A 144,179-nucleotide genomic window follows, 5' to 3' on the forward strand; every position below is an offset into this window, starting at 1 on the left:
TAAGTTTTCTAGTTCCATACTCAGAACAGTTGAATTTCAAGTTCGATGTCAATACAAGTTTGTTGTTTAAATTAGTTGTAAGTTTACTAATTTTTCAAGTGATGGCGCACATTATTCTCAGAGCTCCCAATGTTGAAACTTAGGCTCTGATACCAGATGTAATGCCCCGCTAAGGGACCCAAAATAATTAACCAAAATTTCTACTAAATTTTCCAAACAATTTTGTTTTTTTGTTTAAACATGAATGATAAGATCATACACCTCAACACATAGTAGCAGAAGCAATAATATACATTCAATTAAAGCATACATAACAAGTTACATTCCTTAAGGATCCCTAAACATTGAGTCACATTTAATCTAATTAACACTACGTCTAACAACTACCACATCCTCATGAAAGAATAGTTAAAAAGTCTAATGTCGATAATATACATTTGTTCTAAATGCATCTTGGCAAATCAATTCTGAATGCTCACTCATCTGTTGAACATGTCACATGGTATGAACAACTCAAAAGGATATAAAAATGCAAAGATAATGATTCATCAACCTTATTAAATCCATGATACAAGTACATTCAAGTAATGAAACTAATAACATACATGATACATCCATTCATCACTAAGGATATAACCAGCATCATAAAAGATAACCATCCATCATGAAACACAATTAATCTAAGTGCGCGGTTCCTCCCAACCGTCAATAGCATCATTAGACCATCATGGGCCCTAGCCATCCCTTCGCGCATAACATTCCAAATCACCAAAGAGATCATCAGTATTAACATAGTAGGAATATCACTCCTAAAACATACTACATCATATGTAGAAAGAAATCTTACATGCTACAACATATGCATAAGAAATCTATTGATACAAAATAAAGTATAAGATGATTCTATAAGTAAATAGCATTGCCTATCACTTGCTAATCATCAATATAAAGAATCATGTTAGCAAATAACATCTAACATAAGATATAAAATCCATCATAATGATCCAAGACTAGAAGGAAGGTAAATGCCAATGAAGAATGTGTTGAAGGAGATAAACTCAATTCGAAATCCAAATGTCAAGAGTACATCATCCAAAAATTGCCAATCATCATTGATGAAAATCAATAATTATAATAAGCACATTCAACAATAAGTACACCATTAGAGGTACACAAAAACTCTTCGAAGGAGACTTAGGCTACATTCTAGGGAGTGTCATCACATGGCTGCTTAAGTTACCCTGGACTGGTCCCTCAATAGACCCCGGACCCTCAAGCGTTGAGTTACCCTGGACTGGTTACTCTGAACCTCAGACCCTCAACATGGCACATGTGGAACTAGAAAGCCCTCTCATGAAGACGAGGCAATCATCCCATTCCCATCCTTAGTCTATACAAGAACTCAAGGCATGGGCGGGTCGAATATCTCTAACTTATCTTTTTAATGTGTTTCCCCAAAATTATTAATTACTAGATTATCACTTATTACATAACTTGCAATAGGTTACTCTGGTACTGACCACTTTGGGCCCCGAACCCCTACTACAAGCCACTCCCAAAGAAATGTACCTAGACAACCTCCCTTAAGAACATAAATCACAGTTGTGTCCCATACCACAACATCCATCATAATCAAACTCAGTTCCTTAACAAGAAACCTAAAAAGCAATTTGATACTTCCATACAAGTACACATCAATGCTCCAGAAGGTATATCTCATAAATATAAATTTTAATTTAAATCACAACACATATTATGACATCCATCCACATGAATAGTATGAAAGAAATCTTAGAAAACCTCTAGTATATGCTTATGAAATCACAAATCAAGAGTCATATAAATCACTTCATTCGTAAATGAACAACTGGAGAGTATCAAAAGATAATCCACACTATCTACTATAGTTCTATATGAGCAACTGAAAGCATCAAAAAAAGGTAATCACAATAATAACATCAAACCACCATGAATAACATCAATTGATAATCATGTTCTTAGCAATTCTTCATAGGAAACTGAAGGTATCCCTGATTAATCATAATATCCATCAGTCCTCCATGAGTAACCGTAAAGTATCTCAAATAAATCACAATATGCATTGGTTCTCAATGAGCAACCAAAATGCATCCCAAAGTAAGTCACAATATCCTTTGGTTCTTAACCAGAAACCAAAACCATCTCCATTGAACAAATCATTATTATAAATACTCATCAACTTTCGATTACTTAATTTATAATTTCCATAAGCACACCAAGGATGATTGTTTGTCTAAAACAATCTTTATTAATTTTAAACAAGGTAACCGTCAACCTTTTTAAAAGTCAAACTCAATAATACTTCTATAACTATATAATTCCATTAGACATTTATATTAAGAACTCTTCTCTTTTAACTTTGCTCTCATTTAGAATCTACTTTTTAGTTAATAATTAATTATACATCTTCTTTTATTAACTAATCTTAATTTAACCTTCCCTTGCAATTAAACTCATGTCATGATCCAACCATTTATTATTTTGACATAATAATAGTTGATAACAATCGAGTTTGAAATGATAAATATAATTTATTATTAATCCATTTATATTACCAATTCAATAATTATGAAGAATCGACTACTATCAAATAATTAAATTAATCAACAATTACAGTTATATGATTGCCAGTTGATTAACAATTAATGGTAATTTCATAAATTAGAGAATCAACTATATCTCACCAATAATACCCAATTTAATAATTTAGTAATAGTCTGGGATGGAGTAAGATTATTTGTGAGTTTGATTCCCAGGTGGTGGTGAACATGCTTTCTTCGCAAGAGCTTGAGGATGTTAGTTGGCAGCTGGCCACTGTTGTTAAGCAGATTCTTTTCTTCTCTTCCTCTTTTCAGTTCATTAGGTTCAGGTATATTCCGCGAGAATGGAATAGACCTGCTGATTGTTTAGCCAAATGGGCTTCGAGTCATGATCCGAGTTGGAATGTTAGGGATAGGGGGCAACTGTCCTTTGAGATGGTGCAAGAATTTGATGATCTTGTTGCTCAGGATCGAGCTCCTTGTTGAGCTCTCCTTGTTGTATTCCTTTCTGTCTTAATAAATTTTTACCCCTCTTTTTGCAATAGTCTGTTAATGACTATTAGCAAGTCATCTGCAATATCAGATTTTCTATTTTAAGAAAAGAATGTAGTATCTCTCTTCAATTTAATTTTAATTAGAAAATTATTATTAAATTGATAATTCAAAATTAGTATTACTAACACAACAATTCTTAACATTTAAGTATAACATCAAATAGTATCATTGATTAATGAATGTACATATATATAACAATACGTAATACTGATAAATCTTTACACATATGATTTAAACAGAATCAATTAATAAACTTAGAATTACTAAATCGTTATAGAACTCTAAAACTTACAACGTGTATCAATAAAATATGGCAACGATTTATTTAAAACCACTACGGTCTGGTTTAATGGTGCCTTGCGGCTGTCAAGTCCGCTGGCTCATTTATGTGAAGGCCATGTGGCCCCTTAAGCACTTCCCACATTGCAGGGCATGTATGCATCTCTTAGGGCTCTGGTATGCCAGTTCTTGGCAGCATTTTCTGGTCAATTGAGATGTTACAGATAGTTTGCACGTCTGCAACATGGTGACTAAAGAGTGGTTGCATGGGCCAAGATGAAGGTTAAGAGAAACGGATTTGTATGTGGGGGTGATCGGAAAACGTCTCTGTTTGGATTGTATGCTGCAATTTCCATGCTGATAGCTTTGCTGATCAAGTTTCAATTGTCATCATTGACGAGCAAAGATGGATAAATTCTTGGAGAACAGAGGATTGCCAAAGGTATCAAATCAAATTTTGTTCTAAGTTATTGCCTTCTCCAATCCACATCGAACATCTATTGTAGCTTCCTTCATAGTAAGGAGCTAGCGGCGGGGGGGGGGGGGGGGGGGTGGGGGGGTGGCAAAGCATGGATGCCGACAATTGGAAATGTTGCTACAGGATAATCTTTCTTATATCTCATACTAAATTTACATATAATAATATCTCCTCTATTGATCCGTCTACATGCTTATTTAGCAAAAGACGTGACATAGGTTTTAATAAAAAGATATTTTACTTTTGAGGGTTCGGATATAAAGTATTTGCTCTTCATGTTTTCAGTAGTACATTTTGGTGGATGAGTGAATTCTGATTTGCTATACTGATTGGACTTCTACCTTGCTATTAAGGTAGTTTCCTGGGTGCAAAATCCACCAACCACTATCTGGAAGCTCTCAACTTAAGTATGCCACCTAGTTGTTTATCTCAAACTACAGACAAATGGCTAAAATGCTGTTGCAGAGAACAAGAACTCTGGGACCCATTCACACAATCAGAACAGCAACTAATCTTAGCTTTGGTTTATTGATAGCCCAATTTTGCTTCGCATTAAATGTACACTACTAAGAACAGAATGAAGTGTTAACATAAAATCCCAAACTAAAAGAAATTAATACTGTGTACAGACTTGGGTTATTACTGTATGATACGGTCTATGAATTTCAAGATTACTCAACTAAAAGTAACCACATACAATAAATTAATAAGACCTCAAGTTTTCAATGTTGTATGAGTTCAAGAGCTAGAGAATGAGCTTCAAAAGAGAATCCTTATTTCCCCAAAATGTAAAGAATTATAGAAATTAAATATAATCCTATTTACAACATGCAGATATGACTACCTTGTGAGAAAGTTTGGGTGCAAATCATGGGTGAATTTTCGACCGAAATATGTATCGGCAAGTAAATAAATTAACCTACTAATAGTGATAACATATTTTAACTTGATAACCATCCAAATTTCTTTTTCTTTTTTTTTCTTAAAAATCTCCATAAAAAGAATTATCCAAAACAAATATGATAACAATCAATCCCATTGACAGTAATGCCACTGTTACAATGTAAATTGCATTGGAACATATATTTGCTGACCTCAAACCAATTCTCACACAAAGAAAAGTTATACATATATATATATTTCAGTATAATACATGCTATTTAATCTTATACAAAAAACATTGATTCAAAGTTGCTGCTCTCAAACTATAAATCAATGAAAGTTTCTCGAGTACTTACCCAGAAACTGACACTATTTTGCTATGCTTTAGAAATCTGTAGAAAATCCCTTCCTTCTCCAACTTTCCAAGTCCTTCTAAAAACCGAACCCCCCAAGCTACTAGGAGTACTTGTAGAAACATATGAGGATGTCCATATACAGTAAGAGAGCCTCTATATAAAGGCCTCTAAGATGCATCTAGAATGTGTCTAGAAAGAACCAAGAGATAAGTATTGACAACTCAGCACAAGCCTTATCCCACCTTCTAGGTAACAGAATAAGAATAACGAGGTTGTAGACACCATGTGCTTAATCAGTGCACTAACTCTCATGTCATAGACAACTCGTGCATTAAAAAGGGTACGCATACTTCTAGGTGAATAATTATTAACATAATTCACATTACTTCATTTAATATTTACTTGAACCTTTTAAAAAAAATTAATTTTTTAAAATCTTATGCACTTATCATGCAATCATGACATTTTTAATAAATTAATTTATTTTCCACTTTAAAATTTATTTTTGGAAACTTAATTTACTAAAATATTCATTAACTTAAATAATAATAATATTTAACATTTATTTAAAAATGGACACTAAACATATTATTATTAAGTTAAATAATTATTATTGCATTCCAATTTTGAACTTATAATTTTCATCTCCAAATTTAATTCTTTTATTTAATTAATTTTCCAATTAATTAAATAAAATTAAATAATAAAATATCATATTAATTTTCCATTTGATTAAGTCATTAATTAAATATTTTAATTACACCTAATTAATAGAAAATACACCAAGGATTAACAAAGTAAAATATGAACATCCGTCATAGTGAAATGCAAACTAGGGTAGGCACTACATCAACCTTGGTTAAAGTATCAATTTATTCTTCTTATTATCCTTATTTCTCTAATTTCTTTTTGAATAAGAGGTTGAATAGTAGACTATCTAATGGCAGTAAACATATTTTATATTCCTCAAACCTTTCTTCTTCCAAATCTTGCAACAAGAACATTTTATTTTCCCTTTATTAGATAAGTCTTCTTACCCTTTTTTGCAAGAAATATATTTTCTTCATCTTATCCTTCTTTGTTTTGTCTCATTGATGAGAAGCTTCATAGATTTACACTCAAACAAACAAGTCTCAAAGTATTTCCCAATTACGTGGTCAATCTCTACCAACAATGAACTTGAAAAACACTTATCAATACTTGAAATATTTGTCCAATTCTATATGTATGAATCCATCTTAAATGATGATCTCCCCAACAAAAAGTAACTCATATCTGACTTTTGTTAGTCTAAACAAATAAGAGTTCACACTCTCATCGTTGAACATCTTGGTAATATGGAATTTTAATTGAGCATCATCTTATGAATCTGATAGTTTCTATAAAAAAATCTATTGAGTGTATCCCATATATCCTTGGCAGTATCTATTAATGGTGGGATAGTGTCTCTCATATAAATTTTCAATATAGCTTAATAGATTTCTATGTCTTCTATAAGTATAATGGTTATATCAAGTATTTAGAGATCAATCTTAGGTTAATCTTTTTGGTGCAACATAAATCCTATCTTCTAATTGTGTCTTTCCCTAATAGATGAGGGATTGAATAATATCTTGCTCCACCAAGAGTGATTCCTTCAAATCTTTCCCCCTTAACTTCACGTGAATCCAAAGCAATAAGATCATTTAAAGGTGGTGTTACTACTATCCAAAAAATATCCACGGCATATTCTACTTAATAATAGATGTACTTTGAACTTTGCACTATAATAAATTTGATGTATCCTCAAGCCTTTGGACTCATATCAAAAATTGGTTACCAAAGCCACAAAAGAACCTCAAGACAAAAGACTAACTTCATTTCCTTTTGAAATATGTACCACAAATATGGCATTTGTATTGAGATTGGTTTGGTGAAAATATAGAAGTAGTTAAATGAGATTTATAAATATTGTTAGAAATAGGGAATACTGAGAGGGCTTCGTGAATCAGTGTTCCACAAACTTTTTTCCAACATTGGATAACATTATAAATCTTTTAACTTGCATAATGATTAAAATGAAAACTAAACATTAAAAAAGAAATTTAAATTCAAAACACCATTATTTTCTAACTATAAAGACCTTGGCCAAGTGAAAATCCTATTAGGGATGGTGCCCACAAAATGATCTAGGAATCAAAAGTACCATGTAAAAGATATTGAGTTTGATAGGATTATATTAGATATTAATAGTGTTTATGTCCTTGTTAGATGACTTGGCTATGTTTGAAACCTCGACCCTATTAGGAGTTGTTGTTACAATATAAAGTGCAAGATGATCTGATTGCTCAAACATACATATATAACGATACAAAGTTAATGTGAGATGTATATACAAACCTTTCACTAGTACTAATATCTTTTAACTTCTCTTCTCCTTTCTAACATCAAATCCTCATATTTAGAAATCATATAGAGTGCCAAAATAAACATTATATCATTATCGTACAATGTCATACTTTCTTAAGCCAAATTTGTTGCATTTATACCAAAACTCTTCATTAATTGGCTTTGAGCTTCCTTGCATATTACAAAATCTTCAAACAAGTTTTTTCCACATGTCATTTAATATCTAGGATGTAATCCCAACCTTGTTAAGTAATTATTTTGGCAAAGAAAAATAATTTCTTAGCCAAAAAATCATTATAATATTGTTTACTTTATGATGCCCTATGAACCCATTATTGATAAATTTGTGACAACTCATATAAAAAATATATTATCTTTAATTCTCTTTCACTCATTTCATACACTATCCATACTACCTTCCCTTAAGTGTGTAAGTCTTCATGTGCCTATAGTGAAGTGCATCAAACAAAGTTTCTTCCTATTCAAAATTTCCTTTATACCTAGACAATTTTGTAATTTAAACTTCAAAATTAGCCTCTTCCATAAAAATTCATAGTAGCTTCTTCCATCTCAAAGTAGGCTGTATATTTCAATAATAATAACATTAATAATTAGTGAAATTTCAAAAAATCTCCCCCTTTGTCATTGATGGAAATATATGGGAAATATTGTCTAAGAAAATTACAAATATTGCAATCACAAGTTCAAGACAAGGATAGCAGGTCTTTAGTTCTAAAGCATTCTTAAAGAATTCAAGGAATTCAAGCTATCTCTCCATTGAAGATCAAGAACTCATGCATTCAAGATATTGATGGAATTTATGTAAGATCTATCATTCCAACATTCAACATCTCAAGAAATTATCATATGCTGGGATGAGTAGAGCAAGGGCTTCCATGAATTCAAGAAAATATTTTCTAATGAAGCTTAGTAATGGAGGTTTAATAGAAGGGATCATGAGTAGTGACACTCCAAAAGGGAAGAGCAGCAATTTTTTAGCATGAAAGGTCAATACATTTGATGGGTGTTCTGCTTGGGCTTTGCCAAAAGGCTGGGCATCTTTTAGAATATCCATTTGTGTAGGTCAAAGTGGGGACAAGACTAAGGTGAGTGTAGAAGGGGATAAGGTTTCTGATAATTGAGACACATAGGTAAGTGGTTGTTCATCTAAAGTTTCTAAAGGTCCTCTAGATCCTCTAATAGTAGTATGTGGATCTAGACTAGAAAAATGGTTTTCCCTTTTACGTATTAAACCTATTGGTAAATTTTATTTTCCATGAGTGGACAAAATTTTAGATATCCTCAAAGGTGATTATGCTATATCTAACTTCCTAATATAGATGTCATTAGATCTCTTGTTAATAAAAAATGGAATGATGAAGGTCAAGTTGATATTGTTGCAATGCTAAGGGGTTATTCTCTTTTATTTTCTTGAATGCTGATGACCTCTGTGAAATTATTCATGGGGGCAAATGGATGATGAGAAAGCTTCCTTAGTGTTGCAGAAATGGAATTCTTAGCTTAATCTTAATGAATCATTCTTTAAATTAGATCCACTCTGGATGAAACTTTTAGGATTACCTTACAAATATTGGAATGAAGATATTTTCAAAGGACTAGCTAATTCTTTTACGAAATTTATTTCTATTGAACCAATAATGGGTTCAAGATCCAAATTTATCTATGCTAAAATGTGTGTGAACATAAATCAAAATACTATAATTCCTCGTGATATCATTATTGACTCAGAGCTGGGAAAATGGAGACAACCTTTGGAATATGAGTCATTTGCCTTTTGTTTTTATAAATGCAAAGAAAATAGACAATGGGCTAAGAAATGTCCTTATAGGATTCAAAACGAGAAACAAAAATAGTTAGTATAAAAGAAGATTTTTTAGAACAAAAGAAGGAAACAAAGGAAATATTGAAAACCTCGAAGGAGATTGTATCCAAAAAGGGTATTCAAGTGGGTTCAACTTTACATCTTACTATTGACTTTGTTTTTGTTGTGTGCCTTCAAGTACAGGTTCCTCATGATATATGTTTGAAGACAACAAATAAAGATCTAAATCCTCAGGGTGATACTTCCATTTTAAATCCATAAAATTTCACTTAGCCTAAAAATAGTAAATCTAAAGAAGAGGAAATAATCTAGAAGAAAATTTTTGATGGTGGGGTTTTTGAAGATGAGTAGATCTATCTCAGCCAAAAATTATAAAGAAAGAGATCCCATTAATAGAAACTATTTTATATTTAGTTTTGAAGTCTTTATTCTTTTTGTGAGTCTTCAAGTACAAGTTCGTCATGATATCTGTTTGAAGATAACGAATCTAAATCTAAATTCTTAAGGTGATACTGTTGTCACTTAGGTTTGCACCCTTGTCCAAGGCCTATGTGTGAGGACAACCTAGTGAAACATGGAAACAACCTCCAAGCTGTGGGACTTGAACTCTGAGGTTGAGTCTCCAGAGAAGGCCGGCTTCCTCTTACTGTCAGGGTGCACCTATCTATTCTCAGAAGAAGAAGGGAGAAAGAGAGCACTAAAGCAAATCTACCTAGTCTAATCTAAGTCGGTGATGCACCAAAACAGAGTGTTCAGACTCATTCCTGCCCATATATGCACTACAAAACTAGGGTAACATCCAAAAGTCATACACGTCTAGACTTATATCGATCAATAATCACATACCGATCAAGAAACCAACTGAATGACACCAGGAAAAGAAGATTTCACTTGTATATTATTCAATAGGCCAAAGATAGATACAGTATGTGGACCACTAATCTCAATAATGCATCAATGAGAGGCAAAATGAAGCACATACACATTGACCACTGAAAAGAATGACACAGGATGCTATGTAGCTCAAAGACACAGGGATTCTACACTGCAAATCTGCAAGCAGTAGCAGAGAAAATCAGGAAGAGTCCCCCTTAAAAAAGATCACAAAATTGCCTTTATAATTCGGGCATGACTGAGGATTTTTTGCATTACATTCACTTCTCACCTACTGGCATTAATTCCTCATCTGCAAAATCTAATCAAGGATATGATCTAGGCATGGCTCTGGGTACAGAAAATCTAATATCTCATTGAAAAAAGGGGCATTGAAGGGGCAGGAATGGCGCCACAACATTCCCTGACATGGTAGATGGATCGACTGGATAGATGGAGTGTCCCTCTGCACCTGATATTCACTCTGAGTTGGTGGCAATTGATTATGAAATCAGATCCACGGAAAAAAAATAAATAAATTATTTCTATCCTTTCTGGTTCACGAAACAGCATGGTCAAAAAGGTCAACCAGGTCCACATGCTGACTGGGCCACGTGGGGCAATCACTTTCCTCCTCTTTGCCACCCTGGCAGTCCTCTTCACGCGCTGACCACACCTTTATGTTTGACTGGGCACTATGTCGCTATGGGTGCCATGCCCTGAAGTTCCTAATAGCAACATAGCGCCCAACAGTTATCTCTATGCATGGTGGTACCAAACTATGACTGCGATGCCCCAACCAGACTGTATCATTGACTTGGCAACTTAACTATCAATCATAACTATGATGTTAACTGTGCATCCCCCCTGGGCCCCAAGGACACGTGGCAGAAAGGCTCCAACTCGCTATGGTAAACCTCGCGCAACTTCCCCATAGCGCGATGGCGCCTGCCCTTGATCTCTACAGATCTGACAGCTCAAAACTCAACCTTTGACTGCGTTAGCCGCGTTGAAGATCTAGTGCCACCTCATGTCTACATTCTGATCTAGCACACGTGGCTATTCCTGATTCACCGTAAAACTAACCGCCATCGGTACACCTTTTCAATGACGCAGTCTGCCCGTCGTGAGACTTCCAACCTGCCGCAAACTTTTCAATCTGCGACCGGGCCCATTCCACTTGGCACCACCTCAGCGATGCATCCTAGTGAGACTTGACCCTACCGACACGTGGCGAAAGGGTGCCAAGTCGCTATGCCAAAAACCCTGCAGCTTCACCATGGCGAGATGGTGCCTGCCGCCGATCCATTTCCAATCTGACGGTCACAAAAACTTGACCTTCCGCAACCCACCTTCTTTATTAAATTGTCAAGCCCGCTGGCACATGGCATCTCCTTGTTAGTCTGTTGGCTACTTGAATCTAACTATGTCGGCAGCATGAAATGTGGCCCCGCTAGGACACATGGCGCACGGGTGCTATGTCGCCGACGTTAACTCCCGAGCAAGTCTCGATAGCGAGACAACGCCAATCGTAGATCCCCACAGATCCAACGATCATGAAGACTCACCATTCGTGATGAGAGTACTGGGCCCGCTGTACGTTGTGCGTCGAGTCATACACACATGGCACTTCCCTATTTGGTTCGACAAAACATCAGCTGGCAGCCCAAGGCCTAATCTGCAGAGCGACCACGTGTCAGCTAGGCACCATGTCACCATGAAGAAATCGAGACCAAATTCCCATAGCGCCATAGCGCCCACTGACAGCGTGCCTTGAGATTTACACATGTCCCCATTTGATTCGCTATCTTGACGCCGGGCTGACAAATTGCATTGCAGAGTACCGACGGGACCCATCTGCCTGATCCTTCCTAGCGACGGTGAACTTTCCGTTTGGGCACTATGTCGCCATCGAAAAACGCATGGGTTTTTCATTGGCGCCATGGTGCCTCGCTGTGTTTTTTGAAACCTCTGGGCCATGAACCTGTCTGCCCGCCACCACGAAACCTCTGACCTGCCGTACTCTGTGACCTGCGACCAGACCCTGAATGACACCTGGCAATCCTTGCTGAGACCTGGCCCATGTTGATCCACGTGGTGGATGGTCGCCATGTCGCTATGATAAAATCCGCACATCTTCGCCATAGCGAGATGGCGGCACCCATTGATGCAACCAAATTCAACAATCGTGAGGACTCATTGTACGTCATACTTCTGCCCTCCATGTCGATACACCTAGCATCACTTTGAGACATGGCCCCATCTGACATGCGTCACCAGGGCGCGATGTCGCTGTCATAACCCTCGTGCAACTCCTCCATAGTGCGATGGTACTTACCGTTGATCCGAGCTGATCCGACGGTGGTGAACGTAAGCCCCGACTGTGTCAGTCGTGCCGATAGGAACTCTGACCTGGCACACGTGGTTTCTCCTGATTCATCGCCGAAACACCTGATCACGTCGGTCATTGAAACTTGTTGCCATGACTATTTCCGCCAGGCGCTATGTCGCTATGGAGATTTTTTGGCTGATATGCGATAGCGACATAGCGGACAAGGCACCGTGGGACTTTTTTGACCTGCTGGACGCTGGACCCACCTCTGTAACATGTCCTCAGGGCGTCATCGCGCTATCATAAATATCATGCATTTTCTTTATAGCGCGATGGTGCCAACCGTTGGTCTGCTTAGATCTGACGGCCAGAACTTGCGGGTTGTAACATTAAAACACTTACTCTGAGACTAACCGTTGCACGAGCCACATATTCAAATTTTAAATCCTTGGCGGTAAAACCAGAGGTAATAGATACTTCCATTTTAAATCCACCAAATCTCACTAAGCTTGAAAATAACAAATCCAAAGACAAGGAAATAATCTACAAGAAAATTTTGGATAGGGGGGTTTTAGAAGATGAATAGATCTATCTCAACCAAAAATCATAGAGAAAGATATCCCATTAATAGTAACTATTTCATATTCAGTCTTGAAGTCGAGAAGCCTTCAAGAGACTTTGTTTAAAAAAGGAAATGATGAGGTCTACATTATTTCTAAATAATTTTCTAGGTCTGAATGGAATACAATTAGTAGAAGTAGGAGTGGAAAAGAAAATAAATGTAACAAAAAGGGAGACTTAGAAGTATCTTCATCATAGGAAAGTGTTCAACCAAGATAAGAAGTAGTTGACTTATCATGGGAGACTTAGCACTCCTTTAAATGAAGTAGAATTTTTTTATGTTTAGCTACTCAAACAAATAATAGAATTGATTTAATGGATTTTAGTAATAGACAAGCTCTAATGTACTTAGAATTGGAAGAACTTATATGTGGTCAAATAGGAGAAATGGAACTAATCTCATTCAAGTCAAACTAGACAAAGCCCTAATCTCTCAGGATTGGTTACAAAATTATTCTTGCAAATCTTTCCTCTTTCTCTAGGATAGGATCTGATCATTTTCCTATTTCATTTATTTCTTAAATCCTTTCTAGAGCTAAAACTAGAACCCCTTTTAGATTTGGAACAATGTGGTCTAATCACCCTAACTTTGAAAAGTGTGTCTATAAGTGGTGGGATATCAAAATTGAAGGGTGAACCTTTTTGAGAGTGGCTAAGAAGTTAAGAAATGTTAAAGAAAAAATAAATTATTGGAACAAGAATGTGTTTGGTAATATATTTGAGAATAAAGATATTACCGAAAAATATCTTAAGGTGGTTCAAGATCAAATTTAGTTGACTGGGTACTATGATCATCTTTTTTAGGATAAGAAAATTATTAGCCAAATACCATGATGTGATATCAAAGGAGGAATATTTTTGCTGTCAACGATCAAGTGTTATATGTCTTGTGCTAAGAGATAGAAATACTAATTTTTTCATATGACTACCCTTAAGCATAGAGTAGCTAACAAAATCAATCATATCCAAATGGTAAATGGAATGGTGGATAAAGAAGAAGATATTAAAAATGAGATGGTGGGTCACTTCTCTAATCTCCTTCCTACAAATCCTAATATGAAGTTGTAGGAACCGGATGAGTTGTTGTCTTCTATCCCTTTATTAATGTCAAGTGTGCAAAATAAAAAAATTGTGCAATTCCTCATAGTGATGAAATTATAAAATCTATTTTCTCCTTTGAAGGAGAGAAATCTCTATGTCCTAATGGGTTTCCCATTTATTTTACATAAATACTAAGATTCTAGAACTCTCAAGATGTCTCAGATGTCATTAAAGAATTCTTTGGATCTCAATCTCTTCTATAAGAAATTAATGCTATCCTTATGGCTTTGATCCATACAACCCTTGGAGCTAATTCTTTAGATTGTTTCAAACATATGAGGTTATGTAATTCTTTATTTAAGATAATTTATAAGGTTTTAACTTGAAAAAATATATTTATCCTTCCTAAGATCATTTCCTAGTAGTAGAATAGATTTGTGCCTGGTAGACAAATCCTTGACTCTATTTCAGTGGTTCATGAAAATTTTCACTCCCTCTAGTCATCAAGTAAGAAAGAGTCTCTTATAAAATTGGATCTCTCTAAAGATTATGAAAGAGTTGATAGGTCCTTTCTTTCAAGAATTATTTTAGCCTTTGGGTTTAATCATAGAGTCATTAAGTTAGTTTTTCAACTCATTTCCAATTCCTCTATTGTTATGATGGTTAATGAATCATCTTCAAAAAAAATTAAATTGTCAAGAGGATTTAGACATGGAGACCCCATCTCGCCTGTGTTGTTTAAATCTATTATGTCTAAATCTTTAGAAAGATTTAGTAACACATTTTTTCAAGAACCAAAAATAAAAGGGCTTATCCCTTCTTATGCTAATCTTATGTTCTCTCATGAATACTTTGTTGATGATATCATAATTCTTGGAGATGTTATAGTGAAGGAAGCTGAAAATCTTAAAATCCACCTTAGTACTTATAGTAAAGCTACTAGTAAACTCATTAATTGGTAAAAAGGTAGTTTATTCTTTATCAATAGTCTAAAGGAAAGATAGAGAAAATTTCCAAATATCTTGGGTTACAAAATTAGGTCTTTATGTTCTATTATCTTGGTCTTCTGCTTCGAGAGAAGCCCTTTGATTAATTTTGGAACTCGATAATTGATAGAATTGATAAAAAAATTGTGGGTTGGAAAGGATCTTTGCTAAGTCAAGTTGGTAAATTTTAACTTCTAAAGGCCACCTTCCACAACATGCCTGTTTACACTCCCTATTTATTTTCTATCATGACTAAATTTGGTAACATTATTGATAGTATTTAGAAGACGTTTCGTTGGTCTAGAGTGAAAAAAAGGATTCCTCATGTCTACTAGGAAAAATTATGCCAACATAAGAATGAAGGTTTATGTGTTTAAGAAATATTAGGTTGATTAGAAAGTCCCTATTAGCTAAATAGTGCTAATAAATCTTTGAGATTGAAAAAGAGTGGAATCAAAGTTTAAAAGAGAAATACCTCTTTGAAACTCCTAAACTTGAGTATTTTCTCAACTCTAAATTCACCATTAATGAATCTAGCATTTGGAATAGCTTTCTCAAAGGGAAATCTTTAGCTAATCAAGGTAAGAGGTGGATTTTAGGTGATGAAAAAATCATTAGGATCTAGGAAGATTGCTAGATTAGATTTACTCATCTAGATGAATACCCAATTTTTGGTTAGCTGGTAGAGATATGTATAAATTTCTTTGGCAATTTTATCTAGGACTATCGGAGAATGAAAAAGTGGGTCTATCTAAAAGACTTCAGTCTGATTCTTTCTCCCATTGATCTAATCCTACAAACTTAGTTTATTAGATTAAATGTTAAAGATAAAATTGTGTGGGATTTAACCACGAATGGTATATTTTCTACTTCCTCCATTTTTCACATGGTTTTCTAATACTTTCAGTCCCCCTTTAGGTCTAAGGCATGGAGAAAAATTTTAACTCCTAAGATTAAATTTTTCTTATGGATCTTTTGAAAAAATGAAGTTGTCACTCTAGACAATCATGGTATTAGAGGTTTTTTTATTCCTAATCATTGTTGTTTATGCTATCAAGAAGTTGAATCTATTGAACATTTGTTGCTTAAATATTTCTATTAGATGTTTGGAATTGAATCTTTCAATTTCTTAACCTCTCCTAGGTATTTCAAAACAATATAAAGGATTTCTTTGATCAATGGTCCTCTCCCTTCAAGAATCTAGAAGCTAGAAGTCTTTGGAATATTATAACACCACATGTTATTCGGAACATTTTGAAAGAACAAACTAATTATATTTCTAGAGATAAAAAAACTCAACTCATATTGTTGGAGAAAAAATAGAAGAAATGCAAATGAAAACTTATACATAATAGTCTGGAAAGATAAACAATGACCATAAGAAGACTATCATTAGCTAGAATATGGTTGGATTGAAGAATAAGAAAGATCAAAAGATAGAGAATATGTTTTGAACTACTTTGTGTAAGGGGTGGCTTAAGGTTAATTCTATACAGTGTGGCTAAAGTTAATCCTGGAAAAGTTGGATGTAGTGGAGTCATCATAAATAATTTTGGAATTTTTCTAGGCATTTTTACCTACTCATTAGCTATGCAAACTAGTCACATATCAAAACCAATGACAACTCTTTATGCTATCACTCTTTCTAAAGAGAAGGGTTTTCAAAATATTTGGTTAGTGGGTAACTTCAATAATATTGTTAACTTTACTATAGGGATAACCAAAGCCACAAATTCTATTAGTCATCTATTTGATAAAATTATAAGTATATCAAAACATTTCAAAACTTTGGAAATATCATATGAGTATACAGAATTAATAACATTTGGTACCAAAAACGGTAATGTAATTTTTTGGGAAGGTGCAAGAGATATGGGAGATTAATTAATTGATTTAATTAATTATGATTGTGTCACCCTAAGAGCAGGGTTATTCTAAAATATGATTGAAAAATAATTTTAGTACAAAAGGCAATTATTATAATGTCATTTTGAGCTCCCTTGTATAGTACTCATTCTTTTCATGTTTATCTTAGCACCTTTTATGGTTATTCTTCCTAGCGTTATTTCTATTAAGCACTAGCAAAGATAAAATTTTGAGTGAAGGAGGTACCATGGGTGGAGATCTAAACAAAGAGAAACCTAGGATTTGCATATGGAAGAACAATAAAGAAGTTTAGCATAAATTGAAGAAGCGAGGTGTGTCCAACTATTTGGAAATATTACATGGTGTTGACAATGGGATTCCTAAGAAGTTTTTTGAAAATTGGAGAGATAGATCTATGATAATTTGTGGCAAAAGGGTGGAGATTACTATTGACCTCATTTCCAAAGTTATGGGTCTTCCAAATACGAGTATGAGATATTACAAGAAAGACCTCAAAACCTCCAAAAATGTAGTTGAAATTTCTCCAAAGAAACTATTTGAGAGAGCTAAGTTAATGAAAGACAAAGTCAAAGGGAAGGGAAAATTGAGGTTTTATGATATGGAGAAAATTAAAACATTTTTGGATCAAAATATTAAAGGTAATTATTGAGGGGTAAAAGAACAAACCTATGTCACCCTTTTGTAAAGGAAAATGATAACAAAAGTATAACTATTCACCTTCAATGACATAAAACTGGTAAAGTAGAAGAAAAAGTATACATCCTAGAGTAGGACTCTCTCCTCTAGAAAGTCATATAATTTTTAACTTTTTTTTTTATATCCTTTAATATTTTTCTCCTTCTCAAAATCATCATCTTTTCAAGTGTCAAAAAATGTGCTTGGAGAATGTTTTAGTTACAAAATACTATTAACTCTATATGAGAATATTCTTGACTTTGAGATCTATAAAATGGTGTTTATATGATGTTAAAAAAGTATCATAAAAAATAGAAACAGTTATGGAAACAATAGTTATTTGAAATAATTTTATTTCTTTAGTAATTGGATACAAACTAGTATAAAACATGCATTTAGTGAACATTTTCAATTAGGTAAGTGTGAGAGCATATATAACTTAGCTAGAATGAATTTTTCTAGATCATATGTTTGAATATGACCTCAAAGGTGACACAACTTTGCACTTTTACCTAGAGTATTTTACCCTAGATGACAGATATATGAGAGGGAAAAATTTCCATTTTGTCTTTTAAAATCATTTCGTGCATAAGGTGAAGATATATTTCCCTTATTAATTAATTTTTTTCTATACAAACTAGTATTATTGATCAAAGAAAGGATTCTTGTAAGTCTAAGTTGCATGAGGACCTTATTCTCCTAATTTCTAAACATTGTCAAGATAATTAAATTAGGGTTTTCATTGAACAAAAGAAGAAGAATGAGAAGAGAAAGAATGGGGAACCTCAAGGGAGAAGTTCAAAAAAGAAAAAGAATTCTACTAAAAAGTGGAGATGTGAGCATCTGAGATTGAAGAAGAGGAGAGTTTTGGAGAGGATAATAATGTTGAGAAAGATAGTGAGGCTTCCAAGGAATAGAGTTATGATGAGGACTCAAAGTATGAAGAGTTTAATGATATTGAGGATTTTCAAAGTAAAACTAATTATGTAGATGCCAAAGGACAAGGAAGTGGGTACCATTTTTGAAAATATAAGTAAAGATAATAAGGAAAATGAGTAAAGAAAGGATAGTAATATGGAGAGGAAACAAAATGATTCTGAGTATCAGAATAATGACTACCAACCTATGGGTGATGAGGATTAGAATGAAGATGCTCAGTACCAATATAGAGTAGATGATTAGACTTAGGGTCAAAACAAGAAAAGTGGGATTAATCAACATGGTTCAAGTCAATGACCTATTGATAACCTAGAATTGTAGTTGGAGGAAGATGATCAAAATGATGAACATGATCCCACCATGGGTATTTTGGAGATTACTAGAGCTAGATATACTTAGTCCTATATGATGGATAGATCAATGGTCAAGATAATTAAATATCAGCATAGTAAAAGTAAGATCATGGAAGGTACAATTAACAACCTGAATAGTGCTATTGAGGAAGGAATTGAGAAAACTAATGATATGGGTTTTATTAAAAATATGGTTAATAGTGTAGTTGATACTAAACTATAGGTTGTTATTGAGAGACTTGAAAGAAATGAAAAAATGGTGAGATCTATTCTCCTACATAATCACAAAGGTCTTAAGTCTTCTTTTTCTAACCTCAAAAATATATATGCCTTGTTGGAAAGAAAAGATAAAAGTTTCGTTAATGGTGAGAAAGATTTTGATGATGGTACTAATACTAGTGCTGGCCCTAGTAAGAGAACTAGAGAGAGTCTAAAGAAGAAGGCTTCTTCTTAGCCTAAGGATGTAGAGAAAAAAATGATAAAGAACAACCACCTCTAATTTGATAGGATGGATGATATTGAAAAGGAAACTATAACTCTTCTCTAAAAAATGATGTAGTTTTTTGTTTTGTTCTATTTTTTGTATAGTCGTTGGATTTTGTTGGTCAGCACTATCTATCCTTTTTGTTCACCTTAAAGGGTTTTTTTCTATGTTTCTCTCTCACTAGGTTTTGGGCCTACATGCATATCTTTCTATAATGTTGTTCTTATGGGTTTAGGGGTCCCTTCAAAACCCATTTTCTCTTTAATAAGAAAAAAATACAAAATTTTCAAAATTTGTGATGTCTTCACATGGCCAAAAAAAATATCAAAATGTGGATCATCTTTTATTAATATACCATCTTCTATACAAATGACGTACTCCCCCTTTATCTTGGTTCTTAACTTATAGCTCCCTTTCCAATCTTTAAAATATGCATAGTACTTATAGTTTTACTTACAATTTTTAATACCAATACTCTCCCTTTGACATTAATGATAAATGTGAGTCAAAATTTAGATACAAGACAAAATTGTAGGTTTACCTCTAATTTTTTTATGTTGGATGAGTGCCCAATAATGTCATGCAATCAAAAATTTATTCCATATGTTATCAAACTCTTTGTCCCAAGACTCCCTAACTATATCTGTGATACGAGTTCATAAGTACACAAAATCCATAGATTGTAACCTATGTTGCATTCAAATCTGGAATATAGGAAAAATCAGTATAAGATTCTTTTGTGTCTAAGAATTTGTCAAATAAATAAATATTTAAACTTAAGTGTTCTCTTTTCAATGAGAATCTCTTCAAATTTCTTTCTTTGTTAAGCTCAATTTGGCTTAGTTCATCATGCACATTACTAATTTTATGCACCATCTTTGTGATTTTAGTACTTAGGTTCTTCAACTTAGCTATCATATTCTCTACACCAAATTTATTTTTACTAATTAATTTGGTGATGGCTTTGGTGAATTAATTTTCTAATACATATTTTCCATACAAATATTTACCCTCATCAACACATCTTCTTTATTACTTAATAAAAATTTGTAGAAGAATCAAGTCATTTCTAATATTTCCATAGACCAGATGCTAAATAGTTTAGCATCATGTTTTGCATGCACTCTTAGATTTATTATCTTTATAAGTTTAGAAAAATGATTATTGAAGGCTTCGATTACTTTTAAAGTTATCCTCTCCACTTCTTACTCAGTTAATTGCAATGGAATAGTACTCTGAAGTTTGTCTATCACTTTTTCTAATGGGCTTTATGCTCTCTTGCTTAATTTTTTCTTCTCTATAATTCTTTTAATGGAGTAGGCTACAAATTCAAATAGATTTTACAAATCCATATCATTTTTCTTAAACATGGGTGCATTTCTATCCATGGTTTCCAATCATTTTTAAAATGGTGATTGAGAGGTGCTAGGAGTGTTCTCACCAACTTGCATTATAGGAGTCTTCACTAATTGAATGCATGTGTATTGACCTAGCCTTCTTTCTCTAGAATCATTTACATCCTTTTCCTTTTCCTTTTTCTCTAATTTATGCTCCCTTATCTTGTGTTTAACTTGTTCCTGATGTTGCACTAATGATTCAATAACTCATGTAAATTGGTGTGCATCATTTTGACATCATCATTGCAAACTAGATTCTATGTTCTGACAATTAAATACAAATGCTTTAATACTTAGGTGTGACCAAGTCAATAGTATGGGATTTTGTGTCCCTCTTTTTAGAAATGACTTTGATTAGGACTTGAAATTATTTGATGTTTAGATTCATCACTAGAACAATCCTCATCATTGTCACTTACTAAATTACCAATATTGATGTCCAATTATTTCCCAAATGGATCTTTAGTATCATCAACTATTATTTTCATTCCTTAAATTTTTATGCTATCATCTTGTTGTTCAATTGAATTCAATATAGTTTTTTCCAACTGATCTTTAAGGATAGTTTTATTCTTTGCATTCGTCACAATGTCATTTTGTGGTCATTCTTCTACTGCTAATATAAGTTGTAAGCTACTAGGCTCACTCAAAACTTGATAGACTACTTTTTTGAGTCTCCTCCTTGACTTCTTCATAAATTCATCTCATTAACCTTATTTCTCTATGTTATCTCTGAGAAGTGGAATCAATTTCTTCTTAATTCTCTCCAACTAGTCATCACTTTTAATCACACAACATTTATGAATAAAAATCTCTCTAAGCTTCTTTTCTTCTTCAACTCTTCTAAGCCTTGAATTATCCAATATTTCATGCATTTCATAAAGTAATGTATTGTGAAGACTAATAAAGATGTTCTAAAATTTATCATGTACTTAATAACATGTATGTCCATATTTTTCTTTTGATTAGGATCATAACCATTATATAATTTAGTCAACTCTTTTAAGTTTCCATCATTCATAATCATCTCACTCATCTTTCAAATTTTAGGTTTCTATTTACTCTTCTTGTTTCAACTTCTTTTCTCTATGTGGTATTTCTTTAGTTGATCTTAAGGGAATGATATTAACACTTTCATCTTCTAAATATCTATTATTTTCTTGAATTCTTTCTTGACCATTGTAAGGAATTATCATCTTTGGTTTCTCCTTTGGTTCTAGCCCAACTATCATTTCCTTTACTCTTTACACATTTTGGGTTGCTCTTCCGCCATTTCCCATTTGATCTCTATTTGCAAGAATACTTCATGTTCAGTCTTTGTCATTGTTGTCTCAACAACTAATAGTGAGGTATTTGTAAACATCCGTTTAGAGGCTATAGGTGTAGATTAGATCCCATTGATATTTTCATCATCCTTTGGTGGTGTTTGAAGCATTGTTTCTAAATTGTGTAGTAGGTGATAGTGCAACTTGTGATATTCTTGTAGCTTTAGGGGTTCTTGTTAAAGCATCTATATCTAATTATTTAACCAAGATAATGTTTTATTATCCACTCACCTTCATCTCCAAGGTTTTCCACTTAATATATTCACATTCTTGCTTTCTCACTTTAGAGTCCTTCAAAATATTACTTCTCTACTAGTCAATTGTTTCTCAACTTTACTTATTATTTTCTTTGTTGGTGCCCTATCTAGCACAATTTTCATCTCTCTATAATTCAAGAATTTGTTTGGCATATCCATCTATCATTTCTTCAGTCACTTCATTTCCAATTTGTTCAATATACATAACTATTGGCTCTATAGCCACTACATATGTCTTGTTAGTTTCAACCATAAAAAAAATCTCATCCTTATATTTTTCTACTACATATTTTGGAATCCTTTTTCCCTTCTTTATCTCTATTTTGAATGATTTTATCATTAAAGTAATGCTATCAATTATCTCTATCCTTGGATACTTCCCAAACCAATGTGTTATCAATTCTATCATACACTTTCCTAAATTTCATTCACAAGAAAGCATATCTAGAAATCTCTTTACCATATGAAAGAAAAGATATATAATCAAAGATTAAAATCTAAATATTTTATACATATCCCTTTAAATCCTTCTAGTGTTTTCAACTAGTTTGTTTTTTAGAATTTCACATAGGTTAACTTTTACCTTTTTAACACACATTTCACATGCAACATGGATGAATCTATCTGATACCTCATCTTCCCTTCAACTTTATTTCATCTTGTATCCCATGATTTTTGTTGATAAATCTTACATTAGTTTTCCCAACCTTACTTAAACATCATAACTCTACCACCTATTTACCTCATGAATTATTTCAATTGTATATATCCTACCTAAAACATCTTTGCACGATTTTTTTAAGCAAGATTATCCTTGACCACTTGCAATTAGAAAGTTCCTCATAAAAGGTGTACTATGTATGTGTAGGATCATGGTGGGAAAAACTATGTCCTTAAGTGGCAATGAAAAATTAAGATATGAGTGTTATTCAACTTGATATGAAATCTTGAACTACTTATGAACCTTACATAAAAAATTTGTAAGAATAGAATTTATATTAAAATGAACCTAGTTTCAATAATACTATCCCTTTTCTGATACAAAAATATATTTTAATTGGTCAAAATTTAGAATTTCTATGCAAAAGTAAGAAAAATTTAAGAAAAATAAGAAGTAGGTGTATGTATAACCACCTTAGTGAAAATCAAATGATAAAATTTATTTTTTATTTTAGATATAGGATAGTAGACTCATACCTAGATGTGATGCATTTTTTTTGTAATTTTACTCCAAGTAAATAATGATTATTGAATTTTTTGCTACTATTTTTTTTTAGTATTTAAAAACCCTCATCTTCAACCACCTTAACTCATTCAAAACTACACAAAATTAAAATTTCTTTTATTTTTTCCTCATAGTAGGGAAAGCATAAAAATGTGACGCGTCTTTTGAATTTTTAAAATGTTATACAATTTTAAAGTTATAACATTTTTCAATTACTATGTAAATCAACATTTTATAGCTAACTCCATTGAAAATGAGTAGTAATTACTTATTGAACTAATAATTTGGCAATAATTATATTGATGAAAATATGATAATATCCTTAGGAAACCCTTTTTATTTCCTCAAATGGAGATGAAAAGTGAATTTTTTCATATTCCCACTTTTTGGCTTCTCATGATCCTGCACATACCCCATTGCAAAATGTTTTTATGCCCTAGTTCCTAAAAACCTTCTTTATAATACTTTCCATTTTTGAATACATTAGGAAACCCCTTGAGTACATCTATATCCCATATAGTATCAAATTTATAGTGTAGGCATGCCCTTACATCCTCCATGTATAAAACTCTATTAGGTATTTATGAGAATGCCTTGATGGAATCATCTTCTAATGGTAGAGCTGGGTTTTTCTTAAAAAATATCATAAGTTTCTCAAAAATGTCATAAAAAAACTAGAGAATATATTTCCATAATTTAACTTCAAATTCATTTCAAGAGATAATCATGTGAATTGGATAAATACCCTTAAATTCACTAATTAGGGCTTTGAAAAAAAATCATGAAATCACCTCAGAAATCTCCCAAATCACCTTTGAATCATATTATTATATTTTTTCACTCTTTAATTGATCAAATTCTAACAAATTATCTATAATTGAACCCTTGAATCCATGCCAAATTGGAGCTGCATTAATTGTACAATTGTGTACATCAAAAAAGTTATTCCTTAATCTAGTAGGCTTAATTTCTTTTGTAACCTTGCATATAACCATAACTTTTCCTACACTCTTAAACATAGCATTAAATCACCCATTTCAAGCTAAAAGTAATTGTGTGGAGCTTAATTTTTCCAATAAGGAGTCTAATAAATATTTGGTGTAATATGCCCTATTTTAAACTTGCAAAATGATTGTTCAAGTTGATGCAAGGGGTTAAGTACTTGGTACTATTCCCCTCTTATCTTAAGATGTGTCTTCTGTCTTTTCAATGCATACTTTAGGATTCATAGGTGTTTCTTCTATGTCAAATATCTTATCAAGTTTTTGTACTTAATTTCCTTTCAAAATTTAATTCCCATTAGCATTATTATTCATATTTCTTTAAGGATTATGTGTCCTCATATTCTATGATCTCATGTTAGGTGTTCTCATATTGTCAAAATTATTCAATCTACATAATCTTTCAGTATGTCTCAAATTGTTACAAAACTTGACATATCGTAACTCTATTTCTATATGGGTATATGTAGGATCATGGTGTGCAAGAAAGCAATGATCTAACAAATATGTACTTCTAAAATGCCTTAAAGAATTTCAAAATCTATTCCAACTTTTTTCCCTTGCATCCTAATACCAAACCAAAAAACCAATACCTTTATAAGGCATAATATATCTTTGGATACCAACCCTACATGGACAACATTGAAAACATCCCAAAAATGTGTTCTTGGCTTGTTCTTGTGTGGTTTTTAATTCAAACATGCACTTGATGACTTTTTTCACCCAAATTTGATCAAATAAAAAGGGTTTCTTAACAATGTTCTTAGCTTTACCTAATTGTAATTTGTGTCAAATTGTGAATTCAGTAAGTAATTATTAATTATTTACTAATGGTGTTATGTTTAAAGTACTGATTGAAACACTGATTGAAAAACAACTATAACTTTCAGATGGTAAAACATTATTGAAATCCAAAAGATGCATCACATTCTATGCTTCTTCTACTATAAGGGAAATAATAAAAAAATTAAATTGTGTAGAGTTTTGAATTATTTAAGGTGGTCAAACATGAGAGTTTTTATTCCAAAAATAGTATAGTAGAAAATTCATAATGAATTATTTATTTAGAATACATATACCCAAAAATATGTGTCACATCCTAGAACGAGTCTACTTATTATATCTAGAATCTTATTAAAAATTATTATGATTTGATTTTTATTAAGGTGGTTAGACATAAGTTTACTTCATATTTTTGTCCTAAAAATTATTTACTATTGCAATAAAATTCAATTTTTTGACCAATCAATTTTTAGTTATTTTTCAGATAAGGCCTAGTAGTTTAGAAACTAATTTCAATTTCCTAGAGATTATCTTCTCAAAACATTTTGATAGAAATTTCATAACAAGTTAAAACCTGCACATGAAGCTAACATAACCCTAATTTCCTATTTTTTCATTGCCACTTAAGGGTATAGTTTGGCTAACCATGATCCTGCATGTACCCATACCTAGGTCCAAACTAATTAGTTTGTAATCTATACTATCTAGGTATATGTCTAAAATTATTGCACATAAAACACATAGCTCTATTTTTTTATACAATTTGTTTCTCCTAGTGGTTTAGTAGCTTCAAAGTAAGTTCTTTCAAGCATGTCATGATACAATCTAGGCTTCCTACATTCATTAGGTCTATTAGCATAGATAAAGCAATTGTAACAAATAACTAGAAACAGGTTTATAATGCTCACCTATACATCTGTTCTTCATATGTCCAATTTGATGTTGGAATTACAATAGGAAAGGAAAACTTCTGAGGGGGGGAGTGGGTGAATTAGTAGTTTAAATTTGGACCCATAAAACTTTCACCACACATCTATTTCATGCATTCAGTGAGTAACCTGAAATAACATGTAAATATATACAAATTCACACACATATTACTCTAGATATGATTACCCAGAAACCCTCCAATGAGAAGGTAAAATTGGGGTGGGGTGTTACCCACAAATATTTACTACTACAACAATAAAGTTTATCCAATGAAGGTTACAATGTTTTGATCATGAAACATGATCTACCTTGTGAAAGGTCTGCCTTGTTAAAGGCTTACAAAGAGTGTTAGATCTCACCTTGTTAGAGGATTTCGACACCCTATTAGAAGTGTGTCTAGTTAAAGGACTTTAACTCACAGCTAAGTAAGCACCCTGTTAAAGGATTTCATGCAACTTATAAGGACAACTATATTGAGAGATTTTGACTGAATTCACCTATTAGAATGTCTTAGCTTTGATCTTGTAGTTAACACTTGCTTTCCTGATTATAGATCACCTCTAAAAAATTGTCTTCTTGATCCTTCTTGATCAAATATCCCTTTGATGTATCCTCTTATTTCCTCTATTCTATTCTAAACTGATTCTGCAATGCAATCTCACTTCATAACTTCTAAATCACCATGAATTCTATTTTTTCACATGCAAACTATTCTATTCACTCATTCAACACTCATAGAAAGTTTAGGGTTTTTCCTTCTTAAGAAGACTTTGGTGACATAGTGTTAGGTATAAATCTATGGCTAAGATTCATCCATTTTGTTGCTTAATCCTTACTATTTTTTGACTGGCTACATGTAATTGCATAGGGAATCCAATTTCAGATTCATCCTTATCTCCAAAATATTGTAATTCATCCCAAGGTAAACTTTTAGAAACGCCCCTGTAGAAAAAGATATAAAATATTGGTGAATATTTCATTATTTTGAAAAACCAAACTATTTTTATCCCCAAATCTCTCAAATTTTTTATTTTAAATATTATTTACATTGGCAATTATTTTGTAATAATAATTTTTGAGTAGAAAATATTGGCAAATCTCAATAATAATAGGAAGTTCACTAATCATCATGGAATATTACAAATCAAAATTCAACATGTTTTATCTCATGGAAATTATGAGGATAATTACATTATATTTTAAATCAATAGTGAAAACTAAATATTGGTGATATATCCCTAAAGTAACTAATAATTATAATAATTATTGGTGTATAATTTAATTTCTCTAATCATATATAATATTTAGGTGAATCAAATCTAATCATGTATCAAATATTGTGGCAAATCTTTGAATTTAACATTTTTCATAAAATAAATTATTAAGCGATTTTAAATATTTTAAAACTAAATTTGCTGAAAATGTGACAATTTAGGTTGCATTAAATCTTAAATTATTAGCCAAATCACTAGCAATTTTTTTCTAAAATTAGTCAATTTACAAATATTAGCCACTAAAATATACCTTGATTCATCCTTAAGTCAGCTCAAAAATGGTTCACATAGTTGTTTGTGCATTTACAAACAAAAATGTCAAAATTGTTTCACTCGACATTTGAAGTCTCTGATGCTCAACATGCACTAATCTTTATACTACAACTTGGCATCTATATTGCTCAGAATCCTCTGTTTACTTGGCACTTGAATCACTTAGCATAGTCTATCTTCTTGATACTTGAGTGACTTGGCATATGAGTGGCTTGACACTCAGTATGACTCAACATGTTCTAATATATACATGTTGTGCTCAACATGTACTACTTGTTTGGCATGAACTAAGTAAATAATTTAAGTGTGTTGACACTCATTTGTCAAAACCAACTTGAGATCAACAATCTCCCCCTTTGACACCAGTGTCAAAAATACTCGAGTATGCATTTAACATCCTTATCCTTAAAATAAAACATATCTAAACTTAGCTTATATACAAAACCTCAAAGTGTCAAAATTTTGTAGTAACCTGTATACCTCAAAATTTGATAACTCCCCCTGAGTTGATATGTTTGTTCTATATCCAAAATCTAGTACTCTTACTAAGTAAATCTGATACTCTTTGACTTTATGCTATTTATGCTTGCTCTCCCCTTAGCTTGTTTTTTTTTTACTTTTTCCTTTGTCTTATTTCTATTTCTTGTAACTTTGGTACTCTCCCCCATTTCTCATTCTCCTTATATTATTCTTATTCTCCCTCAAAATATTTTTTGTTTCCTAGAATTTTGGTACTCTCTCCCATTTCTCATTCTCCTTATATTATTCTTATTCTCCCTTAAAATATTTCTCCCCTTTATCTTATTCTCCCCCTTTTTGACACTTATGTCAATGGTTTATATACTTATAGTGTGTTTGTCCAAAAAATATTTATAAAAATTCAATATTATCTTGAGAACTACATCCTAGTTCTCACATGCTACATCCAATGACTTGATTTGGATTTCTAGCTCGGCAACAAGGTGAACTAGACCATCTAGTGTAGAAATATGTAGGTCTTTCTTCAATAGGGTTTCAGCATAGCCTAGTTCCTTATGCACAATTTCCATATGGGGGGTGAGACTTGCCTGAATGCTAGTTAGTTTGGCTTTTATGTTAGCCTCATCTACTATCAATATAGGTAAATGAATCTGGGCTTCAAGCAATGTCCTGAAATGCTTCTCACTCTAAGCTAGAGATTCATAGGTAATTTGGCACCTAATGAACTTGTCTAACTTTCCAAGCTCAAGATGTGACTTCTAGTCTCTTGGGTGAAGAGTGAAGGATTGCACAACTTAGTGTATAATGAGAATATTTTCTCAAGTACCATCTTCACATCCTCAACCTTAGTAACCAATGCAACTTGTGTTAGTGCTATATCACCTAATATCTTTTCATTGACTTTGTTTTGAATGTTCTTTTATGACCATTCAAGTAATTTGGCATTTGTATCTAAGTCTTCATTACTCACCTTCTCCACTATGTATGTTAATTGTTCTATTAGTGGATTGGTCTCATTAGGAGTTGATAGACTAAATGCATCTAAAATGATGTCTTTGATATCTTGTAGTGACTGCTTCTGCCTATGCTCCTTTCTAAGCATTTCTTGATGCTTTTTCCTTGCTGGGGCTTGTTGTAATATGCCCATCTATTCTATGGTTATTGTATCATAGTCATACTTGGGAAAAATGATTTCTTCATCAAGGCTTATGTCTCCATACTGTATGACTTCTTTTGTCTTTGATGAACTTGGGCTCGACACTGAGATTTGTAATGGAGTTACATCTGTTCTCATCTTATGAAGAGTTTGCATGGAAGGATTGCTAGATGCCGGTAAGTTTACCAAGGCTTGGATGGCTATTTTCTCCTTCATTCTAGGTGTTTTCTCTATCTCTTTAGGCTTTCTTATTCCACCACAATAACTTGACTTGCACCTTGATCTTGTATTGTAGGTGCAGATAAGTCTATCTAACCTGTTCCTTGTTGGTCTACAATAGCAACTTGTGTTTCCATTATATTCTTTTCTGTTGTATCAACATTGGCAAATGTATCTTCTAGTATTTGGACCCAAGGTTGTACATTAGTGACTAGAGGGATGATAGAAGGTTTTTCTTATGGATTCACCTTTTTCCTTGCAGTATCAAAAACTAATTTTTATATCTCATCCATACTGACCAAAATAGGATTATCAAAAAGTTTGGCTTGCAGTATAGATTCATCTAATATCTTCTTCAAATCATCCTCTATAAGTGGATTGATGTTCTAAGCTAATAGGTCAAAATCATTCTTGATAGATATTGTTTCAATAGTTTCACTTGTGTCATGTTGAGAACTGACACTCAGTAATTGTGTATTTTGCACACTATATTCTTCTTGCTGCTACTTCGGCTTAGCTATTGCCTTTTCATCTATGTTTATTTTAGTTCCTCTCTCAATAGTGTTATCTTTGTCATCATCCTCTTCATCATTCTTCACTTCAATGGGTTCAAGTTCTCCTTCCTTTATTATAGTCATCCCATAAGTAAGTCTACATATCTGTGTGGACTTTTTAACAACATCCTCAATATTATTTTGAAAAATGCTAAAGGCTCCATATTTAAGTGTAAACCCAACTCATATTTCTTTATAGCCTTAGCAATGTGTGCCTTAGTTAGTTCAGGCATCACTTGGGCCAATGTGGTCTCCCTAATTTGTCTTTCTAAGTTTGGACAATAGTGTCATTTTTTCTCAACTATGTCATATAGACTATTTGGCATTGAGTTGGAAATTTCTAGTGAGGTTGTCTTGAATTTTACCATCATAGCATATATGGCTTATTCTACTTTATTTTTCTCCACTTTACCCAAATGATCAAAATCAACATGTGTAAATCCCGATAAGTTTGCACTATTCTTAACAATTTTACATAAATTTTCAAGGTCTAAAAGAGGATTATGAATTACCACCTTAAATTGGTTGATGTCATCTAACTCTATTTTCTCTTCATTAGAATCAGCTTGTGCAACATATTTCCTTCTTGGTCTTTTTGGTTCTTGACCTCCTTATTCTGCATGTTTGATCTTTTCTTTAGCTTTTTGAGTTGTTACATGTGTACTAGCCCTTGTAGTAGGTGTAGTGGGCTGGAGAAAACTTGGTTGAACTACCTTTATATCTTTGGTCACTAGTTGGACCTTAGCCTTCCCCTTCTTTGGCTTGGCAGGAGTAGATGATTCCTCAGCTTCTTCTCCCTTGGCACCTTTAGTTATTTCAATCTCCTCTTCTAGCTAATTTTCTCCCATGCCTTGTGTTAGTGCAAGAGGTGCTTGTGATTAGGTTTCTTCTTCATTTTCCTCTTCTTCTTCTTCTTTTTCCTACTTGGTACCCTCTCCAAATTTTTCTTTTAACTTCTTTACTATCTTCTCCTTTTTCCTTAAGATAGAGGTAGTCTTCAATTTCATGGTAATTTTGGATTTTACCATTTCATAATTGGCAAACATATTTTCACTTTTATCTACCTCTTCTAATAGTAAAATAGTAATAGCTATAGAGGCTTCATCTACATTTGTTTCATAACCACATGGCCTCAACCATCAAACCCTTGATGTAGCAGCGTGTACAAAAGAGTAGTCAGAATCCACAAGAAAACATACATCATGATAGTGTTTCTTTACTAGTGATGCTAGTATTCTGAACCTTTTCTTCATTGACTACTTGAAATCTTCAAAGTAGCTAGTCATCACAAATTCAAAGTTCTCACCTAACTATTCAATGTATTCACCAACTGCATAGCTACTAATCTATTTGTTTTCCATGCAATTGTTCCAAATGTTGGAAATGTGTTTTCTACATAAAAGAATATGCATATTGATATGGAACCAAATTTACATTGTGCACTCTTCATTCTCCTTATTGCTCCAAGTTTCTCCATCAATTTTTGCAATTGTAGCTTTACTAGATCATATGTATGATCTTTCTTAACAATCTTGTATCCAACATCCATAACTATATAGGGCACACAGTTTAATCTACTAGATTGATAGAATTTATGTGATATAACCCTTACAAAAAATTCTATGAGAGGATAAGTGATTGTGTCAATTGTCATGCCTCTCTTGTTCTAAAGAGCTCTAGTATTTTTCTCAATCACCTCCTTTGAGTCACTTCTCAAAATCTAGGGTTGGGTAACTAGTAACTATATGAATTATTCTCTTAGTAATTTTGATAGGTCCATTGTCCAGCCATAGTGAACCATCATGAATTCAACTAAGCACTATCCTAATCCATTCTATCTTTAATACATTCAAAAAATCTAAGTCTCATGTCAATCCCTTTCTTTCAATGATTTTGAATTCTTCTTTCAAAACACCATTATCGCAAAGTCTACCATATGCTTCCCTAATCGCCAAATCACCAATGCTTCTTATCTTATAGTTGTAGCATTTTCTTACATGTTGCACCATTATCACATTCATGTGAATAGTTGACAATGCACCAAAAAAGTCTTTCTTATAAGAAATATCAGGAATAGCTTTGAAAATGGGTTGTTTAACTTAGTTACTTACTAGCTAAACATTCAAAACTTTCATTCCTTCTACATTCTTTAAACTTAATGCCATAATGAGAAACTAGGATTTACAAAATTTAAAATGAGTAGTTCGGCCCTTGATAAATACCTTTTGTAGGATTTCTGATAAAATATTTTACAATTACTTTGGATGGATTTCTAGATCACCTTTTGCTTTGATCACTCTTTCTCTGATTTGAAATGATGTGAAATGAGCTAAAATCGATCAAATACCCTTTTGAAAATTTTGTAATAAAGTGCTTACACAGTTGTAAGCTCAGCATAAACTAGTTTCTATCTTACTTGGCATTCATTGACCTTTTCATCACTTAGCAATCACTACAAGCTTGACATCAACTAGCCAGTCTAATAGCTAGACAACTTCTAGCATTCCACTCGGCATACATAAGAAACTTCATGCTCAGTAGTAACATGAAAAAATTAAATATTTATCTTGAATTCCTATCAACATCTTGCATCTTTATTCATGCTAATATAATCTTTTCAGTACTAGAACCTTTTGTAACTGATGTATGATGTAAACTGTAAGTATTAGTCGCACATACCTCTTCATCGCCTAGTTTGATGAGGTGTCATCACCTGACCCATTGGGTGAAGTGATCCCTTCTCCATTTGATGCAATGAAATCATCCTTTTTCTTCCATGTCTTATTCATCTCATCTTTGATGCATTCAACATCTGCCTTGTGTTTGCCTTTATCCAATTCACAACTTGGTGCCTTTGACCTTGTTGGACAATATTTACTAATGTGACCAATCTTCAAACAATTGAAACATGTGATTTTTCTTAACCACCTTTGATAATTACCTCTAAGGTGTGTCCTAATACAATTCTCATGAACATGTCCACATTCTTGACAATAATGACAACAATACCTTGTATTATAATCCTAGTTATAAAAGTTTCCATTCTTCCTTACCTATGTTTTCCTATTTGATGAGAACATGGGTTTAGATCTTCTTTCAAAAGCTCTATGCCCATACTTCTTATAGTTGTAGTAGTATCCTTCAAATATCTATGTGTTCATGGTCCTAGTTCTAGATTGATGTGGTTGATGATCTTTCTTGTTGCACTTGTGGTAGTGAACCATGTTTTTAGGCTTGACATTTTGATTTGTAGTCTTACTTCTGCACACATTAGCAGTATGTCCTTTCTTACCATAATTATGACAAGTAGATTTGGAGTTCTTACCTTTTGTGTTCCTTTTTTCTACAATTTTGGATGATTCTCCTTCTTTAGGGCTTGTGTATTCTAGTCTAGATGTGTCATTATTGGATCCAAGATTTCTCAATAATTGCTTAAAGTATTTGATGGCTTCATTTGGCTTGTTGAAATTTTTAGTAGATTCCTTTTCTCTCTTTAGATCACTATATAATTGCTCATTCTACAATTTCAATGTAGTTATCTCAATATCCTTAACATTTAGCTCATAGTTCACATTCATCATTTGACCTAGAGTATCCAATTGCATGTTGGAAATCTTAGTTAGCTCTTTTGACTTCTCTTCTAGTCTATTTCTTAGAATTATTTTGTCTTCTTCAATCATGGCCTTGTCTTCCATAACTTTCTTCTTTTGTTCAATCACCTCACATAGCAGTATGGCTTGTGATTCTTGCTCTACCTTGAGATTTCTAATTTCCTCAGCTTGGACTATATCCTTTTCCATCAAATTTACAATTACTGCATCAAATTTATTGGAGTCACCGTTAACAAATAGTTTGGTAGTGTCAATCTCTTTGTATTGTATGTCATTTTCTACATTAGCAATTTCTTTCCTTCTCTTTAAAGACTTCTTTAGTTCATCTCTTGCTTCATGTAGTTGATGTAGAATAAGTTTTATCTCAACTCCCTGATTCTCAATAATCTTTCCCAATTTGTAGACTTCCATTTCAAGATCTTTCCTCAAAGCTGTAAAGCTTCTCTTTCAGAGAACAAAGCTCTGATATGAATTGTTAGAATTACAATAGGAAAGGTAGACTTCTGGAGGGAATGAATCAGTAGTTTAAATTTGGACCCATCAAACTTTTACCAAAAATCTATTTCATGCGTTCAATGAGTAAACTGAAATAACACGTAAAAATATAAGAATTTACACACATATGACACCAAATATGATTACCCTAAAACCCTCCAATGACAAGGTAAATCTAGGGTGGGGATGACACCCACAAATTATTACTACTATAGCAATAAATTGTATCCAATGAAGCTTAGAATGTTTTGATCATGAAACATGATCTACCCTATTAATAGCTTACAAAGACTATTAGGTCTTACCTTGTTAGAGGATTTCAACACCCTATTAGAAGTGTTCTTGGTTAAAGGACTTTAACACACAACTAAGTAACCACCCTATTAAAGGATTTCATATAGCCTATTAGGATTACTTTGTAAAGATATTTTGACTAAAATCACTTGTTAGAATGTCTTAGCTTTGATCTTGCAATTAGAACTTGCTTTCCTGATAATAGATCACCTCTAGACAATTATCTTCTTAATCCTTCTTGATCAAATAACCTTTTGTTGTATCCTCTTCTTTCCTTTGTTCTACTCTAAATTGATTTTGCAATGCAATATCACTTCATAACTTCTAAATCACCATGAATGCTCTATTTGTGCATGCAAACTATTCTCTTTACTCCTTCAACACTCATAAAAAATTATGGATTATCCTCTTTAAGAAGACTTTGATGACTTAGGGTTAGGTATGAATTTACGATTGAGATTCATCCATTGTTCTGCTTAATCCTTCTTATTTTCTAATTGGTTGTATGTAATTGCACAGGGAATCCAATTTTAGATTCATCCTTATCTCTAATATATCATAATTCATCCTTAAGTCAGCTCAAAAATGGTTTACATATTTGTTTTTGACTTTACAAACAGATATGTCAAAATTTCTTAACTTGGCATCTAAAGTCTCTAATGCTTAGCATGCACTAATCTTGATACTATGACTCATCATCTATATTGCTCAACATCCACTATTTACTTGGCACCTGAATCACTCAACATAGTCTATCTACTTGGCACTTGAGTGACTTAGCATATGAATGGCTTGACACTCATTATGACTCGACATGTTCTAATATATACATGTTGTCCTCAACATGTACTACTTGTTCGGCATGAACTAAGTAAATAACTTAAGTGTGTTGACACTCATTTGTGAAAACCAATCTAAGATCAACATTTGATTACATGTAAAGCATCTTCCATTATATTATGTCTTTTGGTTTTTAAGGTTGAATAGGTACTTCTTATATTAGATCTTTTTTATTATTAGGTTGTTGATTCCCAAGATCTTGTTCCTTAGTAACTTCAAATCCTTTAAATGGTTCTGCTTCAACATATCCAATCCCTATCACATCTCCAACTAGTCTTTGTGCCATAATCTACTCATAAATATTTTCAATGCTTCAATATAACTTATCAAGATTTAGCTTTGTTTGTGTAACTTATCCTTGAACAATAATTTTGTACTTATCAAGTTCTACATATTTTAACATTTTAGTCTCAAGTTTAGATGTCACCTTAGTAAACTAGGATTTCAAATATGCATTTTCAGATCTTAATTTTGACTGACTTTTCTTCTTATCTTCCATCATACTAATCTTTAAAATTTTGATTCCAAGCACATATTTAGAATCTTGTTCTCCTTCTCCAACATTGAACTTGATTCACAATCATTGATCTAATCATGTGACTCCATCGTTTTCTTTCTACTTGTAAGATTGCAGTGACTAATTAGAGAATTACTGTACATGCTCCATAATTCCTTAGCAAAGTTTTGGGTGGGTTACTTTATCAAAATTTTGGGCTAACATGTAGTTATTAATTATAACCCTAAAGTGGTAAAAATACTTGTATAAAAGGGCTTAGGGTTAGTGATTGTTTTAGTGTGGTGATGCAAAAATTGGTTCTTGTGGTGGTATTGAGCTATAAGGGATTACAGATTGTAATAAGGTTGTAATCACTAGATCGTAAAAATATTGGAGTTTTTGTTTGGTGGACATAGCCCAGGGTTTAGGTGAACCATATTAAATCTTTGTGCCTTGTTTTCTTTTCTATGTGATCTATTATTTTTTGATATTTTTACATTTGCATGTAATTGTTATTTATGATTGAGATTTAATCCTAACAAGTGGTATTAGAGAAAGGTTTTTTTTAGTTATCCTCTGTAGAAGAGTCTCATGGTTGAGTCAGAGTCTCACAATTAAGTGGGAGTGATGGTAGACAAGGGTAGGCTAAGGGTTAACAAGTTTAATAGATAGAATTTTTAATTATGAAAAATGCAAATGGAGGACTCTCTTTATCAGAAGGATTTATGGAAGTCATTGGAAGGAAAAACCAAGAATCAAGGATCTATGTCAAATGAAGAATGGGATCTTTTAGACAAAAGGGCACTTGGAAGTATTCGATTATGCCTAGCACCATAATTTAAATTTAATATTACAAAAGAAAAAATGATGAAAGAGTTGATGGAAACCCTAAAGTAATTGTATGAAAAGCCCTCTACTTCAAACAAGATATTTCTCATGAAGCATTTATTTAATATGAAAATGATAGAAGTTGGGTCTATTGTGGATCATTTAAATAAGTTAAATACTATTACTAGCCACTTATCTTCTGTGCGTATCAATTTTGATGAAGAAATTACAGCTCTCTTGATTTTGTGTTCTTTTCCTGAAAGCTAGAATGGCATGGTAATGGCTATGAGTAATTCTATTTCTAGATCTAGTGCCCTAAAATATGATGATGTGATCGATGTTATTTTTTGAATGAAGAAACTCATAGGAAAACCTCATGTGGATTTACATTAGGAAGTGCTTTGAATGCACAAAGTCAAGGTAGAATGACTAAGAGATGCATTAATTCTAGAAATCATGGGAAATCAAGAGGAAAGTCAAAGGGGAGGAGGTCTCAATTGAGAGGACCAAATGACTACTAGTACTTTGTTAAAATAGGGCATAAAAAGAAAGATTGTTGGACTTGAAAGAAAAATGAAGGAGATAAACCAGATGGAGACAAGAAGGCAAATGTGGTAAGTAACAAATCCGAATAGGATGTTTTGCTTCTATCTTTATAAAATTTTGATGATTCATGGGTTTTAAATTCTGGTGCTTCATTTCATGCTACACCTCATAGAGGTTATTTCATTGATTATGTCCAAGGGGATTTTGGACTTGTTTATTTGGTGGATAATGAACCCTGATAGATTGTTGAAAAGGGAAAAGTTAAGATTAAGTTGCAGAATGGGAATCATTGGCTACTACATGAGGTAAGACATGTTCCAACGCTAAGTAGGAATTTAATTTCAATTGGGAAACTCAGTAATGAGGGTTGTGTGGTTACTATTAATGATAAAAATTGGAAGGTTTCAAAAGGTTCCCTTATAGTAGAGAAAGGTGTGAAAGTATGCACCTTATATCTTTGTGTAGGTCATATTGTTCCTTCTACTTTAATTGTTTTAGAGAAAAATGAATGTTCAGGAACAAATGCTGTAGTTGAGTCGAGAGAACAAATAGTTACTATAAATTCTAAAATAGTGTTGTGGCATAGTAGACTTGGACACATGAGTGAGAAAGGTATGAGAGTACTTCATTCAAAGAAAGTTTTACCAGGTCTTAAATGTGTTAATATGGATTTTTGTGAGAGTTATATGTATGGAAAACAAAAGAGAGTGAGTTTTGTGAAGACTAGGAAGGAAAATAAAAAAGGAGAAATTAGAGCTTGTGCATACCAATGTATAGGGACTGACTCAGGTATCTTCCCTTGGAGGCTCCCATTATTATGGTATATTTATTGATGATGCAACTAGGAAAGTATGGGTTTATTTCCTTAGACAAAAATCTAATGTATTTCAAACTTTTAAGAAATGGAAATGCTTGTTTGAAAATGAGACTGGTACAAAATTAAAATGTCACACATCTAATGATGGTGGTTAGTACTGGAGTCATGAATTTGAAGATTATTTCTCTACTAATTGTATTCATAGATACAAAACTATTCCAAGTACTCCACAAGAAAATGGAGTTGCTAAATGCATGAATAGGACCGTAATGTAGCATGCAAGGAGAATGAGGTTGCATGCTAGATTGCCCTTACACATGTGGGCAAAGACTATCAATGTTGCTATATATTTGATTAATAGAAGTCCATCTACTCCTTTCAGTTGTGGTATTCTAGAGGAAGCATTGGCTGGTAAGAAAGTGAGTTATTCTTTTCTCAGAACCTTTGGTTGTGAAGCATTTTCTCATATAGATTCTAAAAATAGAACCAAGCTGGAAGCTAAGTCAAATAAATGTTTATTTGTTGGATATGGCACTAATAAATTTGGTTATAGGCTTTGGGATTTTGAAAATCATAAAATTGTAAGAAGCAAGGATGTCATATTCAATATGGAAGTGTTGTACAATTTTTTTTTGTAGCAACATGAGAAGAAAGGAGGTGAATATGTAGTTTTGGATGCTACTAAAAAAGATGATGTTCCACAAATTCCTCATGATGTGAAATAAATACAACAAAAAATACCACACACACTAGTGAATTTTAGATGGTCAACAAGGATAAGCAGACCTCCAAAAATATTTTCTCCCTCTTTGTATTCTATTTTCTTACTAATGCTGATGAACCTGAATTTTATGATGAAGTTGTTTAGGTGGATACTAATATTCAATGAGAATCTGCAATGAAAGATGAAATGGACTCTTTACTAAAAAAAAAGACATTGGATTTATGCTAGTTGCCTACATGTAAAAGGGCTTTATAGAATATGTGGGTTTACAAGTTGAAAGAAGAGGAAGGAGGTAAGAAAAGATTCAAAGCAAGGTTAGTTTTGAAAGGATTTGCATAGAAAAAAGGTATCGAATTAATGAGATGTTTTCTCCTATTATTAGAAATACTTCTATTCCTATTGTTTTAAGTATTGTGGCTACTAAAGATTTGCATTTGGAGTAGCTTTATGTTAAAACAACCTTCCTCCATGGTGTGTGTGTGTGTATGTATATGTATATATATATATATATATATATATATATATATATATATAGAAAGCCATAGGGATTTGAGGTCAAGGATAAGGAGAACTTAATGTGAAAATTGAAAAAAAAATTATATGGCTTGAAACAAGCACCTCGAAAATGGTATCTAAAATTTGATAGGTTTATGTATGAGTGTGGATATAGTAGGTGTCATTTAGATTATTATGTTTACTTCAAGAGGTTGGATGATGATAGCTACATTATTTTATGTTTATATGTTGAATATGCTTGTAGTTGGGTCTAACATGTATCATATTAAAGCACTAAAACACTTATTACCACAAGCATTTTCTATGAAGGATTTAAGGGAAACAAAAAAAATCCTTGGTATAAAGATTTGTAAAGATAGGAATAACAAGACATTGATGCTATCTTAGGTTGATTATGTTAAGAAGGTGTCACAATGTTTCTCTATCGGGAATGTTAAAGCAATCAGCACACCTTTACCTGGTCATTTAAAGTTGACTAAGGAGATGTGTCCCAACACACAAGAAGAGGAGGATAAGATGTCTAAGGTACCCTATGCTTTAGCTATAGGAAGCTTGATGTATGTTATGGTATGTACTAAGCTAGATATTGTAGACACAATGGGAGTCATTAGAAGGTATATGTGTTCAATGACAAACCTATTGTGTGAACATGGATGGGAGTGAATGTTTGAAATTGTCTTCATGTTAAAGATTGTTTGCCTCCCAATTAGTTTTTGTTCACTACATGATCATCTTGATGTGTTGTAGAATTTGTAATGGTTTCCCTATTATGGAGCCAAGAAGAAAATTTAGAATTGTTATTGAAATTCAATTATGTTGGGAGATTTTCCCCTTGGGATAGTAATATTGTGTAAAATTTTTATTTTAAACTTATTGTGAAAATGGCTATGATGTTGGGTTATCTTCTTGGTTCTTTCCTAGCAAAGCCTTTGAATTAGGTAGTTCAATAAAAATAAATGAGTAGTATTATTCCATATGAGTTTCTTCTTGTAATTCAATTTTATGTATGTGTATATCAAAAAATGGATAAAAGGATGTTCCACTCTTCCTGCGGCATTCTTATGTTTCGTAATCATATTCATTTGATTTAGATTAATTAGATAAAATGATGATATACAATTATGCAATTTAAGATTCAAAGTATGTTAAAAAAAATTCGATCATTGATTTGGACTTCATTGTATTTTCATAATTATTAGGAAGTTAAGTAATCCTACATTATTGTACCAACAACACATTTTAATCCTATGTTATAATCCAACAAAAATAAATATAACCCCCTTGGTTAAATAGTTATGTTTTTCTCAAATCCAACACTTAAAAAATATATATATATATAAATTTATAATTTCCCTTAGCATGAAAATATTTTTCGCATTGAAAATCTATACTTACACAAAACATGGACTTGGAAAAAAAATATATCCCCTAGAGCAAATATGCTCTCTAGATTTTGTATGAGAGGAAATAATTACCTTTTTGGAATAGATAATAACATAAAGGTTTCACTAATATTCTTATTTGAATATATTTAAATAAAAGAAAGAAAAGAAAAATAGAAAAAGAAAAATTATTAGTACAATATAACAAATATCCTAAGCCTACCCTAAGTTTCTACCTAACAAACTTTAAACTATTACTACCCCTACAAAGTACCTAGGCATCAATTTTGAAAACAAGGGTGGGAGAATGGAGTTTAAAAATAAAATTAGTGCATTCGATACAAAATAAAACCTTTGGGTCACCTCAACTGACATGACATCCCTCTCATCCTAAATATCTCCTTGGTAGGCATCCAAGGCAAGTGGGAATAAAAATTTTCAAAAAAAAAAAAAAAAAAAAGTTTTTAAATGTTAAAACTTTGGCCACCTTCAAAAGGCAACACCCTTCTCCTTAATGTTCCCTTAGGTAGGCATGCAAGACAAAGAGGAGGGTCATGACTTGCTTGGTCAGCATGCCAACACCTTCCTTGGAATGCGCTTGGTTGTTGGTAGAAGTTATTTGGAGGGTGGGAAAAGTTTGAATTAAGGGGTTAGTTTAGGATTGAGCTAAGTTAGATGTTAGTATTTAAATTGGTTAGTTAGTTTATTGTTAGGTAATTATTAGTAGTTTATTTTTAATATTATAATTTATTTTATTATTAGTTAAAGGTAGTTAGTATTTTGTTAAATTATATTTTAGTATATTTAAATTAAAGAATGTTAAATGTTATTAGAGTTAGTTGCATTATTTCTTATTTAGTTTAACTTAACGTTATATAATTATTGTTTTATATTTTTTTTTTGGTAAGTATAAAGACAATGAATTGGTTTAATTTAATGCGGAATTATTTGTTTATAGATCATAATTAATTATAATTATTATAAATATGTTAAATTAAAAGATATTTTGTTGTGTTAAGTTTAAACAAATTTTAAATAATTGTATGTTAGATGTAATTTTTTAGTTAGTGAGATCTTTCTATTTCAATGTTTTGAATAATTAGATTTAGATTATTAAAATTTTTATTAGAATAATTGAATTACCTTGTTACCAATATTTTGATTAAATAATGTCATAACATTCATAACATTCATATAAATGTTACTAGTAGGTTTGGTATACTATTATTTTTGTGGGTGTAATATTTTTAATGTAAATAAAAGTAATAATGTGTTAGATCTTTTAATTAATTGAATTTGGATTTTTTAATTTAATTAATTTATTTAATAATGAAATTTTAATTTAACAACCTATTCCTACGCATTAATTACAAACCTAAATGGAATGTCAAGTTATTGATGGGAGAACATGTTATACCTTACAATGTACCTATGCTTTAACTTACAAAATAAACTTATCTAACTTAGTGGATTTAATTATTATTGCTTTAAAATAAATTATGTGTTTTTTTGCCCTATATTTTGGGCATGGTAGTGTCATTCATCTTGCGGAGAATTTGACTCTTCATTCAAAGACAAAACACATACAGTTTTAGTACCATTTCATTTGATCCATTTTGGATGATGGATAGTTAAAGCTGGACAAGATACATAGAAATGATAATCCAACAGATATGTTTACAAAGGTAGTGACAAGGGAGAAGTTGAATTCCTCTTTAGGCTAGTCTTCTAGACTAAATAGGAATCAATGAATTTAACACAATCCATGATTTTTTGATCTAGTCGGAGCCTCATATGGTAGTGGCATCTGTACAAGATCAGTTTCTAAGTGGGAGAATGTTGTTTAGTATGGAGACTGATTAGTCCCAAGTGGTAGATAGTTAGATTGTGGTGACTAGTTAGAGAAGTAAAGTACATACTCCATAGTTCCTCCGTGGGGTTTTGGGCCCTATTTTATCAAGATTTTGGGTCAAAATGTAATTATTAATTATAACCCTAAAGTGGTAAAAATACTTGTATAAAAGGGCTTAGGGTTAGGGATTGTTTTAGTGTGGTGATGCAAAAATTGGTTCTTGTTGTGATATTGAGCTATAAGGGATTACAGATTGTAATCAGGTTGTAACCTCTAGATCATAAAAATATTGGACTTGATGTTTGGTGGATGTAGCCTAGGGTTTGGGTGAAGCACATTAAATCTTGGTGTCTTGTGTTCTTTTCTATGTGATCTATTATTTTTTGATATTGTTTATATTTGCATGTAATTGTTATTATTGTCTAAGGTTTAATCCTAATACTACTCTCTCAATATGTTCTTTCAATTTTAATATGAAATCATGTACATCTTCAAGCTTGATCTTTAGTTTATTGTTTTCATTAGTAACTATATTGATTCTTTAAGATTCTTCTAGAATTGTTAGAAATTCATAGGGATCTTACTCAAGCTACTAGGCCTTTCTTGAGTAACTATTCTTTGATACTAGTTGTTATAAATAGGGAATGTTGTTAGAGGGGGGGGAGGGGATGATTTAGTGTTCACAAATTATTTCCCAACTATGGATAACATTAACAATCTTTAAACTTGAATAGATACTCAAGTTGAATAGTAAACATAAGAAAAAACACAATGGAACTCATAAAACCATTATTCGTTAATGAGAGAAACCCTGGTGGGGATGTTACCTACAAAATAATCCACTAATCAAAGTATCTTGTGAAAGATATTGACCCTATTAGAAGTCTATTACATCTACATAGTGTATATGTTCTTATTAAACGAATAGGACTTGTTAAATGCCTCAACCCTATTAGGATTTTATTACAATTCAAACACAATGATGAGCTCACTACTCAGACATACATATATATGTCTGTACAAATCTATCTGTGAGATAGATACAAAAATCTTTAACTATTGTTGTTATCTTGTATATATCTAATTAGTCTTTGTACTTCCACTTCAAAACTATACATATAACTACATTACTCTTCTTTGACATCAAATTTTCATCTTTATCAATCATATAAACTGCAAAAATAAATATTATATTATTACTATATAATTCCATGCTTTATCAAGAAATAGTCTTTGTCTTTGTAGTAAAACTCTTCATTAGTTGGCCTTGTGCTTCTTTTAACATTACCAAATATTCCACTAAGATTTTGCAACATGTGGGTTAAAATCTAGGATGTCATCCCAACATTTTTAAGTAATTATTTTTGCAAGTCAAAAATAATCCCTTAACCACAAACTCTTGTTTACTTTGTTCTTTACTATTAACCTGTTAAAGATAAATCTATCATAACTCATGAAAAATTTGATATTAATTTTAACACTCTTGCACTCATGTCATAAAATATTTGTACTACATTCCATTAAATGTGCAAGTCTTCATGATCTTCCAATAAAGTATAACAAACAACAATTTCTTCTTGTTTATACTTTACTTTTATCATACTTTGACAATTGTGTACTTCAAACTTCATATTAGTTTATACCATCTCAAAGTAGAATACATGTTTCCATAATTGTCAACCTTTATACTTTACACTAGCCATATTACCAACAAATATAACACTTTCATTTTTTGCTAACATTTAATATATGAGAAAGAGGGGCTTTCAACCACAACTCTCAATATTTATCAAGTTATATTAAAACAAACCAATTAGGATGAAGGGATGCCGATACATAACCTAAATTATAGAAAGAAAATACATTAGCAAGTTTTTTTTCATGAAATCTCAATCAACTTTAAAGGTACAATGTGAATGTAAATTGAACTAATTTAGTTAAGTAGTGGAGATGTAAAAGATATAGAGACAAAATGTGTATAACTAACCTACATAAAATATGAGAATATGTCTCGGTTAAGAGATTAAATAAAAAGTGTAAATATGACCTTCAATATTCAAGGGGAAAAATATTCTATTGTGAAAATGATGGATCTAAAATTATAATTGAGATTCTAACTACGGATCTATGATTATTACAGAAAACCAAAAAAAGCCTAATAAGCACAACTCTCTAAGCACTATGTAGACAAGAAGAAATTTAGTTTATTTTTTTCATGAACTCTTTGGGTGATAGTTTTTGGATTTGTGATCATAATGAACTATTCTTGTATTTAACAAAAATAGGTTTTGTTTTTTTAGATGTGGGTTTGCAATGATCAATCCCTAGATTAATGATTCAATGTGATGTCCCCAGAGTGGGCCCCTAATGGAAGGTGATGTAGGTCTGTCTGTGCGGTTTGTTGCTACCACGAGTTCGGACACATGGTAGCAACAAACCACACGGATAGACCTACGTCACCTTCCATTAGGGGCCCACTCTGGGGACATCACATTCAACCTTGAAATTTGAATGTTGATAATCATAAAGATTTCATAGCTTGTAGTAGGAATAAAATTAACAATGAAAAATATAATTAGTTCTTTGTATGGAATTGAATTTATTTTGTGGTCGAGGACACAAAAATAATAGCACTGACTCAAGGAAACTTAAAAGGAACTATGGAAGTCACAAGCTAATGAATGGAAATGTTTATCAAATTCATTGATGAAGAATAGAATAAAATTAATTAATGAATGGAAGATATCCTCCTTAGATGCCAACCTCTATTACCACTTTGAAAGAAGAAGCTTGATGGAAGATGGAAATGTTAGATCTTTGATGAATGCTTGATGTATGCCTTGAAATTATTTCTCTAATTCTTGTAGTGTTTAATCATGTGCATACATGATAACATGATGGATTAAAAAAAAAAATTTCCAAGCCTCCTTATATACTAACTTTTGGCATAAAAAAGGAAGTAGGTCGACCTAGGAGATAGAATCAAACAACTTAAATACCCAAGAAAAATTAGGCCTCAAAACGTAGATCCCTTTGGGTATAGGTTGAGTATGTCAACCTATGTTAGTATAGGTCAACTAGGTAAAACTTTACCTAAGGGTGATCTCATGACCTAGGAGAAAGTACATAAATATTCATGAAATATGGAAACCGCTAGACGATATGATAGAAAAAGATGATAAATAGAACCTTAAATGGCCATGGAAAAAGTAAGTGATCACCTAGAAATTTGAGAAAGCTTAGAAAAAGAAAGAGAGATAAAAGCCACATTAAGGATGCTTGAAATGTCTCACAATGAAGTCCTTCCATTTTAACAAGGTACATTTATCCCCTAATGGGAGGGAGTATAAGGAAGGTCATACTCTTGATAAAGGAAGAAGAAAAGAAAATGTCACAATAAGATAGAATGTCACTGAGGCTAAGGATATGATCCCTCAAAACTATATTCCTGACTTCATTCCCATACATAAGATTATGACAACAAATAAAAGGAAACCATAGAAAAAGAAAGAACAAAAAATTTAAAATTAAAAGACTAAAAAGGGGTTGGTACTAAAACCAAAATAATGTCTCTCCCACTAATAGTAGGTTTGGAAGGTTATATTACAAACTATAAAAGATCACATAACAAATACAAGGGCACCATAAAGGATGATATCCCTCATGATTCTATCCTACCTGCATCAGAGAGAGTCAGAGAGAGAGAGAGAGAGAGAGAGAGAGAGAGAGAGAGAGAGAGAGAGAGAGAGAGAGAGAGAGAGAGAGAGAGAGAGAGAGAGAGAGAGAGAGAGAGAGAGATCATCATCTTACCATTAGTCATAAATTTTTTTATTTCTTTTAAAGATTAAATAAGTTAGAAAATTGTATTCTTGGTAGTCAATCCTATGTTCCTATGGGTAAATTTTTCATGCATGTATATGTACATGTGTACACAAAAGGATAAATTCTTTCGTTTTCAATCTTGTGGTCCCATTGGAAATTTTTTTTTGTATGTGTATGTATGTGTTTACCCCCATAGATCAGTTCCCCTGTATCACCATAGAGAGTAAAATATGTATTTTGTTTGATAGATGGACCATGGTTTGTTATCTATAGAAATAAATGCATGTATTTGTGTAAATGTATTTCCCTAGAATAGAGATGTATCACTTATACCCATTTTAGAGTTTCATGTTACAATGTTTAAGTAAAATTTCATAAAAAGTAAAATATAGTACAAGGAGGGTGTATGTATGCACCTTCTTTATGATGACTATGTAGCCACAAAAGTCACAAGGGAGACGATTAAGGATTAATAATTCTATGAAGAAGGAGATATCCTTTAAGTGATAATTTATTTCATAAATGTAGTGAAGAGAATTATCTCTTGTAAGCTAAGAAAATAGATAAATTATGAAATGATTTATCACATATGAGAATAGAACCTTGAAAGGAAGAGATTTTGTTACCTAGACATATTACTTCAAAAGGAGTCTTTGAACAAAAATATCAACTTCAAGAAAATAGAGAGAGATGAGAACAAGAGTAATGACAAACTTTAAGATGTAAAGCAAGAATTTTTTTCCTTTGATGAACATAATTTTTCCAATTCGGAAGAGGTAATGATCAAGCACATCCACCTATTATATATACATGACAATAAGTCCTATTAGGATTAAACCATGGACAAAAAATAACAATTACATGCAAATATAACCAATAACAAAAAATAACAAATCATGCAGAAAAGAACACAAGGCACCAAGATTTAACATGGTTCATTCAATCCCTAGGCTATGTCCACCAAACAGTAAGTTTGATATTATTATGATCCATTGATTACAACTTGATTACAATCCACAATCCCTTATAGCTCAATACTACCACAAGAACCAATTTCACATCACAACTTAATAAAAAATACCTAACCCTAAGCCCCTTTATATAAGTAATTTTATGCCTCTTTAGGGTTACAACATGTATAGTACTTTCTTGATCAGTCACCTGTAATGACCCCTTTTTTAAAACATTAACCTGTCATTCAAAATTTAATAATTTTAGGACGTCATTCCAGTTAATAGCCTTAGATCCTTATTATTATTCAAAATAGAGGTATTGAGCAATGATTAATTAATTCAATTGATTTATAAAGTTTCACTAAATAGCACCAGGCAAGCTATTCTGTCAGGGTTATGACTATCTGGAGACGGTAGATTGACAGTGCAAAGGGCACGTGAAACAAGCTACAAGTGGCTCCCTGGAGGATATATTGCAAATGGTTTAAAATATATAATATTCCTATTTAATTTAATGTACACATAATATTTATGCGAGTTATTTTAATGGAGCTTAATAGTCAATCCTGCTCGATGAAAGGAATGATATAACCAGTGGAACCCGTAAATGATTAATGATTATACATATCTATTATTAATTGTTTGAAATAACTATCATGGTGGATGTCTAAATATATGTAATTCCTACATTTATATTGCTTTATAACATAAGTTGATTTGTTTACATTCAATATATGTATTCACATATCTGTGAATAAAAAAACTGTTATATTCAATTAAGAGATTATGTAATACATATTACCTCAAGATCAAGAAATCTACTGTGCGTGTATCTAAATTGCTATTACCTAAATTGTTGTACTAATTTCATAGATGGTAGCGCGATACCCGCAGATGAAGGTTTTGTTGTGTTTTGTAATAATGTTGTTGTTCAGGCGTCGAGCAATGGATTTGCATGCGGAGAGTGTTATTATTATCTCTCCTTCTTTATTAGATCTTCTATCTGCTTGTGCCTTGCTCATTTGTCTTAACATATTATATCTTGTGTCTCCTTACCTAACCCTAATCATGATATATATATATATATATATATATATATATATATATATCATGCACAATGCGAATGAAAAGTCGTGACTATCAAGTTTAATTTAGTTTTCCATAATTCAATGCTTATTTAATATTATATTGATGTAGCAACTTTTATGCTAACATCATATTCTAGTAATTTTGGGTTTTACAATTTAAAAGAACGTTTGTAGTAATGAGATTTAGGTAAAACATTTTGGAATAGTAAAATGAATACTTTGAAAGTTGACAATATTAATATATCTAATAATAACAATAATATGTTTAATGTTTGTATGGGACTTCTCTATAATAATAATAATATTTGTGACAACTTATGAGTCATTTGATTAAAACAATTATATATATATATATATATATTAAAAATAAAAATTTATTATATGAATAATTATTTGAACTTAATACATAACATTCTTGATAGAGTAAAACACATCAATCCAAGTTCATTACAGTCCCCCCTTCCAATTTTTGCTTGTCCTCAAGTAGTGTTGTATGAGAAAGGGCTTCTTCTCCAACACAGGTAGCATCTTCCTTGGGAAGATTTTTCCATCTTACTAAGTACTCTGGAATAGTCCTATTCCTTAATCTGTTCTCTCATTTTCCAAGAATAGTCTTAGGGTCTAGAACAAGGTTTCCTTCATTGTCTAGTCGTGGTAGATCAACACATGGGTTTATATTGTTACCGAGGACCCTTTTCAGTCTGGATACATGGAATATGTTGTGGATTTTACTATTCTCAGGTAACTCTATCTCATATGCCACTTCTCCTGTCCTTCTTAGTATCCGATATGGTCAGTAGAAATGGGGCTTTAATTTCTTTGCTCCACTAATCTTGAGTGAGGTTTGTCTGTAGGGTTGCAATCTTAGGAATACTAGATCTCCGACTTGGAATGATCTTTCTACTCATCTTTGATCAGCATAAATCTTCTGTCTGTTTTGAGCATGGTGAAGATTATCTTTGAGAATTTCCATAATATTAGCACTTTGTTGAATGAAGTCCTTGGCTCCTGGTATCTTGCTTTCTTGGCTGATTAAATCTCCAAATGTAGTGGCTTCATATCCATACAATGACTTAAACAGACTCATCCCGATTGACATATGATGGGTATTATTATAACAATATTCTCCCAAGTACAACCATTTGACCCATGTATTTTGTTGTCTTGTCACATAATTTCTGAGATAACCTTCTATCCACTTATTGACAATTTTGGTCTATCCATCTGTTTGGGGATGATAGCTAGTGTTGGGGGTTAACTCAATTCCTGCTAACCTAAAGAGTTCTTTCCAAAATAGGCTGAGGACTTTGCTATCCCTATCACTTATGATATTTCTTTGTAATCCATGAAGCCTGAAGATCTCTTTAAAGAATAATTCTGCTATCTATGGTGCTTTATAATGTATGGATATGGGAAGGAAATGTGCAAATTTTATTAGCCTATCCAACACTACCAGGATGGAATCTTTTTCTTGCACCTTAGGTAAGCCTGTGATGAAATCCATAGAAATGCTCTCCCACTTTTGATTGGGAATGGGTAATGGTTGTAATAAACCAGCCGGGTAATGTTGTTCAGATTTATTTTTCTGACATATTATACATTCTTGGACATGCTTTATGATGTCCTTCTTCATACCTTTCCAGGAGTACCTTTCTCTAACCTTTCTGTAAGTTTTGTAAAATCCCGTGTGACCCAATAGGGGGTTATCATGATACTCCTTCATGATCTTTCTTTTAACTTTGGAATTTTTTGCTAGCAATATTCTTCCTCTGTATAGTATGAGCTCCTCCACAATTTTGATTTCCTCATTGGCTATATTTCCTTCCATGATCTCATTGGTTCTAGGATCTTTAGCATATTTTGTAATAATTTCATTTTTCCAATTATCTGTGATACTAGTAAGAGTATTCAATTGTCCTTGCCTCGATAAAGCATCAGCTACCACATTATGAGTGCCTTTGACATACTCAATATCAAAGTTATATGCTTGGATTTTATTTATCCATTTCTGTTGCCGATCATTAAGATCCTTTTGACTCATGAAGAATCTTAGGCTATTGTGATCTATTTTAATATTGAACATTCCACACACTAGGTATTGCTTGAATTTTTCTAGTGTGTGCATGATTGCTAACATTTCCTTATCATAAATTGAGAAGTGTCTTTCTATCTTAGAAAGTTTTTGACTTTCAAAGGCAATAGGGTGTTTTCTTTGCATAAGCACAGCCCCAATTCCTTCACCAGAAGCATCACATTGTAATTCAAAAGGTTGTGTAAAATTTGGGATAGCTAAGACTGGGCACAAACTCATTCTTTCTTTTAATGCTTCAAAAGCCTCATGCACCACTTCATTCCATCTGAAATTTCCTTTCTTGGTCAGATCTGTCAAAGGAGATGCTAATTTTGAAAAATTCTTCACAAACCATCTATAGTAGCTGCAAAGGCCTAATAACCCTTTGAGTTGAGTAAGAGTTTTGGGTTTTGGCCATTCTCTTATTGCTTTAATCTTTTCCTCATCCACACTTACACCTTTGGCACTAATTTTATGACCAAGATATAAAATTTCTTCTAATCCAAATTTGCACTTTGATGCTTTTGCAAATAGGGATTTAGATTCCAATATACTCAGGACTTCATCAATGTGCTGGAGATGTTCTGCCCATGTTTTGCTATAGATAAGAAGGTCATCAAAGAAAATAAGAAGGAATTTCCTATGTTGTTTTTGGAATATATGATTCATACATGATTGGAAGGTGGCTGGAGCATTAGTTAGGCCAAAGGGTAGAACCAAAAACTTAAAATGCTCGTAATGACATCTAAATGTCATCTTGGGAACATCCTCTTTCCTCATCCTGATCTGATGGTATCCTAAACATAAATCAATTTTAGAGAAATATACTGCTCCATGAAGTTCATCTATGAGTTCATCCACCCTAGGAATGGGATAGCAATTTTTTTATAGTCTTCTTATTTAGCGCTCGATAATCTATACACATCCTCATTGTCCCATCTTTCTTTTTCACAAGTACTACTGGTGATGCAAAATGACTGGAGCTAGGTTGAATGTGTCCCATTGCTAAGAGTTCTTGAATGGCCTTTTTAATTTCATCCTTATACTTTTGAGGATGTCGATAAGGGGTGGTGATCACTGGTTTAACATATTTTTCCAATTCTATAATGTGTTCAAATCATCTCTTGGAAGGTAATCTTGGGGGAATCTCTTCAAATACTCTTTGATGTTTTTTAATGATAGGTTCAATGTCAATATGGATGACAGATTCTTGTGGAGTTGATTTATTTAGTACTAAACATTGCGCAATCCATTCTCCTTGATCATGTCATAGTATTCTTTCTAGTCTTTTGCAAGAAACCAGTTTTGCAAAATCATCAGGTATTCCTTCCAATGTTATTTCTTCCCCATTGTGCTCAAAATGGACTTTTAGGTTTGGAAGGTCGAACCTAAAACATCCCAAAGAAAATATCCATGGACTGCCCAAAATTATATCTAAGTCGAGTGGAACCACGTGTAGGTCTTCTCTGATGGTGTGCTTTCTTCCTAATGTTATTTTTTGTTGTGGAATTACCTTTGTGCAATGTACCAATGACCCTGTGGCTTGAACAGCAGTAAAGCCTTTAAGCTTCTCTATTTTTGATTTCATTCTATTAACCAGTCTTTCATCAATGTAGTTATGGGATGCTCCACTATCCACTAGTGCAATGAATTTCTGTCCATTAAGGGTGCATCTAATCCTTAAGACCCTATTTTTGGAGGGTTGAGTCATAGTGGCTATTACTCCATATTCTTCCCCTTCTACTTCTTCTTAATTTCGTTTGTCACATCTTGTCTTTTTTCTCACCCTTTCTACCTCATCATCTTCTTCTATTCTTTGGATGTGGCCTTAGTTGATTCCACAATTTCTACAAGTGTTCTTTTTGCAGCTATGGCCTGGCTCCCATGGTTCTTGGCATTTAAAGCATAAAATCCTTTTCTTTAATTCCTCTCATTCCTTAGTTGGAATGAACTTTTTGTAGGATTTATCTTTTTTGTGATTTTTAATAGTGGGCTTATTCCATGATTTTTTGCTCGTGTTTGAGACTTCTAACCTCAATGCCATTTCAAAAGCATCATCTAAGGATGAAGGCTTTAAGGAACTTACTAGACCTTTTAGTGAATCTTTTAACCCTTCTATGAACAAGTAGGTAAAGCATTCATCATCTACTCCTGTGACTTGGATAGAGATCCTTTGGAATTCTTTAATATATTCTTCTATTATTCCTTGTTGCCTTAATTGAGTTAATTTCTTAAAGTTTTGTTGAGGATGCTTCCTATCAAATCTCTTAATGAGTTTTTGAGAAAATTCTTCATAGGAAGTAATATTTTGGTGTCCTTGGGTGACAAGGCCATGATGCCACCAATCATGAGCTGTGCTTTCTAAGTGAAGGATTGCGAATATAAGTGCATCTTCCTCTATCATTAGACTTAGGGTGAGATAGGTGTTCAATTTTTGTAGCCATGCACGTGCCGTAAGTTTTTTCGATCCATCAAAATTTGGAAGTGTCACTTTATTTACTTTACTTCTAAAATCTTGATTCTGATGTGTTTTTTCTTTCCTATGACTTTCTTGCCTGTTGGCTTCACAGAATTCCCTGAATGTTATTAACTCCCTAATTTTTTGTTCAAGATTGGCATAAGCTCTAGCATTTTCAATAGCAGTATTGGGTGTTTGACCTTCTTCTTCCATTGACGGGCCTTCTTTGGGCAAGAAAGGAGGTTTTGGTACTTGAGATGGCATAGCTCCATTATTTTCCGAATGATTTGAACTTATGTCCCTTCCATTAGAATTATTATTTTTAAGATTGTTTATGGAATTTCCCATGTTTTGCAGTGCTTGAAGAAGTGCTTGATTTGATCTTTCTATTTGCTCTGCTAAGGTTTGGTTTGTCTATTCCATAACATTCCCAATTTCATTGGATAATTGCTCACTCATTTTTGCTCCTTTTCTCATTTACTATATTTTCAGGATGGCAGGATTAGGCTTTGATACCAATTGTAATGACCCCTTTTTTTTAATTTTAACCTATCATTCAAAATTTAATAATTTTAGGATGTCATTCCAGTTAATATCCTTAGATCCTTATTATTATTCAAAATAGAAGGATTGAGCAATGATTAATTAATTCAATTGATTTATAAAGTTTCACTAAATAGCACCAGGCAAGCTATTCTGTCAGGGTTATGACTATCTGGAGACGGTAGATTGATAGTGCAAAGGGCGCATGAAACAAGCTATAAGTGGCTCCATGGAGGATACTGTCGGGTGCTCAAATTTACTCCACCTCTCCCTCCACCCACTCCCTATCTGAAGATGCCATAACTTAGAAGAGAGCAAGCTTCCTAGATTATAGTTGAGAAAAATATATCTTTATTGGTAATCTTTAAGATTGTATAATGTAATGATATTTCAATATTGTTGTATACATTATAGAAATATTTAACATAACATATATATATATATATATATATATATATATATATATTGCAAATGCTTTAAACATATAATATTCCTATTTAATTTAATGTACACATAATATTTATGCGAGTTATTTTAATGGAGCTTAATAGTCAATCTTGCTCGATGAAAGGAATGATATAAGTAGTGGAACCCATAAATGATTAATGCTTGTACATATCTATTATTACTTGTTTGAAATAACTATCATGGTCGATGTCTACATATATGTAATTCCTACATTTATATTGCTTTATAACATAAGTTGATTTGTTTACATTCAATATATGTATTCACATATCGGTGAATGAAAAGAATGTTATATTCAATTAAGAGATTATGTAATACATATTACCTCAAGCCCACGAAATCCACCGTGCGTGTATCTGAATTGCTATACTAATTGCATAGATGGCAGCGTGGTACCCGCAGATGGAGGTTTTGTTGTGTTTTGTAATAATGCTATTGTTCAGGTGTCGAGCAATGGATTTTCACATGGAGAGTGTTATTATTATCTCTCCTTCTTTATTAGATCTTCTATCTGCTTGCACCTTGCTCGTTTGTCTTAACGTATTATATCTTGTATCTCCCGTGTCTCCTTACCTAACCCTAATCATGATATATATATATATATATATATATATATATATATCATGCACAATGCGAATGAAAAGTTGTGACTATCAAGTTTAATTTACTTTTCGATAATTCAATGCTTATTTAATATTATATCAACGTAGCAACTTTTATGCTAACATCATATTCTAGTAATTTTAGGGTTTACAATTTAAAAGAACATTTGTAGTAATGAGATTTAGGTAAAACATTTTGGAATAGTAAAATGAATACTTTGAAAGTTGACAATATTAATATATCTAATAATAACAATAATATGTTTAATGTTTTTATGGGACTTCTCTATAATAATAATAATATTTATGACAACTTATGAGTCATTTTATTAAAACAATTATATATATATATTTTTAAAATAAAATATATTATATGAATAATTATTTGAACTTAATACATAACATTCTTGATAGAGTAAAACACATCAATCCAGGTTCATTACATCACCACAAACTAACAATCTCCCACTTGGGGACTGATTAGACTCCATACTAGACAAAAATCTACCACTTGGAGACTGATGCTATAGTAATACCACTACCACATGGGGCTCCCACTAGATCAAACCACCTTTGACTCTGTTGTTCTTTTATTCATGTTTAGTCTAGAAGACCAACCAAAGCTAAAGAGGAGTTTAGCTTCTCCCTTTTTACTACCTTTGTAAACATATCTTTCGGATTATCATCTATATGTATCTTATCCTGCTATAATTTTCCATCCTCCAAAACTAATCGAATGAAATGGTACTGCAAACGCATGTGTTTGGTCTTTGAATGTAGAGCTAAATTCTTTGCAAGATGAATGGCACTCTAACTATCTATAAACAAATAATTATCCTTCTATGGATGTCCCAATTCTTCCAAGAAGAACTGAAGCCATATCATCTCCTTGCCTACCATTGTAGCAACCATTAACCTTCTATAACCTAGAAACCCAACTCATGGTTGCCCCACAAATAATAAAGATATAACCTATAGTACTCTGCCTGGAATCAATATCCCATGCCAAATCTAATTCAACATAGCCCTATAAATTAGTAGTAGAGCCCCCAAAGTGTAAACACTTATTAGATGTTCCTCTCAAATATTTGAGAATCCATTTGATAGCATTCCAATGCTCAATTCCTAAATGACTCATATACCTACTAAGGACTCCCATTGCATGTGAAATATCTAGCTTAGTACATGCCATATCATACATCAAGCTTCCTACAGCTGAAACATAGGGTACCTTGGACATCTTATCCTCCTTTTCTTGTGTCCTAGGACACATCTCCTTAGTCAACTTCAAATGACTAGGTAAAGGTGTGCTGACAACTTTAGCATTCCCCATAGAGAAAGGTTGCAACACCTTCTGAACATAATCAGCTTGAGATAGTGTCAATTTCCTATTCTTTCTATCTCTACAAATTTTCATACCAAGGATTTGTTTTGCTGCCCACAAATCCTTCATAGCAAATGCATGTGCTAACTGCCATTTTAGGCCCTTAATGTGATCCATGTTAGACCTAGCTACAAGCATATCATCAACATATAAATATAAAATAATATAGTTTCCATCATCCAACCTCTTAAAATAAATACAATGATTTGAATGACACCTATTGTATCAATGCTCATGCATAAAACTACCAAATTGCGGATACCATTGCTGAGGTGCTTGCTTCAAGCCATATAAACTTTTCTTCAATTTGCACACTAAGTTTTCCTTACCCTTGACCATAAATCCCTATAGTTGAGCCATATATATCTCTTCATCCAAATCACCATGAAGGAAGGTTGTTTTAACATCAAGCTGCTCTAAATGCAAATCTTCGGTAGCCACAATACTTAAAATAGTACAGATAGAAGTCATCTTAGAAACAAGAAAAAATATCTCATCAAAATTAATTCCCTTTTTTTGTGAAAATACTTTTACAACTAACCTGGCTTTAAATCTTTTCTTACCTCCTTCCTCTTATTTCAACCTATAAACCCACTTATTCTGTAAAGCCATTTTACCTATAGACAACTGGCATAAATTCCATATCTTATTCTTCAGCAAAGAGTCCATTTCATCTTTCATCGTAGACTCCCACTGAATGTTAGTATCCACTTGCATAGCTTCATCATAACATTCAGGTTCACCAGCATCAATAAGTAAAATTGAATACAAAGAGGGAGAGAATCTTTCTGGAGGTCTAATTTGCCTTGTTAACTATCTAACATTCACTAGTGTGTGTGGTATTTGTTGTTCTTGTTTTCTTCCTTCTTCTCATGTTGGTGCAACAGATCTTTATACAACACTTTCTCATTGAATATGACATCCCTACTTACAATTTTATGATTTTTAAAATCCCAAAGCCTATAATCAAATTCATTAATTCCATATTCAAGAAATACACATTTCTTTTACTTAGCTTCCAGCTTGGTTCTATTTTCAAAATCTATTTGAGAAAATACTTCACAACCAAAGGTTTTGAGAAAAGAATAACTCACCTTCTTACTAGTCTATGCTTCCTCTAGAATACCACAACCCAAAAGAGTAGAGGGACCTCTATTAATCAAATATATAGCAGTATTGATAGCCTCTACCCACATGTGTAAGGACAACCCAACATGCAACCTCATGCTCCTTGTGTTAGATTATGGTGATTGATCAGAAAAGAACTTTACATACTCTATAATTTTTGGGAGTTTGGATTGCCTCGAAAAAAATAAAATTGGGCCCTATTTTATCAAAATTTTGGGCCAACATGTAATTATTAATTAAAACCCTAAAATGACATAAAATACTTGTATAAAAGGGTTTAGGGTTAGGTATTTTATTATTATGTTGTGATGCAAAATTGGTTCTTGTGGCGGTATTGAGTTGTAAGGGATTATGGATTGTAATAAAGTTGTAATCACTGGATTGTAATAACATCAAACTTGCTGTTTGGTAGATGTAGCCCAAGGATTGGGTGAACCATGTTAAATCTTGGTACCTTGTGTTCATTTCTATGTGATCTATTATTTTTTCTATTATTGGTTATATTTGCATGTAGTTTTTTTATTTCTATCTATGGTTTAATCCTAACACCTTGCATACTCCATTATAGTCCTATTCATGCATTCAGCCACTCCATTTTCCTATTAAGTCCTTGGAACAATTGTCTATCTATGAATACCATTAGTGGAGCAATAATCTTCAAATTCTTGACTGCAATACTCACCACCATTATCAAATTGGAGACATTTTAATTTCTTACTAGTTTCATTTTCAACCTAACATTTCCATTTCTTAGAAATTTAAAATACATCAAATTTTTATCTAAGGAAATAAAAACATACTTTTCTATTTGCATCATCAATAAATGTAACATAATAATGAGAGCCACCAAGGGAAGATGCCTAAGCTGGTCCGTATACATCTATATGCACAACCTCTAATTTCTCCTTTTTGTTTTCCTTCCCAGTCTTTACAACACTCACTCTCTTTTCTTTTCCAGACACAAAATTTTTACAAAAAATCCATATTAAAAAATTTTAGACCTGGTAAAACTTTCTTTGAATGAAGTAATTTCATACCTTTCTCACTCATGTGCCCAAGTTTGGTGTGCCGCAACTTTGTATTAGAATCTACATCAACTATTTTTTCTCCCTACTCAACTATAGCAATTATTCCTGAACATGCATTTTTCTCTGAAAGAATTAAAGTAGAAGGCACAATATGTCCTATAGATAGATATAAGGTGCCTACTTTCACACCTTTTTCTACTACAACATAACCTTTTGAAAAATTCCAATTTTTATAGTTAAAAGTAACTACACAACCCTCATCACTGAGTTGCCCTACTAAAATTAAATTCTTACTCAACCTTAGAACATGTCCAACCTCATGTAGTAGCCAGTGATTCCCATTCTACAACTTAATCTTTATTTTTCCCTTTCCAACAATCTGACAGAGTTCCTTATCCCCCTAATAAACAAGCCCAAAATCCCCTTGGACATAATCAATGAAATAACCTCTATGAGGTGTAGAATGAAATGAAGCACCATAATCTAAAACCCATGAATCGTCAACACTTTCTAAAGATAGAAGCAAAGAATGCTCTTCAAATTTGTTACTTACCACATTTGCCTCCTTGTCTCCATCTAGTTTATTTCCTTCATTTTTCTTTATATTTCAGCAATCTTTCTTTTTTATGACCTAGTTTACCATAGTACTAGCAATCATTCGGTCCTCTTGATTTAGACCTCCTCCCCTTTGACTTTCCTCTTGATTTCCCATGATTTCAAAAATTACTTTCTCTCTCAGTTGTTTTGCCCTTTCTTTGTGCATTCAAAGCACTTCCTAATGTAGATCCACCTAAGGATTTCCTACAAGTTTCCTCACTCAAAATAACACCAATCACATCATTATATTTTGGGGTACTAGATCTAGGAACAAAATTACTCACAGTCATTACCAAGCCATTCTAGCTTTCAAGTAAAGAACACAAAATCAAGAGAGCCCTAATTTCTTCTTCAAAATTGATACCCACAGAAGATAACTGACTAGTAATAGTATTAAACTCATTTAAATGATCTGCAATAGATGCACCTTTTTCTATTTTCATATTAAATAAATGCTTCATGAGAAATACCTTGTTTGAAGCAAAGGGCTTTTCATATAATGTCACTACGGTTTTCATCAACTCTTTTGTTGTCTTTGCTTTTTTAATATTAAATGCCACCCATGGTGCCAAGCATAATCGAATGCTTCCAAGTGCCTTTCTATCCAAAAGATCCAATTCATCATTTGGCATACATCCCTAATTCTTGGCTTTACCTTCTAATGGCTTCCATAAATCCTTCTAATAAAGATGGTCTTCCATTTGCGTCTTCCATAACTAGAAGTTCTGCCCAGTAAACCTATCAAACCTTAGCTTACCCTCACCTACCATCACTCCCACTCAACCATGACACTTTCCTATAGAGGATAACTGAAAAAAAAACCTCTCTTTGATAGAACTTGTTAATATTAAACCACATACAAAAAATAAAAATTACATGCAAATATAACTAATAATAGAAAATATTAGATCACACAGAAAAGAGTACAAGGCACCAAGATTTAACGTGGTTCACCCAATCCCTAGGCTACATCCACCAAATACCAAGTCTAATATTATTACAATCGAATGATTACAACCTGATTACAATTTTTAATCCATTACAGCTCAATACCGCTACAAGAACCAATTTTGCATCACAACTTAATGAAAAATAACTAACCCTAAGCCCTTTTATACAAGTAATTTTATGCCACTTGAGCGTTACATGTACAGTACTTTCCTAATCAATCACCACAAACTAACAATTCCCTATAAGAAAAAAAATGGCACCTAATAAGTTAAGGCCATTGTACTAAGGAGAGTTGGCTCTTAAACAAAGAGGGAACAAATGTACAAGTTATGTCCTCCCTATCCCCCTCCCCCCACCCCAATACAAAATGAAGAAAATAAAAATAAAAAATAGAAAAAATGAGAAGACTATGGAAGATTATAAAAAATCCTTGTAATATAGAAAGAAAACTTGGAAGTGGGTATGTGAAGGACCATGAGAGGCCAGAAAGTGGTAATATAAACAAAAAACTTTCTACCCAAGTTTCATAAAATTAAAAGAGTTTCTTAAGGACATTATTAGATTTTTACCAATATAATTGTTGTCAAATTATGAGTTCAATAAGTAATTATTAATTATTTTCTAATGGAGTTAACTATAAACCATTGATTGACATACTGATAAAAAAATAGCTAAAACTTTAAAATTGTATAATAATTTTCAAATTTGAAACATGCAACACATTATAAGATATGCCTATTACAAGGAGAAAATAAATAAATTTCAAATGTGTATTGTTTTGAATGAGTTAAGGTGGTCAGAAATGGGAGTTATTTTAATTTAAAAATATTGTAGAAGATAATTTATAATTAATTATTTACTTGGAATTAAAAAAATTTAAAAAGTGTGACAGATTCAAGCATTTGTCTACTTCTTATGTCTATAATCTTATAAAAAAGTCAGCATTTGATTATGATTAAGGTAGTTACACCTATTTCTTATTTTTTTCATAAAATTTTCATACTATTGTGTTGAAATAAAAAAATTGATTAATCAAATTAATTACTTTTTAAACAAGTGATAATTATTGAGAAACTACATTCAATTTTGCATAGATTCTATGCTTACAAGTTTTTGATATAAGGTCCATAACTAGTTTGAAATTTCATGTCAAGTCTAATAAATTTGCTTTTCTAATTTTCATTTCCACTTAAAGCCATATTTTTTCCCTAATGATGCTACACATACCAAATTAGTGACCATAATCTAGCCTTGTACAAAAATACCCTATATCAAATAACATGTATTATAAAATAATGAAACACCATAAAGAGAAGGAAAGATACACTATATGATCTACAATTCCAAGAAATATTGCGTGTAACATTTATTCTAGAAAATATATCACATAAAAAGTAAACTATAGATTATTATTAATGAAAAACACTCAAATCCAAGATACTAAAGGAATTGTTAGGCAATGACAATCATGTCTTGCATGAAACAAAAATCTATATAGCCAAATATATAAATATATCATAGAATGATGTGAGGCTATTCATAGCTGAAAAAAGAGATGGATGCCATATTATACCTACTTAGTGGTCATGAGAGGAATATAACATAAATATAAAAATCCTTAAAGGGAAATGTTAAAGTTGATGAAAGATCAACTTGAAAGCTTCCAAAAATCACCTGCATGTAAACACTTGTCACAAAAAAAGAGAACCAAAAGCTATGGAGGTTGGGATTCTTAGATACAAAGATGAGACATTCTTGATGAGCCAAAAGTGTGATTACTATATTCAAAAGTGAATTAAATTACAAAGAGATCAATCATTATAAAAGGAGATCAAAACCCTAATAGGTAACTAACCTACGTTACATGATAACAATTAACAAATGAATTAATTATTATATGCTTAAAGTTTAGCTTAAGTAAACTAGAGATATTAAGTGAATTAATAATTAAATCAATATGATTTAATTAATAAGAAAATACTTTATTACACTAACACCCCCCTTAAGGGGTAAAAGCACAAACCTATGTCATCCTTTTGTAAAGGAAAATGTTAACAAAAGTATAATTGTTCACCTTCAATGACATGCAATTGGTATTATTATTTTGAATTTGAAAATGAAATAAACTAACAAAATGTGTAAAAATTGATGAAGTTTAAAATTATAATTTTTAATAATTAATTGGAATAAGAATTTATAATTTTTTCTAATTTTTATAGATACTTTTCTAGATGCTGAAAATTTCTAAAAACTAGGGGTCTAGTTTCCACCACAAAACTATATGGAAATAAACTTGTTTCTCTTTAATCTCAAACTATGTTATAGGTAACATATATATCTAGAATAATCAAAAATAAAAGGCAGCTTTAGAATTATATTTTTTCTTTTATAATGATTGAAATTTCAACTCACCTAAAATTAGTAATTTTCATCTCCAACTACATTTTTCAAAATAAATGTATTCTAAATAGGAAAAAAATTATACATTCTTGAAGAGGACCCTCTCCTCTAGAATGTTATATAATTTTTAGATTTTTTTATATGATTTAATATTTTGTTCTTTCTCCAAACTGATATTTTTTCGAGTATTAAAATACATTCTTGTAGAATTTATTAATTAGAATATGTTATATCTAATTAAAATACTATAAATTCTATATGAGAACATTCTTGACTTTGAGCTCTATAAAATTGTGTTTATATATTAAAAAAAAAAAATCATAAAAAATAGTACAAGTTATTGAAACACCACTTTTCTAAAATAATTTTATTTCTTTAGTAATTAGATAAAAACTAGTCTAAAACATGCATTTCATAGACATTTACAATTGGAAAAGTGTGAGACAATATATAAGTTAGCTACAATGAATTTATCTAGATCATATGTTCAAAAAAAATGATTTTTAGATAGAAATACTCAAATTTAGTCATTCTAATAAGTCAACCTAAAAGATGACACAACTTTGTACTTTTACACTAAGATAAACTTAGGAAGTAGCTAAAAACCTAGAAACTACTACTAAAAGGAAATTGGGTGCTTGCAATAAGGCAAGATGAGGTACCCAAGCACAATCAAATCTCTCAAAAGAGAAGAGATAGAGAAAATCACATGTGAAAAACCCTACTCCAAAAAGAGATGGAAAGAATTATCTAGAAGATGGAAAAAAAGGATGATCATGAAGAACACCACTAAGGCATGAAGCTGCAAACATTGCCAAACTGTTGATCTGAAGAACCTTCGCTATATAGAATCTGGCAAGGTAGAGAATACTAAGTGCAAAGAGATTATCGATCAAAAATGGAAAGTATCTTCACGGCCTCCAAAAATAGGATTGAAAGAATGTCTATATGGTAAATGATCCATCTCACCAAAATGCATAAGTATCCAACCACTACAATCACCTAGAACATAGGATCAAATATTGAATACATAGCTCACTCCGTCAAACCAAGAAAGGAATAAAACCAACATAACCCCCCTATAATGCTAAGAAGTAAGACAAGAACACTAAAAATAAATGCAATATCTCTTGTAGAAAGAAGAACTAGGAACATTGAGAGTGAAAAAAAAGTACAACCACCTATAGTGACACATGTCATTGACACATCATGAGGCTAATTTCGTGGAAGGAACTTTCAAGTGAAAAAGGAAGATGGTGAATATGGCTAACATGAAACCACCCCAAGGTACTTTATAATGTAGTGTGAGTAAAACAAAACACAAAGATGTGCAGTATCCCAAAATGCAATAGAGTGACACTTTATCTCTGTGCATTTGAAAAAAAACTTCAAAAGGATGTGACCAAAGATCAAAAGAAACATAAGATAGACACAAAAGATAGTACAATCCATGAAAAATCATCTAAAGTAAGAAAAAATCTTTAGACCTAAATCAACCAAGAAAAAAAAAATCTGAATCGGATGTGCGTGGACCATAATCTAGAAAATAGAATGCCTCAAGATATGTCTTCTAGAGTGAAAAATATAACCACTAACTTTTATTGCATAAAATAGAAAAAAAATACTATAAAAATCCAAATAAACTACACCATCACAATGAGCTTGGAACTAGCTTTCTGGCAATATTTCATTTGTGAAAAACAAAATTTAGATGAGCAAGTTATGACCAAAAAACCACAGGTAGGTCAAAAAAAGTGTTGGAATTGAAAAAAATCAATACCTCAGGAAGCGTGCCCATTAGTACATAAAATTATCTTGGGAATTGTGCAAAAATATTTAATTTATGTACCAAGTTCCCTTGATTTGCATACACAATTTATATTTTCACACCTAAAGAAACTTGATTTGCACACCTTAAAATGTTAGGATGCATGCCAAAAATCTTGATTTTTGAGGCAAAAAATATCAATTTTTGTGCCAAAAAATAGAAAATCACTGCCTCAAGAAATGTGTCAAATATTGAAGCAATTTAATTTTTCCTTAGATTCCAACTGTGTGCAAATTTGAGAAGTTTTATATGAAAATAGGGGTTTTTGGATGCTCTGCACTCAACAGTGATGTATGCTTGGGCTCAAAGTGCACCAAAAATCAATGACCCCCTAGATTCATTACAAAACATCTAAAAAGTTAAACCCTCTAAAAGTCAAACTAGACCTCTTATAAATAGAACAAGGGCATGAAGATCTGGAGCTTTGATACCATGTTGAAGTTGATGAACGATCAACCCCATAGGTCCCAAAAAACACCTACATGCAAACACATGTCACAAAAAAAGAGAAGCAAAAGCTATGGTGGTTGGAATTCCTAGATCCACAGATAAGACATTCTTGATGAGCAAGAAGATAGATTTCTATAATCAAAAGTGAATTAATAAATAAGTGGCATGATAATAGTATAAAAGCACAAAACTGTGTCACCCTTTTGTAAAGGAAAAGACTAACAAAAGTATAACTATTCACCTTTAATGACATAAAATTGGTATTATTATTTTAAAATTGGAAATGAAGTAAACTAATGAAATGTGTAGAAATGGATGAAGTTTAGGATTATAATTTTTAATAATTATTTGGAATAAGAATTGATATATTTTCTTAATTTTTATAGATAATTTTTTAGGTGCTAAAAAATGCTAAAAATTAAGGGTCTAGTTCCCACCACTAAACTATATGGAAATAAACTTATTTCCCTTTGATATATATATATATATATATATATATATATATATATATATATATATATATATATATATATATATATATATATATATATATATATATATATAGAACAATAAAAAATAAAAATTGGTTGTCGACCTATATTTTCTCCTTTATGAGGATTGAAATCTCAACTCACCTTAAATTGATAGTTTTCATCTCCCACCACATTTTTCAAAACAAATATATTCTAACAAAGAGAAAAATTATACATTCTAGAAGAGAACTCTCTCCTCTATAATATCATATAATTTTTAGATTTTTTTGATATGATCTAATATTTTTTTCTTTCTCAAAATCGACATCTTTTCAAGTGTTAAACTAAGTGGTTGTAGAATTTTTTAATTACAATATACTATATCCAATTAAAACACTATAAACTCTATATGAGAATATTCTTGACTTTGAGCACTATAAAATGGTGTTAACATATTATTTAAAAAATATCATAAAAAAAGGTTAGAGTTATTGAAATGCCACTTCTCTAAAATAATTTTTTTCTTTAGTAATTGGATACAAACTAGTATAAAACATGCATTTAATAGACATTTCCAATTGGAAAAGTGTGCGATCATATATAACTTAACTAGAATGAATTTATCTAGATCATATGTTTAAAAAAAATAGATTTTTAGATAGAAATACTCAAATTCAGTCATTCTAATAAATCAGCTTGAAAGGTGACACAACTTTGTACTTTTACCCAATATTAATAAAAGGATTAATTATTATATGCCTAAAGTTTATCTTAAGTAAACTATAGCTAATAAATGACTTAATATTTAAATAAATATTATTTAATTAATAAGAAAATACTTTATTAATATAATAGAAAATAATATCCAATATATGCCCTAATGAGAGATCATTTCAAACAAAGATGCACTTAGAAGAATTAGGTTCCACTAAGGATGATTTTTATATTAAAAAGAACATAAGATTGGCCCAAGAGGAACAAGAGAAAAGTGCCAAAATCACTATAAATAACTAAGAGCTCAGAGACCATAAGTAAATTTAGTACACTATATGCCCATATTCAATGCCAAAAACAAGATACTACAGGAGTTCAACATCCTAGTATCACATTGCCTACAAATGATATTAATATAATTGTATTAATGTAAGCTATAGCATAATTATTCAAAACTAAACTAATAGTAACCTTGTCCATATTTTGAATTTTCTTTTATAAGAATAGCCACACAATGCCTGCACTTAACCCATCATAAAAATATATATTAAAAAAATGGCATAGAATGAGGTTAAGCTCTAATTCTTTCTTCTCCTCCACTAGATTTTTTTTGCAATCAACACATAGAACCAATCATTTGCAAGGAATATATAAAGCCTCTCAACATTGGTAGCCTCCTCCCCTACTTTACCCTCTGACTTCTCTAGATGCAAGACTTGGAGGGTGATAGTTGCAACATTCATAACTTCAACTATGAACTTTGCCAGGGTGTTGAACCTAAAGTCTAGCTCCTTCATCCACTTCTTTAGGTTCTCCAAATTAGAAAAAGGATTCTTTAATTTAGATGCAACCTATATAAAAGTAGTTTTTATCAAATTTGGGCATGGTGAGAGGGTGCTAGACTATAGAGTGACTAAGGAGGGAATCTTGGGAGATTGGGGAGAAAGTAAAAGCATAATCAAGTGTTACACTTTTATAAAGAAAAAGGTTAATAATAGTAAAACTGATAAACTTCAATGAGAAAAATGCCATATTTATTTTAGGAGTTTCAAGATGATGTAAACTGATGAAATGTGTTAAATAGCATGAGTATTATGAATCTTTTATTATTATTATTGAATAAGGGTTGAGATGTTTTAAAAAAAATCAAAGTTGTTTTTTCTATTGCTAAAGAAATCCTGAAAGTCAAGGGTTTTACTTCCTACCACAAAACTATATGGAAAAAATATTTTTTTGGTCTAAATTTAAAAGATATGTTAGAAGACATGTATAGCTAGTGTAGGAAAAATGAATGATTCATTTTCAGCCTATATTTTTTTATTTATAGCTTTTTAAAGTCAATTTTCTTAGAAATTGTTAATTTTCATCTCCCCATTGTCCCCCAATGAAATCTATATATATATATATATATATATATATATATATATATATATATATATATATATATATATATAAAATTTACTATTTGATTTTATTTTTGAATCTACCTCCTTTGAAAACTTAACATACCTAATTTCATTATTTAATAAATCAAACATATTGTTTCTACTCCAAACTTTATTTAATTATATGGTCAAAATCATGATTGAGAGATCTACTAAACTATACCTTTGGATTCATATGTTTGTCCATTTTTAAAGGGAAAATTTGGGCCTTAAAGTCCATAATTTCAATAAAACACATATTTGGTTGATATGGCTACCACATTGGAAGCCACATCAAGGTACTCAACCTAGCACCTCATGGCTAAGCATACAGATAGTCAACCCAACTTTGCACAATCACCTTCGTGCTAGTGACTCATTTAAAGAAAGATGAAAATTATAATTTTGAAAGAAAATTAATCCAATAATTGACTTCTACATATTTTTTGACCACTTAATTGGCACTTTGGGACAAGTTAATGGAAAATCAATTTTTTTTGTTGAGGAGTATTTATTGAATTTATTTAAACATTTGAAACATAACGGGAAGTCAAAGAACAAGATAAAGGAAATATGATTGAAAGAGGCATAAAAAAATGAAAGAACATACAAAACATGCTTGACAAGTTGTTGAAGATGAAGAGGTACCATTTAATGTTGAAGAGAATAGAAGTAAAGATCAAGAAGATGTTGGTGCTAGTAATCAAATTTTTTTGACATGGTATTTGATAACACAATCAAATTACATCCTAGAAATTTATGGGAAGAATATTTTGAGAAATCTTTGAGAGGAAAAGAACAATTACTTTTCAGATTAGTCATAAAAAGAGAAATGAGACTAGTTCTAGAGTTATTGGGTGTCAAAAATAAGAAAACCTTGGGAGGTCAAGATAAATAAATAGTACTTGATAATTTTCTTGATAATTTGAGCACTATCATGAGTAAATTTCAAGGAGTTATTCAACTAATGCACATGATGACCATGATTTGTAGCAAAAGGTTAACACATAAAATACAAGTTCAAGAAATTTCTAATTTACCAAATATATGAAGGAGAAACATTTTAGATGAAAATATTTAAAATAATTCATTCACTATTTGTAGACTTCCTCAAAAAGACATAATTTGTGAAGATTTAATAAAACATGTCATTGAATATTGGACCAGCCACTCTTATATTTCATCTAATAGAAGGGATGTTATACAAATAAAAGATGAAGAGATGGGTAGAAAGGTTTGACATCCAACAAACTTGGTTCATATTTAACACAAAGTGAGTTGTTTGATGTATTCAAACAAAAAGATTTATATATGAAAATAAGTCAAATAAAGTTTGAGATGTTGTATCCTTCCTTCATACACATAAATAAGTTTTGTGAAACTTTTTGTTTTCTAAATCATGTTGAGTTTAATCTATATTTGTAATCATATAAATATTTAATGGCAGAAGTTAATAGAGATGTGGTTATGCCCAGAAGTACAACACAATTTGTGAAGTCCATTATATGTGATAAATTAGATGGTGTAGATGATTTTAAAATCAAATGTATAAAAGGTTAATGGATTCATTGTGGAAATTTATAAAATTTCTATTTCAAATAGAGAATGTTGATGTTACAAATTTAGTTGTGTAGAAGAGATTTGAATAAGAAACATACAAAACAAAGGCTTGATAGGAATAAAAAAACATTGTATTGAAGGAGAGTGGAATTCTCTACCTTAAGTTTATGACTAGATTTCATACACTAATTTATCCACATATTCAATATTTCTATGGTACACAATGGAAAGCCAAATCATTTCGTGAATCTAAAAATTCTTTCCCACATGGTTGTATTCTTTCCATTGTAGATATTTCTAAGAACTACACATTTTTCACTCAAGCATAATATTTTTATTCTATCCAATTTTTAATATTTGTACAAGTGACTTATAGACATGTAAAATACAAATTGGATGTGGTGGAAAGTACTCTGGATGAGCACATTATCATCAAAGAGGTGCATTTCTATATTAGTGATGATAAAGTAAAAGATGTAATAGGATATCTATGGATCATTTTTTTCAAATATTTTTTCATGATTTTGCACAATGTGGGATAAATGTTTCACAACATTGGATTTCGTTTGACAATTGTGAGGGTAAGTTATATATGTATTAGATCAAGCTAGCTTTTCAAAGTTAACTTTTAAAATTGTATGTCATTTATATTTGGAATTTATCTTGATGCTTATACATGTATGTATGTACATATTATATATTAAAAAATTGTAAATTGAAAGCCAATTTAAATCTTGTTGAAGTTGATGAAATATCAACCCCACAACTCTTAAAAATCACCTGCATGCAAATACCTATCAAAGAAAGAGGGAAGCAAAAGCTAGGGAGGATGGAATTCCTATATTCATAGATGAGACATTCTTGACGAGAAAAAATAGAGATTGCTATATGAAAAGTGAATGAATAAATTACAAAGAGATCAATCCTTATGAAAAGAGGTCAAAACCCTAATAGGTACCTAACTTAGGTTGCATTATAATAATTAATAAAAGAATTACGTATTATATGCGTAAAGTTTAGCTTAAGTAAACTAGAGATGATAAGTGACTTAATAAATAAATCAATATGATTTATTTAGCAAGAAAAAATAATTACTCTAACACCCCTTAAGATAAACTTAGGGAGTAGCTAAAAACCTAAAAGACACTACTAAAAGCAGAATTGGGTCCTAGCAATAAGGCCTAATGAGGTACCCAAGCATAACCAAATCTTTGAAAATAGGAGAAATAGAGAAAACCAAATGGGAAAAATCCTACTCCAAAAAGAGATGAAAATAATACTAAAAAGACCTAGTGAAGGACTAAAGAAGCCTCCAAATTAGGGAATGTCCCAGAAGATAGGAAAAAAAGATGATCATGAAGAACACAGTTGAAGCATGAAGCTATAAACATTGTCAAACTGCTAATTTGAAGAACTTCCAATATATAAAACATGACTAGGTAGTGAAGACTAAGTTTGAAGAGTTGATCAATTAAATATGGAAGGTATCTTCATGGCCTTCACAAAAAATGAATGAAATAATGTCTATATGGTAAATGATCCATCTCACCAAAATGCATAGGTATCTAGCCACTACAATCACCTAGTACATAGGATCAAATACTAAAAATATAACTCACTCCATTGAACCAACATAACCCCCTATAATGCTAAGAGGTAAGTCATGAATAATGAAACTAAATGCAATTCTCCTATATAAAGAAAACCTAGAAACATCAAGAATGGAAAAGAAGTACAAACACCTGTAATGGCATGTGTCATCGACATATCATGACACTAATATCTTGGAAGGAACACTCAATTAACAAATGAAGATGGTGAATATGGCTAATATAAAAGCCCCCAAGGAACTTTAAAATGTAGTGCAAGTACAAAAAACACAAAGATGTGCAATATCTGAAAATACAATAGAGTGGAAATTTATGTCGATGTGTTTGCCAAAAATACTACAAAAGGATGTCAAAAAAGATCAAAAGAGACATAATGATGATACAAGAGATAGTACAACCTATGTTGAATCATCTAAAGCAACAAAATTGATCCTTGGAGTTGAAACAACTAGGATATCCACTAGAGTGAAAAAATGAAAAAGACTAAATAGAATAAGCCTTAGAAGAATCTCAAAAAATAACAAGCATCATTGGAAAGATATCTAAAAGACCTTTCCATTGAAAGAATTCTTAAATTAGAGATCAGATGGTCAAGGTATGTCTCCTAGAGTGTAAAAATGTACCCCAAACTTTGACAGCTGAAAATCCCATAAAAAATGGATCAAAATTAAAAATCACATATACCACTTTGATGGGCTCGAAACTAGCTTTTTGATGATATCTTGTTTCAAAAAATGGAGTTTGTATGCCCAAGATATGAGCTAAAAAACTGAAGGTAGGTCCAAACAAGGCCTAAAGGGGTGACAAGAGTGCTGATGCAAGATGACATGGCATTGATATCAATGAGTCATGATGAAACATTTGATTGTCAATTGATTGCCAAGGCAAAAAAATGCCTAAAAAATTACTCAGTGGCCTAAAAACAAAGATCTAGTATGCTAGAAAATTACTGTCATTGGAAACACATTTCCAGAGAAAAAACTATTGCCAAAAAAGAATAATGATAGGTGCCAAAAAAAAATCAAATGGCATTAAATATGCATGTCTGGGAAAATCACATGCAGATTTCGAAGAAAAAACAAATTCATGCACATTTAAACAAGCATAGAAAAGTATGACCACCAAGATAGTTCATGCCATATCACCCAAAAAAAATGCATTGGATTGTTTGATGTGTTTGATAGAGGTTTTGAATACATATCCTCCCATTAGATATTCTTAGAGACTATCCCATTAATGGCAAGAAAAATTCCAAAATCAATGTGGAAACCAATCAATATCACATAGTCTTGGCAAAGGTTGAGAAGACCCAAAATGCATGGGGAACCATAAGATGACAATGACCACTTGGTAGACCTACCTGAGCCACATCCAGTGATGGTTTTCTTAAAATAGGTGTGTGCACCAAAAAATTAAACCACCACACATCACGAGAAAAAATGTATTCTCTGCATAATAAAAAAGGCAGCCCAAGGCATGTGCTAGATGAAGAGTCCAAGCGTAGTTTATTAAAATTCTAATAAAAAATTGCAAAAGTTTGAGAAAAAAGATCCACAAAAAATGTCTACTCTTCCTCCAAAGAATGCATATCTAAGGTGCATGGTGTAAATTTGAGGTGTGTGGGCCAAGACAATGATGTGGACCCCTTTGTAGGCACAAAATAGTTGGGATTTGAACAATTTCATCTCAAAATTACAATCCCTCCTAAAAAACTCTCAGTTGACGTAGAGCTTTGACCAAATATGGTGGGCATGAGGTAGGTTTGCATCCAAGGGTAGTTTTGAAAAGAGAAAGAAAGAGCCAATCAAAGGAGGAGCAAACAAATACCCAACTACTATACAAGCTCCAACCAAAAAGGATAACAAAGGCTACCTTGTGCATGAGGGCCAAGGAAGACCTAGGCCTTGTGCCTTCTTTAATTAAAAGCCACCTTCACACAACTTTTCAAGTGCTACTTGACTATGGTGAATGTAGGGCCTGAAGCCACATACTTCCAAATATTTCACATGCATTTTTGCAAAAAAAAAAAGAAGAAATTTGCTAATAGTGTTTTAAAAAAAAATAAAAAACTATTGCTACCTCAAGATGTGTACCTAGGTCAATATAGCTTGGGTACAAATACAATTTTCCTTAGATTTCAACAAAATCCAAACTAGACATATTTTATATGGAAACAAAGATATTGAAGCACTCTAATCTCAATGGTGATGTCTACTTGAGCTCAATGGTGATGTCTTTTTGAGCTCACAGTACTCTAAAAAATATGTCCCCCTAGATTCAATACAAAATCCTTTGAAAGCCAAAAATATAAAAAATGATGAAAAATATCTCACAAAAAAAATAGAGGCATGAAGATTTGGTGCTTTGATACCATGTTGAAGTTGATGAAAGATCAACCTCATAGCTCCTAAGAATCATCTACATGCAAACACCTATCATAGAAAGAGACAAGAAAAAGCTACGAAGGCTGGAATTCCTAGATCCATAGATGAGACATTCTTGATGATAAAAATGCGAGATTTATATTATCAAAATTGATTGAATAAATTACAAAAAGATCAATCCTTATAAACAGAGATCAAAACCCTAATAGGTAACTAACCTAGGTTGCACGATAATAATAAATAAAAGAATTATTTATCATATGCTCAAAGTTTAGCTTAAGTAAACTAGTGATAATAAGTGACTCAATAATTAAACCAATATGATTTAGTTAATAAGAAAAATAAATTATTACTCTAAAAAATCTAAAAAAGTGTTTAACCGGTTAGCAATGCAACATAGTACTAGTCATAATGTTAAGCTCATTTGGAGCTTTTTTGAAAGTGGACATGGAATAGGAGAGCATGATGGAATAGGAGCATGCGTAAAGTGTGCACTTTGAGAACATGAACCTAAAGGTAGAAGATAATTGCTTTTATTATTTTTAATGTTTCATGTATCTCATTTGGTTTTTTTAATCTCTAGGCAATGTGATAGAGAATTCAAATAAAATGTGTGAATAGTGTTGATTTCATTTTGCTAGCTAGACACAAAGTACAACAAACACTATTTTTGGGAAGTGAAAAGTAAAATGTGTCGAGTTCATTTAGATAGTTTGAAGTAAATTTTTTATTAAAAAATAATTTTAACTTTCTATACATATGTAAGTTTCTTCCTCTCTAATATTGATCTAGATATTTTAATATCATGTTTTTATGTACGTGCTTGAAAATATTGATTGATCTAATCCATATAATTGTTAGCCCATTATTGGAATAAGAAGTATGCATCAAGTAATTACCACAACACAACATAAGACTCCTCTAATTCAAGTAAAATTTAAATCATGTCTTTGCGATGACTATGTTGAAAATAAGTGAATGAGTCAATGCAAGAAAATTGAAAATGGATAAGTTTTAAGGTGGAATTTAAAATATATATGTTAAATATTATTATTTTGTAGATGATGATGAAGATCTAGATATTCATCATCATGTATATTATATTGATGAAAAAAATGTCTCTAATTTAATTTTTATAGTTCTATGTTATTGTGTGTTAGAATACTTTTAGAACAACTAAGAAAAGGGGGGGGGCGTTGAATTAGTTATTCAAGGTTCAGATCTATAAACAAAAAACTTCATTGTTTAGTTAACCCATAAAAAATTTATCTTCACCATCCATGCATCCATAAGATTATAAAATCACTTAAAACTTGTAGGTTATAGTAAAATCAACTTACAGAAATGTAAACATGAAACACTTGACAAAATGATTTATGTGGAAACCCAATTTGGGAACAACCACCAATTAAATGCTACTCTTTTTCACTCTTCTAAAGTGATGCCTTGTGAAAAGCCAACCCTTTTAAAGGTTACAATACACAGTATTAAGTGTGACCCTGTTAAAGGATTTCAATCTTCTTGTTAGGAGTGAGCCTTGTTAGAGGACTTTAAACCATTCATGTAAAATGTCACCCAGTTAAAGGATTTACAAATGACTATTAGGTAAACCTTAATCCAAAGGATTTACCCTAGACTAATACATTTGTCAGAGAGTAACAGTAAGGCTTGACCTGATAACAACTTACAATTTCATTTGTAGATTATAGATAATCAATTTAGTCCTCAATTCTACTTGGCATGATTGTATCATTTCAAAGAAAAAAATAAGAGGAAGGATATGCATGTTAATGCGATTGTGCAAGTAATTCAATAGAAAAAAAGTGAATTGTAAAGGCCATATCAGCATAAGGAGTAGCAGAGACATATCCATCATAGAAAGGTGACCAGTACATTCAAGGAATCTCATTTAGAAAATTCAATTGCAAATCAGAGATTTACTACTTCATCCTAATAGGTGAACCAGTCAAAGTCCTTTAACAAGGTGGACTTAACAGTCTTTCATTAAATCTCTTTACTGAGCATGCACTTCATTGTATGTTTGTAAAACCTCTAACAAAGTGGACCTAGTAGTCATAATTGCTCATAATAGGGTAGATCATTAGAAGTGATCAATGTAAGCCTTAACAAGCCAACTTTGTGCTATAGTATTGAAGTTTGTGGGTATCATCCCCACACCAGTTTTGCTTTCTATTCGAAAGGTTTCTGGGTCACCAAATCTATGTGGTCAAGTGTTATGGATGCTTTTATGTTTTCAGTTTCTCATGCATGCAATTAGATTAGATATGATGAACTAGATGGTAATTGGGATATTGCAATTAAGGTCTATAATTTTTAAAGTTTTTTGAAGTTATTGACTCACCCCTTCCCTCTTAGTAACATAGCATAGTCTTGAATATTTCAAACAATTGGTATCAGAGCTTTTTGGTTCTCAAGAGAAAGTTTAACAACTTGAGCAATGATCAAGGATTATGGAGATATTCAAACTTGACAAAGCTATTGACAATGAAAACCTAGATCTAGAAATGGCCATTTTCCAACTCAAGAAAGCAAAGGAGCATCTTTGCCAATCCCTGAAAAGAAGGAAGGAACTTGCAAATTAGATGAATGATCATTAGTACATTGAAGAAAGAATTGAAGATGTTTTCCCTTCGAGTAGCTTAGATGAAGCAAATGATGCAATCAAAGAACTCCTAGAGAAGAATGGTTCCCTACAAGAAGAAGTAAGGAAACTAAAAGGTGAACAAGAAATTTAGTCAATAAGGTTATGTGAAGCCTTGCAATAGAGAAACAAGATAAAAGAAGAAATGAATGACAGGAAAAATGAAATTCAAAACCAATCCCTTCAGCAAGAAAACCTTATTAATCAACTCTCCAATGCAAATGAGGAAATCATGAGCCTATGATTTGAAAATGAAAAAGTAATGAATGATCTAACTTCTAAAAGACAAATCAATGAAAGATTGCAAAATGATCTAAAGACTAAAAAGCAACTCAATGAAAGGATAATGAAATCCCAAGTAGACATGAATCAATTAAATGATCAGAATCTCTATAGACAAAAGGGTAAAGTAGGAATTACATACAAAAAAGAATGTGAATCCTCCAAACAAGGTGCTCAAAAGAATCAAAGATTTGCCTACAATCACTATGGTAAAATAGGTCATACATTAAACAAATGTTGGAGTAATGGAAAAGAAAAATTCAATGGAAAATGCTACAATTGTAGTCATCATGGTCATAGGGATAATGAATGCAAAGAGAAACCAAAATTTGAAGGTAAGTGTCACAAATGCAAGAGACAAGGGCACAAGGCACTAGAATTCAAAACCAAGACATTCAACCTAATAGAGCCAATTGTGAAAGCAATATCTAGATGGGACTACAATACCTAGTGTAGATGCCATTACTATGGAGAATTTGGACACATTGGCATGAATTTTGTTAAACATCGTATGACAAAAAGAGATAGCACCAAAAGATATTTCACTTGTATAGAACTTGGTCATCTTTCCAAGAATTGCATGAATACAGGTAGAATTGAAAATGAAAAGAAAGAAAAAGTTGACAAGATCTAAAAGTAGATGAGATAGAAATGGATTCCTAAGTCTATCAAGGACAATAGTTCAAGTAATGATGGTCAAGTCACTGAAGAATTGGGTGACTCCACCCCTTCTAATTAAAGTTCTCAAGGAATAACTAGAATTGGGCTATCATAGAAGACATCCAAAATAGTTCCAATTAATAGGTGACAAAGATCAAAATCTGTATTTAAGATACAAAGGTATCACTAAGCAAGATCAATATCAATTATCACCAAGTTACCTTCTCTATCGAGTAAGGTCGGTTCATGGACTCTACCGAGAAAAGTTGGGAGTAACGAGAAACATGTTGTTACTGAGTTGTGAAGCCTTCACGGAGTGAACAAAGTAGAATAGTGGATCATAGCCTATCAAGCATGATGTCAACTCATCTACCTTCATACTGAGCATTAATGACTAAATTTTAACAAAAGGCATGAAGACAAAGTCATTTCTCACCATGAATTTTCAAAGCTATTGTGAAGAAGTGATTTCTAGTTTGATCAAGAAAGTTGAGCAAATTTCATGCAGATTTTTTTGAAGTTTTCTCAAGCTACCAAGTGAAGATGGCATCAAGTATTAGCAAGGTCAAGAAAGAGTCAGACATGTTGGTTTGAGGAGTTGAATGGAAAGCACCAAATTTCAAGCTCATGCCTATAGTTGTAGAAACCCTAGACCCAAGGGTAGCTCAATCTCAAATCCCTCCAAAGGTACTTCTTATTAATGACATTCACACTGATTTTAAATGTGCACTTCAAGAAATTGGTACTCTAGAGATGGATGATGCCCTAGGGTAGTTATTTATTGATAAAACCCTAAAACTTGAGGATCAACATTTAGAAGCAAAAGGATTAACTCATATTCCCCATATGCCCCAAGAATTTCAAATAAAATGGATTAGGTTCATCCTTAGTTGGGTGCATAATGGTTAGCTATGGTTAGAGCAACCAATTTTGATTACCAAAAAGATGATTCATTGAATCACCGGCCTTCCCATGCTTACCAAGGCTAAAGAAAAGAAAAACCCTAGGTTAGGCAAAACTAGAGAAGAAAACCCTAGCCAAATGGGATGGCAGAGGTATGAAGATAAGTAGTGTCATAGATGTAGAACTAAAATTTGGAATTCATGTCATTGCACATAAGATATATAGTTCAAGCTATCTTAATAGTGTGTTGTGTGAAGTTGTGGACTTGGCTTACAAAGTGGTGAAAAACAACCTAGCTTTTGACCTTGCCAACCTATTATTGAAGCAATTCAACAAAAATATGGAAAGTATCAGGACATCAAAGAATATCCAATGCAAATTTGGTTCACTATTGACCTATCTATTCTTCTCTGCCTAAAATTTTTTCCCATCTAAATGCACAATAGTCTAGAGAAAGGATGTGCCTATCCTTTATTAGATAAATGAATACATTATAGATATGGGTGAAAACTATGCTAGCATCATGGACAACTACTTTGATGCATTCAAAGAGAAAATAATAAATAGGTTTAGAATCCCAAAGAAGTTAGTTGAAGATTACAAGAATGATGTGTGTTTCATGGTGGATAGTGACAAGGTTTATATCTAGGCACTCAGTCCTATAGTGGTGTGGGTCAAACCTCTTGGTTATGAGATGAATATTGATGAGACCAAGGATATCATTGAAGCTCTTATTAATGAATTAGTTGATCCCAAGGTACCATATTTTGGAAATTATGATGAAGCCAAGGCAAGAATAGAGTTAGAAATAAAGCTCCCTCAGGTGATTAAGAAAGGTAAGAGAAGGATAGCCAAACTAAAATCAAGTGCACCTCTCATGTTAACTAAGGGTAAAGGAAAATTTGTGACAAGTGAAGAAGCAGAGGATGAGGAGGAATCTAAGAAAGAAGAAGAACCTATGAAGAAGAAAGGCAAGGCGATCATCACCAAGCCACCCAAGCCATTCACTGCAGTCTTTACAAGGTGATCAAGGAAGAAGGCAACTAAAGAAGGAGAAAATGTCATATTTAGTAGGCCTCCACCCATCTTCCAAGATAGGTTTGATGAACTACAAGAACGTGCAGGTATAACAAACTTTAATGCACTAAAATATGATACTAGAACTAAGCCAGAATAGAAGCATATTGAAGACTTGGTCATGGACAAAATGGCTAAGTGGACGTACTCACCTAACCAATTAGCCTCCAAAATTCCTAGTACCTTGATAGAGAAAATCAGACCAAGGTGGGAAAATACCAAGCAAACTGTTAGAGATGTATACGGGAAAACTCTAAGGAAGCTTCTACTGAACATGACAGATGTTGAGATAAACAAGTCATTAAAGGAGAATGAGGATAAGATGACTTTAAAATTTAATACTTGTTTAATTTTGATGAACGATATTATATATGTTGTGAGGAATGCCACAAATACCTAGAAAAACATTTATCCTCTTCACAAGCCAAGTGAACATCTAGTTGAAATAAAGGATGATGATGATGACAAGGATGAAGAAGATGATGAAGAATTAAATTAGTTTGTTATAGTTAATTACTAGGAATTCAAGGAGCAAGAAGCTATTGAGGAAGATAAGGAATATGATGAGGAAAATAACCTAGTCAAGATAGCTATGGTAGTCATTACCTCAATTCCTCACTCTCTAGGCCAACCATTAGCTATATCAAGCATGGAGACAGCTTCAGCAAGTTTGGTTGTGACTACTACAGATACATCAAATGTCCAATCACTCTTCACCCCAACTCAGCTCAATGTATCGATGACAAAAGTGACTTCCATTTCATCTACCCAACTACAAACTTCTTTAACTACCAAGTTGAGCTCTTTAGTCTTCACCTCTCCAATTTTGACTTTTATCATTTTGAGTACATCAGTGGTAAGCTCTCCAATTTTGTCTATTTTAGTTTTGGATTGTACAATTCTAACTTCAACAATTTTGAATTCTTCAAGTATTCCTGTAAGTACTCCATCAATGAGTTTAGTATTAGTATTTACTACAAGTCCAACCATAAATACTATTGTTTCCATTCTGGACACAAAGGCATTAAGTACAAGGATAGTTGAACCTAAGGCTCAACTAAAGTACAATTTTTTTGGGAAAAGGAAAGGAGATAGTGGATGATATTGATTTAGATGAGGAGATAGTATTCCCTAATTGGGATATCTACAATCTTACTCCAAACCAAATGCAAATATTTGGTAAAATTCTTTAGAAAAAGGAAAAGCAACAAAGATTAAGAGAGGAAAGAGATAAGGAGTATAAGATTATAGATGATGCTAAGAAAATTTTAGCAGAGGCAATAGGAGTTGAGATTGATTCTTCTCAACCTATTTTTTTTCAATTAGTAAATGCAATCCAAAAATTCAACGAGGACACATATGGTCAAGACAAGCTAATTGAAAAGGCTGAAAATAAATTCAATAATAAAGTGTTGGAGCACATTGCTTAGAAAATTACCATTCATCAACTTGAGCTTTCAACAATTTTGGTCAATCTTGAGACATCATGTTCTAATGTGACATTACTTTTTGGGAAGTTATGTGATGTTTCTAAATTCACAAAGGAAATAAAGGGCAAATTGTCCAAAATCAATGAGGATCTAAAAGCCAATGCTCAACAGTTGCAACTTGAACCTATTTCAAGCTTTGCACATTACAAAAAGATCAGATATGCAAGTAGAATTATTAAGAGAAGAAACAAGGATTCGGTCAACATTGACTAACACTCATAATATGATCCTTCTAAACATGGATACAATGCAGAAACATATTGTATACTCAAAAACCTTGATCCATGAAACTTGTTGGAAATCTAATTGAAAAGCTCATTGTTGTTGAAGATGAAAGAGGGAGATTGTTGTAAAAGAATGTTTTCAATCATTGTTTTGTCATTGATGTCAAACTTGCTATTTGTAGGGATGATATTTTCTTATAAGATCCAAGTACTATCACTTAGTTGATTGATGAAGAGGATTTGATCAACAAGATGTAACAAGAGCAATTAAAGGAAAGGTTGAGTTATGATGTTTTAATGAAGTACAAGGATTAGTTAAGACAATGGTCAAGTAATGTATTGATGAAATAATCAAGGATATAGATGATGGTCATGCTCAGAATTACTGGAGGAAGAAGTTGTAACAAGGTTGACTGCAAAGATTAAACTAAGATCATTAGTGGGTGACAAGAAAGTTAGTTGGAGCTGAGAAATTTTTTAGTAGAAGCCAAGTAATAGATATTTCTAGTGTGTGCCAAGTGATCTTCATGTGCCAAGTGAAGATTACGTGTCGAGCATAAAAATAATTTAGTTTGTGCTGAGTGATGTTTAGGTGTTGGGCATTAGGAAAAACATAATTGATGTTGAGTAACACAGTATGTGTCGAGCACTAATATTTCAATAGTGTTGAGTTTTTGCATTATTTCAAATGATGAAGATTTGCCAGATCTAAGCTGACATAGTGGTTACGTTGAATTTTGTGAACGAGTTGGAATGAGTTATTGGCACAAAATCCTATGTAAATTGTTTTTGGGTGAATTCTAAAGGACTATTCAAGAAGTTTCTAGAGGAAACAAAATATGGGTTAGATGCAATGAATCCTACCTAATCCATGCAAATCAAAATTGAAAAATGGAGGAATTGAGTAGGAAAAGGTATTCCAAGACTTCTATTTAAGAAGTCATAAACCAAGAAGCAAAGAGTTGTTGATATTGTTGTTGTTGAAGTGCGAAATCTGTGAAGTGGTTAGAAGTGTGTCAAGGAGGAGACATCTAAGAGAAGGAAGAGCATAGAGGCTCTGCTTCTACAAGTGGTCATGAAGAGATGATTGCACTAATATATTGAGTGTAGAGACTCAAGGAGACAATACTTGAAAGAAGGGCAAGCTATCAAGAGTTGCAGAGATTGAAGGCCAAGTAAGGGTATAAGATGAGAAGTGATCTGAAATCTACAAGATAAGTTGTATGTTGTAGTGAAGTCAAGATTTTCTAATACTCTCTAGCAATTGTATTGGATCTGAAAATCTTATGGAGTTAGGTTGGCCTAAAAACCATTTGTAAATCCTTTAATTGGGTGGCATTCTAAGTGAATTTTCTAAAGTCCTTTAACCAGGCCCACTTCTAATAGGGTGGTTAAATCCTCTAACAAGGTCACATTTAATAGTGTGTTGTAAGCCTTTAACAGGGTAGGCATTTCACAGGGCATCACTTTAAAAGGGTGAAAATTGAGTAGCATGTTTCTGGTGGTTTTTCCCAAATTGGGTTTCCATGTAAATCACTATGTCATGTGTTGATTTCTTGTGTGTTATACTTGCATGTTGATTTACAATAACTTGTTGATTAGATAAGTTAAAGCTTGGATGAATGAATGGTTGAATGAATCCACTATACTTAGTGAAAAGTTTGAATAGGATATTTGGACCTTGAATAACTGATTCAGACACCTCTCCCAGTTATTCTAAAGCAATTGTAACAAAACCTTGGCAATCATTCTCATGGTGCATTTTGGTTTCTTATCTCATTTTGTTGTCTCTAAGTAAATAAGTTTTAAATAAATATTTGGCATTACTATCAAAAATGGGGAGAGACACTTAGTATGCTATATATGGAGAGACACATAGTATGGGGGAGAAACATGGTATGGTGGAGAATGTATATAGTAGAGGAGAATTTCTAGATATGATGTATAGTATACCTTACAAAATATATTTTGAAAAATCTTAAAATTAGTATATTCTATTGAGCTAGTATCACATGGTGATGAATACAAGGTATTTAGTTTTTGGCTGATAAGTGTTTTTGTCACTAGTGCCAAAGGGGGAGATTGTTGACATATCGATCAAGTTTGTTATTAGTGAGAACACACTTAGTCAGATTTTGTATGGCTATCGAGCTCATTGTATAGTTTATAGTGGTTATCAAGTAGATTCAATCAGAGAGAACTTTAGTAGTTCAAAATAAGCATTTCAATATTAGTGGTTACCAAGTATTGTAGTATCTACTAAGTTTATAGTTCAAGTTATGTGAAGCTAGTGTTAACTGAGCTTATGGTGATAGTGTTTACTGAGTTCAGTCATGGTAAACAAGTAATTCAGTTCATGCTGAGTTGCACAGTATCTACCGAGTCACCAATGTAGACCAAGTTCAAGACTATTTTGGAGTGATCAATATAGACTAAGCCTCTACATCTACCAACTGCATGATGATTCCAAGTAAGGACAGTGGATGTCGTGTATCAAAAGCTCACCAAATCAATCAAGACTATTTTGGAGTGATCAATATGGACTAAGCCTCTACATCTACCAAGTGCATAATGATGCCAAGTAAGGACAGTGGATGCCGTGTATCAAAAGCTCACCAAATCAATCTTTAGAACCTGAGATTCTTCATTTAGATCAAATTTTTAGTATTGGTGTTAACTTGTATGATGGCTGACTTTGTTATTATGTATTTTGGATTGGTATATATATCTAATATGTTGTATCATTTCAAAGAAAAAAATAAGAGGAAGGATATGCATGTGAATGCCATTGTGCAAGTAATATAGCTAGAAAAAGAGCAAATTGTAAAGGCCATATTAGCATAAGGATCAGCAAAGACATATCCATCACAAAAGGGTGATCAATACATTCAAGGAATCTCATTCAGCCAATTTAGTTATAGATAAGAGATCTACTGCTTTATCCTAATAGGTGAACCAGTCAAAATCTTTTAACAAGGTAGACTTAATAGTCTTTCCTTAAATCTCTTTATTGAGTGCATACTTCATTGTATGTTTGTAAAACCTCTAACAAGGTGGACCTAGTATCCTAATTACTCCTAATAGGGTAGATCATCAAAAGTATCAATGTAAGCCTTAACTAGCCAACTTTGTGTTGCAGTATTGAAGTTTGTGAGTATCATCCCAACACTAGTTATACTTTCTATTTGGAAGGTCTCTAGGTCACCAAATCTATGTGTTCAAGTGTTATGGATGCTTTTATGTTTTTAGTTTCTCATACATGAAATTAAATCAGATATGATGAACTAGATAGTAATTGGGATATTGCAATTAAGATCTGTAAATTTTAAAGTTTTTTGAAGTTACTGATTCACCCCTCCCCTCTTAGTAACTTAGCATAGTCTTGAATATTTCCAACAAACTCAACAATAAAGTCCATGCTAATACATTCCCATAGCCTATTTGATTGATGAAGAGGATTTGAGAAGTTGTTCATAAAAAATGCATCTAAAGGAAAGGTTGAGTTATGAAAAGTAAACTACAAATGGAAACTTGCTTAGTTGGACTTTGACAAAATAAATTGATTGTTTGAATCATGTTATAAGTGTAGATGACATATGTTCATGCACAAAATTATTGGTTAACTTCCTACAAGCTTGACTACTTGATGGTGGGAAGCTCAACACAATTTTAGCCAATGAAGAAGATCAAATCTTAAATTTTTTCAATCTCCACACTTTAGATAGTTGTACCTAAACTAGAAATAGTGAATGGTTATGAATGCAGACTTATTGATACTCTTAAGTTTGCATGTGTGTTCTCAAGCAAAAATCAAGATTATAAGGGTGCTAAATGCCATTTGGAAAGCTTTGGAATGCTTTTAAATATGAAATATGGATAAGAATGGATGAATGATATGAAAATGGTTAAGGTAAAGATCCACACCAACATGAAATTTTATATCAACTCAAATTAATTAACCGACTAGTCCCTTTATCTAATTTGGACAAATGGAATCAACCTTGCACAAACTTATTATCAAACTCTCATGGAGATGGCTGGCCACACCATCAACTACTTGGACAAAGAACTTTTTTTGAACATGAAACCCTAGTTTAATGAATTAACTCAAACTAAAGGAGACCAATTAGACAGATACACTATGAAAATATTTGATAATTGAGAGTATTCATGAAGTTTGATCTATCAAATAATAGTTCTAGATCCAAGAGAAAAATATAGCATACAAGTATTGAAAAACCATCTAACCAAATTGAGACATAAAAAGCATATTTTATTATTTCAAAAAAGGAAGTACAATTGAGTCATGTTCAAGTTGCATTACCTAATCAAACTGCTATAAGCATTCATCTAGTGTATAATAACTTATCATCTCTCTCTCTCTCTCTCTCTCTCTCTCTCTCTCTCTCTCTCTCTCTCTCTCTCTCTCTCTCTCTCTCTCTCTATTGTGAATGATCCTAGTATCCTTTATAGAAATCCAAAGGATGCATAAAAGGTTTAGATCATCACATCATTTCCTAAATAACTAAAATGTAACTAAACTCTAAATAATTACAATGCAAGAGATTCTAATAAAATATTCAATCTAGAACATCATCTTTGTTGAAGAGTGACATCTCTTAGATTTTAAGGAGTAATTAAGTCCTCAAAAATTAGATATTAAAGGCTTCCTTAATTCCCTTGTGCTCTACTTAATAGATTCATTAATGATCTTTCACGATGAATATTCTTAAGTGAATCATAATATTTTCATCTTGAGTGCTTCATCAAAATATTGAACTTGGAATAAATAATCTTTAAATATCATTTGGAATATATTGTCATGATTCAAAAGAAAATTTGAAACCCTAATATTGATCCTTTCATTAATTAAGATATACTTTTAATCGAATAATCATATAAGAATATTATATTATATTTTAAGAGAAAATGAAAATACATATGCACTTATAAAAACATGTTTCATTTAATAATTTTCTTGAGGTGCAAATGACATCATGAAAATTTACTTAATTTTTATAATGTTCTTATTATTAGCAAATGTTCATAAAAAGATAATTTCACTCATGAGTTACCTTTTATTCGCCTTTTCACATCCAAACTTACCATGTGAGATGATGTAGTTTCACATTTTGGGGATCTTTTGATATATGTCTCCCAATTAAGGTTTGCCTCAAAAGAGCATGTTAGAACTCATATTTAAATAATATATTTCAAAAGTGAGATTTATGGGATAATAAAAAAGATTAAAATTTAAATTATTAATATGAGATAACAATCTTAAATATTTTCCCTATTATAAATTATTCTATAAAATCTATAAGAAAAATATAAATAATCTCATTACTTGGATAGAATATTTTATACCATTTTTAATTATATGTTATCCCATTTAAAATTAAAATATTTTATAGAAGTTTATTGAGTTTTCTTGGGTTTCATTGACCATCATGTATTAGGTAGTCTTTCCCGAGTGTGAAGGGGTATAGTGGCTACCGAGTCAGTTGGCTAATGAAGGTTGTATTGCTCAGGTTCTCTTTTTATACAAGTATGAAATATTAATAGGAAGTTTGTGTCAGTGATTAATAAGGGTGGTACAAACCTGTCGTATTTAATTTGGCACAAGTTAACTCAAGATTTGTTAGTAGATTTGGAGCATTACGATTTGCAAGTTGAGAGCTATAGTACATTATGTGGATGAATTTGGAAGAATCAAATCACCTCATGGCATTCAAAAGGTCCTTACTTGAGTTGGCTTCTGTGTAAGGTGGAAAAAGGTGGCTTAAGTTCTTCATTAATTTCTATCATCATGAAACTTGTTAAATATGTAGATCTACCTAGAGTTTTCTTGGTGTATTGTGTATTTGTTTGTATTTGGGGGTCATGGCATTATAGGACAGTATGCATAGTTATTATAGAGTGTTAATCTTAGGAAGAGAACATGAACTCCCATGGTTCAGAAGTGTGTTTGCAAATGAGTTAAGGGAAACTTTGAATATCAATTGTTAAGTCTACATGCATTGTTTCAGAGAAATTCTGGGTTCTACAAATTTGTGTTCAATGTAGTCACATGTTTTTCTCCCTTCACATATTTTATCTCATTTCTTCATGTATGTTGTTGACTTCCTCCAAGATTTGAGTTTGGTGGAGCTCATTGTAGATAGGATTGGTTTTGGTATGTTGCTTGGAATGGAAGTTATTCGAAGTGCTCTGTGTGAGTATGTAATAACAATGGGAGTGCTACCCTATGCAAGGATAAGCAATCTTTTGCATGATAAGAGTAATTTAGACATCCAAAATTTTGTGGTTTCCTTTTCTAAAGCTTTGGGAGTGGGTAATTTAGGAGAAGTTGAATGTTTAATTTGGTGCTATAGAGGTAATTTATCACCTCAGGCTTCTGACCAACTAAGAGTTAAGGTTAGTGTAGTTGATGAACTTGGTATGCATGATCATGATGTATTGGTACAATCTAGTATGGTGGGGTCTTCATTTCAATATCCTATCAACACCAGGCAAATTGATAACCCTTTGCATAGGCTAGACATTTCCGTTGACCATGAACCTTCTCAAATAGAGTGGGAATCATACTAATAGTTTACATTTTTCTTCAACTAGATTTTTTGAGTGCATTTTACTAGATTTAATATGATGTTGGTTTTGTGGTGATAGTTCTATAATTATCTTTGCATGCCATTTTGAAGCTATGGCTGGTGGGTGTTAATTTTGCCATCTTCATAACTCAATTCTTTGTGTCAATCAATTTTATTCACAAATGTAATCTTTTAGTGAAGGCTATCAGTTATGTTGCAATGTACAATGATATATCAGTTAACTTTTGTAATTTGGGTAAAGACTGAAGGGTTCCTTGCTGACTTCTTCCCTTCATGAACCCTTGGACTAGCTTTATATATATATATATATATATTCATGATGGCTTGCCACCTTTCGCCCAAAAAAATAAAATATTAAAATATTAAAATAAATATAGACAAATGAATAAATACATTACCTTCTAAATTTTCTCTTATTACTTTCTTGACTTTCTCATAATTGTGAATTTAGGTTTTAAGCTCAGTGTTTCTCAAATATAATGTTATATTACTTTCATACATGAGTAAATATTTTTTTGTGAAGCTATATAAAATTATTACTAAAATGTTCTCACCAAATCTTTTTAATTTAGAAGATAATTTAAATTTGTTTTAATGTTGAAGATGAAATGATAGTAATAATATTCAAAATTAAAACAAGCACTCTTACAACCTGAGTTGGCCTAGTGTTGATTCCCTTACTCTTGAAAGAGAGATCACAAGTTCAAATCCCACTGAGGGTAGGGTATGTACACCTCATTTGTAGTGCAGTTAGGTACCTCCCGCAAGGGGTACGAGGTAGTGTCATTCAATGTCACTATATGTTAACCCATCACCATATATTAACCCATACACCTATAGCTGGTGTTATATAGATTTTCTTTTCCTTTTCTTTCCAATAACATACCTCTTAGTAATCACGAGAGGATCCAAATATTTGTCCTCCGATTTTGCAAATTCGGAGAGTCCGTTAAAACCAATATACGATTCGCATTTTCCCCATCTATCCACCATGAGCCCTCTCAATTTTGCGAATTCTGAGTCCTCTTTTCACGTGCTCTCTGGTGTCTCGATATTAAGCTTAGGGTTGATAACATTATCCACTGGGATATTCACCACCTTTACAGTTTTTCAAGGCAATTGAATGTTCATAAATGCGTATTTCGCATTTCTGTCGCACTCATAATGATATTGGATCTTGCTAGCATACACGTTTGGCCCTAATGAATTCAACGAGAAGGATTTTGATCATCGCATACAATGACTGCGCGTGAGCCTGACGAATTGACTAATTTTCTCAACAAAGTGAACATCTTCATATTCATTTATGCAAATCACCCTTTCTCTCAAATTCAAGACGATACGTTGATATGGGGCATTAATTCGTTATTATCTCTAACCACAGAACTGCTTTCGCAATCGATTCACATAGAAGATGACATTGATTTCTCATCTTATTTGTGGTGATTGATGAAATGCCAGTAATAAGATGTACTGAGCCCAATGGTGAGTAAAAGCGTCACCCCATAAGGATAAGTGTTTATATCAGGTGCCACATATTTATGCAAATTGTGTTCCAAATTGTTTTAAGTGGAAATATTGGGAGAGATACGGTGAAAAGGCATGCCTCTATTACCGTCGTTCCTCACTGCACATTCGAGAGATTCCTGTATGCAGTTGGTTGCATAATAATGTGAGAGCCAAGTCACTTTCTGAATAGATTGTGCATCCGGCTTATATGATTCCAAATATTTAATTGCTCAAAGATCAAATTCTCTATTTGGCAGGTTGAACTTTGTATTCCTCGCGAAGTAGCGAAATCAATGTAAAAAGGACAAATATTCATTATGAAAAATTTAGACTTCAGAAAATCAAAGGATAAAATTAGATATTACAATAAAACTCTCTTTTCTTTTATTTTGAAATTTTAGTTTTGCATTTTAGATCACATATATATTCTTTCTTCAAAATAATTCAATATTTTGATATGTAAAACATAAGCTCATTTTACTTAATGTATCAATTATGATAATGTGAACTTGAATTAATAAATGCATTTACTAATAATTAAGTCTAGAGGGTTTCTATAGTGGCAGTAATCTTCAATATAAACATTTTCCATTTTGAAAAAAAATTGATATTAATAGGACTAAATATAATTAAAATCATGAATATTACAGAGGAAATGGAAGTAAACATGAGCCAGATCAAGAGTCTCAAATCATTTTTATTGATATGATTTTTTTTAATTTGATTTTTTCAATAAAATAAGCATTTATTTATTGCTATGATTTACATAGTGAAATAAATCATTCTCTAAATTTGATTTGCTGAATTTTCTAGTCTCTTCTATGTATTAATATCAAGGCATAATATATACAAAAACAAATATAATAGTTTATCCATGAAATTTGTGTTCATTTGGATACAATATTTACTAAATTTATATTAATTCTTTAGAAATTAGATACTCTCGGCTTATTTTACAAAAAAAAAATTGAATTAAATTTTTAGATATGCTAGTATACTAATATCCCTATTGCAAGTATTAGGGCTAATTAAACCGAGAGGCTTATTCAATGTAAACATTTTCCATTTTGAAAAAAAAATTGACATTCACTTACATGTCAAAAAAATAAAATAGAAATAAACCAAATATAATTAAAATTGTGAATATTACAAAGGAAATGAAAGTAAAAATGAGGCTGATCAAGAGTCTTGAATCATTTTTATTGCTATGATTTTTTTTAATTTGATTTTTTCAATAGAATATGCATTTTTTTTTGCTATGATTTTTATGGAATATGATTTTTTAAAAAGTTGTATATGGTGAAATAAATCATTTTCTAAATTTTCCAATCTCATAAAACTTCTATGTATTAATATCAAGGCATAGTATATATAAAAACAAATACTATCATTTATTCATGGAATTTTTATGTTCATTTGAATAAAATAGTTACTAAATTTATTTTAATTCTTTTGAAATTAGATACCTCTAGGCTTATTTTACTAAAAAAAATTGAATTAATTTTTTAGATATGCTAGTATACAAATATCCCTATTGCAAATATTAGGACTAAATCAAAACAATAGACTCCTATAAATTTTATTAGATAAAAAGATTCACACTCGAGAAAGATCTAAAAATATTTACCTACAAATAGCATCACCACTTATAGAAGTCACTTTGAGGATAGAGGGAAAATATTAATGATTATTTTAATAAAACCTTTTATCATGCTATAGGGAAGTGTATGGGTTATCTTGAAATAAATGTCAATACCATCATCAAAATTATATAATGGAAATGCTTAAATGTGGAAAAATCTATTTTAAAAAATGCATACCTATAGATAATTTAGCATGAACAAATACATACATACCTAACATCGATTGTTTGCAAACTAATCACACATAGAGAAATCTACTTTTGTATACTAGATTTGGGACTCTAAGTTTGCAAAAAAATTGGGCTCCAACAACAATAATGTTTAAGTCTTGAAAGTGTGATCAAAGATGGACCAAATGCATAGGCTTGATAGTGAAATAGAGAATAAAATGAAAGAATTTGAAGTATACGTCAAGTGACACTAGTGTCAATCGAACACTAGAACAAGACAAGCAAAATTAGTGTTGACCAAGCATCAATATTGACTAATTGATAGTGTATATGTTGAACAAGATGTTTGTTAGAAACCAAGTGACCTAGTGATGACTGAGTGTTAGAGCTTAGTGTTGGTCGAGGAACAACATTTTAAAATTTTATGAGAAAGTCATAATTTTTAGCCAGTTAAGTTGATTTCTTGGGATATGAAAAGTGTGTTGAAGACAAGGATTGATGAGTTGGATCATTTAATTCCATGAGATGATTAGGTAAATGACCTAAGGGATAGATTCCAAGAGAAGTTTCTAGAAAAGAACAAAATAAATGAAATGGTGATAAGATTCATTGTATATGGTGAATCTAATCGTAAACCCTAAGTTCTATGGTGATGTTTAAGATTAAAAATCAGAATTAACTATTTAAAGAGATACAAGACCTAACCTACAATGTATCTATGTGTGTTCCTTGTGCAAATGCTTGATAAGTTGGAGTAGTCACTAACGTTATTGATTGGAAAAACCTAAGAAGTTTTCTAAGAAGAGTTGAAATGAAGCATGATTGCTTGAAGGGTTGCCAAGTGAATTAGAGACAAAGATGAGAATAGAGGCCAAATAGTGATTTGGTGTGAAGAAATTAATAGAGATTTGTACATACAAAGTGAGTTGTAAATGACATATCAAGCCCTATTGTTACTTTTTAACCATTGTAAATAGTATTTCAAAACCTTTAATCAAGGTTAACCTAACAGTCATATGTAAATCCTTTAACAAATTGACATTCTAATGGAATGCTCTAAAGTCTTCTAACAAGGTCACTCCTAACAAGGTGATTAAGTCCTTTAACAAGGTCACATTTAACTCTATATTTTGTAACCTTTCACTGTTATATTTACAATCAAATTGTGATAGTAGGCCATCACAATTGTGAGGGCTACCCATCACCCAAGAGACACCAATGGGAATTGGCTCCTGTCAGATGGGCATCAAACTTTTACCATCACAAATTTCAATGACAATGGCTTACATCATAATTGTGACACATAAAGTTGTTTTGAACTAAAGCTAGATGGGTCAATACACCATCACAATTACAATGGCTATATGTCAGAGACATTATCACATGTGCAACATTTATGCAAAAAATTTGATGTAGGTTTGATGACTAGTCATTGAACTTGTACATTGCAATAGGGATAGATATGTGGTAGCAATGTTGTGGAACTGATGGCTAGCCATCGAAACTGCGGTAGCAACATAATAGAAAATATTACGAATGGGTGACATTGGAGAGAGTGTTTTTCTAACAAATATATTTCAAAAATTCAATTTTGTTTATGAACATTATTATGAGACTGCAACGTTCTTACCCCCATAATTGATTTTACCTATTATTTTTGTCCTTTGGGAAAGACCAGATGATTCTTGTTACTGTCAAACAAGAATCATCCTGTCTCTCCCAAAAGATTAAAATAACTGAAAATCTAGTTATAGGGGTAAAAGCATTGTAGTCTCCTAATAATGTTCATAACCAAAGTTGAATTTTAGAAATAGATTTGTTAAGAAAGCACTCTCTCCAATGTCACACATTCCATTTTTTTCTATTACAATTGCAAAATTTAAAGTTACTAGATTGATCTTGTTAACTGGGAGTAGTTTTTTTTTTTTTTTATCATACCTAATTTGATGATAGTTCTATAGGAATTTGTAATCAACCTAGTTAATCAGTAACTAGACCAATGAATTTCAGTGATAAAGGCATAATATCTATGACTGAAGTCCCTGAGAAAAGAGATTCAAACAATGAATCATTTGAGAGGCTACTAGAAAAAAGGGAGAAAAGGAGAAGATATGATCATGACCATGATAGTGAAAATTTAAACTAAGGACATACTGGAATGAATTTAGAGAAATATAATAGACATTCTATGAAAGATTCTAATTAAAAGAATGAGATTTATGGAGGAATTGAACATGATGATATTATATATGATGCAGAGGGAAATACAAGAATAGGGATGTGGTATAGATTTTTTCTGATCATAGAACTAGTAAGCATCATACCTTTGTTAAAAGTCAAGATGATATAGAGTCAAGAAGGATTGAGACAATGGGAGAAAGAAGTAATCAAGGTAGAGATGTTGAGGGTGATAGGTAAAAAAAATGAGGAAGACAGTAATAAGAAAGTTCTACTAGTTGGGAACTATTGATTGTTCATTTTATCATACTTAATCTGATGATAGCTCTATCTAATCAAGAACTAGACCAATTAATCCTAGTGACAAAGGCATAAAATTTGTGACTAAGGTCCCTAAGAAAAGAGAATTAGACAATGAATCATTTGAGAGAGTACCAAAAAAAAGGGAGAAAAAGAGAAGATGTGATTATGGCCATGATAGTGAAAATTAAAACTATGGACATATTGGAATAAATTCAAAGAAATATAATCGAAAGTCTACAAAAGGTTCTAATCAAAGGAATGAGATTTATGGAGGTACCGAACATGATGATATTATATATGATGTAGAGGGAAATTACAAGAACAAAGATATGTAAAAGAATTTTTTTGATTATAGAACTGGTAAGCATCATACCTTTATAAAAATTCAAGATCATACAGGGCCTAGAAGGGTTGAGACAATGGGAGAAAGAAGTAATTAGGGTAGAGATGTTGAGGGTGATAGGTAAAACTTGTGAGGAAGACAATAATAAATATGATTGTTAAGTCAACAATTATAAAAATATAATAGTTAGAGGATGTTTGCACGAGCCTATAAGCTCCTTGAGATATTATTTTATACAATTTAGTATATACATGGTATGAGATTTATTTTCTCTTTCTATAGAAATTTTACTAAGAAGTAAAAGGTTTTATACTTTCCTTTTCCATTGACTCATAATCTAGTATGGTGGGTTATATATTGGAATTTGGTAATTGCAAGATTTGTTTTTTGTTATATTTCAAAATAGATTTCTATTTTTAAATTGGCCAAACAATATTTTTGGGCTCGCCATTTTGAGAATAATTAGAAGGTTATTTGATTAATATCAAGAATGTACTTCACTTGAAACTTTATTTTTACCTTAAATACATCATGTAACAAGAAAGTCTATTTGAAAAGTGTATGGGCCACTCATTTTTTGGTGGTACTATTTCTTAAGTTATTCAAAGTTAACTTCATATTGGCTTGTGGTGGATTAGAATGTATCTAAAAGGAAATGGTGAATTTTCCAAGGTTTTGTGTCAAACTACTTATTACTTGTTACATATAATGTCTTAAAATAGTTAAGTGCTACCTAGCTATGTCCAAGGTGTCTGCACACTAGAGTCATACTCCTCCTACTAGGCTACCTACATACTTGTATCCTTAGGATCCAGACCCTTGAACTACTCACTCTAACAAATATTTAATTATGGTTTCTAAATGTTTTGATGTAGTTGTATTCCTATAACCACTGGTGAGCTTTACTCACCTAATACAACTCTTTGCCATCATACACCCACTTAGACGAATCAAGCAATTTTCTATAATTACAATACTATAATACCCTGGTGTAACATTTGTGTTGTAGTTTACAATTAATATAAGGTTAACCTATATACATCCTAACTCACTCCTTATATAGTTATGTTTAAAAGCTTGTGACAATAATCAATATGACAATAGCTTGTTTAAAAGAACATATTCTTTTTATTAAATGTTAGGTTGATTACTTGAACATCCATACATGCATAAACATGGTAAGTTACCTGAAATGTCTTCATCACCTCTTGCTACCCTCAAGGGAAGTCCATCTCCATTGCTCATGAGAAATTCATCACACGAGTACATTCAAGAATGTCATCATCACCTCTTGCATAAAATGAATCCAATATTACAAAATTCCCCCTAAGAAATAATAGTTCAAGTGAAATAAACACATGAAAAATGAGAGATAAAAATAGGAATGTACCTACCAATAGGCATTAACATTGCATCTATGGCCATGCTACCTATTGAGTGAGATTTATTATATTTCTGTTGTATCAAGATCTCTCTATTTATATACATACATACATATATACATATATATACATATACATATGTATATATATACATAAATAAATACATGCATGCATATACAAAGATCACAAGGGCATGGTAACAAAATCGTAGATCTCCACTAATCTCCACCAATGTTCAGAACTCGCCACCCTCATATGGTGCTTTCCACCCTCTTTCACACAGAGCTCTCCACAATCAATCAAAACAAATGGGGAATGACTAATGTGTTAGAATTATTTAGAATAACTAAGAGGGGGGGTGGATTAATTATTCAAGGTTTGGATGTACCAATAAAACTTTTTCACTTAGCTTAGTGAACTCATTTAGACATTCATATCTATGCAATCATCCGAGATAATCACTAAAACTTGCAAGTTACTATTAAATCAACATGCAACAATAAAACATGAAACATCAACACACATGACATGGTGATTTAATGTGAAAACCCAATTTGGGAAAAACCTCCAGTAACATGATACTCCTTTTTCACTCTTCTAAAGTGATAGCATGTGAAAGGCTAACCCTATTAAAGGTTACAACACACACTATTAAATGTGACCTGGTTAAGGGATTTCAATCACCCTATTACAAGTCATCCTAGTTAAAGGACTTTAGAACATTCACTTGGAATGTCATCCATTTAAAGGATTTGATAATGACTGTTAAGTAAACTTAGTCCAAAGGATTTTACCCTAATTGATACAATTGTTAGAGAGTAACAGTAGAGCTTTGAACTAATACAACTTACAACTTATCTTTTAGATTCCATATCACAATTTAGTCCTCAATTTTCTTGGTTTTCATTCTTTGTAGCTCTGATAGCTTTTTCACCCTTCAAACATTTGTCTCCTTAAGCCTTCTTGCTTGATATGCCAATTCAGTCACTTCTATGGTCACTTAACAAATTAGAGCCCTTGATTCTTTGTATCTGTTCTTCCTTGGTCTTCTCTGACCTTCTCAATATCTTCCCCTTATACCACACTCTCAGACTACTTGCTTCATGACCAAACATTCCTTAAATAGGAAATTAGAATACTTTTCCCACTCTATTTTCCATCATCCATTTTAGGTTTTAGATGGGTTAGATAGGATACAATGTATGTACCCCATATCTTTTCCCTTCTAAAAACTTCTCCTAGAATCTATTTGAATTTGCCAAAAAATGGTTTACCTCAAATTGTGTACCACCATCTCATCAGCCTTATCTTCTACCTAGTTCATAGACTTGAAGAAAACAAACTTGTCAGCTTAGATTTGGTGAATCTTTGACTTTTCAAATAATGAAACAACTCGACATTATTAATCTTTTGATGCTCAACACATCCTACATCACTTGGCACCAACTATGAGTTCACTTGACATCAACTACAATTTATTGATGCTCGACATCTATTGTATTTTTCTTGATATAACTATTTTACTTGGCACACACTAGAATTTTCTTTTGGTCAGCACCAACTGATTTTCTACTTAGCTTGCACTAACTTTGCTCAACACCTGCTATCAATTTGGTCAAGATTTGTAGATAGTCTTAGTATTACTTGTTCTTCTAGAGTTTCTAAGTGTATCCAACCTTTGTATCTTCAAGTAGATTATCAATACATAATTTCACCATCGTCTTAACTAATCCTTGTACTTTATTACATAACCATAACTCAACCTTTCCTCTAGGTGCTATTGTGACATCTTATTGATTAAATTCTCTTCATCAATCAACTAAGTGATAGTACTTAGATTTTATAAGCAATTGTCTTACTAGCAAATATCAAGTTTGACATTAGTGACAAAGCAATGATTGAAACATATGTTCTACTTCTGCTTCAACAATCTCCCTTTTTCAACAATGATCTTTTCAATCACATCGCAACAATCTCCCTCTTTGGCATTAATGGGAAACCAAACTGATCAACCAAGTCACTTGAATGATAAAACATTTTGTTTGACCAAACTGACTAGGTTAAAATAGTAAGACAATGCCAAAAAGAAAATTTGACACAAGTTTTCAACACTCTTCCTTATGACTCCCTTTGAATTTCCTTTCTTATAGCTCCCTCTTACAAGATAGATTAGGATGTCTTCTCTGATTAGCAGGATTAGTAATTATGTCCTTGTCTGGTACACTTTCTCTTTTCTCCCTCTTTGATCTGTCACCCTGATTAGGTTCTACTATGTTTTCATGTGCTATTTCTTGCTTCTATCTCTTGATCCTTCTTAGTTTTGATCATCTTAACTTTAATCAATTTTTGCTATTTCATTATAGGTCCCTCTTAACCTTTGATCAATTTTTATGATTTATCACTCTTTGACAACAATGCCAAAGACATATGATCTCAACATCTTAACATGCAGATATATAATTTGAAATATCTCCAGCTTCTCTCTTTGTCACCTTTCTTGTGACTGATTTGGAGTTTAGTACTTTGATTACTTCAGGCAATACCTAAAGTAAAATCCTTTGCATCAATTTGTGACATTTGGCAATCAACCCATTTGATGTAGGGTAGTCCTACTATTACTTAAATAGCCTTTGATAGGGGTATCACCCCTAACTTACCTCTAAGATATTCATATGCATCCTTAGGTAATGGTTTTGTGAAGATGTCAACAATTTGTTCCTTTGAATTTACATACTCTAGCTTCACCTTTGTGTCTTCAACTAGCTCTCTTACACAATGATACTTGATTGCAATGTGCTTTGTCTTGGTGTGCATCATTGGATTCTTTGATATATTTATAGCACTAGTATTATCACAATAAAGTATCATAGGTTTTGTTATTTCTTCCTTCATACCTTTGAGTAGATGCTTGATTCATACAATATTTGTATAATTTATAGTAGCAACAACATATTTAGCTTCAGTTGTGGATTGTGAGGTACAACTTTATTTCTTACTAGTCCATGTAACTAGTGTTTTACCTAAGAAAAATGCTCCTCCAATAGTGCTCTTCAAGTCACCTATATTTCCTCTCAATCAGTATTAGTGTAGGCTCTTAAATCAAACTTTTCATTCTTCTTGTAGTATAGACCAAACTCTTCTATTCCTTTCAAGTATCTCATTATTCTTTTCACTACCATTAAATGATTTTCTCATGGATTTGCAAAAAATATTGCAACTATCCCAATAGATAATGCAATATTAGGTCTGCTATGCACAACATATTGCAACTTACCAATAATAGATCTATATAGTGTTTGATTTACTTGAATAGATTCATCATTCTTTGATAGTTTGTGTCCTATTATCATAGTTGTACTTACTAGTTTTGAATCTTCCAATCCAAATATTTTTAGTATTTCCTTGATGTACCTGGACCGGGTGACAAATATGCCATACTTTAGTTGATAAACTTGCATTCCCACAAAGAATTTTATATCACCAAACATTGACATTTCAAGTTCATGTTTTATCTGATTAGCAAAATTCTTGCATAAAGCATCTTGTTCTCCAAATATTATATCATCAACAAAGATTTTAGATAATAGAATGTCTTTACCTTTTTTTTCTTTAATGTATAGATTGTTGTTATCATTCGTTCTTTCAAATCCAATCTTCACAAGATACTTATGTAGTATTCATACCATGCTCTTGGCACTTGTTTCAAATTATAAAGAGCTTTGTGCAGTTTACATACCATATCCTTGTTGTCATCAACAAATCCGTATAGTTGTTTTGTGTAGAATTCTTTTTCTAGTATTTCATTCAAAAATGCAAAATTAACATCTATTTGATAAACTTTGAATCCTTTTTCAGTAGCATATGCAATTAGAGTTCTTACTCCTTCCATTCTTGCAACAGGAGAGAATGTCTCCCCATAGTCTATTCCTTCCTCTTGTACATATCCTTTACAAACCAATCTGGCATTATTTCTTGTGATTTCACCATTTTTATCTAATTTATTTCTAAATACCCACTTGGTACCAATCACATTTTTTTCATCTAGTTTTGTAACTAAACTCCAAGTTTTATTTTTCTCTATCTTCTCAATTTCTTCTTCCATGGCTTTGCACCATTCACCATCTTCCAGTGCATCTCTCACTATCTTGGGTTCTTTCTAGCTCAGCAAGCATGATTCATTCCTAAATCTATTTCATGCCATTGGTTTAGCATCTTTGTTTCTAATGATTTGATTAGTGGGATGGTGTCTTCTAACATATTCGGACAATCTTGGCTCAGCTCTTATTTCTTCATTCTGTCTTTCAGCTTCAGAATCACTATGTATATTTCTTTTAGGTATTCCAACATTTATTTCATGTATGCTAACTTCAGAATTAGAATGTGTAATTTTATCATTTTGTAATTTGGCATCTAAATCTAGCTCGATTCCTAAATTCAATTTGACATTTATTAGTTGTGACTCGACAGTTACTAAAACTTGTTGTTGGTTCCCAACTTGATTGGCAACTTCTTCTTTAGTGGGCATTCCTTCATAGAAGTATACAAATGGTTTGTATTCTTTTGGTATTTTGATGCATTCAACCTCATGAGCTTTTGTGTACTCATCAAAATTTACATTTGCACTTTACACAATTTTTTTAGTGTTATTATTTAAACACTTGTATGCTTTACTTCTTGTGGAGTAGCCAAGGAATATACCTTGATCACTTTTTTCATAAAACTTACCACTTCTAGCATCTTTAAGAATGTAACATTTGCTCCCAAATATCTTAAAGTATTTCACATTGGGTGAGTAATCATAGCATAATTCAAAAGGTGCTAAATTAGTACCTTTCTTGATTTTCACTTGGTTTAAGGTATAAACTATTGTACTTACAGCTTCTCTCTAGTATTTTAGAGAAACATTATTTTCCATCATAAGTGTCCTGGCACAATACATTATTGACCTATTTCTTCTTTTAGCAATTCCATTCTATGGAGGGGTCTTGGATGTAGAAGTCTACCTTTTGATTCCTCTATCATTACAAGAATTTTCAAACTCTTTTGATGTGAATTCTACTGCTTTGTCTGATCTCAAACATTTCAAACTTTTATCTGCTTCTTTTTCATCTCTTGCAAGAACAACTTAAACATTTGAAAGGCATAAGACTTTTCCTTTAAAAACATGATTGTCATCATCCTAGAGTAATAATCTACAACTAGCATTATATACTTGTCTCCCTTGTAACTTTGTACTTCTATGGGTCCACACAATTCAGTATGAACAATCTCTAGTATATCTTTAGAAGTATAAGTTTTTCTTTTGAAACTTGACTTAGTCATTTTACCTAGCTGACATTGTTTGCATATTACATTATTAGGCATTTTCAACTTGGGCAAACCTCTAACTTTCTTCATGTTGCTAATACTAATCAAATTATCAAAGTTAAAATGACATAACCTCTTATGCTATAACCACACATCATAAAATTTCACAATAAGACAAGTAGCATCATCTATATCAAGGTAAAATAGATTGCTTCTAGTTTGATCTCCTATTCCTATCAATTTTCCATTTGTATCATATATCTTGGTAGTCTTATTTCCAAATTCAACTTTGCATCCTACATTGCTTAGTTGTTACACACTCAATAAATTATAATTCAATCCTTCAACATAGTAAGCATTATTAAATGAGATCTTTTCTATAAATTTAATGGAACCTTTTCATTTTATTAGATAAGGAGCATCATTACCAAATCTAACACTTTTTCCATCATAATGATTTAAGGTAATGAACTTACTTTTATATCCTATTATGTGATGTGTGCATTTTTCGTCAATGATCCATCTATCATTTTTTTTTACACAAGTCACAAGTGCAGTTGCCTCATCTTCATCAAACTTGTCCTTCATTGCAACATAAACTACTTCATCATTATGTTCATCAGAATCATATTCTTTAGCAATGTAGCACTTCTTGCCTTTGTCTTTGTACTCTTTGTTGTCTTCATTTCTTCTACATTTATATTTTTCATTTCCTCTACTGTTTTTCTTTTCTAGACACCTAGTAGCATTATGTCCAACCTCATTGCAATTAAAACAAATGATGGGTAACTTATCTTTCAACTTAACTTTTCCTTTGTGAAATGTTCTTGCCAGTAGTGCTTCCAGTTGATCAACATCTTCTTCATTAGTATCACTATCACTAGACACATGTTTTATCTTTCTTTTATTGTTTTTCTTCTTCTCATTAGAATCTTTCAATAGTAACTTAGCCTTGAAAGTAAATTCAAGACTCTTTGGTTTGTAATTGTCAAAGTTAAATAACTCAAAAGTAGTGAGTCTACCTACCGAACCTTCAAGACTTAGATTTTTTCATGAAATACATCTGAATTCTTGGATTGTACATATTCTAATAGCATAAATAGGTAGTAATGTTCTTAAGACTATGCTTAAAATAGTATCATCATCTTATGACCAGTAGTGCCTTTTATTGCACTAATAACTTCTTTTATTCTAGCAACATATTGAGAAATGTTCTCACCTTCCTCCATTTTCATGTCATCAAATTTACCTCTGAGGCTTTCTAACTTGGCCCTTTGAACATTTTTATCTCCTCCATAGATGGTATGTAGGGCATCTCACATCTTCTTTGCAGTGTTACATCCTTTGATGTCATCAAATTCTGCATAACTTAGGGCAGAGGCAATCTCCAACATTGCTTGATTGTGCTCTTTCTTCTTCTTCATATCTTCAACAGTGGGAACTCCAATAGGGTCAACATGTTTCACTAAAATTGAGGATTATGCATGATCTCTTATTCCTCCAAGATGTAGGTTCATTGGACTTTACCATGTAGGGAAGTTGTCTTTGTTAAGCTTGGGTACTTCTCTCTTAGACATCTTGATCTTTGTGCTTCTAGTACCTTCAAACCAATTCAGTTAGCAAATGGATCTGATACCAATTGTTAGAATTCTTTAGAATAACTAAGAGGGGGGGTGAATCAAATATTCAAGGTCTAGATGTACCAATAAAACTTTTTCACTTAGCTTAGTGACCTCATTTAAACATTCATATCTATGCATGCATCCAAGCCAATCACTAAAACTTGCAGGTTACTGTTAAATCAATGTGCAACAATAGAACATGAAATATTAACACACATGACATAGTGATTTAACGTAGAAACACAATTTAGGAAAAACTATCAATAACATGCTACTCCTTTGTCACTCTTCTAAAGTGATGGCCTGTGAAAGGCCAACCCTATTAAAGGTTACAACACACACTATTAAATGTGACCCAATTAAGGGATTTCAATAACCCTATTAGAAGTAAGCCTAGTTGAAGGACTTTAGAACATTCACTTGGAATGTTACCTCATTAAAGGATTTGATAATGACTATTAAGTCAACCTTAGTCCAAAGGATTTTACCCTAACTAATACAATTGCTAGAGAGTAACAATCAAGTTTTGGTCTGATACAACTTATAACTTATCTTATAGATTCCAGACCACAATTCAGTCCTCAATTTTCTTGGCTTTTATTCTTTGTAGCTCTAATAGCTTGTTCACCCTTCAAGCATTTGTCTCCTTAAGCCTTCTTGCTTGATATCCCAATACAATCACTTCTTTGGTCACTTAATGAAATAGAGCCCTTGACTCTCTGTCTCTATTCTTCCTTGATCTTCTCTAACATTCTCAATATCTTCCCCTTGATACCACACTCTCAGACTACTTGCTTCATGACCAAACATTCCTTAAATAGGAAATTAGTATATTTTTCCCACTCTATTTTCCATTGTCCATTTTAAGATTCAGATGGATTAGGTAGGATACAATGTATCTACCCCATATCTTGTCTCTTCTAGAAAATTGTCCTAGAATCCATTTGAATTCACCTAAAAATGGTTTACCTCAAATTGTGTACCACCAGCTCATCAACCTTATCTTCCACTTGGTTCATAGACTTCATAAAACAAACTTGTCAGCTTAGATTTGGCGAATCTTTGACTTTTCAAATAATGCAGTAGCTCGGCATTATTAATCTTCTGATGCTTAGCACATACTACGTTGCTCAACACCAATTGTGAGTTCACTCAGCATCAACTATGATTTACTGATGCTCAGCACCAATTATATTTTGCTCAACACATACTATTTTACTTAGCATACACTAGAATTTTCTTTTGGTCAGCACCAACTAATTTTTTGCTCAGCTTGCACTAACTTTGCTTGGCACCTACTATCGACTTGGTCAAGCTTTGTAGATGGTCTTAGTATTACTTATTCTTCTAAAGTTTCTAAGTGTATCCAACCTTTGTATCTTCAAGTAGATTATGAATACATCATTTCACCATTTTCTTAATTGATCATTGTACTTCATTACATAACCATAACTCAACCTTTCCTCTAAGTGCTATTCTTACATCTTATTGATTAAATCCTCTTCATCAATCAACTAAGTGATAGTACTTGGATCTTATAAGAAATTATCTTACCAACAAATAGCAGGTTTGACATCAATGACAAAACAATAATTGAAACATATGTTCTACTTCAGCTTCAACAATCTTCATTTTTCAACAATGATCTTTTCAATCAGATCTCAACATAATTTCATGTTTTCTTTTCTTTTTTGTTTATAATCCATAATCCACAATCCATAATCTCTCTCTCTCTCTCTCTATATATATATATATATACATACATACATACATAGACACATAGATATGTGTGTGTATTTATGTATACACACACACACACACACACACACACACACATGTATATATACATACATAAATATGGGTCAGTACAAGAAGTTGGGTCTCACTTTTGACCAAAATGAGGAAGTGTTTTTCCCTTTTTTGAAATTTCTTGTCAATTGATGTCAAAATTTGATGCATTTAGATATTGAATTTAAAAAAACTTCAGAAACAAAAATTTTAGTGTTTCGAATCTACTTTTTGAATATGTATTTTATTTTTGTACCCATATGATAGATTTTTTTTTTGGTATGGATCTTTAGAAACCACTTTTTCAAAATGTTTGTTTTAAGACCATACGACACTCATGTATGGACACCATAATTTGACACAAATAAATGAATTTTCATAAATCCTTTTAAAGAGAGTTACCTAATACACCTAAGATTGATGACAATATTTTTCCTTAATTTTTTATTGAATAATTTTTATTATTAATAATTATTAATCGGCTATAAAGGTAAATTTTAAAACCTCTCGTGTATGGACACCATAATTTGATCAAAATTTCATTTTTTTCAAAAATTCTATTTTTAACCTTAAAAGAATTGTATGGAGATTGATGACATATAAATTAATTTTTTAAAAATTATAAAATAAAAAAAAGTTATTAAAGTTTTAGTGAACTTCACTATTTTACATTTAAGTACCACCTTTCATTAAAAAATAATGCAAAAATAGTAAATAAAATCATAGCACTATCGAATTTATATTTCTAAAATCAAGACGATGAGAGGTCTAATGGGTTTTTGTTTCATAAAAACATTTGATCGGGAAGACCCTCTAAAAATTATGGTGAGACATGAATTTGTCAATTTCATGCCTTAACCAAATCTTGAGAGGTCAAGGCATAGCCTTGGTCTCAGCAAGCATATCCCAAACCAAAATTTGAGGTAGGAGGAAAAAATACAAATGTTTTATGTTTTGAAAAATAGGTACCCATTTTTTGAAAATAAAAAATGGGTAACCAATTTTTAAAAAATTGCATGCCTATTTTTTAAATTTTGGATTGGGCACCCAAACTGAAAATGGGTTCTCATTTCTAGAAGAGCATAATCACAATCTACGGACTTGCACAGAATTGCGACCCAACATTGTGCTCTTACCCATATATATACACACACATGAAGACAACAATGAACTTTCTAAGAGTTTACAATTGTTCAATAAAATTAATGTTTTACAAGAAAATATTGTTGAAACAATACAAGAATTACTTGACATGAGAGGTCCGCAGGTGAGGGTGTTGACCAATCTTGAAAACTTGAATGTTGAAATTATTTTTGATAAGGTAGAGGTAGATATTTCAAAGTTTGATAATCAAAATATAAGGCATGAAAGCAAAGGAGAAGGAGAAGAGTTAAAAAGGAACTCCATGGAAAAAAAATAGCTAGACACATAGAGGATATTAGCAACGAAAAAGAAATGAATGAATAGCTTAATGGGAAACATTTCCATGATTGAATAACATTCCCTCCCAATCAGCATCGTCGTCATTACTATCACCGTGAACATAGAAATATCTATCATGTGTCGATCATGTGTACCCTTCAAAATAGAAGGGCTTTCGCATACAAAGTCAATCCTTCGACACGTTTCCCTAGGAAGGGAGGAATGGGTGGTGGGCCTCCTTTCATTCGGATGAACATATCATAAACTGGTGTGGGAGCCACTAGGTAGAATCGAGGAAAGTGTTGTGGTAGGTACTATGACATTGGAAACACTGGTTAAATTTGTCTAGTTGTTGATTGACTAGGTTGATTACTTCATTATTATATGATTGAATGGTAATGTTAGTTATTATTTTGACATACATGAAAAAATTATTATTATTCATTATTATATATACATACATACGTGAAAAATAATAATGTATTTTCTAAGAGTTTACAATTGTTCAACAAAATTAATATTTTACAAGTAATGTTCTTGAAGAACTATTAGCTCAGAAGAAATAAAATGTTGTTCAAACAGTAAAAAAAATTCTTAGCATGAGAGGTCTGCAAGTGAGAGTGTTGACCAATCTTGAAAACTTGAATGCTAAAATGTAAGGTATCAATGATCAAACACCTATGCCAAAGTTGCAACACAATGTGAAGTTGATTTTAGATAAGGTAGAGGCAGATATTCAGAAGTTTCATAATCAAAATTCAAGGCACAAGAGTGAAGCAGAAGGAGTGGCTTTAGAAAGAAAAGGAGAAGAAGCAGCATTAGAAAGAGACTACATGGTAGAAATGACATCTAGAAAAAATTGATGATATTATGGGAGCCTCATGATTATGGAATTTTCATAGAAGTGAAACTTGCTTCATCAACTCCTTACACTCAACTCTTCACTAAAGTTATTCTTCTAGAAGTGAGAATAGCTACTACAAATTCTTAGGAATATTCAAAGATGAACCATCCATTAGCATCTACCTCTCAATGATTTGAATCTTCAACATGATAAGAGATAATGTGCATGGTTCATCTTATTTAGTGATCATACAAAAATGAAGTTGAACCTTATTGTTTAGAAAGTTTGAAGTTTTGAGGAATATAAGTGATAATCTAATCCAAGATTCATTATTTGGCCTATGGTATATCACCTCTAAATGACTCAAAGTTTCCACAATGGGAAGGCATATGGTGTCTCTTTATTCCATATCTACACATGTCTAACCATTTGATGTTGGAGATTCAGAGCCTTAAGAATTATGCCATGATCTATGCCCCATTTCCAAATGATACCACCTGACCTTTCTAGACATGCCTTATTTTCCATATGAGAGAAATCACAGATATACCAAATGCTTGATAAGTTTCAATTCGATAAAGAGGGATGCCAAGTGTTTGATCAAATGTATTCAGTGGAGATTCATCACAATTTACTTCAAGGCACTCTAAGTCAAAATTGGTTTTAATACATTCTACTTGGTGTCACCTTATCTCATGTTGTTTTGAAGATGATGAGTCTTTGATATCCACTATGGTGATGTTCAAGAGAACAAAAAATCATATTCCCAACCTGAGATGACACTAAATGATTTTTAGAGATTGGTCTTTCATGCCTCCTATAAACTTGGTGTTTCAAATCTATAAAAGTTTCTCTGGACAAGAATATAACAAGAATCACAATGCATATGAACCATTTGACAAAATAATTCAATTTCCAGCCTGTGGTCAAAGAACGTTCCTATACAATTATTCAATATCTTTCAAAACTTTTGTGACTCATCCTCTTCATTGATAGCCCATTTAGAATATTTCCAAAATATTTAGTGCAGGACATTTGGAATCTCTAAATCACCACTTCACAAATTGGGTTTCTAAACTAAAGGTTTGTGCCAAGCCATGAAATATTGAGCATTAACAAAACACAAATCAGCTTCAAAATAATCCATATGCAAGGGTGATTTTAGAAATTGGATAAGACTCTAGTGTCCAGAAAATGATATGTGAGGAATGAAAATAAATATGAAGCTTCTTATCTAACAACACTTCTCAGTGACAACTCATTAATTGGGTAGTATATAAAAGGCACATGAATTATAATATACCAACCCACATGGATGACTTCATTACAGTAATCTACAAGACAAGTTGTGAATTATCACCCAAAGTTGTCCTAGACAATGTTCGAGCATTTCTTAAATAGGTAATTTTATGCCACTCGGGAAGGTTATAAACATTAAAACCTAATACCTTGGGCTGAAAGACCCTAATAATATAGATAAAGTTGGCTAAATACATTTTTGGCAATTATTTTAGACATTTGGTTGGCCCAACCTATGAAGACTATAACTCTCAAACCATTGCTCTAATTCGCTATTATAAGCACCTTTCAGCTCCTAATCTACAGGCTCATGTTGGCACAAGTACCCATCCTTTATTTTTTGGACCTCGTATGGGAACTTAAGGCCTCCAATGATGAGCCTAAAGTTTATTTACCAAAATTGCAAACCAAGCCAGGGACCCAGGCCCATCAAAGCCCCCCTCAATGGACTACTCCATGGTTGGTGTTTTAAATGATGGGATTAACAAGGTTCTTAAGATGGAAAATGTAACTCAGGAGCCTCAAGAAAAGGAAGATGGCATGAGGAATGTGACCCAAGACTATGTGCTTATAGAGGGGAATCTCACTTGTGGCAATCATCAACACTTCAAATTAGGGATTATAGTTACAATAGTAGAAGAAGATCTTAGAAGGGTATTGGAGGGTAGGGTAGTAGAAGACAAGGATGTAGAGGATGACTCTCATATGAGGGATCTGAATTAGGATGAAAGAGAAATTCATATGGATCTAATGGACTTAGATTGCCCCAAGAAACCTAAAGTAGAGGAAGGGAGCTTAGACATTTTATCCTCTCCCATAAGGCTATGGATATGGAACAATTGAAGAAGAACCTTGAAGAAGGTCTTGAATAGATTGATCTCCTTACTGATGAAAGAGATGGCCTAAAAAATAGATACAAAGATGCAAAATCTTATATTGGTGAACTAAAGGACAAGATAGATTATTTGAAGCAAAAAGGACCCAGTGAGAAAACTAGTGATGATGATATTGAAGATCTTAAAAAAGAAAATGAGATCCTAAAACAAGAGTTAAAGATAGTTAAACTTAAGCTAAGTCTTAAGAAAAATGGAGGGAAGATAGACTCTGAAATAAAAGCTAAAAATGCAGATCTAAAATCCCAGTTGATTAAACTAACGTCTGAATTGGAATCTATCAAGTTGGAGCATGTGGAATTAGACAAATACAACACTATTGTGAAAGGTGAATTGCTGCAAACCAAACAGCAACCTGAGAAATTATATACTAGTAGTGAAAAAATTGAAGAACAAATATATGTACAAAGACCTAGTTATGACAAGACAGGACTTGGATTCTTCATTAGACAATCCACCAAGAAATATATTGAGAGAAAAGAGGCAAGAAGAGGCTAGAAAGCATTCCAAAGAAACTTGCCATTTTACATTCTCCTCTTGAGCTCACTAAAGGTAAGCTTTATGATGTAGAAGAGGAAGACGATGATGATGAGGAAAATGAAGAAGAAGAAGAAGAAGAGGTGGAGGAACCTCCCAATAATAAGGTGAAGGCTTCATCCAAGCCTCCACCTAGGAGATCCATGAGGTCTTCTCCTATGATTAGTGCCTCCAAGCCAAGAAAACCAATGAAGAAACTAAAGCTTCAAGAAGAGGATGGAGATGATGCCCCAATTATATCTTTGAAGAAAGAACCCCCATCTTTGAACAACAACTAAAAAATATAAGGGAAGGAAAAGGTATGGTCAGATTTAAATACTTCAAGTATGACTTCAGAAGTAAAGAGGAGCAAAAACCAATTGGGCAAGCATTAGTTGTGAAAATGGAAAAGTAGAAATATGATCCTTTATTCAATGAGAAGGTCATGTACAAAGAACAGTTGCAGGAAACGAAGCATGAATAGGTCAAAGAAGACTATGCAGTTTTGGATGGGACTCCTGAAAAAGAAATGTCATTAGTACCTAATGCTTAGCAACAATAGGTTATCCCACAAACTCCTGTAAGTGTTAAACATTCTACTCGGTTGAGTAAACCTCTCGAAAGGATTTCCCCTTCTTTATACTCTATTTTATTAATTAATTCTAGTGAACTAGAGTAGTATAAAGAGGCAATATAGGTATATGCCAAACAACAATGGAAACTAGGCATGAAAGAGGAGATGGACTCCTTATTGAAAAATAAGACTTGGGACTTAGTCCCTTTACCTAAAGGAAAAAGAGCCTTGCCTAACAAATGGGTTTATAGGCTGAAGGAGGAAGATGGAGGAAAGAAAAGGTATAAGGCCAGACTCGTGGTAAAAAGTTTTGGACAAAAAAATGGTATAGATATTGATGAAATATTCTCCCCTATTGTAAAAATAACTTCAATTAGAACTATACTAAGTCTTGTTGCTGTAGATGACTTGCATCTTGAATAGCTAGAAGTGAAAATAGCCTTCCTTCATGGAGATTTGGAGGAGGAAATTTACATGCAGCAACTAGAGGGATATGAGGTCAAGGGTAAGGATAATTTGGTGTGCAGGTTAAGGAAGACTTTGTATGGCCCAAAGTAGGCACCCTAGCAATGCTATTTAAAATTTGATAGTTTCATGGTTGAACAAGGTTACCATAGATGTCATTCTAATTATTGTGTATATTTTAAGAGATTGGATAATGGGAGTTACATTATTCTGTTACTCTATGTTGATGACAGGCTTGTTGTTGAGTCTAATATACAATAGATAAATTAACTTAAATAGAATTTAGCAAGGTCATTTGCTATGAAGGATTTGGGTGCTGCTAAGAAAATCCTTGGAATGAGGATCACATGGGACAAGAAAAATAGAACCTTGAATTTGTTCCAAAGTGAGTATATAAAGAAGGTGTTGAAAAGATTTAATATGCAGGATGCAAAAGTAGTCAGTACACCTTTGGCTAGTCATTTCAGATTGACTAAGGAGATGTGCCCAAAGGCATAGGAAGAGGTAGATAAAATGTCTAACATCCCATGTTCATCAGCTGTTGGAAGTCTGATGTATGCAATGGTATGCACACAGCCAGATATTGCTTATGCAGTGGGAGTTGTCAGCAATTATATGAGTAATCTGGGTATGGAACATTGGAGTGTTGTCAAATGGATACTTTGATATTTGAGAGGTACTACTACAAAGGCATTATGTTTCACAAGATCTAGTTCAGCTCTAAGTGGTCTTGTTGACTCTGATCTGGCTAGAGATGTTGATACAAGGAGTACTATAGGGTATGCTTTTACTGTAGGGGTACTATAGTCAATTGGATTTCTAGATTGCAAAAGGCTAATACACTTTCAACCACTGAACCTGAGTATGTAATTGCTATAGAAGCTAGTAAGGAGATGATTTAGTTACAATATTTTTTGGAGGAATTAGGTCAAAAGTAGGAAGATCGCCCATTGTATAGTGATAGCCAGAGGGCAATCCATCTTGCAAAGAATTCTAGTTTTCATTCAAGGACAAAGCACATACAGCTCAGGTACCACTTTATACAGTTTGTTTTGGAGGATGGCTAACTATGGCTTGAAAAGATTCACACAAGTGATAATCCTATAGACATGTTCATGAAGGTAGTCCCCAAGGAGTTGGTTTCTTGCTCAGCTTCTATTAGGCTTCTTGATTGATGATCATGGAGATAATACACAGCAAGGGCTTTTATTTAGTGGGAGCTCCATGTGGTAGCGGTGTTGCTACAGGATCAATCTCCAAGTGGGAGATTGTTGTCTAGGGTGGAGTCTAGTCAGTCCCCAATTGGGAGATTGTTAGTTTGTGGTGACTGATCAGAGAAGTATAATACATACTTCATAATTCTTTGGGGTTTGAGGCATCGCCCCAAAAAAATATTTATGCTCCTATTTTATCTTGCCTTATTTAGATAGGCTTATTGTAACCCTAAAGTGGGATATATCATATAAGATAGCTTAGGGTTAGGTATCAAGATAATGTGATGTATAATGAGATAGGTTGTTCTTGCGGTGGTATTGAGCTGTAAGGGTTTGTACTATAATCACTGGATAATAAGAAAGGTTGGACAGACATCAAATTTTATGAGTCTTCTTAGAGACTGAATAAGAAACAAGCTCTATTTTGAAAAACATTATCATTCTTATATTTCCAACTAAACCAGAGCATAATAGATGAAAGATTAAACCAAAATACATTGCACCACTTGCTGCTATAAATAATTTTTCTAAAAATTATATTTAACATAGAAAAATCAGAACCAAATGACTAAGCAAACTATATCATTTTGTATAACATACTTGGAAAACTCAGACTCAGGATTCGTCAAAATGTGGCCAAAAAGAAAAACTTAAATACATGAAAAATACCAGAAACTTTTGCATTTAAATAACACAAGTCTATTCTAATTCATATTTCAAAGATCATACATGTTATGTGACTGTGAAATACTCAAAATCTGTAATGTGAGATTATCAACGTCGAGCAATACGTTGCATTGCTACAAAATTAATAAATACTAGCTGTAGAACTGTTAATATACGTTGAAAAACAGCCAAATACAACCTATATCGGCTTTTTCCCATGCCTAGTTCTAGTACTTTCGACCGCCAATTTAAAGGTAAATTGGAAGCCTCACGAGGAGTTAAATATTCTTCAATATGTCTTACTTCGATGCCTCAGCTGCCATTGCTTCTCTATCCAGTTCAGTGAGATCTAAATCAGTGAACACGATATCTGCTTCTTTGGCAATCCAATCGACAAAAGAATCAATGCCATTAGTGGCATGAGAATGATCCTCCAACTTTTCAGTTTGAATGTGAGTTGTATTAGATGAAGACATGGTCATTGACTCACTCTTCAGTCAACTTGCTTTTTCCGCTTTTGCTCTGTGCAAATGCTCTCAAAGAGACTTCAACTGTGTTCACAACAAGAAGTAGAGCCTGGGTCATATACATGTGTAGCAAGCCGGTAAAGATTCGGTATGCCAACACCATAGATCTCCCTCCGCAAATCTACAAATAAAATGTATGAACTAAAATTTCAAATCATAAAGTTTTAGTATAAAACTGAGAAAACTGATTTTTACCCATTTGCTGGATTTTTGTAATATGCCCTTTCAAGATCACCTAATTCTTTACCCTAAACTCACAAATCTTAAATGAAACAGGAGCAAAAATGTAGTTAGAGATGTAATTCTCATTAGGATAAGATGAGATAAGCTGTGTAAATATCTTGAGGTCAGATTTCTCATATCAGGTTGATCTTATAGATAGATCGTCTTTATCCAATTGAATTATTTTGCTTAGACTGCTCTCAAGGTCTGAATAATACTTTTATTGTTCTCCTTTTTTGCTTAGAATAAAATCTTCTGCATACTTTATTGGTGGAAGGCTCACCGCCTTTCTTTAGAATTGCCTCTCCACTTTTCTTTGTTGTCTTTATGAAAAATATATTATTCGCTGACTTGCACTACCTTTGATGTCCTCCTCATATGAAGCATTCTCCCTTTTATATCTTCCAATGTGGAGGAGAGTCACACCTCTTCATCATGGCTGCTCTTTGAAAGAATCACAATCCTTCATACATGTCCTTCTTCAAAAGAGTCACAAACCTTCATAAGTAGCAACATTTTGAAGAACCTTAACCCTTCATAACCTTTTCCCTTTGAAGGAGTCATTTATTTTCTTCTCCTTTCTTTTTATATTAACCCATATTTCAAGAGTAGTGATTTACATGAACCCATTTTTCATAAGAATAAATGGTAGGCCTAAAACTCAGTATACTTAGTAATATTCATTGCATCTATGTGAACATTAACTTTTTCGTCCAAATGTATGACATCATGGTGGGTGTAGAATGGGCCACTGACTATCGATGCATATGAAAACTCATGTCATACTTCCATCTCATGTGATGCGTACAATCCATCACATGTCCTACAAAGTTCGTGCATAGAAGTTGTAATAAAGAAACACAATCTTTTTAAACATAAATTAAACACTCAAATTAATAAGTAGGATATTATTTTCCACAAAGAGTTAAATTATGATATTTCTATCAAGATTAAACTATGTAAAACTCATTCACCATATTTAATGAATAGTGGTTTACAATGCTTGATGAGTTTAACTCAAAAACTAGACAATTGAATCCTTGTAGTAGATTTATAATTTGAATTGGTCTAGAAAATGTGTCATACTTATCAATTAATGAGCTAAAGGGATTCTAAAATGAATTGTTCATCAGGCACAAAAGTAACTAGATTTTTGCAAATAGGGTACCAAGATAAATGGGGTTAACCATGGAGAAAAGTTAATGGTTGAACACACTTGAGTTGGGAGTAGTGCTCAATGAACCCAAGAATATGCATTATATACCTAGTAGCCTCAACTAGTAGGCTGATATACCCAAAATGAATATCCACCCCTAAAATTAGGACATTTCAAGATCATATGAAAAACTTACTAAAGCTTGTAAGTTCTCATAAATAGTACCCCCCTATCTACTAGTCCTTATTCAAATAGAAAAAGGCTGAAAATAAAAATATTTTTGTGTGATGCAAGATTACTCTTACATCCAGCATGCTCCTATGTCATATTTGTTAAAAATATTGTCTAAACTTTCTCAAAAGTCAAACATTAGTAGGCATCATGTTGGAACTAGAGGACATCATGCTCACATGGAATTGAAAAAGTTTGCAAAGGCACCATAGTGAAGAGAGGCATGAATCATTTGTTGTAACATTTCAATAGAGAGGTCATCCCATGAGATGAATAAAAAGTGGAGTGATAATTACATAGAATACAATGATCATAGAATATGCGCAATATGGAAGCATAGACAAGCACATGAACAATTGGGAAAGAGGCCTCAAGAGACTAAAAAAAATGGAATTGATTATGAATAATATCCATACAAAATGTGGTTTATAGAAATGCCATATTGTAATATGGCTGGCAAAAATACCATAAAATTGTACTTGATCCTGCTAGATGGGAACAGTTGATTGTTCATTTTATTTTACCTAATCTGACGATAGAGATATAGGAATTTGTAATCAACCTAGCTAATTAGCATCTAGACTCAATTTACTGGGTTATTGCTAGTTTCTATCTAAAATTATCTACTATGATGTATTTTTGTAAAATTTCTTGCAAACTCTACCCTTTTTCCTAGTCTACATAATTTTTGTGGAGGATCTTGAGGTAAGTCACTTAGCACAGGTTGAGTGAGTTTTATTGCTTTATTACTTGAATTCTAGAATATGTATGTAGCTAGATTGATTTTTCTCCTATGCTCAAATGTAATAAGCACTATAAAAACGATCTATAAATATAAGTGTTTAGAAGAAAATATAAAGAGATACCTATTTATAAGGAAAAGAAACAAAAATTTACATAGCCCTTTAAGAAAATGACAAAACTAGGGAACTACAATGAAAGTGTAGAGAAAGGGCATGACACAACAATGAAATTGCAGAGAAAGGTCATGGAAATCACAAGGGCATGAAAAAAAAATCATAGAGCAAGGGCATGACAACAAAATGTAGAGATCACAAGGACACAACAACCAAATTGTAGAGAAAGGGCACAAAACTGAAATGCAAAGATCAAAAGGGCATGGCAACCAAATCACAAAGAAAGGGCATGACAATGAGCTACAGAGATCATAGCAATAAAATTGCAAACCAAGGGCATGGAAATGAAATGTAGAGATCAAAACAATGAAGGGCATGACAATGTTCACAACTCTCCACCCTTATTCAAAGCTCGCAACCCTCTTGCTTGTGCAGTTCTCCATAATCAAAACAAATAGGGAATATTTATGTCATTTTTAAAAAAAAATTTTTGTTTATAATCATGGGGCATCACAATTATGACACCAATATTGATATTGTGATGGTGTTGGGGACAATTATTAAAAAAAAGCATGAAAATCAAAACAAATTACACCACCATCATAATTTTTCATTGTAGTTTGACCCCAAATGTTGTAGTGCTTAAAAGGGTTGGCTCCTAAAAAAGCTCACTTCAAAAGAGTGATAATTGGTGACATGTTGCTGGTATTTTTTTCTAAATTGGGTTTCCATATTAAATCCTAGTGTCAAAACTTGTGTGGATGTTATCATTTTGTGTGGATGTTATCATGATGTTTTACTAATTACCACTTACATTCTGCAAGTATGTTATTTTAGGATAGTGAACTACTAGTTGGTGTTGCTAAAGTCTACAATAGAGACCAAGCAATGGAATCATAAGATCTAGATTTGTTTAAGTAATTGTTTGTTTAGTTAGTATATCTAGACCTTGGATAATTGATTCACACCCCCCCCTCCCCCATCCAACCCCACCCCACCCCAACTCCCTCCCCCCCTCTATCTATTCTAAATATTCTAACAATTACTATCATAAAATCGGTGCTTACAAAGATCAAAGCTAGAGATCATGATGTACAAAAATGAGGTACCATAGTTGAACAAACAAATTTTTTTTGCATGGAAAATATTGGTGAAGCTACACATAACTAGTGTTGGTGATGTTGCACTAGAGTTTGTGGACAATGCATATGTGCCTATTACAATAGTCCCTCTGACTACTCAACAAATGAAAGAAAGGAAGAGCATAATCACGCAATGTTGGAGATTTCATCAGCCCTAGTTATGTTGAGTTTGATGACATAAAAAAATGTATGAATGCAAAGGAAATATGGGATAAACTTCAAGACATATATGGAGGAGATGATAATGTTATGAGAGCCAAATAAAAAATTTTAAGAGGAAAATTTGATGAAATGAGAATGTTAGAAGGTGAGAACATAGTTTAGTACTATGCAAGAATCAAAGAGGTTATCAATGCTACTACAGGAGCTAATTCAAAGATCGAGGATGAAATAGCAATAAGCAAGGTATTAAGAAATCTACTTCCTATTTATGCTATTAGGGTTTCAGCAATACAAGAAGTGAGATGTACTCTAGGAAATACTCTAACTTTGGAAGGTGTGATTGGTAGGTGTACTATTTTTGAAATATCCAATTTTGACAATTACACTCCTATTACTATTGAATCTACTTTTAAATAACAACTGATTCTTAGCAAGAAAGGAAAAGGTAAACATGTGAAAAGTGATAGTGATTCTTCTAATGATGAACTTGATGAACTTGAGGCCCTGATGACTAGGAGACTTGGAAGAGGCAATGGAAAATACAAAGGAGAACTTCCTATAATCTATTTTTCATGCAATAAAGTTGTTCATATTGCTAAAAGGTATCCTGATAGAGAGAACAAGGATGAGAGAAAGGAAAACAAGTAAAAAGGGAGAAGAAATGATCAAGACAACAAGAAGACCATGAATTAAAGGGATGAAGGTGAGAAATATTATTATATTATTGAAGAAGAAACTAATACTAGATTTGAAAGTAATGATGAAGAAGTAGTCTATGTTGCTATGAAAGAGGATTATGATGAAGATGAGAAAACTTTATTAATCTCTTATGTGAACAAAAGAGATAGATGGATAATTGATAGTGGTTGTTCTAACCACATGACTGGAGATAGAAGTAAAGTTGAGAGAATATTGGACCATACAAGAGTAGTTATGTTAAATTTGGAAATGATGTTCCATGTCTTGAAAAGGGTAAAGGATCACTACAACTAACTAGTAGGCTCAAATGTGATAATGTTCATTGCATTGAAGGACTTTAATATGTTGACTATTTTATGGCTAAAAAAATTAGGTTATCAAATGTCATTTCATTATAGAAAGGCCAAAATATTTGATGTTGATGGTAAACTAATTGGAAGTGGTGTCTTGCCTGACCACTTCTCTGGTTTTACTGCATATTAGGAAATTGTGGTTATAAGTTTTCTCTCTGATATTATGTTCATTTCATCTGTTGAACTTGGTGATAATGTCCTTGGGACATGTGTTTTATGTATGAACATTCAGCTTGTTTCAAGATTCTATATTTGAATTCTCTAATTTTGCAGTGCATCATACTTTTGGATTAATATTAGAAAGTATATTTCAATTGTTTTGGTGAAACAAATTTGTGAACATTGCGAGCTATTTATTGGCCAATGTTATATTTAGGTTATGATATATGAATTTTCTCTCCCTAGGTATAATTATTTTTTAAAAAAGTTCTATTTAATGTTACCAGCTTAAGGAAACATATATATATATATATTCTTATTTAGCTTTTTCTATTACTGCTGAGCAGTCATTCAATTGATATTTTTTGGTGCTTATAAACTTGGGTTTAAATTATTGGTGACTTATGAAAAAGGTGGCGGTATTCATCTTATATGTTTGTAATTTTATCTTAGAATAGTTACTTACACATATATTTATATATTCTTTAGTTTTTATAAGGTTTTAATAAGAGGCATCAATATGTATATGTGATGTTTTTTTTTTGTTTAGGGCTTTAACCCGTGGCTATTAACATTCTCTAGTGGATTTGGTCTCATCATATGGTTTTATAGATGTTTGAAATGAGGTTTGAATAACAAAAACCTAATGGGATTCTCATGCTTATTTATCAAAGGGATATTTTCTTTTATCTTAGCCAAAATATGGCGGAGGTAGTGGACTTGCCATATACACGGCCCTATTTTGAATCAAAGATCATTGAATGCAGAAGTTATGGGATTTTATGGCACAGTTAGTATAGGCAGCCATTTCATGTTGATAGTTGGGTTATTTGTTGAGTAAAGGCCAAAAATTTGGCTGTATTGCTCTGATTGAAGAACATTTGTAACCTTTGATGCTGTGTAATCAAGTTCATGGAGGAATTTGCTGAAAATAATCTTGAGTTTTTAAGGCCGAGCATTGTGGTGTTGCTCTCAGCCAGTTATTTTGATAAACTTCTCTTGGATTATGTTGTTGATCATCGTATCCACCATTGCAAGCCAGTATTTGGGTCTTTGCATTTTGGAAGTGTGGTATTTATTTTGGGCTTTGGCTTTCTCGGCGAGTTGCTGAAGTTCTTGGAGCTGAGCAATTACCCTCTACTATTTCTCAAGTAGGGGCAATTTCTTACCCTAACCTCCCTCTCTTTATAACTGCATTTATATTTGTAAATGTTTTTTTAAATACAGATTAACAACGGTATGTTGAGTATCTAACACTTAAGCATGGGTATATGTGAAGTTGGGTTATATGTATCTTCCAGCTCTGTATGTATCCATACTTAAATGTGAGGTATGGTGCTATATTTTGAGTTTTGTTGTATGCTGTATACTTGTGAATGTAAAACCTTTCTTGAGCGAGGGTTAAGATTTAATTCGAAAGGGATGTCTATGAAATTTGGGATGTAGTCTTTTTATCAAATAGTTTGCGTGAAGTAAAGTATAGAGGGCAACATAGAGATGTTGGATTTGGAAAATTCAGAATATCTTAAGTTTTCAATCTTTTGATTGTCATAATCCATACTTCTGATGGTTAACAGCATAGTATCAATTATTTTGGTTTCATTAATTCATAGAAAGTTGACAGTCGGTAGTAAGGACTTGTCGTTGTCATTTTGTTAAACAGTTGGCATATAAGTTCTTGGGTTTTGATGAATAGTTCAATCTCATTCGATATATGAGGTTTTAAATTAAGATTTATAGTTTATCTCTGTAATAAGGAAACTTGTGATTTGGTTGTGATAGATTCAAGAAACTATCGATTTAATTGTTTGAACTTGCTATCGTAATAGCTTATCTGTAGTGTTTCTCTATTCTTGAATCATGAGCTGACAGCCAAACATTATCTACATTAGATAAGATAGAAAATGGTTTACGTTCATAAATGATTTTCGTATGATAATGGGAAAACCCCAAGTTGACTGCAAATTTTTGAGAATAGATGATAATAAGTTGATAATCGATTCACTTTGATATAATAGCAGATTTTGTTAAATTGAATATTAGCAATTCTTTGGATATTTTTATTTTATTATTTTATTCATAGTAGATTGGATAGTATTGTAAAAGATAGAACAAAAAATAATAATAATAATTAGATTTTGAGAATCAGCAAGTATTGTTGAATAATGGAGTTGTAAATGTCAAAAGAGATCATTTTTATATTTGGAAAATATGGTCTTAGTTGAAAATTGCTTAGAATGCTGCAATAACAGTTTTTATAAACTTAGAAATTTGACTATGATTAGAAAAGAAGTCATATTGTTTTGATTTGATAGCGAAAAACGTAATGACAATGTTGTTTTTGGTCATCTGTTCAAACAATGATGGGATCTGAACTTGTAAGAAAACTATCAATGGTATTAGAATGTTGTATTACAATTCAATAATAATGTTGAAACACAAAAAGAATTTATTTATATTAAAGGTTATACTCTGTTTTAATGAGAGTCAGAGCTGTTTTCTGGATTTTATTGAAATGGAAAGTTGATTCATTTTAAGTTTCAATTATGAAATATGTTGATGGAATTCATTTTCAAAACAAAGGTATCTTTTGTAGTTGATCTGACTATTTAGCTATTTCTAAGGATAAGTAAAGATTGTTATGACAACAGGGATGAATACTACAATACTAAGATCAGTAAATATCATTACATTAAGATATTAATTTAATTGTATTTATGGGTTCTATTATTAAAATATTTGTTTATGTTTTTGTAGTAATCTAAATTTACCTTGGAAATAGGCAATGTTAAGATATGTTCGAATAGATTAAAGGATGTAGTAACATGTTGAATACTGAATTATATTTGTAACGTGAACATTCTTAGAAAATTTGTTTGATATGTATTTTAAGAATAGCTGTGATGAACATATATCGGGGTGGCTGAATTTGGTTTATCTTATTTAGGTAATTAATTCAGTGATAACTATAAAATGAATTTGGTTGGTTAATTACATATATAAAAGATAGTTGGCCTTACCTATGACTTAGACCTTTATGGTTAAGTACGGAGAACAAGGCATATCTCTATTCTATCATTGACAAGTATAATAGAGAAACCCGGTATGTGTTGACTATGAGCATACCATATGGGGATGCAGTATCTTAGTGCCATAACGATGACACCTCAGTATATATATGTTTCATTTACGTGTTATTCTTAGTGCGAGTTTAATTTTTCAATAATAAGTAAAGGTTTTCTTTTTACATATTAATTTTGGAACTACACTATGTTGTAGTAAAATGGATATCTGCATTATGGTTATGTATATGTTTGGTCTAACATGCATGCAGGTGGATTACGCTATTCAATTTAGTGTGTACTGAGCCCTCTTTTGTTTTGTGTTGCTTCCTATGTGTTTCCAAGTGCTTCAAGTTTGCAAGTAGCTAAAGATGCTTAATGAAGTTCTTCCTAAATCATTATTCATTTTCTTGTAGGGTCCATATTTGGACATAGGCATTTAAGGATGAGATTGTACTTCATTATTGTACTGAACTCAATATGTTTTAGTATCTTTATGGAATCATATTTGGATGATCCTTTCATGTATTTTGAGGTTTTCAGTTTGAGAATGATTCAATCTATGTACTTGTACTTGTAATAAGAGGAGTTAAATAAAAAATATATTACGTACTTTGTACTTGTTTCTAGAATTCCTTTTTATTGGTTTTGTGGATACTAGTAGTGTTACATTTTGTATCAGAGCATGGTTTGAATAACTAGGAATCTTGGGTTTTAGGGTTCAACCCGTCATTGTTGCGTATTAATAATTTTTGTTTGTTGGTTGCTATCATGCCTCCTGTCATTAGAGGAACTCGAGGATGCGGTATTCCTAAGGATAACCTTGCTAGCAGAGGCCAAGGCAGGGGTAGGGGCTGTGGTAGAGGTCCTAGGCACTAGAATTTTGTTGGGAATGATTAGTTTGATCAGAATGCTTGGGTTGGAAACAACCAAAATAATCAGGTAGATCAAGCTATGGTACTTCAGAGGATTCTAGAATGTTTTGATAATATTGAGGCTAATAACTAGATTCCTGGTGGTGAAGTGAATGGTAGGAGACCTCTTTTGCAAGGTATTAACCTTCCTATCGAGGAAGATCCAGTGGCAAGAGCTCAGCTCAAGGATCTTTCCAAGATGAAAGGACCATTATTCTACGGTACAAAATAGGGTACAACAGCAGAAGCTTGGCTGCTGAACATTGAGCGATGCTTTGTCTTACATCATTATTTGAGTAACGTGAAGGTAAGATGGATAGTTATGCATTTGAGAGGATTTGGTTCCTTGTGGTGGGAGTAGGAGTTGGAGAAGCTAGGCATTGATATCTCTCTAGTTACTTGGGAGCTCTTTGTAGAGCGATTCAAGGAGTGGTTTATGTCTAAATATTGGTGTCAGGCCCGTGCAGAGGAGTTCTTTCAAATTGTGCAGTCTGGCTCTATAGTGGAAGCTTATGAACGTAGATTCTACGAGCTTAAGAAGTTTTTTGAGTGGGCTGAAAATGATAAGGCCATGATACAACACTTCATCAGAGGACTTTTGCCCAAGATTGGGGAGGAAGTGAGAACTTTTCGACATTTGACTATGCAGGAAGCTTCGGAATGAGCAAAGCTGATTGAGATGAAGTCTGGATATCATGGGGCTTTGTACAAAACCAGCATGAATCCACCTACTCCAGATGTCAGTAGGAATCAAAAGCCTCCTCAAGGCAGTTTAAAATTAGGATTTTTAGGTGAGAAATTCAAGAAGAGAAAGTTCGGTAAGAACGTCAAGAGTTCAGAACAGCCTAAACCATCTCAATCATCTCAGAGTGTGCAGATTAATAAGCCATTTCCAAATCCTTCTAGTCAAAATATGGGATTTAGGAAATCTATTGAGTTTTTTCATTATGGTCAGTTAGGTCATTACCAGTCTCAGTGTCCTAATTGGGACAAGCCGAAGGTAGGACCTAAGCTAGCTAGGTCTGAAGTGACAGTTGGTGATTCTGCCAGGAACCACCATATCTTTGCAACCCTGGATCAAAAGCAGGCCAAACACCAAAACATGGTTATTGAAGCTCAGGGTAATACTCAAGGTAAGAAAGTATCTATTTTATTTGACTCTGGAGCTACAGACTCATTTATTTCTTTTGCTTTAGTTGCAAATAGTGGTATTCCTATGGTTAGGGCAAGGGACAAATGGCAAGTGGAGTTAGCGTAGGATCCAAGGTGAACATTGATATTGTTGCTCCTGACTGTAAGATCCATATGAAAACTTTCACTACTTCAGCGAACCTTAGGGTTATACCTTTAGCATCGTATGATATAGTTTTGGGTATGAATTGGTTAGAACAACATCAAGCCATTTTGGATTGCAAGGTTAAATCAATCAATTGTGTAGATGATCTTGGTTTTGCTAGAGTTATTGTGGGAATCAAGAGACCCATCTCTTTGTGGACAATTTTTGCCAAGAAACTGGCAAAGTGTGCTCGAAAAGGCTACAGTTTGTTTGCCATATCGGTAAACGACTTAAATGATTCAATGGATAAGGGTTCTTCTCACGATCATCTAGTCTTGCAGATTTTTTCGGATGTATTTGTTGAAGAGATTTTGGGAATACCAGCGAGAAGGGAAATTGATTTTCAGATCGATTTAGTGCCAGGAACGGAACCAATTTCCAAGACTCCTTACAGAATGATAGCTCAAGAGCTGGTTGAACTTAAATTTTAGTTGGAGGAGCTTTTGGAGAAAAGTTTGATTCGTCCTAGTGTATCACCTTGGGGTGCTTCGATAATTTTTGTCAATAAGAAAGATGATTCTTTAAGACTTTGTATAGATTATAGATAGTTGAACAAGGTCACTGTTAAGAACAGGTATCCCTTGCCAAGAATTGATGATTTGTTTGACCAAGTCAAGGGTGCCTGAGTCTTTTCGAAGATTGATCTAAAATTTGGGTATCATCAACTTAGAATCTAAGAAGCTAATATTCATAAGATAGCTTTTTGCACTAGGTATGGACACTATGAATTCACAGAAGTACCTTTTGGGTTGACAAATGCACCTTCTGTCTTCATGAGCCTAATGAATGGTGTGTTTAGAACTTACCTTGACAAGTTCGTAGTGGTATTTTTGGATGACATTTTGGTGTATTCTAACTCTGTTGGGGAGCATGAGCAACATTTAGGGCAAGTTTTGGAATGTCTTCGTAGGAACAGACTGTATGCCAATCTTGAGAAGTGTGAATTCTTCAAATTGGAGATTTTCTACTTAGGACATATCATTTTAGGTGATGGAATTTCTGTAGATCCATCCAAGATTTGAGCTATTGTTGATTGGCCAACACCTACGAATGTGTCCGAGGTTTGAAGTTTCATGGGTTTAGCAAGCTATTACCATAGATTTGTGTCAAACTTCTCCAAAATAGCACATCTAACCACATCCCTTTAGAGAAAAGGGAAGAAATTTGTGTGGACAGAAGAGTGCGAGGTAGCATTTAAGAAACTTAAGGAATGTTTGACCAGTGCACTAGTTTTGGCAGTTCTAGATTCTACTAAGGAGTTCGTGGTTTGCACTGATGCATCTTTGGATGGCATAGGGGCAGTGTTGTTGCAGGATGGATGTGTTATTGCTTATGAATCCAGAAAACTAAAGAGTCATGAGGTGAATTACCCTACTCATGATCTCGAACTTGCTGCGATTATGCATGCTTTGACTAAGTGGCGGCATTTTCTTCTGGGTCAACGTTTTGAGTTACATTCTGACCATCAAAGCCTTCAATATCTTTCACACAACCAGACCTCAGTGCTAGGCAGCGAAGATGGATGGAGTTTCTGTGTGAATACGACTTTGAGATTAAGTATGTGCAAGGGAAGGAGAACGTGGTTGCTGATACACTTAGCAAAAGGCGACATGAATTATCTTCTTTGATCTTAACAGTGGATCTTAGGGATAAGATTCTTTAGAATCTTTCTGCAGATCATTGGTTTCAGGATGTTAAGGCTATTATTGACAATGGAAGCATCTTAGAAGGGTATTTTGAGGGGTATTCAGTGAATCCTGAACGTTTGCTGCTGTATAGAGGGAGTGTGTACGTTCTCGAGTTGGGTGATTTGAGAAATATAGTTATGTTAGAGGCTCACAAAGCACCATATTCAGCTCATCCGGGTGACAAGAAAATGTTTGTTGACCTTAAGCAACATTATTATTGGCCTGGAATAAAAAGAGACATAGCAAATTTTGTGGCTCGATGTTTGGAGTGTCAGCGAGTTAAAGCTGAACATCAGCACCCTGCGGGACTATTGTAGCCACATAGTATCCCAGAATGGAAATGGGACACCATTTCTATAGATTTTATAACTGGATTACCTATTATAGCTTGTAGGCATGATGCTATTAAGGTGGTAGTAGATTGTTTTTTGAAGATTGCTCATTTTGTTTAGGTTAGATCATCATATAATGCAACAATGATTGCCAAAGTATATGTAGAATAGATAGTTAAGTTACATGAAATTCCTAAAAAGATTATTTCTGATAGGGATCCAGTGTTTACTTCATCTCTTCGGAGATCCATGCAGCGAGAGTTAGGTACTCAGCTGAATTTTAGTTTAGCTTATCATCCAGAAATAGATGGACAAACTGAATGTGTCAACCAAATTCTGGAAGACATGCTTAGGATGTACGTAATGGATAGACAGAATAAGTGGGAGGAGTATCTAGATTTGGTAGAATTCACGTATAATAATGGATATCACAGTTCCATAGGTATGGCACCATTCCAAGCATTGTATGGTAGACCTTGTAGGACACCTCTTAGTTGGGACAATTTGGATGACAGGATTCTTTTAGGACCTCATATGTTGCAAGATTTGGAGCATCAAGTGAAGAGGATCTAAGAACACCTTAATACTGCTCAGGACCGACAAAAGAAATATGCTGATAAGCATAGGATTGACCGTCAATTCTTGGTTGGTGAGAAAGTGTTTCTTTGGGTAAGGCCGTGTAAGAGTCCAATTCGATATGGAAAGGGATCCAAGTTAGCACCACGATTTGTAGGTCCGTTTGAAATTTTGGAATAGATTGGACCTTTTTCCTACAAACTTGCCTTGCCACCGAGTCTTTCACGCATACATAATGTATTTTATATTTTAGTATTACGTAAGTATATATTTGATATTGCTCACATGCTTGATTGGAAAAATTTGCAGATTTTGGATGGTCAAATCATGCTGGAACCAGTACAGATCATGCAAAGTAGAACTTAGAGTTTAAGAGGAAGAGAAATAAAGTAGGTAAAGGTCCTATGGGACCCCAATGATGAAACGTCTGCTACCTGGGAGGACACTGAAAAGATGAGAGCAGCTCATCTGCACTTGTTTGTTGACTTCCAAGAGAAAGTTGAATCCTAGTGGGGAAGGATGTCACACTTGACCACTTCTCTGGTTTTACTGCATATTAGGAAATTGTGGTTATAAGTTTTTTCTTTGATATCATGTTCATTTCATCTATTGAACTTGGTGATAATGTCCTTGGGACATGCATTTTATGTCTAAAAATTCAGCTTGTTTCAAGATTCTATATTTGAATTCTCTAATTTTGCGATGCACCATACTTTTGGATTAATATTAGAAAGTATATTTCAGTTGTTTTGGTGAAACAAATTTGTGAACATTGCGAGCTATTTATTGGCCAATGTTATATTCAGGTTCTGATATATGAATTTTCTTTTCCTAGGTATAATTATTTTTAAAAAAAGTTCTATTTAATGTTACCAGCTTAAGGAAACATATATATATATATATATATATATATATATATATATATTCTTATTCATCTTTTTCTGTTATCGCTGAGTAGTCATTCAATTGATATTGTTTGGCGATTATAACCTTGGGTTTAAATTATTGGTGACTTATGAAAAAGGTGGGGGCATTCATCTTATAAGTTTACAATTTTATCTTCGAAGAGTAACTTGCATATATATTTATAGATTCTTTTGTTTTTATAAGGTTTTAATAAGAGGCATCAATATGTATATGTGATGTTTTTTTTTTTGTTTAGGGCTTTAACCCGTGGCTATTAACATTCTCTAGTGGATTAGGTCTCATCATATGGTTTTATAGATGTTTGAAATGAGGTTTGAATAACACAAACCTAATGGGATTTGCATGCTTATTTATCAAAGGGATATTTTCTTTTATCTTAGCCAAAATATGGCGAAGGTAGTTGACTTGCCATATACATGGCCCTATTTTGAATGAAAGATCATTGAATGTAGAAGTTATGGGGTTTTATGGCACTGTTAGTATAGTCAGCCATTTCATTTTGATAGTTGGGTTATCTGTTGAGTAAGGGCTAGAAATTTGGCCATAATACTCTGATTGAAGAACATTTGTAACCCTTGATGTTGTGTAATCGGGTTCATGGAGGAATTTGTTGAAAATGATCTTGAGTTTTTAAGGCTCAGCATTGTGGTGTTGCTCTCAGCCAGTTATTTTGATAAACTTCTCTTGGATTCTGTTGTTGATCATCATATCCACCATTGCAAGCCAGTATTTGGGTCTCTACATTTTGGAAGTGTGGTATTTATTTTTGGCTTTGGCTTTCTCGACGAGTTGCTGAAGTTCTTGGAGCTGAGCAATTACCCTCTACTATTTCTCAAGTAGGGGCAATTTCCTACCCTAATCTCTCTCGCTTTATAATTGCATTTATATTTGTATATGTTTGTTTAAATATGGATTAACAATGGTATGTTGAGTATCTAACACTTAAGCATGGGTATATGCAAAGTTGGGTTATATGTATCTCATAGCTCTGTATGTATCCATACTTAAATGTGAGGTATGGTGCTATATTTTGAGTTTTGTTGTATGCTATATACTTGTGAATGCAAAACCTTTATTGACCGAGGGTTAAGATTTAATTCAAAAGGGATGTCTATGAAATTCGAGGTGTAGTCTTTTTGTCAAACAGTTTGCGTGAAGCAAAGTATAGGGGGCAACATAGAGATGTTGGATTTGGCAAATTCAGAATATCTTAAGTTTTCAATCTTTTGATTGTCATAATCCATACTTCAGATGGTTAACAACATAGTATCAATTATTTTGGTTTCATTAATTCATAGAAAGTTGACAGTCGGTAGTAAGGACTTGTCGTTGTTATTTTTTTAAACAGTTGGCTTATATTACAAGTTCTTGGGTTTTGATGAATAGTTCAATCTCATTCGATATATGAGGTTTTAAATTAAGATTTATAGTTTATCTCTGTAATAAGGAAACTTGTGATTTGGTTGTGATAGATGCAAGAAACTATCGATTTAATTGTTTGAACTTGCTTTCGTAATAGCTTATCTATAGTGTTTCTCTGTTCTTGAATCATGAGCTGACAGCTGAACATTATCTATATTAGATAAGATAGAAAATGGTTTACGTTCATAAATGATTGTCGTATGATAATGGGAAAACCCCAAGTTGACTATGAATTTTTGAGAACAGATGATAATAAGTTGATAATCGATTCTCTTTGATATAACAGTAGTTTTTTTAAATTGAATATTAACAATTCTTTGGATATTTTTATTTTATTCTTTTATTCACAGTAGATTGGATAGTATTGTAAAAGACAGAACAAAAATATATATATATAAATTAGATTTTGAGAATCAACAAGTATTGTTGAATAATGGAGTTGTAAATGTCAAAAGAGATCATTTTTATATTTGGAAAATATGGTCTTAGTTGAAAATTGTTTAGAATGCTGCAATAACAGTTTTTATAAACTTAGAAATTTGACTATGATTAGAAAAGAAGTCATATTATTTTGATTGGATAGCCAAAAACGTAATGACAATGTTGTTTTTGGTCATCTGTTCAAACAATGATGGGATCTGAACTTGTAAGAAAATTGTCAATGGTATTAGAATGTTGTATTACAATTCAATCATAATGTTGAAACACAAAAAGAATTTATTTATATTAAAGGTTATACTCTGTTTTAATGAGAGTCAGAGCTATTTTCTGGATTTTATTGAAATGGAAAGTTGATCCATTTTAGGTTTCAATTATGAAATATGTTGATGGAATTCATTTTCAAAACAAAGGTATCTTTTGTAGTTGATCTGACTATTTAGCTATTTCTAAGGATAAGTAAAGATTGTTATGACAACAGGGATGAATACTACGATACTAAGATTAGTAAATATCATTACATTAAGATATTAATTTAATTGTATTTACGGGTTCTATTATTATAATATTTGTTTATTTTTTTGTAGTAATCTAAATTTACCTTGGAAATAGGCAATGTTAATATATGTTCGAATAGATTAGAGGATGTAGTAACATGTTGAATACTGAAGTATATTTGTAACATGAACATTCCTAGAAAATTTGTTTGATGTGTACTTTAAGAATAGTTGTGATGAACATATATCGGGGTGGCTGAATTTGGTTTATCTTATTTAGTTAATTAATTCAGTGATAACTATAAAATGAATTTGGTTGGTTAATTACATATATAAAAGATAGTTGGCCTTACCTATGACTTAGACCTTTATGGTTAAGTACGGAGAACAAGGCATATCTCTATTCTATCATTGACAAGTATAATAGAGAAACTCGTTATGTGTTGACTATGAGCATACCATATGGGGATGCAGTATCTTAGTGCCATAACGATGACACCTCAGTATATATATATTTCATTTATGTGTTATTCTTAGTGCGAGTTTAATTTTGCAATAATAAGTAAAGGTTTTCTTTTTGCATATTAATTTTGGAACTGCACTATGTTGTAGTAAAATGGATATCTGCATTATGGTTATGTATATGTTTGGTTTAACATGCATGCAGGTGGATTAGGCTATTCAACTTAGTGTTTACTGAGCCCTCTTTTGTTTTGTGTTGCTTCCTGTGTGTTTCCAAGTGCTTTTAGTTTACACATAGCTAAAGATGCTTAATGAAGTTCTTCCTGAATCATTATTCATTTGCTTGTAGGGTCCATATTTGGACATAGGCATTTAAGGATGACATTGTACTTCATTATTGTACTGAACTGAATATGTTTTAGTATCTTTATGGAATCATATTTGGATGATGTTTTCATGTATTTTGAGGTTTTCAGTTTGACAATGATTCAATCTATGTACTTGTACTTGTAATAAGAGGAGTTAAATATAAAAAAATATTACGTACTTTTTACTTGTTTTTGGAATTCCTTTTTATTGGTTTTGTGGATAGTAGTAGTGTTACAAGTGGTGATCAAACAAGAGGTAATTTGTTCTATCTAGATCTATCTGATGAGACATGTTTGTTTGCAGAATATGAAGATATTTGGTTATTGCACAGTATATTATGTCATATAAATTATAACAATTTGGTTAGAATTAGAAAAATGAATAGAGTAAGAGGTTATCCAAAACTGAAGAAACCTAATAATTCTATGTGTAAACAATGTCAACTGGGAAAAATGACAAAGTCTAGTTTCAAGAGTAAGACATACTCATCCACTGATATTTTTGAATTAGTTCATACTAACTTATGTGGACCTATTGGTGTTGAAAGCTATTTTGTAGACACGTATTTCATTTTATTTGTTGATGACTATTCTAGAATGATGAATGTGATGTTTCTTCAAGAAAAATCTAATACTTTTTAGTTATTTAAGTGGTACTTAGCCAGAGTTGAAAAGGAGATAGAGAAGAGTCTGAAATGCTTGAGATCTAACAAAGGTGGTGAATTCATTTCCAATGAGTTCAACATATTCTACAATGACAAAGGAATCAAAAGATAGATGTCTTCACCTAGGAAATCTCCTCAAAATGGAATAGTTGAAAGGACAAATAGATCAATTATGGATTGTGCTAGAATATTGATGATGGAAAAAAGTGTATCACATAAATATTGGAGAGAATCTTTAAGTAAATTTATTTATACCTTGAATAGAGTACAGGTTAAGAAAGGTATAAATGCTACACCTTTTGAATTGTGGTATGGTTACATGCACCTAATGTTAAGTATTTCAAATTTCTTGGAAGAGAATGTTTCATATGTTAAGATAATAGAAATAGAAAACTTGACCCTTAAAGTGATGAAGGCATATTCCTAGGATATTCCACCAAGAGTGAAGGTTATAAGTGTTTAAACTCTAACACTAACAAAGTTATAGAAAGTACAAATGTGAAAGTTGACAAATATACAAAAAGGAATGAAGTTGAATGTAAGAAAGAACTTGAAGAGTAATTTCATTCATATATGTGAATGATAGTTCTCTAAGTACCACTTGATTATGAAAACAAAGTTGTAGATTTACAATAGACTAGGAATGACAGATTGCAACAGGAAGTTGCTAAAGAGTAAGTTGTGTGTGCCAAGAAATAGGGAAGTGACGTTGAGTCACAAATAGAGGAAGTCAAACATTAGGAAAATAGTAGAGAATGTCCAGCATGAATCAAAACCTAAATAGGATAGATAAAATGAACTTGAAATCATTTTTAAAGTTGAACTTATTGAAGAAAAAAGAAGAAAAGAACATGTATTATAAAAATATGTGAGAAGGCATCATGCACCCGAACAAATCATTGGTGATAAATCTATTGTTATGACAAGGAAAAGACTCAAAAGTGATACATGCTTACTTTGTGAGTTTTAGCCCAAATATATGAAAGATGATTTTGATAATGAGGATTACATGCAAGAAATGAATGAGAAATTGAACAAATAGAAAAGAAAAAAACATGGACACTAGTACCCAGACCAAAAGACAAAAATGTTATTGGAACAAAGTGGGTATTCAGGAACAAGCTAAATGAAAATGGTGAAGTCACAAGTAACAAGACAAGACTGGTATGCAAAGGATATGCACAAGAAGAAGGTGTTGATTATGGGGAGACATTTTCACTTGTAGCAAGACTATAAGTAATTATAATATTGCTTGCATATTATTCTTATAAAGGATTTAAGGTATATTAGTTGGATGACAAATCTGCATTTCTAAATGTGATACTTGAAGAAGAAGTACACATAGAGAAGCTTGAAGGATTTATAGATCCTAAGCAAGAAAAATATGGTGTGTAAGTCACACAAAGCTTTATATATTTTGGAAAAATCCCCTAGAGCATAGTATGAGAGACTAAATAACTATTTGGTGAAGATTGATTTCAAAGAACAAATGATAACAACAATCTATACTTGAAGACCGCAAAGAACAATGAGGTATTGTTATCTAAAAATTTTGTTGATGATATCATATTTGAAGGCAAGGACGCATTATGCAAATCATTTGTTGGTAAAATGAAGAAGGAATTTGAAATTTCAATGTTTGGTAAGATCAAATTCTTTGTTGGCTTACAAGTATATCAAATGAAGAAAGTTATCTTGATTACTCAATCCAAATATATCAAGGAGATACTAAAAAAAATTGAAATGGAAGACTCAAAATTAGTTAGTACACCTATGGGCACTAGACATAAATTATCTAATAATGATTATTCTATTGGTGTGAACTAGATATTATACATATTAATGATTAGAAAGATGCACTATTTTGTTTATAGCATACCTGATAATGCATTAGCAATTGGGATAGTCACAAGATTTCAGAAAGCCCTAAGAAAAGTCATATGGTTGAAGTGAAAAGGATACTATGATATATGAAATGAATGGAAGACTATGGATTGTACTACAAGAAGAATGATAAGTTTAAACTAAATATATTCATTGATTCTAATTGGGTAGGAAATTTTGATGACAAAAAAGTACAAGTGGTGGTGCATTTTTTCTAGGAAAGAGACTACTTTTATGGACAAGCAAGAAATAGAACTGCATTTCCAAATCAAGAGTTGAAACTAAGTATGTGGCAGTAGTAGTGAATTGTTCAAATATCATATGGATCAAGCAATTACCAAAAGGTATGAAGGAAGAGATTACAGATCTAGTGGTTATCTATTGTGATAACACAAGTTCTATTAACATACACAAAACCCATGCATAGTTCTATCAAATATCATTACTTGAGAGAGTTAGTTCAAGAAAAAGAAGTGAAATTGGATTATGTGAACACTAAAGAGAAAATGGCTAATATATTCACTAAAGCTTTGCCTATAGATTCTCACGAATATCCTAGAGTTAAACTGGGGGTGATTCCCCTATAAAAAGCTACTTAAGCTAAAGTGAAGCATTGCATCAAACGTGTTGATTAGACTATCTGACAAATTGATGTAGATAGTTATACTTTAGGAGATGCCTAAGGTAGTAGTGAAGAAAGAAAGACAAAATGATGGATCATTCATATAAAGATGATAGATGAAGAATTCAAAACTGACATCAAGGTATCTACATGAGAAAGATGCATAAGTTGAAATTTCTTTGGCATTGTTTTCAAAGAAGGAGAGATTATGATTAATCACTTACACCATGAGTAATAATAAGGGAGAGATTATGAAAGATGGAGAAAATATCTAGAGGGAGTTCATAAGAGTTACTTGAGGTGTTTCCAGATGAGTTGCATGGATGTAAATTAGAATGAAACTGGGGATATTATTGCAGATTTGAACCTACACATAGAGGGAGTTTCTTGTGATAGTAAATTTTTTGGATTGTATGGTAACTAGAATTATTCCAAAGGTTTCTAGAGGCATTGTCATCAATTCCAAAGAGGGATATTTTTGAAAACTACAATTGGAACAATTGTTATGTTGTCATTGGTGTCAAACTATTGGTGAGACTATTTTCTATTTGATCTAAGTGTCATATCTATTTGATTGATGAAGAGGATTTGAGAAGTTGTTCATAAAAAAAAATCTAGAGGAAAAGTTGAGTTATGAAAAGTAAACTACAAATAGACACTTTCTTATGGGGACTTTCACAAGATAAATTGATTGTTTGAATCATGTTATAAGTGGAGAAGACAGTAATGCTCAAGTTTTCAAAGTTTTATCAAAGATAGACTGAATGCATAGCATCGACTGAACAACACAGGAGAAAAATAAAGAATTTGAAGTATATGATAAGTGATGCTAGTGTCAATCAAGTGCGAGAATGAGCTAAGTAGAATTAATGTTGACCAATAATCAGTATGAAATGAGTGATAGTGTATATGCCAAATAAGAATTTTAATAACTTTTGAATAACCTAGTGATGACCAAGTGTCAAAAATTAGTGTTGGCCAAGGAACAACATTTTAATAGTTTATGAGAAATCATAGTTCCAACCAACTAAGTTAATTTCTTAGGATATGGAAAGTCTAATGGCCCATTTGGAGATCCTTGGAAGAAGGATTCAATACAAGCCAAGATATTTTTTTTAAACAAGTATGGATTCACATGACAATCAACATATGATGATCACAAGATCACAAAAGAAGACAAAACAAACATCCAAACACCAACGGATCTCCAAATGCCACTAATAACTAAAAAAAACAAATTATGGAAGATGCAACAATTTTGAATCTAAAATAATTTGAATTCAAAATTTGATTCCATGGTATTCAAGAGCATTGAAGAGGGTAGTCAAAACACCTCTCAAAAACTTTCAAACAAACTAAAATGTGTTTATTGTCTTCTCAAATAGGTCTTTCCAAAGACCCAAGTGACACTTTCATACAACATTGTGAGATACTTTCTAGTATCTTATGACATTTCTATAATGGGTGGTTGATACTTTTAGGGTCTAGGTGAAACTTCTCCTAAAGCCATGTGACACTCTTCCTATATCATATGATAGTTTCTCAAAGGGTGTGCAATACTTTCCAATATTGCGTGACATTTTCCCTTTGGGCATGTGATACTTTCTAGTATCGCATGATACTTCTCCTTTGGGCATGCAATATGTAATAAGTATCACCCAATGTTGGAACATTGTTGCTCAAGAAAAGAAAGAAATGCTCCGAGGAAAAAAAGATGGACAAAATAGAGAGTCATAACCTCGATCATATAATACTTTTAGGGCCTGGTGACACTTCTCCTAGAGTCATGTGATATTCTTCTAGTGTTGTATGATAGCTTCTCAAAGGGTGTCTGATACTTTCTAGTGTCACATGACATTTTTCCTTTGGGTGTGAGATACTTTCCAATATTACATGATACTTCTTCTTTGGGCATGTGATACTTCATAAGTATGGCCCAATGCTAGAACATTGTCACCCAATAGAATGAAGAAATGCTCCAAGAAAAAATAGAGGTATAAAATAGAGAGTCGGAAACTCCACACAGGTATTACTAGATCCATGAATTGAGGCTTAGACACTAGAACACAAAATAGCAAGATGAAAATACAACTAACCATCTAATCTGAATAGGAATGAAATGTACTAAAATTAACATCATAATGTTGAAAGAAAAGTAATCTATTGTATGATTCCTCTCGACCATAATAGCATCATGAGACCTTGAAGGTCCTAGACATCCCCTATGTATAACATCCCAAACTACCAACTAGATAGTCAGAATTGTCTTATAAGGGCATCACTACTAAAGCATAATAACATCATTAGAACAAGAAAATCCAAACATGCTACAAAAATAGGCAGAAGATATTCAAACTAAGTACAATTTGATCATCTAACCATATGCTAGCATCATAATAAAGGAATGCATAAAATTACTAACATCATCTAAACATGATATCCAAGCATTCCAATAAAAGCATAAATCACAAGTAGACATACTCTAGACAAACTAATATTCCAAATGAACATTAAGCACCGATCACACTAGAAGAATAGACCATCTCTATACATCGATCCCCAGTAGTGGTATAGGTAGTTGCACCTCCCAACAATATGAAAACTATAGGTCCACTCCTATCATGCTGATAGAGATAACGATCCAACCAAAAACACACAAAAAGAAAATTACCATAGCTAACACACAAGATAGATAGTAAATATGGCTAAAATGAAGATCATGAGAGGATACAAGTACTATAGGTCTTGGTTAGACACTTAATGGGTAACTACTCAGGGGCTTGCTACATGGAGAGTCACTTGACATTGAAAAGCCCAAGCTAGATATTGTGTGGTTCCACTTCCCAACAAAAGGCTCTCACACTTGTACTTTTATTATCTTATATTTATTACCACCTAGTATTTTATTTAGTTATCACTTACTTAAAACTGTCTCTGCCAACCCTTGGGACACAATGATCACCAGGCTATGAGATAGAAGCCCCTCCATGGTACTACCCTACCCTACCTATGCTCATCCAATGATGAGTGATCATAGGTATATGGACTCCCAACCCAACCCCAAATGATCATAACTCCCAAAAATACCATAGAAGATCAGGTCTCCCAAGTCACTTGACAAATGCATGTGCATGTTCTCCTATGTCACACACCACCATCATGAAGATCATAACACAAGGATGGGATGAGAACAAAATAAAAAATATAGCACTCAACTAAAAAATAGCTTGGGAGGATGAATGCAGCATGCATACCAATGCAACATAAAAGTGTGAAAATGGTCTAACTAACAGCCTATGGATGATTCAAGTCTAGGACCAACATCATTCTAAGAAAACCTAAGAAAACTAGGTGGTACATAAAATGATGTAAAACTTCAAAATAAAAACACCTTTGGTCTTAAGGCACAAAAGCTATGAAAATCCAATAAAATTTAGGTTCACACACCATATGCAAAAAATGGGAAAACCTTCATACCAAAAGAACTGAGTAGAACTAGCAATCAAAATCAAAAGGGAACACTAGTTCTCTACCTCCTAACAAATAGCTACTAGAAATGAAAGCAAAAATGGAGCTGAAACACAAAATGGGAGACCCCTACCTAACAATAAAAAAGGGTAGAAATATGAATCAGAACAATAAAATGAATAACTCCTAGAAGTTATCAAAAGTCATGGAAAAAAAAGGTCTCCCCAAGATGGACTGAATGAGACCAATCTCACCAAGATCTCATGCTTGTATCTCTCACAACAAATAGAAATATAATCCTCCAGAAGAGGATTTTCAGAAAAGCTCTCAAATTTATAATTTCCAAAAGTGAGAAGTGAGGAATTAATTTCCTCTTTGGATACTTATTCACTTTTTTAGTGAATAATCAATTAGGGAAAATAACCAGCTAACCAAGTTAAACACCTAATCAGCCCAAATAAAAATTGGCTATTCCAAGTAATTGAAATTTGTCTCTAGCAAAGCTACTAGAAATTAAAATCAATTAAATAAAGCCCAAAAACCCAAAGTCATAGAAATTTCCTTAACAACTTCAGCAATAATGTGAATGTCTAAATGCACAGATATGCTCACAAGTCTAATCACATAATGCAAATGAGTCTAGAATTAATAAAATCATCAAAAGGCTTAAATTAAACACTTAAATAAGATGCGTTGACCATACAAGGAAGACATTGGTAAAATAAACAATTGAATCACTAACTTCGTGTGTCACCTCCAAGGATATAAATCTTGCATATTAAAACACATGATCAAGTGCAATTGCATATAATAACATAGCCAAAGCAATAAATGCATTAAATACCTAATTTAACCATTTATTCAAATATACGAAAATAATCCATTTACATCACTCACATTCACATAAAGAATCACAAAGAAAGAATGAAGTAAATTACCATAGCATTAAATCCAACACATAAACATGATCAGAGATATGTCCAAATACTGGATAACCAAATATCATCATAAGATATATTGTCATCTCAAAATGGAATCATCATGCAAATATGATCAACTAAATAACATAGTAATCTAACCTCTATGATATACAAATCAAAGTATAACTTCTGACCCTTGGGTCATCTCAAATGTAAAACACAACATGAGTAAGAAGTGTCTCTTGGATCAAAACAAACAAGCTACAAACTACAAACATGAGAAGCACTGGGTAAAAGTACAAAGTTGTGTCACCTTTTAGGTTGACTTATCAGAATGAATAATTTTGAGTATTTCTATCTAAAAATCAATTTTGTTAAAACATGTGATCTAGATAAATTTATTCTAGCTAAGTTATATATGGTCTTGCACTTTTCCAATTGGAAATGTCTATTAAATGCATGTTTTATATTAGTTTGTATCCAATTACTAAAGAAATAAAATTATTTCAAAAAAATGGCATTTCAATAACTCTCACTTTTTTTATGATATTTTTTTAATAACATTTAAACACTATTTTGTAGAGCTCAAAGACAAGAATATTCTCATATAGAGTTTATAGTTTTTAAATTAGATATAGTATATTGTGATTAAATAATTCTATAGGAATGCATTTTAACACTTGAAAATATGTTGACTTTGAGAAAGAAAAAATAAAAGAAAAAATAAAAATTATATCATTTTCTAGAGGAGAGAGTTATCTTCTATAATCTATATTTTTTCTTCTAGTTAGAAGAGATTTGTTTTGAGAAATGCGGTGGGAGATGAAAACTATCAATTTCAAGTGATTTGAAATTTAAATCATTATAAAAGAGAAAATATAGGTCTAAAGCCAATTTTTAGTTTTTAATTGTTCTAGCTACATATGTTCTCTATAACACTGTTTGAGATCAAAAGGAAGTAAGTTTATTTCCATATAGTTTTGTGATGGGACCTAGACTCCTAATTTTTAGCATTTTTCAACAACTAAAAAATAATCTATAAAATTTAGGGAAAAAAATCAATTCCTATTTCAAATAATTATTAAAATTTATAATATTAAACTTCTTGTATTTCTACATAGTTCATTAGTTTACTTCATTTTCAAATTCTCAATAATAATATTAGTTTTATACCATTGGATTTGAATAGTTATACTTTTGTTAGCCTTTTCTTATACAACAGGGTGACACAAGTTTGTGCTTTTAGCCACTACATCCTCCTCCACTAGGCATAAGATTACTCCTGGAAGCTTGCAAAAAGATAGAGGTACAAATCTCTCAACCATGTAGCATCTTCCTAAGTAGCAGAGGTATCATCACTTAGGTCCTACTGGACCCTTACCTACGTTATGTCCTGACCTCTCAAAGTCATTCTTCGATGCTAAAAGATATGAATGGGCTCCAAAGAAATTTGTTCGTCCTCCAGATGTAAGGCATCTCAATCAAGAATATGGGTCACATTGGGAAATACTATCTCAAAATAGAAACATGGAAAACATCATGGATGCATGATAGGTTTGGTGGCAGTGCTAGTTGATAAGCAACAAGACGAATCCTCTTGAGGATCTCAAATAGTTTGACAAAATGTGGCACCAACTTAGAGTCTTTCCCATAATGGATGGGGCTCTTCCTTAGACGTACTCTCTAAAACATCCTATCACCAACAGAAAAGTGACAATCCAACCTATGGACATCTGCATACTTCTTCTACCTATCCTGAATAGTATCCAAATTCTCTCCAATACAAACAACCTACTGCTCCATAAGCATATCTAGACCTCAATGTACTCAGTCCTCTAAATGATCCCAACTCAAACAAGTATGGCACGATCTATCGTACAAGTCCTAAAAATGTGACATTCCAAGAGAAATATGATACCCATTGTTATAAGAAAACTCAAAAAGTTATAATTAATCCTCCTACTTCACCTACCTATCCATCACATACATGAAAAGCATATCCTCTAAAACCATGTTCACTCTCTCAATCTGACCATCAATCTCTAGGTGATAAGCTAAACTAAAATTGAGCTACATGCCCAAAGTATGCTAGAGAGACATCCACAGTACTAAAGTAAACATTGGATCTCTATCCAAAATAATCCAATGAGGGATCCCATGTATACAAATAATATCCTTCAAGAAAATATGACCTATAGAAGAAGTTGTGTAGGATGTTCTCATGGATGAAAAATGTGCGACCTTGGACAAATTGTCCACTATCACGATAATAAAATCATGTCATCATTATGACATAGGCAACCTAGTGATAAAATCAATAGATAATGTATCCCACTTCCACTCTAGAATGGTATGCAGTTGCAAAAGAATCGCTAGATGTTGATGCTCTTCCTTCACTCTCTGTCACTTGAGACATTGAGCAAAAAAAATCAAAAACATCATGCCTCATCCCTACCCAAAGTTATAGTTTTTTAATATCACTATGCATCTTCTTAATGTCGGGATGTGCAACATATTATGCACAATGTGCTTCTGAAAAAACCAAGGTATGAAGATCACCCAACACTAGTACATAGACACACCCAAAGTGTCATAGTAGTCCATTAGACTCAAGAAAATAACCTAAAAATCTCCCCTGAAGGGTAGGTCTAGAATCACTATGCAACTCAAACCTATGTCCCAAAAGGAAATGCCTCCAATGAATAAGAGTATGCACTATAATCGCAGGTTCTAAATCATGGGTGGGGTAGTTGATCTTAGAGTTATTAAGATTTCTAGACTCATAGGAAATTACTCAACCATCTTGCATTAACACTGCACCCACACCTTCTAACAAAACATATGTGCAAACCATAAAATCACCTATAGGATTAAGCACTACAAGAATTGGTGCACTAGTCAAACACTCCTTAAGAGAAATAAATGTTGCCTCACTTTGGTCTAACCAAACATACCTCTTCCCTTTCCACTGAAGAGAAGTTATGGGATGAGCCACACAATAGAAATCCTTCACAAAATGATGGTAATAACTCACCAATCCTATGAAATTATGAACTTTAGAAACATTGGTGGGTATTGGCCAATCCATGATAGCACAAATTTTCCTTAGATCCACCACAATACCATCAATAGTGATGATATGCCCCAAATACTTTACCTTTGACTAGAAGAATTCATATTTACTCAAGCTTCCATACAACTAATGATCTTGCAAGCATTGAAACACCTAGTGTAAATAGGCCTCATGTTCCTCAATAGTCTTTGAATAGATTAATATATCATCCAAGAATACAATTACACACTAATCGATGTACATACAAAATAATCCATTCATTAAACTCATAAAAAATGATGGTGCATTAGTTAACCCAAACGATATAATCATGAACTTGTAATGTCGATATGGTATAACAAAAGTTGTCCGATGAATGTTAGCCTCCTAAATACAAAGCTAATGGTATCCTAACTTAAAATCAATCTCTAAGAGCACTCATGTTCCCTTCATCTGATCAAACAAATTATATATCCTCAAAAAAGGATATTAGTTCTTCACCATCACCTTATTCAACTATTGGTAATCAATACATAAATGCAATGATCTATCTTTCTTCTTTAGAAAGATGACTAGTGCACCCCATGGGGATATACTAGGATGAATATGGCCCTTGGCCAACAATTCATCTAGCTATAATCTAATCTCACTCAACTCTTGATTAGTCATGAAGTAATGAGCTCATGAAACTAGCTCCACTCCTAGTATGAGATCGATCAAAAAATCAATTCTACATTGAGCTGGCATACCTTATATCTCATCAAGAAATACATCTACATACTCACAAAGGAGTGTGTGATCATCAAGCATCACTATATAACTCTTGTCTTCCTCAATGTCAATAATAGAAACAATAAACATCTAACATCCCTTCTACACACTTTTCTTCAACTGATTAGCTAAGATCATTTGAAGTGAGACTAGTCTTTGGACCCCTAAATTTTCCACCTACCCACCTATGTCATCAACAAATTGAACCAACTTAAAATGGAAATCTATATTCATGCAACTAACCAATCCATGCTCAACACAATCTCATACAATCCTAGAGGTAGGATATGAAGATCCACTATGGTGGTGAAGGTACCCAAGTTCAATCTACAACCACTAACCAAGGAGTCTACAACCACTTTGGGTCGTGTAGCTATCTCAACTTGCACCTATCAACCTAACATACTACCACTAACTAACATTGCTAAACAAGATATGGTGAAATAAAAAATTCTAAATCACCTACATCCAATAATACCAAAGATGCAATTTCATGCAATGTACCTGTAGCCTTAACTATGGTAACTTGATGCTTATATTGGCAGTTATCAACCACTATAAAGAATTGATGGCTTCTACCTACATCTCCCATAATAGGCTATAATCTAGTTGCACCTCTTTTAGGTCCTAAATAAGGTCTAATAGGACATCCCAAATCTTTATGGCTAGGTTGGCCACAAGAATAAAATTTTCCCGCAAAGCTAAAAATAGTTCCATGACCACCTTGAGTAGCACTTGAATATGGTGCACTTCCCTTGCTAGAGTTCTACTAACTACTGTAACGAGGGTGATCCTACTAAGACTTATGTCCATGGCTCTAGTCATCCCCTTTCTTCCCTAAGGTACCTTTGTTTGTCCATCCTTTGACCAAAATCCAATTTGATTCTTGTGATGGTATCCACCTTGAGTGGGTGCTAACTAGGTTTAGCCCTTTCCTTCAAACTTAGCAAGTTAAGCATTTTGCCCTAAATTTCATGCACTTTGGTTCTGAGAATTTGATATACCATTAAACCCCCTAGCCATATTTCTCTCAAGAATTTTTTCCTTGTCCATGGCAAGTACAAGTGTCTTGGCTAGTGAACACGGACATATCCAATGATAGAGTCCCTAAGGCCCCTAAAAAGTGTTGGGTGAGGAGTGCTTCATCATGAAAGTAACTCAAATCTTGCCTCAACCTAAGAAATCACTTCTCATTTTGATCCACCATCATATTCCTATGCTTGATCAGATGAAATTCATCAGTACGGGCCTCACAATACTATGGAGAAATGAATTCCTCTCGGAACCTCTCCTCAAAGATCTCCCAAGTGAGATCTTGCACATCAATATGGAGCTTCTCACTCTCCATATCCCACCAAATAAATCCATGGTCACTCAACTATGTGCTAGCACAGTGGGCCTTCATGTTTCTTCCATAGGGTAATAAAGAAAAATAACACCTCATATCTAGTAACTAGGTCTCAGCCTTGAGCCCTGTCCCTTGGCCATCAAATAGTAGTAGTTTAGACCTTTGACATTCTTGCATCATCTCCACTTGGGTGATGTCATCATCATCCCAACCACGACCCCTCCATTAGTGCCTTCTACTACTAGGTGGTGTACAAGAATGTTCACACTCTTGGTCACATTCCTCTTCTTCCCTATGGTCTAACCTATGGGAATCTCCATGATGGGATCCCTCTTCCTGACCCCTATCACATTGGTTCTCCTCTATACAAGGCCCTAATCGAGATATGATCTCTTGGAGCAAAGGAATTAGTGCCCCAATGCCATCCGGATCATTGTTACCTTGTTCTCTCCCACCAACCTAACATTCTTCCTCTTGGTGATCTTCTTTAAAGTTCCCCATCAGTTACTACCCTAACCACCATGTCTAAGTGTAGGAGGCATCCCTATGGAAGCAACAAGATAAGGTGAGAATCACATGTCAAAACATTAGAGTTGCAAGCATGAAGTACAAGATATGAAAATAATAGTCAGAAGACAATAATACACATACTAGAAACAATATCATAGTGGAAATATAACAAAGAGATCCCAATGTTGCTACTGGGCTCTGATACCAGATGTAATGCCCCACCTAGAGATCCTTAGAACAAGGATTCAATACAAGCCAAGATATATTTTTTTAAATAAGTACGGATGCACACAAAAATCAACATATGAGGATCAAAAGATTGCAACAAAAGATAAAACAAGCATCCAAACACCACTACTAACCAATAATGAAAAACAATAGAAGACACCAATGATTTTGATTCTAAAACATTCTAAATTCAAAATCCAATTCCAATGGATTGAAGAACACTAAAGAAGGTAGTCAAAACACCTCTCAAAAAATTTTATACAAAATGAAAAATGTCTATTGTCCACCTAAATAGGTTTTTTCGAAGACCCAGGTGACACATTCATACAACACTATGCGATACTTTCTAGCGTTGTACAACATTTATATAATGGGAATATAGTACTTTCTAGGTCTAGGTGACACTTTTCATAGATTTGTGCGACACTCTTCTAGTGTCGTATGATATTTTTTCTAGGGTGTGTGATGCTTTCTAGTATCACAATATTTCCCTTTGGGTGTGTGATACTTTTCAATATTGCACAATTCTTCTTCTTTGGGCATGTGATACTTCATAAGTATCACCCAATGCCAGAACATTATCACTAAGGAAAAGAAAGAAATGCTCCAAGTAAAAATAGAGGGATAAAATAAAGAGTTAGAACCTCCACATTAGGGAGTACTAGATCCTCAAATTAAGGCTTGGACACTCAAACACAATATATTAAATGGAAATACAACTAACCATCTAATCTGAACAAGAAAGAAATGTATTAAAAGCACCATCACAATGTACAAAAACAACTAATCTATTGCATAGTTCCTCCCAACAATAATAGCATCATGAGATCTTGAAGATCCTAGCCATTGCCTACACATAATATCCAAAACTGTTGACTAAATATTCAGAGTTGTCTTATGAGTGTGTCATTACTATAGCATAATAACATCATAAGAACAAGAATATCTAAACATGCTAAAAAAATTAAGCAAAATATATTCCAACTAAGTAAATTCTCATCATCTAACTATATGCTAACATCATAATAAAGGAATGGGTAAAACTACTAACTTCATCTAAACATGATATCCAAGCATTCCAATGAAAGCATAATTCACAAGGAGACATACTCTAGATAAACTAAAATACCAAATGAACATCAAGCACTGGTCACACTAGAAGAATATACCATCTTTGTACACCAATCCCTAGGAGTGGTATAGGTAGTTACAATTCCAACCATGTGAAACCCATAGGTCCACTCCCACCATGCTAATGGAGATAATGATCCAACCAAAAAAAAAAAAAAAAGAAAGTGCCCATGGCTAAAATTTATGCCAGATAGTAAAGATGATAAAAATCAAGATCATGAGATAGTGCAAGTACTACAGGTCCTTATCAAACACTCAATGGGTAACTATGTAGGGGCTCGCTACATGGAGAGACACTTGACATCAAAAAGCCCAAGCTAGATATCATGTAGTTCCACTTCCCAATGGAAGGGTCTCATGCTTGTACTTCTATTATCTTAGATTTATTACCACCTAGTATTTTATTTAGTTATCACTTATTTAAAACTTCCTCTGTTGACTCTCAGGGCACAATGATCACCAAGCTATGACATATAAGCTCCCTCCATGCTACTACCCTTTCCTACCCATGTTCATTCAATGATGAGTGCCTGTAGGCATGCTATTCCCAACCCAACCCCAAATGATCATAACTCCTAGAAATACCACAAAAGATCGAGCCTCACAAGGCACCTAGAAAATGCACATAAATGTGCTTGTGTGTGGTGCACCACCATCACAAAGAGTCATAACACAAGGATTGGATGAGAACAAAAGAAAAAATATAACGCTCAACCTAAAAACAACTCGAGAGGACTGATGTATAATGCATCCCAATGCAACATAAAAGTGTGATAATGGTCTAATAAACATCTTGTGGATGATTCAAGTCCATTAACAATATCATGCAAAGAAAACCCAAGAAAACTAAGTGGCATGCAAAACTAGGTAAAAACCTCGAAACTCAAAACTTTTAAATCAAAACCTATTTGGTCTTAGGGAACAAAAGCCACAAAAATCCAATAAAATTTAGGCTCAAACATTGTATGCAAAAAAGACCAGCATAACAGTGTGAAACCCCAAACCCTCTTATCAAAAAATAGGAAAATAGTCATACCCAACCAACCAGGCCTAACCAGCAATCAGAAATAGAAAGGAACACTTGTTCTTAGCCTCCCAAAAAATAGCTACCAAAAATAGAGTTGAAACACAAAAATGGGAGATCGCTACCCGACAGCCAAAAGGGTAGAAACAGTAATCAATACAATAAGATAAATATCTCACAAAATTTGCCAAATCTTACAAAGATCCTATGAAACTAA

Source organism: Cupressus sempervirens, chromosome 3 (assembly GCF_028749045.1).
Source record: "Cupressus sempervirens isolate cs-2001-9-10 chromosome 3, ASM2874904v1, whole genome shotgun sequence".
Taxonomy (NCBI): domain Eukaryota; kingdom Viridiplantae; phylum Streptophyta; class Pinopsida; order Cupressales; family Cupressaceae; genus Cupressus; species Cupressus sempervirens.